Source organism: Macadamia integrifolia, unplaced genomic scaffold (genome assembly GCF_013358625.1).
Source record: "Macadamia integrifolia cultivar HAES 741 unplaced genomic scaffold, SCU_Mint_v3 scaffold896, whole genome shotgun sequence".
Classification (NCBI taxonomy): Eukaryota; Viridiplantae; Streptophyta; class Magnoliopsida; order Proteales; family Proteaceae; genus Macadamia; species Macadamia integrifolia.
This window is the reverse complement of record NW_024870573.1, coordinates 899-145,077: the sequence shown is the minus strand read 5'-3', so window position 1 is coordinate 145,077 and position 144,179 is coordinate 899. Positions and strand designations below refer to the sequence as shown.

The 144,179-nt window shown below is 40.6% G+C and overlaps 1 protein-coding gene and 1 pseudogene across 6 annotated transcripts; both read right to left on the bottom strand.

Annotated features, from left to right (window-relative positions):
• Positions 1-42,048: 42,048 nt before the first annotated feature.
• On the bottom strand, positions 42,049-42,167 carry LOC122070356 (annotated as a pseudogene).
• A 14,218-nt stretch (positions 42,168-56,385) lies between these two features.
• LOC122070355 (protein FAR1-RELATED SEQUENCE 5) lies at positions 56,386-135,191 on the bottom strand. 6 transcript variants are annotated; one of them, XM_042634498.1, is made up of 4 exons: positions 135,014-135,190; positions 133,795-134,249; positions 58,762-58,933; positions 56,686-56,820 (listed from the first exon to the last, which is right to left on the bottom strand). In XM_042634498.1, coding segments are annotated over exons 1-4 (633 nt in total). In that variant the 5' UTR covers positions 135,015-135,190; the 3' UTR covers positions 56,686-56,815. The 6 variants fall into 6 exon arrangements, with proteins under 6 accessions (XP_042490430.1, XP_042490432.1, XP_042490429.1 ...); XM_042634495.1 differs by lacking the exon at positions 56,686-56,820 and adding an exon at positions 57,002-58,607 and having other exon boundaries at positions 135,014-135,191; XM_042634497.1 differs by lacking the exons at positions 56,686-56,820; positions 135,014-135,190 and adding exons at positions 57,002-58,607; positions 134,824-135,003.
• Between the last annotated feature and the right edge of the window lie 8,988 nt (positions 135,192-144,179).

Genomic DNA, 144,179 nt, shown 5'->3' with positions numbered 1-144,179 from the left:
GAGGAAAATTTAGGCCCAACTAGAGCGGCCCATTCACTGTTAAAGAAATTCTATCAGGCAAAGCTGTGAAACTCGTAGACCACAACAATGAAGAAATATCCGGACTGGTTAACATGGATCAACTCAAGAAATATTATGTCTGAAAGGGTGAATAGCCTGAACTATATCAGACCTGATTCCTTTCAAGGGATACGTAGGCAACTTGACATGTGTAAGTGCGGTCTCAACCATCTAAGGCTATAAATCGGTTCCTTGATTAATAATCAAAGTACCTTAAAAAGATCATCACAGTTTGTGTCCCCCAAGAATTGCCATTTGGCATGAAAGGCTATTAGGTATCTGTCATCCACCCATAGGTCCATCACTTCTTACCCAGGATTCTATCCCCCAAGAATCGCCATTTGGCATGCTAGGTCATTAGGTATCTATCATTCACCTATAGTCCGTCCATTCTTATCCAGGATTCTATCCCCTAAAAGAAAATTGCCACTCGGCACTAGTTTATCAAGACCAGTTTATTCTCCACCATTGATTAGTTAAAAGAAAAAAAGAAGAGCTTGATGCAACAGTGGTAAAGGCTTGTTTGAATCATTAGCCAATGAGTAATGCTGATAAATCATCATATCTCATTGTTTGTATTGGTTTCAGGAAAATTCATGGGCTCGTTGGATAAGACATTGAGGAAATGTACCTTGGACATAAATATGAGGGCACCAAAATTGCTGGAATCTATGAATGTGTCATTTCTTGGCCAAGTTGGATGTGTGAAGCTGCATCACCAATTACTGCGATAGGTGCCTCAACACTGGGATGCTAACCTGCATGTATTTCAGTTTGGATTAGCAGAGATTTGCCCAACTCTTGAAGAATTTCGGATTTGTATGCTATCTCCACCCAAAGGTAGTTTGTTCCAACCCTCTTTAAAAAAGGATTGCTTAGAGAAAATTCAGGATTTCTTCGGATGGAAAGAAGAAGAAGTAAAGCAGTTTGTAAGGTATGGGAAGATCGACATTCTGAAGGTGGCTCAAATCTTCATCCAATATCGACCAATGGGAGAAATCCATGAGTAGCGATCCCTGGATGCTTATTTACTTTGCATGATAGCTCGTTATGTTCTCGACACTCCCAGGCATGGTGCATAGTCTATTCTAATTGAGGTAGTAAAACAGTTGAAGAAGGGAGGTGACATCGTCCCTACGATTCTTGTAGAAACGTTCAAGGGATTTGATGACATGAGCTATGGCCATAAATTCAGACTAGACTATTATCAGGGGAGACCTGCTATTTTTCAGATTTGGCTCCTCGAGAAACTGAAGCTCACCATACCATTAAGGGGAAACCCACTCAGAGTTTTTTGTTATGGCGATAAGAGAGAAGTTCTGGAATTCAACCCTATCACCGATTGGAAGAAGTACTTGCAAGAAAGGACTATATAGGATATTGCATGGAGGTGCCCAGGGAAGCCATAAAAAGATTTTCTGATGAAGACCCTGGCCACAACTATGTCAGACTGATGGGATTGATGCACACGTCCTTTTATTTGCCTATGTACATCAGCCGACAATACGAGCTCGAGGAGATGGACCCAGAAGAGTTAGTGAACTGTCACCCACCTCAAGAACCAGATCGAATTGATTCGGTTACCCTATGGAATATGGTAGCAAGGGTGACCCTGAACTCGGGATGGCCAGATGAATCTGATTCAGTGCCTAGTGAAGTCTACGTTCCCAAACCTGGCCATATACGAACAATAAAGGTACGTAGCCGTATTATATGACAAGTACATATTTTAAATCATATACCGGGAGTGAAATACCTGTTGGGAGTCAAGTCCCGTTGAAATTCCAATTATTCGACAAAGTATCGGCCGACTAGTGGGTGATCATAGGTGGGTCAAACCCACCTATGTGACCTACCAATCTGGTCATTAGATATTTTGACCCAGGTATAAATAGAAATTAATGCCTTTATTTTCCCTCATTTAAAGTTTTACATGGTGGGTGAGAAAAGTAAAGAAGAGAGAGAAAATAAAGAAAGAGAAGGTAAGAAGAAGGAAGAAAAAGGGAAGGAGATTCTCGTTGTGTGATGCCGAGGTTAGATCTTTTGATTTTAGCATTGGAATAGTGATCCTCATCTCGAGATCTATGAGTTGAGGTGAGTAAAGGCTATATTTCTTAAACCCTCAAGAAACCCTGCGTGAAACCCTGTGATTCGGGTAGAAATCTTTTAGATTTTGTTAATCCCACTTGAGAATATGAATCTAAGGTTTGATGAAAGACCTATATGTTGTTTTGAAGGTTTTAGAAGAAGAAATCGTAAGATTTGAAAAGCATTTGGTGATTTCTTGAGCTAGAGAAGAGATTTGGGTTTTTGAAGGCATTCTTGAACAAAGAGGTAAAATCCATGCTTAAGATTTTTAATCGACCCTAGATCTAGGTTAGAATCACAATATGGGACCTTAGCTGTGTGGAAAATGTGGTTGAATCGACCCCTTGTAGTTTTCCCAAGGTGGGATGAAGAATGGAGGTGAACAGCAAAATCCTGGTTCTGATTGGTGGGTGCCCTAGAAGTGGATGGACCCACCAATCTAGAGCCCGCCTATCCTGGTTGGGTTTCTGGCTTGACCATTGAGCAAGGACCAGTGGGCACCTGGACCGCCACTCCCGACCCATAGGTCCAGGCCGAGCCCTTGGGTCGAGCAGTAAGCAAGGACCGACGGGTATTTGGCCCACCGGTTGACCTACCACTCTGACCCATCAGATTTTGATTGGGCCCAAATTTATTGGGCAACCTTCTATAGTGATTTTAAACACGTTGGGATCATTGTACCTCATTGGTTATGAGCCTAAAGTAGAGATATGCTAAACTCAACACTTTTATGATAGGTTTTACTAGAAACTCACATCACCGCATGCTGGATCTTCCTTGTACCAAGGGTGAACATTGTATATATATAGGTAAGTGGTAAGAGGATGTTACTTTATTTTTGGAGTACTTTTGCGTCATTCCATTATTGTTGTAGACTAGCCATGTCATCGCTATATTATTGTGTGTAGACTAGTCATTCACGAATGCCATTTGCATGCATTGTCTTGTGCATTATGAAATTCATTTATGATTCGTTATGTTGTGACTTTAGTTGATAAATGCTTATCCTTGCTTTGATTTATGAGATGTATGATTTTAAATTATTGAATGTGATGCGTTGCTAGACTAAATGCCATAGTCGGTTTGAAAATGAATGCATTGGTGGCCCGTGGAATGGGACGCGATGGCACTATGCAGTCATATTATCTCATATAGAAGTATACGGTTAAGAATGACATATCCTTGTGCTATGACCCTTCCCAGCATAGGTTTAGGTGTTGGGTATATCACTGGGGGGAAGCTCAAGGTTGTGTACCAATGGTGGTGGTTAGAAGTACACCCAGTCGATCACTAGGACGGTCAGCAACATTAGTGATATAATCAGAGGGCCAATCATATTGCTTTTACTTTATTACAGGGCAAGGCCCATTTTACTTTAATGTAGGGCAAGACCCATTTTACTTTAATACAGGGCAAAGACCATTTTATTTTAATGACACTGAGGAACAGCAATTTACTTTCCAGTACCCACGGCTGGCCTTTTCCACAACCCTATGGGTGTGTCACGAGATGGAGTTTGCGACTCGTACCTGGGGCATACGTGTACTGTGGTTGTGAGTAGCATATAACCTATTACTCAAATATATTGCTTAGGTGATCTAGACTAATATGGGCTTGCATGCATATAGGTTCATTTGTATTGCGAATGATTGTTTGGTCTTTCTTTTCACTTACTAGGCTAGTGAGCTCATCCCACAAGCACACTCTTTTTTTAGATGATCTTGCAGGTTATCCAACTGAAGAGCCAAAGTCGGGACCCACTGTGGAGTTTTCAACTAAAAACTAGTGGGTCCCTGAAGATCATGGGCATGGGGCCAAGTGACCGTGCGAGAGTTGTGTTCGGGATAGCAACATTGATACCTTCCTGGGATTCTTTTTTATTATTTTGTGATGTTACGTCTTTTGTGCTCTCAATGTTTAAATTGTATTTCTTATGTATATATCACGCCTATGGGCCCACATATAAATGTATTATGTAATATAATTTGGGTATCAAGAGTATTGAGGTATTTATAGGTATATACATGTAAGACTTTTGTTGAAGTACATAATTTACTTTCTTTAGTTGTGTGTATGTTGTGTAGTGGCTACTACGTCAGATGATCCTGACAGGTTTTGGGTTAACAGGTGTTAGTCTGGTCACTGGTCCGGTTCTATGTGAACGGGGTGTGACAATTTGTTCACAGGATTATTTTCAATAGTCACCTGTGGAACAATACTATCATGATATACAACATCAGTCGCGAAATCTAATATTTCTCAAACACACATTACATGATTTTTCACTCCCACTAATGTTATTATCCTCTAAAAATCTAGTAATTTATATTTACACAATTCTAGTACTATGAGTGGTTTCAAAGATACAGTCATTTGACAACTAATAATTATCCATAAAGTAATAATTTATGATTTTAAGGTCAAATTTCATTTTATGAAATTTAAATAATAAAGCATTTGCCTATCATGCTACGTACCAATTTCATAAGGGTACGATTGCATCTTCTGTAATGCTAAGTGTACCAAGAATTATGAATTGGGGAGTTATACCCTTCACCTTCAAGAATCGGATAAATACAATTATTATCAACTCAGTCATTCAAGAATGTATATCTTCGAATATTCTCATTCTATCTTTGACTGTTATATAATGATCATCATAAGGCCCTAAAGTTTTCATTTAAATTGAATCTATTACACTTTTATGTATAGAGTCAACAATACAATCCACACAATTAAGAAGAATGTGTATCTTTGGATACTCCCATTCAACCCAATTGCATGATCATTAATGCTCTAAATCCCTATATGATTTCAATTTAAATTGAATGTATTTCACAACAATGTCTAGGACTAAAGTATATAATCCATACAACTAAGAAGAATGTGTACCTTTGGATACTCCCATTTAACCCAATTGCACGATCATTAATGTCCTAAACTTTTTTAAATAAAATATATGTATCACTTTTTAAGTTTAGAACAAAGATATAATCCATACAACTAAGAAGAATGTGTACCTTTGGATACTCCCATTCAACCCAATTGCATGATCATTAATGACCTATACTAATTTTGTCACACCTCGTTCTCAAAGAACTGGACCGGTGATCGAGTCAACTCCTGTTAACCCAAAACCTGCCAGGATCATCTGACGCAGGAGCCACAACACACCATACACACATCTAAAGAAAGTAAAATATGTATTTCAGCGAAAGTGTTGTATGTATATACTTATAAATACCCCAATACTCTTGACACCCAAATTGTGTTACATAGTACATTTACATGTGGGCCCATAGGAATGATATATACATAAGAAATACAATTTAAATATCCAGAGCTTAGAAGGGATAACATAATAAAGAACAAAAAAGAATCTCGGGTCGGGTATCACTGTTGCTATTCTGCAACATAGCTCTTGCACGGGCACTCACCACCATGCCCAAGATCTTCCCCACAAGTCCTCAGCTGAAAATTCTACAATGGGTCCTGGCTTTAGGTCCTCAGCCAGGAAACCTTCAAGATCATCTAAAAATGGTGTGCACGTGGGATGAGCTCACTAGCCTAGTAAGTGAAAAGAAGGACCAAGCAAGCATTCACAGTATAAATGAACTTATATGCATGCAAAGTCCATTTTTATTATCCTAAATTTTCTAGGCAACATTGCTAAGTCATAGGTTATGTGTTACTCACAATCATAGTGCACGTATGCCTCGGGTACAAGTCATGAACCCCATCCCACGATACGCCCATAAGGTTGTCGGAGAAGGCTAGCCGTGGGTACCCAAAAAAGTAAATTGCTTCTCCTCAGCGACATTAAAGTAAATTGGGCCTTGCCCTACATTAAAGTAAATGCAGTATGATTTGGCCCTCTGAATATATCACCAAAGTTATCGACTGTCTTAGTGATCAGCCGAGAATACTTCTAACAACCACCGTTGGTACACAACCTCAGGCTTTTCCCCAGTGATATACACAACACCTAAACCCTGTTGGGAAGGGCCGTAGCATAGAGAAATGTCATTCCTAACTGCATACTTCTATATGAGATAGTACGACTGCATAGTGCCACCGCATCCCATTCCACGAGCCACCAATGCATTTTTTTCCAAGCCGACTACGGCATCTAATATAGCAATGCATCATATTCAATAATTGAAATCATCCATCTCATAATCCATGACGAGCACTAAGCATTTGAGATGTAAAGCACAACAACACATATTATAATTGAATTGTTAAAATGCACCAGAAAAGTATGCAAATGGCATTCAAGAATGGCTAATCTACACATAAATAGAATGATGACATGACTAGTCTACATATAGGATAAATGATGCAAAATACTCCATAAATTAAAGTCAATGTCCTCTCCCCACTTACCAGTCATGTATAATAGTTCACGCCCGGTATAAGTAAGATCCGGCATGCGGTGATGCGATTTTCTAGTAAAACCTATCAAAAAAAGATCAAGCTTAGTCTCTACCTTAGAATCATAATCAATGAAGTACGATGATCTCAACACATTTAAAATCACTATAGGAGGTCATAGAAAAATTTGGGCCCTATCAAAACCCGATAGGCCTCACTGGTAGGTCACACCCACTAGTTGGGTCAAGGGCTCTATCTAAACCGGTGGGACCCTATCAACTGGCCCGCCGATCGGGCCAAAAGCCCAATCATGACTAGGGTCCCCTGACTATTGGGTCTAACACCTACCAGTGCCGCCCACTGATCTACAACGGGTTTTCACTGTTCACTTCCACTCTTCATCCCACCTTGGAGAAATCATAAGGGGTTAATTCGACCGCATTTTCCACACATCTAAGGTCCCATATTGTGATTCTAACCTAGATATAGGGTCGATTCAAGGTTTTAAGCACATGTCTTACCTCTTTGCTCAAGAACACATTCAAAACTCCAAATCTCTTCTTCAACTCAAGAAATCATCAAATGCTTTTCAAATCTTGCAAATTCTTCATTTAAAACCTTCAAAATCAACATGTAGGTAACTTTAGATTCATCTTCTCAATTGGGATTAACAAAATCTAAAGCATTCTACCCAAATCAAAGGGTTTCACAAGGGTTTAAAAAATATAGCCTTTACTCACCTCAAATTGTAGATCTCAAGACGAGAATCACTTTTTCGGGGCCGAAATGGAAAGATCTAACCTCGGCGACGCATAGGGAGCATTTCTTCTTCTTCTTCTTCCCATTTTCTTCCTTTCTATTCTCTCTCTTCTTTACTCTTCTCACCCACCTTGTAAAACATTAAATGAGGGAAAAGAAGGGTAATAATTACTATTTATACCTAGGTCAAAATATCTAATAACTAGACTGGTTGGTCACACTGGTGGGTTCGATCCACCTATGACCACGCACCTGTTGGCCAAAAGTTAGCCAAATAATTAGGATGTCGACAGGACTTGGCTCCGAACACGTATTTCACTCCTGATATATGATTTAAATATACGTCCTCATCATAAAATATGGCTACATACCTTTATTATCCGTACATGGCCTTGTGATACATGCAAGTGCACGACTTGGGCACATAGACTTTACTAGGCACTAGTTCAGACTCGTCTAGCCAATTCGAGTTTAGAGTCACCCTTACTATCATGTTCTATAGGGTACCTATCTCAAGTCATTCGGGTTCAGATCCTGCACAACCAAACCGAATTGAACCCGAATGACCAAACCAAACCAACTGGGTAAGTAAACCAGGTAAGTAAACCGGGTTTAGAAAGTAGGGTATCACATTTAACTCTCCCTTTTGAAAATTTCATCTTCAAAATTGTAGTACCTGGTTTCCCAAAAAGATGAGCATATTTGGCCTGGATGTCATTTTCTTTCTCCCAAGACGCTTCCTCAAGTGAATGATTAGCCCATCGAACCTTCACAAATGCGATGGAGCGATTGCGAAGGGTTTTCACCTTCCGATCAAAAATTTTAGCAGGCTACTCTTCATAGGTCATATCAGCTTCTAAGTACTCCGGTTCCACGGGTAGCACATGTGATGGGTTATGGATGTACCGCTTCAACATAGAAACGTAGAATACATTGTGAACATTGCTGAGGGAAGGCGGAAGAGCCAACATATATGCTACGAAGCCAACTCATGCCAAGATTTCAAATGGGCCAATATATCTCAGACTTAGCTTTCCCTTTCTATGGAACCTATGCAACCCTTTGGTAGGAGAGATTTTAAGAAACATCTTCTCCCACTCTTGGAATTCAATATCTTTTCTGCGGTTGTCTGTATAGCTCTTTTGGCGTGATTGGGCTGCCTTAATCCTCTCCCAAATGATGTCGACTTGTCACACATCATCTGTATCATTTTTGGTCCAAGCATCCAGTGCTCACCTACTTCATCCCAATATAGGGGCATTCTGCACTTCCTACGATACAGTGCCTCATATGGAGCCATCATAATTGTGGCTTGATAGCTATTGTTATAAGAAAACTCCATAAGAGGTATGTATTCCTCCCAACTGCCAATCATTTCTATTGCACAAGCCCTGAGCATGTCTTCCAGTATTTGTATGATTTGTTATGATTGCCCATTAGTCTGTGGGTGGAAAGTAGTACTCAGATTGACTTGTGTCCCCAAGGCTTGCTGGAGGCTTTTCCAAAATCTAGATGTGAACCTTAGGTCTCTATCTAACACGTTTACTGGCACTCCATGCAAACGGAATATGTTATCCATATAAAGTTGTGACTAGATTTTCTATGGAATAATTGATACTGATTGAAATGAAATGAGTAGTCTTGGTAAGCTTTTCAACTACCACCCAAATTACATCCATCCCTTTGGATGTACAGGGTAACCCTGTGACAAAGTCCATGGTAATCCGGTACCATTTCCACTCTAGTACGGGGAGTGGCTGAAGAGTGCCATATGGTCGATGACGTTCTGCCTTAACCTTTTGACATGCAAGGAAAGTTGACACATACAGGGCTTTAGTAATTTTCATTGATGGCCACCAATAAATTTGCTTGAGATCCTTGTACATTTTTGCACTCCTAGGGTGAAGTGAGTATTCAAAACTGTGTGCCTCCCTCACTATCTTGTCTTGTATTTCCCTGTCATCAAGCACACACAACCTACGTCGAAATAGTAATGCCCCATCATTGGCTATTATGTAGTCTGGGTCATTCATTATCTGCTCCTGAATTTTTATTCTGATCCTTTGTAGCTCAAGATCCAAAGATTACTTGATTATCACCTCCTGGCTGATGGACGGATGTACCTGTAGGGCTATCAGGGACATGGTTAACTGTTTAACATCATTTGACTGATGTTCGATCTCCAAGGTTGCTCCCTCATATAAAAAGATTCCATCCATCAGTACTGCCTCTTGTATAAGCTATGGACTGACAGCTAAGTGCGAAAGTGATATAATCTGAGTCTTCTGATTTAGAACATCTACCACCACATTAGCTTTTTTTGGGTGATACTCAATGTCATAATCATAATCCTTCATAAGTTCAATCCATCTTCTTTGCCTCATTTTTAAATCTCTTTGGGTGAAGAAGTACTTAAGACTCTTGTGATCATTGTATATCTCGCACTTCTCCCCATACAGATAATGGCATGAGATCTTTAAAGCAAAGATGACTGCCGCCAGTTCTAAATCATGAGTGTGGTAGTTCTTCTTATAATCTTTAAGTTACCTGGATGTATATTTACCACCTTGTCATGTTGCATGAGAACACAGCCTAACCAGATCTTTGAAGCGTTGGTATAGATTGTCATCCCACCTGTACCATTTGGAATGGTCAATATAAGAGCTGACACTAACCGCTTCTTCAATTCTTGGAAGCTATTTTCACATTTTTTTGACCAATCGAACTTCACACCCTTCCTGGTCAACTTAGTCATTGGCGTAGAAATCCCAGAAAAATTCTTGATGAAGTGTCAGTAGTAGCTTGCTACGCCCAAGAAGCTTCTAATTTCTGTTACAATCTTGGATGTCTCCCACTCTACCTCAGCCTTCAATTTATTTGGGTCCACTTCAATTTCATTCTCAGACACCACGTGTCCTAGGAATCCAACTTGCTTAAGCCAAAACTCATATTTGCTAAAGTTGGCATATAATTACTGTTCTCTCAGTCTTTGTAGTACAATTCTCAAGTGTCTTGCATGCACTTCTTCAGACTTCGACTAAATCAATATGTCATTAATGAAATGATGACCCACTTATCAAGGACATCATGAAATATCTAGTTCATTAAATCCATGAAAGCATCCGGTGCATTGGTTAACCCAAAAGACAACACTAGAAATTCATAATGACCATACCGGGTTTTAAAAGTTGTCTTTGGTATGTCGCTGCCCTTTATCTTGAGTTGGTAATAACCTGATCTAAGATCAATCTTTGAAAACACCTTAGCATCTTGCAATTGATCAAATAGATCATTGATGCACTGTAACGGATACCAGTTCTTGATGGTTAACTTGTTCAGTTCCTGGTAGTCGATGCACATACGTAAACTACCATCCTTCTTCTTAACATATAAGACGGGTGCACTCCAAGGAGGGACACTTGGGCATATAAACCCCTTTTTCAATAAATCTTACAACTATGTCTATAGCTCTTTTAACTCGGTTGGTGCCATTTTATACGGAGCTTTAGACACAGCGGCAACTCTAGGAATTAAGTCAATGACAAACTCTAACTCTCTGTCCGGCAGTAGCTGGGTTAGATCATCTAGAAAGACATTAGGGAATTCCCTAACTACCTTCAAATCCTCTAATGGTGTGATCTTCGCTTCCACATTTTGTACTGATGCGAGGTAGCCCTGACATCCATCTTTTAATAATTTCACCACCTGAAGGGTGGAGATAAGGGCCTTTCTAGGTCATTTTTCCCTATCAGCTTGGTATGTTAGCTCTTCTCCTTCATCATCCATCACCTTAATTTGTTTCTCGACACACATCACATTTGCTCGATGAGCTGACAGCCAATCCATTCCTAGAATGATGCCAAAATTCCGCATATTGAATTTGATAAGCTGAGCATCCAGCTTCCTTCCACTAATTTCAATTGGACATGGCCCATACACCTCATTCAATTGTGCTACCTTACCTGTGGGTGTGCTAACAATCAACTTGCATTCTAAAGCCTTGGGTGGCATATCAAGCTTCCTAGCAAATCACTTAGATATAAATGAATGTGAGGCTCCTGAGTCAAACAAGACATAGGCTTGTATACCTAATATAGGCTAAACACCAACATAGCATTGCATATAAGTATAACAGGCTACCCAAAATTATCATAAAAATTTCTTAATTAGAATTATACCTACTACTGCTTCTATGTTGGCCTCAACCTCCTTAGCTGATAAGGTGTACATTCTTCCCTGAGGCTGGTTCCCCTGAGTCAATGCAGGTCTATAGGGAGGGGGCTGATTTGGTGGTGCAGCTGATTTGTACCGGCAATCCTTGGAAAAATACCCATACAAGTGATAGTTATAACATTGGTTATGGGATGCCTGAACTGAAGTAGGGGCTCTCTACACTGATCCTAGAATAGTCGGAGGATGAGGTGGTCTCGGGGCCATAGGCACCATACTAGTGTTCGGGCGGAAAGATGTAGTGCCCGGCCCACTAGTTGGTTAGGAAAGATAACCCGATAGCCTGTAGGGTTACCTGTAAGAGGGACCATAACTATATGACCCACAGAAGTTCTTGCTCAGGCCACCCAAATTGGAAAATGGGTTTGCCCTCTTCCACCATGAGTCAGCTTCATTTTTAAAGTACAATCCCTCAAAGATGAGCTTCTGTGCCTCTGTGCAATCTACAATCTCAAGTATCTTCTCCAACTCTTGAGTCCATCCGATTCGGCTCCAATAGATCACTACCCACCTTGGTGAAGATAGGTGGGATGTATTTCTTAAAGGATTCAACCACCTTTGCTGTACTGGTGGCTAGCGGGTAATAGGACAGATAAGCAGGATAGTATGGGTAGGGTGGAGGCATCATAAATGGAGGAGTACCGAATGGCGGAACCGGTGGGGAACCTCCTAGTTGATCTTATGGTGTTACCCCAGGTGCGGTTCCTCCTGGTTGTGCTCCAACACCTGACCCCATGGGTGGGTCCTATGGGATAAATACTCGAGGATGCTCTCTCGTCTGATTTGGGTTTAGATATTGTTGCACAACAGTCATAAAAGTTTGTTGCTGTTGGAGCAACTACTGTTGAAATGCCTCTTGCGACTATTGAATGAGTGTCGCAACATCACCTGGAGTGATGACAGGTGGGGGACCTAAAATCTTGTTCATAGGTGGGTCACCTTGAACTTCTTTTAGTCCAAGGTTCACTTGTGGTGGTGGGTGTGAGGATTACCCCACAGATCGAGGTCCATGGGGATTTGGTGGTTGACCAACGGGACAGGGACCACGAGGGGTACCTCAAGCATTATTGCAGGATCTGGTGCATACCATGGTGTTTTGTACCTGAATTATATAAAACAAGGATTGATTAAGTGCCACAACATTCACATATACGCACATATTCAATTGCACTTTATGTCACAGACCACATTGTCACATCACACCATATGGCCTTATATACCCATATTTAACCACTAAGACATAGACCATCCATACAACAAGGTCTAAATATATGGAAAAACACTCATAATTACACCAATTTGGGGTCTACTAGGCACGAGATATGCAAAAACCCAAACACAGGGTGATCTGGGCCTTGAAACCCAAACCAATTGGGTGAACCGGCGGGTAAGGCTAGGCTGGGGAAAACTGGTCGGTGGCCTGCCAATTGTGAATGAGACGACTTAAAAAGGGTTTTAAAATCCCAATTTTCCACTTTCTCATTTCTTCTCTCCAAGACTCAGAGCAAGGGCTATTTGAGGGACCATTCAAACGATTCCATTTGAGGGACCATTCCAACGATTCCACTCGTGAGTTCACCCAACCATTTCATGTTCAAATCTCTCCTCATCTTCTCCAATCCTCAAATAAGTTTTTTTTCTTCCTCTTTTCTCCTCAAACTTGGTTTTAGGTTTGTTTTTATATTTATATGCTCCAAAATCAATTTTTTTGTTGATTCTTCTTACCATAGGAGTAATGTGGGTGAATATAGCTTTCCATTTGTGATCTTCACCTGTGTTTGGTCATATTTTACCAACCTATGGAGAGTAAAATCTCATTTTGCCTAGATTCCCCTGTTTTGGGGTTTTCTTCTCATTTTACTTCCTTTCCTAAAATTTGGTGATTCAATGATGTTCTCCATTCTCATTGCACACACACATTGGTAGGGAAATCATTCCCATTCATTAATGCATAAGCTTCACCTCTTTGATATGAAGTTACTCTTCTTTGGATTGGGGGCTTTTCATTTTTTTGGGGGGGGGGGGTTTCTCATTTGCTTCTCTTTTCATTGTGAATGAATGACACAACTATCTCCATCCTCTATCAATTAGTAGTGAAATAGCTTTAACATAATTCCTTTTGCAGGCATACATTGATTTTCCACCATGATTGAATCAATTTCACCCATGTAAAAACCCCCATTTCCCTCAAGTTACTGTTTTGGGGTTTCCATCCCTTTTTCTCCAATTTACAGAAATTATTTGTTATGATTTTTTTCATTGCTACTTATTTAACTGCATTTAGGTGTTGAGAAGGTCTTCATGCTCATCTACTTCCATCTCCATCTATTTGATAGGAAACCTTGCCTCGTTTATCATTACCACATGTTCATTCATTTCCCTAAAATTCACTACTTCACACCAATGCATTTTAATAATGGCAATTGCACCTTGGGATTTTTCATTGATTTTCATTTACCTTAGTGCTCCATCCACCCCCCCTTTTTATACTACTCCTTATTACCTTCATTTCATACCTTTGTTTATTTACACTTACCTATCTCCTTGAAATTTTTAGGATGTCTTCACGAAGAGGCAAGGAGGCAGCTTCCTGATCTAAGAGAAGAAAGGCAACTACCGCCAAGGGTAAAAACTCAGCCCCAAGTTCTTCTTCTTCGCGAGCCCGACCTAGGATGGATGCTTCTACTAATCCCAAAGATTTTGATGTGAGATTGTTCCATAGTTTAGAGGCGACTGTTGCTTGGCTAATCTTTTATAGAAAGTCAGTCATGATGGAGAAAACAGTGGTGGTGGAGGATTTTGATGGTTTTCAAATGTTGGATAAGTTTATGGCATTGGGTTGGCAGTCTATGCTTGACCCCGACCAACCCTGCTATGAGGATCTGGTCCGGTATTTTTACTACAACCTGGAGGTATTGTTTGAGAATGGAGAGTACTCCCTTACTAGCAGGGTAAACGGAGTAGACATTCTATTGATTGTGGATTTGTTGGCAAGGATCCTAGGCATATCCACGGAGGCTACCCACTTCTACAGTGCCCCAAGGATAAAGGTTGTGGACCCAGATTTGAGTCTGAAGATGTAGGAAGATATTTATAAGGCCATCAGTGGCAGCAGAGTGTGTCCCTTGTCTGAGATAGCCTACACTCTAGATGCCCATGTATTTGCACTCCTAATTTAGTTCATCCTGCTCCCCAGAGTAGGTCATAGAAACCAAGTTAACTTCATGGCGGCCTACCTGGCTTAATGTATCCACATGGCCTTGAAGGAGGGTGCCTCACCTTTATGCCTCCCACATATCATGTTGAAGACCATGGAATGCCATACGACACATCTCAATGACGTAGGATTCCCATATGGCAAGTTTCTCACCAAAGTCTTTGAGTACATCCAGGAGGACCTATGGGGTGAGGAAGGAAAGTCTCCCACGGATAAGTTCACCAGGGAGAACTTACAAAGGATGGGCCTGCAAAGTCATATGAGTGAACCTCAGGGGGTAGGAGCTCAGGGAGCAGAGGGTGAGGAGCATGTGGGTATGGAAGGTGGGAATGATAGTGAGGAGCATGAGGACTACATCCCTCATCATGATGAGGAGGACAAGGATGATGAGGAGATCCTTGAGGAGGATCCTCTTGATAGGAGGGATGTGGATCCTCATTTCAGAGCTCCACCATCTTCAAGTGGGGCATTTGATTTCCAGAGTATGATGGACAACATGAGAGCCTTAAAATATGGACAAGATAAGATTCTAAGACGTTTGGATGAGAGTGCCACAAGAGAGAGGGCACTTTAGGACAGGCAGGCAGAGATCCTAAAGAGGGTGGCAGAGATTGCAGCACAGGAGTTTGTACTGCAGCACAGGTTTAGGAAGCTGGAGGCTGACTTCCAAGCCTTAATTGAGGACTTAGATAAAGTCTCCAAAGGGATTGCAACGGATTTTCGCTATGTGAAAAAGGAGGTTAAGTTGACTAATGATAGATTTGACTATTATGATAGACGCCTCCACATCGACTCGAGGCCTAAAGGTGGGGAGACATTCACTGTCGACAATGATAATTGATGGAGCAGTGGATCCTTCCTATTTATGTGATGACCCTTCTTGTCTTGTCTTGGAACAATTTTCTCTTTTCTTTCCTTTCTAACCTTATCTTCTATTCCCTTATCTCTCTATTTATGAAACTATGGTGGTTTGTATATTTTGATACATTTTCTATGGTTTGGACTTGGTCGTGTGTCTATGTTGATGTTTGGAAACTTTTGGATAGTTTTATTTGTTTTGGTGAACTTGTTGTAATTTGGCGATGACCATGTCGATCACCACATTTTGTTTATTATGTTTATGTTTGTGGTCTATCAGGTTGTAAACTTTGAAATTTTTTGGTATTCTAATTATAGTGCCGTCATGCTACCGAAATTTTTGTTAGAATTAACAATCAATAGTTTATGGATTAGGCCAATTGGCCCTTTGTTATTTTGATTAGGTTCTACACTCGTGCATGCAATGGAATGCAAGAATTTAAAAATTTTCTTCTTATTACAGGATTTAATTCTTTAAAGCTTTTATATTTACCCAACCCCGGGTCCTATTATAAATTCTATAGGGATCTATCTTATATGCTGTGAGCGGATAGAGCATCGTGCTCTGATACCACCATTGTCACATCCCGTTCTCAAAGAATCGGACCGATGACCGAGTTAACTCCTGTTAACCCAAAACCTACCAGGATCATCTGACGCAGTAACCACAACACAGTATACACACATCTAAAGAAATTAAAATCTGTATTTCAGTGGAAGTCTTGTATGTATATACTTATAAATACCCCAATACTCTTGACACCCAAATTGTGTTACATAGTACATTTACATGTGGGCCCATAGGAATGATATATACATACAAAATACAATTTAAATATCCAGAGTACAACATGGGTAACATAACAAAGAACAAAAAAGAATCTCGGGTCGGGTATCACTGTTGCTGTCTTGCAACATAGCTCTCATATGGGCACTCAGCACCATGCCCAAGATCTTCAGGGACCCACAAGTCCTCAGCTGAAAATTCTACAGTGGGTTCCGGCTCTAGCTCCTCAGCCAAAAAACCTGTAAGATCATTTAAAATGGTGTGCACGTGAGATGAGCTCAGTAGCCCAGTAAATGAAAAGAAGGACCAAGCAAGCATTCTCAATACAAATGAACCTATATGCATGCAAAGTCTATTTTTTATTAAAATAAATCACCTAGGCAACAATGCTAAGTAGTAGATTATGTGCTACTCATAACCACAGTGTGCGTGTACCCCTGGTATGAGTCACGAACCCCACCCGCGATATGCCCATAGAATTGTCGGAGAAGGCCAGCCGTGGGTACCCAAAAAGGTAAATTGCTGCTCCTCAACAACATTAAAGTAGATGACATTAAAGTAAATTGGGCCTTGCCCTACATTAAAGTAAATGCAATACGGTTGGCCCTCTAATTATATCACCAAAGTTTCCGACTGTCCTAGTGATCAGCCGAGCATATTTCTAACCGCCACCGTTGGTACACAACCTCGGGCTTCCCCCCAGTGATATACCCAACACCTAAACCCCTGCTGGGAAGGTTTGTAGCATAGGGAAATGTCATTCCTAACCGCATAATTCTATATGAGATAGTACGACTGCATAGTGCCACCGCGTCCCATTCCACGGGCCACTTGCCACACCCCACTTCTAGTAGACCCAACTTACCATTAGGAATACCGGTGGTGTGAGTAAGATACATACCTGTCTTACAAACCTACCAGGATCTCGGATAGCAGTACCTTAACATTTCACAATCTCACATCATAAACCAACTAAAAGTAGTGGAATCAGAGTATAACAACGGAATCATCAATAAAATGGGGAAATGTCTAATGATAAAATATTATCCATAATTGACTTATTCTGTTACAAACATCCATGACTTGTAAATAATAAGTTCAAAAGTATACCATCTACAAACTCGTATCAAAATCACCAAAAATACGCCGAACACCTCATGCTGCCACGTATGCACAGAAATCACAAGTGCAGTCCTAGCCATGCTCCTCTGCTTTCGGCATCCACCAGTCGTGCACTCCGTACTTGGGTCTGGGGGAAAGAGAGTCACCAGCCATAGGCACAACCGTACCTGCAACATCATCTAAAAAGTGTGAATATGTGGGGTGATCTTTCCAACTCACTCAGTGAGGAGTGGGGTTCAAGCACGCCCAAGCAAAATAATCACAGTAATAATTTATGATGCTTGATAACAGAAATTAAACACATAGTCCATGATGCTCATGATGCAATTCATTTATTTTATTATCCACCTAACAATACAACTAAGTCTAGTAAATGCTACTATGGCACATTAGGCTGTATCCCTCGTCTCGAAACCGCCATCGACTACGCAGGGATACAAACCATAGCCATGAATAGAAGTCTGTCGGTCCCCATATGCATCCATGGGTCATCTAGCAAACCCCTGATAACCCTCTCCTTGTTGTCATGGCACCGGTACCAATCATTGGCCATGCCTGACAAGTTCTCGCCTCCAGTAACAATCACATTGTATCGTGGGTGTAGCATTCTGGAAAGATACATCGAACATACCACAATGGGTTATCCAATACCTTAACCCCTTTTGATAAGGGTTCGTAGGATAGGGAGTGATACCTAACTACATATATGCTACATGCCTTCATAATGATATAGTTAGTATGAATCACAAGATACCAGCAACACATTGGCCACAAAGTGTAATCCATCTCCAAGTACAGTCACGGGTACACGATATCGGTAACACATTGGCCACAAAGTGTAACCCACGATCGTTTACCAAATCTAGCATGCATATAACAGTTGAGTATGGACTACGCAACATCGATACCAATCATCAGCCACGAAGTGTATCCATTTCCAATGTAGTCCCGGATTACATAATACTGGTAAAACATCGGCCAAAGGTGTAATCCGTGACTACTACTAACTTTAATGCACATAATCAATGCATGAATGCGACAAGCATACGACAATCATGGCACCGGTACCACCTCGGCCATACTGGATTCCATCTCATACATACAACAAACACACGGGGATCACGATACTAGTATGACCTCGGCCACACCAAATCCTACCACACATCTCCACAACAGTTCATATTAATTCAATAAAAAATGTAACATGTGATAACATACCATCATTATTTGAGCAATTAATAATCATATAAAATCCTACACATGTGAGCAGTTTTATAATAACTAAACAATCCAAAAAATAAAGCAACCATCCCTCACCTTTATATTCGTGTGTGTTAGGGTTCAAGTACGGCCACCGGTCAATCAACTCAATTCTAACGCCGAGGCATATGCACGTCACTGTCCTAGACACAAAGGCAATTATACATCAATACATGTTGGGAACATCAGGAGGGGCCCATATGGGTCACCCCTAAAGGGTACAGACAAGATCCATTAGTGACAGTAATGTCACCGGAAACACCCACTGAAAATAGACACTTCCCACTGGAAATATCAGTGTTGTTTCTACTGGTGGTGGCAGAGAGCTCCTAGGGCTCAGGGCCTCACCAAAAACAGCCCACCAAAATCAGGCCCAATGTTTCTAGTGGCTTGCTTTCGATGGTAGTACAGCACTACAGAGTGAATTGAGACTTTTCGGCTTGGGCCCGATTGTCAGAATTTGTTCCATGCAGTTTGTAGGGGATTTTCCTAGCATCATTCTAAGCTAATAAATTGATCGAATGATCGAAACCCTAGTTGGTCATTTGGCCAATCTTGTTGTCGGAGCTCACCGAACTCGATTTGAGCTCGACAATGGCACTAGGGACATGAAATATGCCTTCCTCGAGCTCAACATGGTTGGTAGCCCAAGAAAAATCCTATACCTAGCTTAACCTAGGTCAAAATAAAGAGAGAGAGTAGTAGAAGTGATTGCACTTACCTTCGACAGCAATTCTGGCAACTAGGCGGTAGCCTGCACTAAGGTAAGTCCTTTCCCCCTCTTCTTCCTCTCCTCTTTCTCTCCTCTCCTACATTGAGCACAAGTAGAAATGAGGAAATGAATCCTCATTTCTAACTTATAAGTTATGTTGGGCCTTAGGGTCCATTTGGTTGAACTTTATTTGGTTCAATCGGGTCAATCCGATTTCCAGACCACGAGAACCCATATACTTAGGCCCGTAAATTGGTCATATCATAAGGAAGGTGTGGAGGATGATTTGGGATCATCTAGGGCTGTCTACGATGCGAGTAGCGGGACTCACGATCATCAGAACCCTTACAGTAGCCTGTTTGGTCAGTAGAAACAGTCACCAGATTTAGGCTCAGGCTGTTTCCGATGGCTTAATTTTGGTGGTCAAGACAGTCTACTGTCTTGACTGCTTAGTGTCTACTAGATGGCCTCACATGGGTAATTGCCCTCAGCCATGCTCATAGTCTTCCTACAATATTGGTACATGTCAGGATTCATGTGTGGGGAGTTGGGTCACTTACCATCTGGGATCGGAAAGTACGAATCCCCTCCAATTGGACTGACACGCAATGCACGAACACGTGGGGTCATCTCATTCCCTTCAGTAATGGGAGACTATGAGCCAAAACCTAGAAATACTTTCGATCTCCAGTCCGAGACCTATCACAATAGTTCAAATTAGACCGGGTCAAGGCACGGGTGTAACATTCCCCCCACCTTACAAGAATTTCATCCTCGAAAATGAACATACCTAGCAAATCGAACAATCCAAGACACTGCTTCAACATCTCTTCTTCCCACTCCCAGGATGCTTCCTATTTGGGGTGGTTCATCCATTTCACTTTAACGAAGGAAACGGTGCATTTGTGGAGAACATGTTCCTTCCGGTCAACAATCTTCTCTAGATACTCCACGTAGGGAAAATCCTCATCCAACTCACAGGGTATGTAAGTCAAGACGTGAGTGGGGTGGGGAATGTACTTCCTCAACATGGATAAATGGAAGACATTATGTGTACCCTCCAACTCTAGTGTTAAAGCTATCCAGTAAGCTACTAGTCCGATCCTTTCTAGTATGTCATACGGTCCCATAAACCTCGAACTAAGCTTTCCCTTCTTGCTAAATCGGATCACCCCTTTAACTAGGGAGATCCGTAAGAACACCTTGTCTCCAACTCCAAACTCTAGATGTTTCCTTCTGACATATGCATAGCTCTTCTGTCTGGACTAAGCTGCTTTAATCCTTTCTCTAATCACATTCACCTTCTCACTAGTAGCCTGTATCAAGTAATATACCACTCACCAACCTCATCCCAAGAGAGTGGTGTCTGGCACTTTCTACCATACTGTGCCTCAAATGGGGACATTTCGATGGTGGCCTAATAACTGTTGTTGTAAGAGAATTCAATAAGGAAAATGTGTTCATCCCAACTGTAACTCATATCTAAGGCACATGCTCGAAGTAGGTCCTCCAATGTCTAGATAGTCCTCTTTGACTGACCATCGGTCTATGGGTGAAAAGCTATGTTGAAATTCAACTGTTACCCATACCTTCTGTACACATGTCCAAAGCATAGAAGTGAATCTGAGATCTCGATCAGAGATAATGCTAACTGGTATACCATGCAACCTGATGATGTTGTCAACATACAACTTGGCCAACTTGTCTATAGAAAATATGACCTTGATTGGGATAAAGTGAGCTGCCTTGGTCAAACGGTCCACAACTACCCAAATGGCATCCATACCCCTCTGAGTACAGGGTAAGCCTATGACAAAGTCCATGGTATTATTCTCCCATTTCCACTTCGGAATAGGTAGTGACTACAATAAACCATGGGGCCTTTGTCTTTTAGCCTTGAATTTCTGGCACATAAGGCATTTAGACATTTGTATGGCCACATCATTCTTCATTCCTTTCCACCAATAGGAACTCTAGAGGTCCTTATACATTTTAGTGCTACCAGGGTGAATGGAGTATGGAGAGCTGTGTGCCTCTCTCAAAACTGTGTCTCTCAAATCACCATCACTAGGCACACATAACCTCCCTTTGAACTTGAGGATCCCGCTTTCAGTTGTAGAGAAATCTGGGTCCTTCTGAATTCCTTCTTTGCATTCTGCTATCAACTTTTGTAACTCTGCATCAGTACCCTGAGCTGCCATGATCCTATCCACCAGACTAGGTTGTACCACCAATGCCGATAGTGACAAAGTGACACCTTCCACTAGTAGCTCCAAATCCAGTTTCCTGGCCTCCTCTATGAGATGCTCATTGGTGGTTAGTGATGCAAGAGTCAGTGACTGGGAGTTCCTACTAAGTGCATTAGCTACCACATTGGCCTTTCCTGGCTGATAGTGGATAGTACAGTTATAGTCTTTCATCAACTCCAACCAACGCCTCTGTCTCATATTGAGCTCCTTTTGGGTGAAGAAGTACTTGAGACTCTTACGGTCACTGAAGATCTCACTCTTCTCACCATACAGATAATGTCTCCAGATTTTTAGTGCAAATATCACTGTTGCCAGCTCCAAATCATGGGTTGGGTAATTCTTCTCATAATCCTTCAACTAGCAGGATGCATAAGCAATGACTTCCCATGTTGCATCAATACACAACCCAATCCTAGTTTGGAGGCATCAGTATACACAACCATACCACGTATACCGGTCGGAATAGTCAAAACTAGAGCTGATAACAACCTTTGTCTTAGCTCCTTGAAGCTCTTTCCACAAGTGTTAGACCACTCAAATTTCACACCCTTCTGTGTGAGTCAAGTTATTGGGGTAGCAATGCTAGAGAAATTCTCAATAAACCCCCTGCAGTATCCGACCAATCCCAAAAAACTAAGTATGTCTGCTACACTCTTGGGATTCTCCCATTCTAGGACTGCCTTCACCTTGCCTGGTTCAACCTCTATGCCCTTGTCTGAAACCATGTGGCCTAGGAATGCCACCTGTGACAATTAAAACTCACACTTGTTGAATTTGGCATAGAGTTGCTTCTCCCTCAGCCGTTGCAGTACTAACCTCAGGTGAACAACATGTTCCTCTGCACTCTTGGAGTAAACCAAGATGTTATCAATGAATATAATCACAAGATTGTCTAAGACATCCTAGAATACCCTATTCATCAAGTCCATAAATGCATCCGGAACATTAGTCAACCCAAATGACATCACCAAGAACTCATAATGCCCATACCTTGATCCGAAGGCCATCTTGCTAACATCACTATCCTTGATCCTAAGCTGGCGATAGCCTGATCTAAGGTCAATCTTAGAAAATACCCCTACGACTGATCAAAAAAATCATCTATCCTTGGAAAAGGATACATGTTCTTGATGGTTAGCTTGTTAAGCTCCGGATAATCAATGCACAACCTCATACTTCCGTCCTTCTTCTTGACGAACAATATCGGTGCTCCCCATGGAGATATGCTAGGTCTAATGAATCCTTTCTTTAGAGATCTTGAAGTTACACCTGTAATTCTTTCAACTCTATGGGGGCCATGCGGTAAGGGGCTATTAACATTGGTGCCAAACCAGGGAGTAAGTCTATAGCAAACTCTGTCTCTCGGGCCTAGGGCAAACCTATCAAGTCATCTGAAAATACATTAAGAAATTCCCTCACAACATCTAGCTTGATCAACAACCTAATCTCTATCTCAGTATCCATCACTGATGCTAAGTAGACTTGACACCCTTTGTCTAGCAGTTTCTTCATCTGAAGTGCTAACATGATGACCTTCTTAGGTTTCTTAGGCTTATCCCCTTAGAAAACCAATCCATCCCTAGAATCACATTGAAGTTGGTCATATCCAACTCGATCAAATGAGCTTTCAACTCATGTCCACCTATGGTCACTGGACAAGGCTCATATACATAGTTCAAACCTACTACACTTCTTGTGGGGGTACTCACTACCAAACACTGAGTCGATCCGTTGGGTGGAATTCCCATTTTCTTTGCAAATGTCGGTGACACAAATGAATGCAAGGATCTTGAGTCAAATAACACATGTGCTGGCAATAATGATATCAATAATGTACCTGTCGCTACACCGGGTGCAGCCTTAGCATCTTTGGCTATCATGGAAAACACCCCTTCCCTATGGTCTCTGGCCTTGAGGGGGTTGTGTTGGTCTAGGTGCTACATAGGTCTGCTAGGGCCTAGGTGGCATAGTGTATGGTGCATCACCTGGCCTCCGATGGGGGCATGTCCTCGCTAGATGACCCAGCTGATCACAATGAAAACACCTTAGGCTCGATCCTAAAGACTAAGACTCAGCACTAGATTAGGAAGACTGGGAAGTCTGACTAGCTTTGGGATTTCTGAATTATACCAGAGTTGGGTTGATATAAGGCACTCAGAAGGGTTTGCCACCTCCCCTGGAATCAGTAGACCCCATAGGCCTCTTTCCCGTTCCCTGCTGGGCTAATAAATTATCTCTATGCCGGTCTTCAATAGATTTGGCCACTTGGACCACCTCAGCGTAAGTCTACAGTTTCAACCAAACTATGGTTGATCCAATTCCTGGCCTCAACCCTTTCTCAATTTTTTTTTGCTTTAGCCCTATCACTTCTAAGATGCTCAAGAGAAAAATGGAATAGCTCCTCAAAACATTGCTGATACTCGAGCACAGACCGACAACCTTGCACCAACTGGGAGAACTCACTCTCTTTCCTATCCCAGAAGCTTTCCGAAAAATAGTTCTCAAAGAAGGCCCCTTTGAAATCTGCCCAAGTAGGGTTTGGGTTACTCGCCCTTAGAATGGGCTCAGTAGCACTCCAACAATCATCAACCTCATTTTGCAACTGATAACCCACACATAAAATCTTCTGCTCATCGGTGCAACCCATTAGCCTGAACACCTTTTCCATACCACCAATCCATCTGGATGGATACAACGGATCTTGGCCCACCTTCGAGAAACATGGGGGCCTAAGCCTTTGAAATTTCTCCATCATCTTAGTTAGGTCAGTCCAGGCCCCTACTTATGCCTAGGCTTGCTCCGGTGCCGGGTTTTGTACATGCCCATGTACATTTTGCTACCCATGCCCATGCACTTGTGCCCCACCTGATGTCTGAAGGGTAGCTGATCTGGCAGGTGCCGGAATGGGTGTCGATGGAGTAAGAGGTGCGGGCAGTGCACTATGAGCTCCCATTACTACTTAGATCCAATCATCAATCTCGACCATGAACTAGTTCTGTCTTTCCTCAACTCCCCTAATCATATTATCCATGATGGAGGCTACATCATCAGTAGTGAGCATTGGCAGAGCTGGAGGGTGCATTATGGGGTCTACCCCGATTCCATGTAGGGGAAGCAAGAGGTGATGGGCGTGACTAGGATCGGGACCGAGTGTTCTGACTTGATATGACTCCTATGGAGGAATCTGATTAGTCTACATACATATACAAGGTTGCATGTAATTGGAATGCATGCATATATAGTGGGTCCCACATGTATACATAAGGTAAAATTAGGGTTAGAGGATGTATAAGTAGGGTCCACACTTATTAGGATCCGATCGCATGCATATCCCAAAGAAGCACATATTTGAGAAATCAAATAATAATAAAGATTTGGAAAATAAAAAAAAATTTATTTCCAAAATAGTTCACCAGAAACAGGGGCCATTTTCACCAGAAATATGAACCATTCCACCGAAAATATTAGTACTGTTTCTAGCGGGACTGGCAAAAGCTGATTTGGGACTTTTCAACTCACTGGAAACAAGCCTCGAAAGTTGGTCCAGTGTTTCCGATGGACCTAAAATCGTTATAAAAGGGCTCAGGATTGGGTTTAATTCACAAAACCCTAATCTAACTCATGGAGAAGGTAAGGAAATGGCCAAGCAGAGTTTTTCAACTCATTCCCCACTTCCTTCTTGCTATTTCACGATCGATCAACGTCATCTACGCATCTAAGGTACGTTTTCTTCCTTCTCTGACCTAGTTTTGAGATTTTCTTCTCTGTGAGCATTGTTTCAATCTCCTAAACTAGGTTTTACTCTTTGAATCCTTAGGAATCATATTGCAAGCATGTTTGGATGCCATGTACTTACTCGTTGTACTATTGCACAAGAGGAACAAGTTGTTCCCACTAAAGCATAGTATAACTCACTCCTATTCCGCTCTATGACTAAGCAAGATCATTGGGAAAGCTTCAAGTACCATAATGTGGACCTAGGAAAATACGTGAGGATAAGAGACTTCCGACAGTTCCCCCTCCATCAATGCTTTGAGGCAATTTGGTGGTGCTACATCTTGAAACCCAACAAGAAATACTACCCATGATTGGTGAGGTTGTTCTACTCCAACCTCCAGTGCATGAATAGAGGAATTGAAGAGATACGGATCACCTCCAACGTGAAGGGGGTCGAGATTTTTTTTGATATGAGGCAACTGGCCAACCTTCTGATGAGTGACAACATAGGGGATTTATTCTACTACCCTCCTCGGACTCTAGCCTATGATTTCCAGAGTCCAGATGTTCTTCAAGAGGTAAACAACATGTTGACCAAGAATGCTCGAGGATGGGAGTGCACAACCAACTACCTTGCCACTCCAAAGGTGGTTTGCCAAGCAGTTCAACTGAATGTTCTCCCCACCTGTGGGCACTACGATGAGGTATCCGTATTGCATGTTTATGTGACTTACTGCATTTACATGGGGGTGCAAATAGGTCTTTCCTTCACTTCGGGGTGAATTTGGAGGGTGAGGGGTGCTTGGGTGATGAGGTCCTAGATTTCAACTAAGACTCCCTGAGGAAGATGACTCTAGATATGGATGAGGTATCACCTGCTGAGGAGGAGGATGAACAGCCTATGGATGTTGAGGATCAGCTGGGTGGTGATGCCGGTGATGTTGGTGGAGTTGGTGGAGGCATTGGTAGAGGTGCCGATGGTGTAGGGAGAGGAGCTACTCGGGTTGGTGGTGTCCCACCACCTAACCTATAGGCTATGGGTTCCAGAGTAGCTTCTACTTCCTAGGGCACAAGGCCTTATGGTCTCAACGATGTTATGGCCCGCTTGGACACTATTACAACTCTACTGAGGAGCATGGACATCCGCCTCGAGAGCATGGATAGAAACTATTGTCTTATGGAAAATAGGGTGGCCTCCCTAGAGGCACAGATGCAGGCGATGGTTTTTCACCTCGCCATACCGATGCCACCTCCAAGAACACATGGTCAGAACCAGGCTCTAGGCCAAGAACAATACCAGCAGTAGCAGCATCAGTAGGAGTAGTGCCATGTTGCCATTGTAGTTTTAGGATTTCCTTTCAGTTTATGCTTTCTCTTGAGATTTCATGTTCTAGACTTAGTTGAATTTTCTTTTCTGTCATTTTCTTTAGTTGCTTGAGTTTCCCAAACTTAGGCTAGTTAGGATTTCTAGCTTTCAGTATTTTATTTTTACGAAAAAGTGTAAGCTTATGTAATCAAATTCCTTATTTAATAAAATGGCTTTAACACTTATGCTTGTCTCCTAATTGTGCAATTCCATAAATTGTTATCTCTGAGATTTTAATTTTAAATCTTAATTTCTCCAAGTCATGGTTCGGTTGAGATTATGAGTTAAGGTAGAGCTTCACGCTCTGATACCAAGCTATCACACCCCACTTCCAGTAGACCCAACTTACCATTAGGAATACCGGAGGTGTGAGTAAGACACGTACTTGTCTTACAAACCTACCAGGATCTCTAATAGCAGTACCTTAACATTTCACAATCTCACATCACAAACCAACTAAAAGCAGAAAAATCAAAGCATAATAGCGGAATCATCAATAAAATAGGGAAATGTCTAATGATAAAATATTATCCATAATGAGTTATTCTATTACAAACATCCATGACTTATAAATAATAAGTTCAAAAGTGTACCATCTACAAAATCGTATCAAAATCACCAAAAATATGCCAAACACCTCATGGTGCCGTGTATGCATAGAAATGACAATCACAGTCCTGGCCATGCTCCTCTGCTTCGGGCATCCACCAGTCGCTCACTCCATACTCGGGTCCAGAGGAAAGAGAGTCATTAGCCATAGGGCACGACTGTACCTGCATCATCATCTAAAAAGTGTGTATACGTGGGGTGAGCTTTCCAACTCGCTCAGTGAGGGGTGCGGTTCAAGCACACCCAAACAAAATAATCACAGTAATAATTTATGATGTATGATAACAGAAATTAAACATATAGTCCATGATGCTCAGGACGTAATTCATTTATTTTGTTATCCACCTAACAATACAACTAAGTCTGGTAAATGCTACTACGGCACATTAGGCTGTATCCCTCATCTTGGAACAATCATCGACTATGCAGGGATGCAAACCCTAGCTGTGAATAGAAGCTTGCCAGTCCCCGTATGCATCCTTGGATCACCTAGCAAATCCCTGATAACCCCTCTGTTAGGGATATGCCCACACTCCTATAGTAGGTTTTGATGATAACAAACATATGAAGGTATGTCACAATTTTCCCTTAAGTATTGTTTTGTAGAGACTTCATATCAAAGATCGAATTTGGTGAATGAAACGAAGAAATGAAGATTGAAGTCATCAAATGAAGAGTATCAAAAAGTTGGCATCAATGCTTGAAGAAGATATCATAAGAATTTAAGCTTCAAGATGTCAAGACATGAAGCTTAAAGACATGGAATTGCAAACAAGAAGAAAAGAAGATAAAGTGCCAAAGAGTGGAAGGTTCAAGTGAAGAAGAAGACCACTAGGATAGATTGGTCATTTTTAATGTAATTTGTAACTTCCACATATATATATATATATATGCACTCACCACATGCATGTGCATTGCATCATACTAGAATGACCATAGAGCATACATTGACCAAGTATGGAGAGTCTCTCAGTGGTGAAGAACATATTAGGAAAAATGTGTTCTAGTGAAATTCTGTGAAAACCAGATTAACCTAACTCAAGGGCATTTTGGATAATCTTAAAGTCGGTATCAGGAGATGAAACCTCATAGAAGTTGTAGGAAATTGAGTCACAATTCCAACATAACTGATCTCAGGTAAATCCGAGATCAGACCAAAATGTTATGGTCAAAACATTGATGATTGGTCAGTATGACAGCATTCTGTCAAAACAGTCTGTCATATTGGCGGTCGACCGGCTGAAAGCCCCGGTTGACCGAAACTGTCCGAGACCATAGGCGGTTGATCGGCTGAAAGTCCCGGTCGACCGGTGATTGCCTGGAAGTGCCCCAACAGCTATATTTTACCTCAACGGCTCTTGGAGGTCGATCGGCTACTGATGGCAGTCGACCGGTGGACCCAGAATATGACCGTTTAAATGAGATTTATTGCCTAAAATGCTTCACTAAGCTCATCTATAAATACCTCTAATGATACTCATTAATTAACAATCAATCCCAACTTTAGAAAAGCATTATTTGAGCATTAGAAATGAGAATTGGTCTACATCATCTCTTGAGTTTAAGTTCGTTATTTTACATTCAAGAGGAACTCAAGACCATCTACAAGTCTTCATCTACATCTTGGCATTTACATTACAAGCATCAAGAAGACTTTAAAAGGTGTATTCATTCTATCATCATTGCATATTTCATTTGAACCACACCGGAGGTAATTCCCTTTTACTCCACTCTCCATTTTCTATTTTACATTAAGTCTAGACTGTACTTAGGCTTGTGTAAGGACCCTCTCATCTTTAAGAGATTGTAAGGATCCTCTTATCCTTAAAAGAGTGTAAGGTGCCTCTCTACCTTAAAGCAGATTGTAAGGTGCCTCTCTACTTGCAAAGGAGATTGTAAAGGCGCCTCTCTGCCTATAAAGGGGATTTGTAAGGATACTCTTATCCGTGAAAAAGATTGTAAAGGTTTTTCTTCCCTACCTACTGTACTAAAAGGGAGATCTAGTGGAATACCTTACAATAGGATTCTTGTAGGGAGTAGATTAGACTCGGATTGAGTCGAACCACTACAAATCTCGTGTTGTGTGATTATGCCTATTTTACTCATTCCGCATCATTTGTAATTTGCCATCACACTTGGGATCTATACATCGAAAAGAGTTAAAATTTCCACTAGTATAACCTATTCACCCCCCCTTTAGGTTATTTTAGTTGGTATCAGAGCGGGAGCTCAATATATAAGACTAATTTATTTTAAAGTGAGTCAAAGACCATGATCACATTTAATCAACCACCTAAAGGAATGGATGCATCAAGGCCTCCATACTTCAATGGAGAAAACTTCTCCTTCTGGAAATGTAGATTTAAGAATTTTATTTGTGGATATAATTTTCTTATTTGGAGAACTATAGAAAGATGACCATATGTCATCACCAAAATTATAAATGAAAAGACTGTGCCAAAGGATGAATCAGAATTGACAGCCGATGATCTAGTACTTCTTCAATACAATTTCTGGGTTCTCATCTACGTCCAAAGTGCTTTAAATGGGGAAGAATTCAATAAGTATGTGTGAAAATGCCAAAGAAATTTGGGACACACTTGTAGTAACACAAGAAGGTACTACAGAGGTAAGAGAAACAAAAGTAGATATGCTTATACAAGAATATGAATTATTTCAAATGCATGAATATGAAAATATTTTTGACATGTTTACTAGATTTACTAATATTGTAAATTCCTTGAAAGGACTTGGTAAGACTTACACCAACTTTGAGATGGCGAGGAAAATTCTTAGGTCACTACCTACCAGGTGGAAACCAAAGACAACTGCTATCAATGAAGCCCGAGACTTGAACGAGATAAGTCTATATGAATTAATGGGCTCACTTCTTACCCATGAAAAGGATCTCTATGAAGAATTCAAGAAAGCATATCCCAAATTCATTGATTTCAGAGCATCCAAAGAATTGGATGAAGAAAGTGAAGAAGAGAATGATAAGGAAGTCTCATCGGATGAAGATGAAAGTGACTCCGATGAAGTCACAGACCTTGCCTTAATAGCTTATGGAGACAAAGAACAAGAGGTAAGTTTTCAATCTCATTTTTTAGATACTTCAAATAATGAATCTAATCATGATGATCTTCAACAAGCTTTTGAAGCTTTATATGAATAAAGCTTGAAACTTAAGACTGAAAAGTCTAATTTGGAAAAGAAGGTTATTTCCCTCAACAAGAGGATAGAATTCTTGACATCTAAAATGTATGAACTTGAGGAGGATAACTCAAAGTTAACTACCATATTTCATACATTTACTAAAGGTCAAAAGACTTTGGATACATTATTAGAATTCCAATGCAAAAGTCCTCAAGATAAAGAAGGACTTGGTTATGATGGTGGAACCTCACCTCAAAGGAAAGAAAAAGAAAATGTAGTTTCTCCAAAGAGAAGAAATCTCCATTATGACCAAAGGCAAGTTCCAAAAAGAAATAACATCCATTATGCATATTATTACACTCCCTCCAAGTGGCATGATAGACCTCAAAGGAATTTCAAATCTCAAAGGGATTTTAGACCACATACTCCCTATTGGCCACAAACACATCAGAGGTATTATCCACTTTATAGACCATATAAGACTCAAAGAGATTTTAAATCTTACACACCACCTGCACATTATGAAATATATGATTCACAAAGGGCGTACACACCATTTAGACCTCACACACCCAAAAGGGTTTGAAAACCCAAGGGATATTTCGATCGTAACATGGATGGACCCTTAAGATTATGGGGACCAATATATGCTTGATTCTATTGGCTTAAAGAGCCAAAGTAAAAGATGGATAATGCATTGATGGTTATTTTGGTATCATTAGAGAATGGATGAAATATCCTACTCCAAAAGGTTCTCTGAAAGATATATTTGTTGGAATATTTGAAACAGTAGAATGTTTGTCAAAATTGGCAATGATTGGCATCATCAACCATCTTAGAATTTTTAATGATCTATCTTGCTTGAATATATGTTAGTTTCATTGACATTTATTGCATATTTTTAGGGGGAGCATGTTTTAGTCTTGACTACATCCATATTTTTTTTTAAGCATACCCTTAGAGGGGGCTATTTTGCCCACACTCCTTGTTAAGGTTAAAATAGGAAAAAGACAATATAGAGATTTTTAATACCCCACTTTTTACTATTGACAAAGGGGGAGAAATTGTGAAATGATTCTCTAATTTATTGATAATTGATTATTTATTTTATTTGAGAATCATCTGTTTGCCATCATAAAAAAGGGGGAGATTGTTAGGAATATACCCACACTCCTATATTTGATTTTGATGATAACAAACATATGAAGGTATATCACAATTTTCCTTTAAGTATTTTTTTGTAGAGACTTCATATCAAAGATCGAATTTGGTGAATGAAACGAAGAAATAAAGATTGAAGTCATCAAATGAAGAGTATCAACAAGTTGGCATCAATGCTTGAAGAAAATATCATAAGAATTTAAGCTTCAAGATGTCAAGAAATTAAGCTTAAAGACATGGAATTGCAAACAAGAAGAAAATAAGATAAAGTGCTAAAGACTGGAAGGTTCAAGTGAAGATGAAGACCACTAGGATAGATTGGTCATTTTTAATGTAACTTGTAACTTCCACATATATATATATATATATATATATGCACTCACCACATGCATGTGCATTGCATCATACTAGAATGACCATAGAGCATACCTTGACCAAGTATGGAGAGTCTCTAAGTGGTGAGGAACATAATAGGAAAAATGTGTTCTAGTGAAATTCTGTGAAAACCAGATTAACCTAACTCAAGGGCATTTTGGGTAATCTTAAAGCAGGTATCAGGAGATGAAACCTTCATAGAAGTTGTATAAAATTGAGTCGCAATTCCAACACAACTAATCTCAGCTCAATCTGAGGTCGGACCAAAAATTTATGGTCAAAACACTGATAATTGGTTAGTATGACAGCATTCTGTCAAAACAGTCTGTCATGTTGGCGGTCGACCGACTGAAAGCCCCGGTCGACCGAAACTATCTGAGACCATAGACGGTTGATCGATAAAAAGTTCAGGTCAACCGGTGACTGCCTGGAAGTGCCCCAACAGCTATATTTTACCTCAACAGCTCTTGACGGTCGACCGGCTACTGGTGGCAGTCGACTGGTGGACCCAGAATATGACCGTTTAAATGAGATTTATTGCCTAAAATGCTATCCTAAGCTCACCTATAAATACCTCTAATGCTACTTATTAACTAACAATCAATCCCAACTTTAGAAAAGCATTATTTGAGCATTAGAAATGAGAATTGGTTTACATCATCTCTTGAGTTCAAGTTCTTTATTTTACATTCAAGAGGAACTCAAGACCATCTACAAGTCTTCATCTACATCTTGGCATTTACATTACAAGCATCAAGAAGACTTAAAAAGGTGCATTCATTCTATCATCATTGCATATTTCATTTGCACCACACCGGAGGTAATTCCCTTTTATTCCACTTCTCCATTTTCTATTTTACATAAAGTCTAGATTGTACTTAGGCTTGTTTAAGGACCCTCTCATCTTTAAGGGATTGTAAGGATCCTCTTATCCTTAAAAGAGTGTAAGGTGCCTCTCTACCTTAAAGGAGATTGTAAGGTACCTCTCTACCTGCAAAGGAGATTGTAAAGGCGCCTCTCTGCCTATAAAGGGGATTTGTAAGGATACTCTTATCCGTGAAAAAGATTGTAAAGGTTTTTCTTCCCTACCTACTGTACTAAAAGGGCGATCTAGTTGAATACCTTACAAGAGAATTCTTGTAGGGAGTGGATTAGACTCGGATTGAGTCGAACCACTATAAATCTCGTGTTGTGTGATTGTGCCTATTTTACTCATTCCGCATCATTTGTAATTTTCCATCACACTTGGGATCTATACATCGAAAAGAGTTAAAATTTCCACTAGTATAACCTATTCACCCCCTATAGGTTATTTCACCCTCCTGGCTGTCATGGCACCGGTACCAATCATCGGCCACGTCTGACAAGTTCCCACCTCTGGTAACAATCACATCGTACCACGAGTGTGGCATTTTAGAAATGTACATCGAACATACCACAATGGGTTATCCAACACCTTAACCCCTGTTGGCAAGGGTTCGTAGCATAGGGAGTGATACCTAATCATATATGCTGCATGCCTTCATAATGATTATGTTAGTATGAATTATATGATACCGATAACACATCGGTCACAGAGTAATCCATCTCCAAGTATAGTATACCAGTAACACATCGACCACAAAGTGTAACCCGTGATCTTTTACCTAATCTAGCATGCATATAACAGTTGAGTATGGACTACACAACACCGGTACTAATCATCGACCTCGAAGCGCATCCATTTCCAAATGTAGTCCCAGAGTACGCAATACCAGTAACACATCGGCCATAACTGTAATCCGTGACTACAACTAACTCTAATGCATATAATCAATGCATGAATGCAACAAACATATGACAATCATGAAACCAGTACCACCTCAGCCATGCCGGATTCTGTCTCATACATACAACAAACACTCGGCGATCATGGTACCGGTACCACCTCGGCCATACCGGATCCCACCACACATCTCCACAATAGTTCATACTAATTCAATAAAAATGTAACATGTGATAGCATACCATCATCATTTGAGAAATTAATAACCATGTAAAATCCTACACATATGAGCAGTTCTATAATAATAAAACAATCCCAAAAATAAAGCAACCTTCTCTCACCTGGTTTATGTTCGAGTGTGTTTGGGTTCAAGTATGGCCATCGATCAATCAACTTAATTTCAACATTGGGGCACGTGTGCATCGCTATCCGAGACAAAATGTAATCATACATCAATACATGTCGGGAAGATCAGGAGGGACCCACATAGGTCACCCCCAAAGTGTATAGACAAGATCCATCAGTGACAGTATTGTCACTGGAAACAGACAGTTCCCACCGGAAATATCAGTGTTGTTTCTGATGGTGGTGACAGGAGCTCCTAGGGCTTAGGGGCTCACCGGAAATAGCCCACTAAAAGCAGGCCCAGTGTTTTCGGTGGCTTGCTTCCGGTGGTAGTACTACACTGCCCAGTGAATTGGGACTTTCTGGCTCGGGCCCGATCACTGGGATTTATTCCATGGAGTTTGTAATGGATGCTCCTAGAATCATTCTAAGCTAATAAATCCCAATTCCACCAAGCCATTTGGAAGATACATCAATCGAACAATTGAAACCCTAGTTGGTCATTTGGCCAATCTTGTTGCCGGAGCTCACCGGACTTGGTTTGAGCTTGGTAATGGCACTGAGGACATGAAATACACCTTCCCTAAGCTCAACATGGTTTGTGGACCAAGAAAAATCTATACCTAGATTAACCTAGGTTAAAATAAAGAGAGAGAGTAGTAGAAGTGATTGCACTTACCTCTGGTAGCAATTCTGGCAACTAGGCGGCAGCCGGCACCAAGGTAAGTCCTTTCCCCCTCTTCTTCCTCTTATTCTTCTTCTTCCTCTCCTCTTTTTCTCCTCTCCTGCATTGAGCACAAGTGAGAAATGAGGAAATGAATCCTCATTTCTAACTTATAAGTTAAGTTGGGCCTTAGGGTCCGTTTGGTTGAGCCCTATTTGGTCCGATCAGGTTAATCTGATTTCCAGAGCATAAGGACCCATCTACTTAGGCTTGTAAATTGCTCATATCATGATGAAGGTGTGGAGGATGATTTGGGATCATCTGGGGCTGTCTACGATGCGAGTGGCGAGATCCACGGGCATCGAAACCGTGACAGCAGCCTGTTTGGTCACCAGAAACAGTCATCAGATTCAGGCACAAGCTATTTTTGGTGGCTTATTTTCAGACTGTCTTGATTGCTTATTTTCTACCAGCTGGCCTCGCATGGGTAGTTTCCTTTAGCCGTGCTTATAGTCTTCTGACAATGTTGGTGCGTGCTGGGATTCATGTGTGGGGAGTTAAGTCACTTACCGTTTGGGATCAGAAGGTACAAATTCCCTCCAGTTGAACTGGCACACAATGCATGAGCACGTGGGGTCATCTGTTCCCCTTCAGTAATGGGTGACCATGAGCCAAAACCCAGCTATACTTCCAATCTCTGGTCTGAGACCTATCACAACAGTTCAAATTAGACCGGGTCAGGGCACAGGTGTAACACCACCAATGCATTCATCTCCAAGCCGACTACGGCACCTAATCTAGAAATGCATCATATTCAATAATTGAAATCATCCATCTCATAATCCATGATGAGCACTAAGCATTTGAGATGTAAAGCACAACAACACATATTATAATTGAATTGTTAAAATGCACCAGCAAAGTATGCAAATGGCATTCAAGAATGGCTAATCTACACACAAATAGAATGATGACATGACTAGTCTACATATAGGATAAATGATGCAAAACACTCCATAAATTAAAGTCAATGTCCTCTCCCCACTTACCAGTCATGTACAATAGTTCACGCCTAATAAAAGCAAGATCCGGCGTGCAATGATGCGAGTTTCTAATAAAACCTATCATAAAAAGGTTGAGTTTGTATATCTCTACTTTAGGATCTTAACCAACGAAGTACAATGATCTCAACATGATTAAAATCACTATAGGAGGTTACCCGACAAATTTGGGCCCTATTGGAGCCTGATAGGCCTCACTGGAGGCGCCCGTCGGTCACGCTCGCCGATTAGGCTAGGGGCTCTGTCCAAACCGGTGGGCCCCTACTGGTGGGCCAGGAGCTCACCCATCTGGCCAGAAGCCTAGTCGTGACCCGGGGTCCCTATGAGGGTAACGATCGAAGATGATGAGATGTCTCTGTTCCCTTGGGGGGAAAGGACTTGCATCCCGACCTCTCTCCTCTCTCTTTCTCTTTCATATGAGGGGAGGGGTTCATGTCATGTGTTCTTTGCTTACAGGCCCCACACCACCATATTGCTGCTTGGAAATATGCGGAGGCCTATTTCACAAGAGTGTAAAATTCATCATTTGAGACGGGGGTTTGGTGATGGTCTAATACAGGGATCGGGATCATACAAATGGGGTTTGGAGTTGCCACCTAAGGTTATAGGCCTAGGACCCAGAGGTGGGCTCAATTCCTGAGAAAAGGGCCCAAAATTTGGTCTGGTCTAGAGATTTAAGGTAAGTGTCAGGTTACAGAATTGGGAAGGTGTTAAGCACCCAATCTACCCTATTCAACTTATCTTCCTACTAGATGCTGGAGAACAAACATTTTCTACAATTATTACTATTCCACATGCATGGCTAAGTTACCACACATATATACATTAATTGAATTCAAACTATTATATATACTAAAACAAGGTCTATATAAAGTCTATATTATGACAAGTTGGTTGAGAAATTATACCTGAACTTAACTCTTGTTTCGAGTCAAGAGGGGTGGGCCCCTGATTAGTACCGACTCGAACTATCTTTCGGATTCTCCTAGCTCACGGGAAGATGGTCTTGACCTCTAACTTCCTTTCTTGAGAGATACTGATTGTGATGGTATTCGGACAGGGTTCTAGCTAGAAATGGCTACTTTTGGGTTTGGATTCAGACAGAGCTTCGGCTAGGGAAGGTTATTTCTGGGCTTAGGCTGAGGTGGCACTCCGATAGAGCTTTCGCTGGGGATAGTGGCACTTTGGCAGAGCTTCCATTGGGAATGGCTATTTTTTAAAAGATTCTAGGGGCACTCGGACTGGGCTTCCGCTAGGATTTTCTATTTTTGGAAAGAAACAGATTGACCAAAAAAATGGATTGAACAGCTCCAAAGCCCCGAAGAACACTTTGAAGATCTGAACAGAGTTTTGGATCTTGACAAAGATCTCTCCGTAGACCCAAAGAACCTCAAAGGGGGGGTTTCTACTTTGGGTAAAACTCAAGAACACCCAAAGAAGGGGGTTGAAGAACATACTACTTTTAGAAAAAAACTGGATCGGACTAAAAACTTGGATTGAAGATCTTCAAAGTCCCGAAGAACACTTCAAAGATCCGAACAAGATTTTGGATCTTAACGAAGATCGCTCTGAAGACCCGAAGAAAATCAAGAGGGGAAGGGGAAGAGAGTTTCACTACAAGGGAGTGAGGTGGGGTTTTGGTATGTGAAATCCAAAGGAGGGGGTATTTATAGGTTTTTTCAACCAATGGGAATGAGGGAATATCTTTATCCAACAGACGAAAGAAGGGTTCTTGCCTAAAGTGGGGGAATAGGGCTTTTATACACTGGGTAAAAGAGGTCCTCGGACCAAAATGGGTGGGGGAAGGTTTTTGTCCAATGGGTAAAAAGTGGGTTCTTGGAGAGAAAATCCTTAGTAAAAAAGGGGTTTTTGGTCTTAAGTGGGTGAAGAGGGAATTTCTTCACCCATCAGGTCAAGGGAACACCAATCCCTGCCATTGATGGTGACACACAAGGTTGGGTTGAAATGCATGGGGCATGTGGGCAATGTGCACAGGGTGTGCGGGCAATGTGCACAGGGTTTACAGGCAATGTGCACAGTGTGTGCGGGTAATGGTGTGTAGCTGGGCATAGGCTAGGCACAAGGGTGTGCGGGGAGATTGGCATGGGTGTATGGTCAATGTGCACAGTGTTTACCGGTAATGGTGTGTAGCTGGGCACAGGCTAGGCATAAGGGTGTATGGGGAGATTGGCATGGGTGTGCAGGTAATGGTGTGTAGCTGGGCATAGGCTAGGCATAAGGGTGTGCGGGGAGGTTGGCATGGATGTGCGGGCAATGTGCACAATGTGTGCGGGTAATGGTGTGTAGTTGGGCATAGGCTAGGCATAAGGGTGTGCAGGGAGGTTGGCATGGGTGTGCAGCCTATAGCGCATGGAGCAGGCTGAACTGTGTAGGGTAGCATACGCATAGTGCAGGTAAGGTGCATGAGGCAAGCAGGCAGGTGCGTAGGGCCATATAGCAGGGGCATGCACAGTGTGCGGTGGGGGCACACAGACCATGCGGTGGGGGCACGTAGGAAGGCAACTGGGGTGCGTAGGCCATGCAGCAAGGGCACACTTAGAGTGCGGTGGGGGGCGTAAGCCATGCGGTGGGGGGGCACAGGCCATGTGGCGGGGGCGCATAGGTCATGTAGCGGGGGTGCCCAGGCTGGCAGGATGGGTCTGACTAGCTGACTAGCTGGCAGGCTGGCAGGTTGGCTGTGCTGGCTAGCTGGCTCGCCTGGTTGGTGTGCAGACATGCACGAGGAAAAATTTGATTTTCTAGGGGAGGTTGCGGGCAATCCGATGGTTTGATTTTGATGTACCATATATCATCGAAATCATATTTTTGAGTACTATCCATTTGTACGATCATCTTGACCAGATTTTTTTGTATATGAAAGGTCAAAATTGGACCCTCCTCCTTCCCGCGTGGGGTTTTCAAGGTTTTCAGGCAGGTGGGGAATGTTTTCGGGTTTTCTCAGTCAATCATCTTCTCTGTTGATCAGAAGTCAAAAGGTCGCATCTAAGATCCACATTTCATCATAGTCGGAGGAAAGTGACAAAATTGGGTGTCTACATAATGCCACTCTTTGGCTAAGGCCTGTGCCAACGACCGAAGAGCAAAGAAAAGAATGACCACATTTTGTCACCGGAAGCATGTACTGCCGTCATCTTGCTCATTAATGACAGAGTTGAAAAATGCAATAGATAATATCTCTCAACTACTTTAGAGTTTTAGAACTTACCTGGGTTGCTGATTGTAGGAAAGGAATTCGCTGCTCTTCCAATCCTACAAAAGATGTTAGTATTTTGATCTTTGACTTTTCCTTAGTTGGGCTTCACATGTGCCAGTTCAGGGAATTTGGTCTCCAATTTGGGTTTTTTTAACCAATCTGGACTATCTGGGACCGAATGTTACAAAGGAGGAATTCACTGCTCTTCTAATCTTGTAATAGGCAAAAACATTTGATTCTTGGATTTTCCTTAACTAGGCTTCGCATGTGCCAATTCAGGGAATTTGGTCTACGAGATCGGGTCACTCAGAGCCGATACAAAGAGATTGGGCCACCTGGGGCCGGGTAAATGCAATTGGGCCATCTGGGGCCGAGTCAATGAAATTGGGCCACCTAGGGCCCGATCAATGAAATTGGGCCACTTGGGGCCTGGTTAATGAAATTGGGCCACCTGAGCCCGGGTTAACGAGGTTGGGCTGCCTAGGGCTGGGTAAATGCAATTGGGCCACACATGCATCTAGCCAAAGACCTTGGGGGAAAGGGAAAGCATCAAAGTAAAAAATGATATTTAAATCCTACTTTAATAATGAAGGGATAGTAAGACGAGGGAATGAGAGGGGGTGAGAAGACTACTAAAGGAGCCTACTTACTTGAACTGAAAACTTGATTGATTTGAGATACTACCAGTACTAAAAGTCAGATCTAGAATAAACCGAATCTGAAATTTCTAGTACTAGAGAAAACAAATCTGAAGAGAAAAATTGAACTTGAAAGACATGCTCCATAACTTGTTCTTGTCACCTAGACTAAGCCTAGAACTGGAACTTGAAAATTACAACTTCAATTGCTTAAATAATAAAAATAAGAGACTGAATAAAAAACAAAAGTGCTTGCATTAATTGAATAAAAAGAACTTAAAAGCAATAACATAGAATTAGAGCTAGAGAAAGAGAGAAAGAGCAACTAAAAAAAACCCAAGAAGAGAAGTAGAGAGGAAGAAAGGGACAACCCTTTAGGGTTTTGTGGACTCCCTTTTATAGGGAATAGGAGAGAGAGAAAGACATCCAAGGGTGGATCCCCTTGGACGATTTTGCGGTGAGGTGGAGGAGAGAGAAGATAGAGAATCGTAGGAAGTAGAATGTTTTTTTATTTCTTACCTTTTTTTCCTATTTTTTCTCTTCTATTTTTTTCTTTCCTTTTTCTCTCTCTTCTTACTCAAGAAATGCCCCCTGGCCGATTTTTCTTGCTTGGATTTGAACAATATTCTATTTTAATGGGAAATTCTATCCATGCCCTTGTCTTTTTTTTTTTCTTTCCTATTTTTTCTCTTTATTTTCTCTCTCTTCTTTAAACTTGCGCACAACCTCTTGGCCGACCTCCTTTAATTGATGAGTAGGAGAGATAAAATCTTTCAAAAAAAAAACCTCCAAAAAATAGTGGCCAAGGTTTGAACTTAAGACCTCCTAATAAGCAAGGGATTTTGCACACATCAACTCACTAACTATGCTAGGTAGTTGTTGTTACCAAAAAGGAATCTTCAATCACTTAAGGGTGTGGTCCATTGATCCTTGTTGGCATTTGAAATATTTCTTGTACCCTTGGGACAACTGTAGACGGGCTGGTTCTGTATCTCGGTTCAGTTCTGATCCATTATTCTTTTTCTGGCCCGAAAAGAATAATCACTTGTATGACTGACCAAATGGATGTGTACTTCCAATTGAACACATCCATGTTGCTCAGAATTTCGTCCTCTTCACTACTATGAAAAGAAATAGGACTTCTTTACATGTAAAATTGGAGATATAGCGCTCGATAGTCTTTAAGGCCTTTAAAATTCAAAATCTGCAAAAAGAGAGTAAAACCTAAGGTAGCTCCATTCTACTTGTGTAAAATGCATGCTTTACTACCTAAGATTTCATATATAAATGTGCTCATTAGAATTCTCCTACATTTAGACTTTGCTAGTCCTCGAGCAAAACAAAAAGAGAGTAAAACCCAAGGTAGCTCCATTCTAAATGTGTAAAATGCATGCTTTACGACCTAAGATTTCACACATAAATATGCTCATCATTCGGCGTGGCCGATGGTGATTTTGGTGTCATGACTACCAGGAGAGGTTTATTAGGGGTTTGTTGGGTGATTGATGGTCGCATTCCAGAACCGAAAGGCTCCTAATCGCAACTAAGGTTTGTATAATTGGGTGACCGATGTGCAAGTTTCAAGACCAATGATACAGCCTAATGGATCATAGTAGCATGAACTGACTTAGTTGTATGTTAGGTAGTTTAATAATCAAATGAATTGCATCATGGCCTATGTGTTTAATTTTGTACTCATGACATCATGAATTATTGTGTATTGTTTGTGTATGAACCCCACCCCTTACTATGCTAGTTGGAGCTCACCCCACGTATTTGTTGCTTATTAGATGAAGATGCAGGTATTGTAGTGCCGTTGGGTTGTGACTCTGCTTCCTCCAGACCCGAGTATGGAGTAAGTGACTGGTGGATGCTAGAGGCTAAGGAGCACAACCCAAATTGTGCTTGCAACACCTGTGCCTACTCGGCACCTTGGGAGGCTTGGTTGTCTTTTTTATATTTTGATACCAAATTTTTTGTTGGTATTCTTTTGGGCTTATTATAAGTAATTCATGGATAATTGTAAATGGCATAACATGTAACACCCTAATCTGATATCTATACCCCTACTTGTGGACAGGTAAGAAGAAAGAGCAAAGGAAGCCAATGCTAGCATGGTTGGCAGCTAGGGAGTGCCAAGAGGGCAGAAGTGATCCCATCTGCTCCTGTTCAGCCTGCTAGTATCACTGGGGAACTCATTCGGAGGTGTGGACAAAGAGGTAAATTTAATTATGAGACTAAGTATAGGAGAATAGAGAAAAGGGGTGCAACACAAGAGCTTCCTAGGGGGTCATCCATCCCGGTACTACTTTGGCCCAAACATGCTTAACTGCGGTGTTCTGATGGGATCCGATGCATTAGTGCTGGTATGATTGCACCCAAACCGGTAGGCCAAAACCAGCCAGATGGTTGGATTTGTAGAATACAATATTTTTGGGTTTTTGCACTGTGGGGCCCACACCTCTGTTGTGCAATTCCCCATTATACCCCTAAGGAAAGAGACCTAATTGAGGTACAAAATACATATTTTATGCCAATAAATAAAAACGGAAATTAAATTTACAAATTTAATTACATATTAGTTTAATTAGGTAATATATGCAATTTTCTAGGTTTTTATGCTGTGGGGCCCACACCCCTGCTATGCAAATTTACATTTTGCCTCTATGTAAAGAATCCTAAACAAGGCATGAAATATATATTTTAATGTCAAAAAATAAATGGGGGAAAAATAAGTTATAAATTTAAGTACATATATATAATATTAGGGGGGTTCCAGCTTGGGCTGGGCTATAAATAGTCTTATAAGGGTTTAGGGTGGGGATTTACTCACTCTAGTCGACTCCTACTATTAAGTACAAAAAATGAAAGAAGGAAGAGAAGAGAAGAAGAAGAAGAAAAGAGAAAGAAAGAAAGAAAGGAATAAGAAGAGATTGAAAGGGAGCTTATTTACCTCAGGCAGCTTTTGGATCAACATTGTTCACAGGTGAGTCCTATTGTGCCACTCTTGGTGAGAATTTTGAAAGTTAGGTCGAATTGGGTTACTAGGGTTTGAGGTTCCACCCAATTGGGGATAGCCAGGAAAACCCTGTGCAGGGTATTGCTTCCAGTAGGAAAAACCCCAACCCAGGAGAAGTTCCAGAGATTCAGTTTGTTAAAATTTTGTCCTTGTGAACCCTAGTGTCACACCCTGCCTCAAATATGGCTAAGGTATGCAGCACTGGATTTTCAACCCAGTCAGTCTAACCCACCAGGATAACAGATGCAGTAGCTTAATTTCACAAATGCCGCCAAGATCACAACTATAATCAGAGTATGCTAATAAAATCATATAAATATCACTGATGATGTACTAGAGTGATAATTATAGATATACAAGATTCATTTGTAAACAACCCACAGGTGTAATATTTACATCTTACATATCTTTCCAATACATACATCAAAAGAAATAACTCAAATATCAAAAGTGATGTCCATCAGCATATTGGTGTCTTGTAGACACAAACCTCACAACCGTCGCTGAAGTTCCACCTTGCCTCAGCACCGATTCCACCATCTAAAAATAGCAATCAATGAGGGGTGAGCTTCACAAGCCCAGTGAGGGGTGTGTATGCAAGCACACACAACAGATGATGTAATGCAAAGAAAATATAGATATAATGCAAATGAATCCATTTATTATATTATTTTCCTATTTCCATTAGTAGGTCCATCATCTGGTATGGGTGCTATGCAACGTAGGTGGTATCCCCTCCCTAGTATGTCAAGCTACAGGGATTCAAGCTCACAAGTGAAAGTCTGCAGGTTCTGGAATCTTACACATCGGTCACCTGTGTTGTATCCACCTCTAAGAACAGTACGTCGTACTGCGGGTATGGTACTCTCAATAACCTACCACCCTTTTGGGATTAGCCAGTACCTAACCCCTACTGGCAAGGGGTGTAGCATCAGGGTCTGTGAGTCTTGACCATATACATTCTACATGCATCAATAACATCTATAGCAACCAATCATACATCAGTGGCCATCATTGTAATATCAACCTCTGAGCCCATGGTATCGGATCCCCCCTTGGCCACATCGTGCCTCAGACTGTCGATGTTACAATCATTACCACTCATCTCTATAACTACTCATCCACAAAACCACGGTCACAGCAATCTTGGTAAAACATGCCATATGTGTAATTTATGTGTATAACTTAATAGAAAATAAATCTAAAACAGAGTTAGCACAACATTACACATAAGTATACAGAAATAAAAATATATGGAAAGAATCCACAAAATAAGTCAAACACCCACTCACCTCAAAACCCGAATCACAAAGTGTGATAGGATCTCCCGCAATCAATCGCGTGTCCTCGCCTAATAAGTTTAGGTTCCTAGTCAAAGGTGTATTATCATGTTAAACATTTATAACACCTACCTACACTTAATATAACTCAATACTAGTTCACTACTAAATCCAAAACAGCTCCCAAAATCCCATGTACCAACCTAATTTAAGGTCTCTGAAAAGTCCCCAAGTTTCCCCTACCCATAGGGATAATTTTAGGTAAGAAGGTAAGGGACATAATCCACAAGGGTAGGGTATGACTTAATCCTAATAGGGACTGATCAGTAACACCTAGAATACCTCTGTACATGTTCCATATTGAACTTGTACAAGCCCTAACTAATCCCTATACAGACCCTACTTTCCAACCCTCGATGATGCCCCAAATTGACCCACCTTGTAGGGCCAAATAAAGTAGCATAACCCACTTAAGGTGTAGTATAACCCACTAAGGGGTAGGATATCAGCAGAAAAATTAAGGTTGATCATACCTAAAATCACCCAACTGGAAAGTTGGCTGGGAAGCAATCGATTGGTCGGTCGGACCTGCCGGTTCCTTCCTTTTTGTAGAATTCGATTCTGCCAGGGGCTGTACTATACATCAAAAACTCAAATCTGGGTTTAGTTTCTCAGTCCAGGGTTCTGGTCATGCATACCAGGTCTAAAGATGGGGTTTAGACTTCAATATGACCCATCTTTGGGATCTAATTAGCTAAACCTAGAGTTGATACAGTCAATTCTGCAAAATATTTCAGAATTTACCCATATTTTATAAATTCTACAGAATTGGGCTATTTCCCTAGAATTAATCACTTAATTGGGTCTGTAATAGTAATATTTAAACAACTAATATTATCTGCTACTATCAAATTAACTTAGCAGCTGAAATCTGGAAAGAGAATCAGATTCAACTCATCCCAAAATTCCAATTCTAGAACAATTAACATTCTGCCCATGCTTATTACAGAATTTCTGATCTTGTACAGCCTCTATTGGATTCCAATTTGCATTATTTAGTCATAAAACCTAAAAGACCTCTGTCCTAGGGTTTACATAGATGAGTTTTATGCAAATTGTGTCCCAGAACCTTTCCCAAAATTGGGGATTTTACTCACTAGGTTCTGGATTCAACTCATAGGGACTCAATTGCAGTCCCTACACCACTGAAACCCTAAACCTTAAAATGCTACCCTATAGTACAGACACTAAAGAGCAAGTCCTTACCTTAATTCTGTAGACACAGTAGTAGTACAGCAGCCCATGCACAAATGAAGTGAACAGTAGCAGCTTCCTTCTTTTATAATTCAGTCCAACGGGTCGTTAGGGCCCATTTGGATGAATTACTTAAAACACCCCAAAAGTACTTCTAAATTTTTATAAACTTAGAACTATAACTAATTAAAATTAATTTCTCATTAATGGACCCACCAAATACTGACCTATTAGGTTAGGTTTGGTCAACATTAGGACCCCTACATAGTGGGTAACTGTGAGGCTCAGAGGTGTAGGGATGTGGGTCCCACATAGTTAAAACACTTTTCCTTCATTCTTCCAGTTTAACCAGCAAGCCGGTTGGAACCTGTCGGTTGTAGCATTTTTGGCCCAATTCGAGTCTACCAGTAGTCCAGACCATTGAGACCTTTGGTCCACTAGGTGTGGGACCAATCCACATTTTTTTTTACCATTTTCTTTCTATACTTGGCCTGTGGAAACTGCCAAATATTTCCCTTCAAAGTAGTACATACTGACCCATAATAAGACAGCCATCTACCTCAGTGTCAACCAGGTTCTAACACTGGGACACTCAAGTGCTTCAAAATTCATGGGCTTTACACCTGGAACCTAGGGTTTCATCAGTTCATAGAAGAATCTAAGGAGTTAGAGATGGATTGAGACTATTATGTAAAGGGCCATTAAAATTTTAATGTAAGAATGCATTTTCAGAATTTAATTTCTATGAATTTCTTCCCTAATTTCTATTGAGAACCCTTTATATAGTTGAAATATTCTTTCTGTAGGCATGGGCAGCTAAAGTCTAGAAAATTAGGGATAAGGGTACTCAATTCTTCAAGATTACCTTATTTTCTATTAAAAACATTGGAATTCCGCAGAATTGGAGTTAGCCACCCAAGTCTCAGTAATTGGAACCAGAAGATGGGTCATAGAAGACCCAAACTATGGAATTAAAACTTGTATACTCAATTAGACTGAAGAAAAAGAGTTCAAACTCAGTTTAAGTCTAGCAGTACCTAATAGGGTTAATGGTAGAATCGAATTCTACAGAAAACAAGGGAACCGTTAGGTCCCAACCAGCCAGCCAATTTCTGCCCTGGTAACCTACTGGTTTGGGTTCCAGTGGCAAGAATTGTTGTGTAACAGGTCAGCAGACCTCTAACCTTGTTTTGGACATTTATACATAAGATTTTAATAATAAATATATATATATAGTAAAACCCATGAAAAAAGGGTACAATGTTCAGAATTTAATATATTCTTGAGGACCGTGGAGATGGTCGGAACACCTTTACCTAAGTGAGGAGTCTATTAGTGGTCTCCTGCATATAACCTCACACTAAAGGAGGAATTGGAAACTAGAATATACAAGAAAGAACAGTCAAATGCCTTCCTAAATTGGGAATAAGAATACTATACCTAGACAAGCTGGGGTAGAATGTAGGATTTTATTATGTAATTCATGATTTAAATATTTTTTGAAATAGGAATATAAGTTGCAATGAGAAGAAATATACTTGAATCAAGAACCCGGATTTTCTTGAATTTGAACACCAAGGTGAGTGGGTGTCCTGACTTGTTTTATGGAATTTTCAAATATTTTATTTTGCTTGTATATCATGCAAATTGTTGTGTGCATATTATGAATATTATTTCTGTGATATTGCCCTGGCGAATTTGACAGATGAAAGAAGGTAAGATAGGTAAGACGGGACACTTGTGAGTGCTCGGCAGTTATTGGTCGTGTTGTGAACGGTTGATGTTTGGATATGCATCATGTAGAAATTATGGGCTAGGATATCACCACCTGAGTGCTACAACCCCTTGTTAGTAGGGGGATAGGTACTGACTAACCCCTACCTATGGCTGCCTGATCAGCAGTACACTTCCATGGTACGACGTATTGTACCCAAAGATGGATAGTAGTGAGGTATGATATACCGTACACTTGATGGCCCAGGGTTACTAACTGAAGGTTTAGCCAAGGGACCGATGTTCTTTCCAGGACTGATTGACTCTTGCCTGCAACGAGCTTGTATTCCTGAGGCCCAACGTACAAGGTAGGGAATACCATCTACGTTGTGTAGCACTATACCACTGATTCAGACTTCATAATGGGCTAGGAAGTAGTATACTATTAATTGAACCCATGAGCATCATATAAAGTGTGGAGCATGCATTGCATCATTTGTATTATGTTTGCTTGTTTGCTTGTTTGCTTGTTTGCCTCACCCCCTCACTGAGCATGGCGTGCTCACCCCTCTTTATTTATTTTTCCTAGATGACAAGGTTGGTATTCCATTGACTGCCAGCTTTGATCATGAGACAGTGGCCATGGATTACTTGGCCAATCTTCCCGAGGATGAAACCGACCATGGACCCGACTATGGATGTGACGACTGTGCATACCGAGGCCAGTTCTTCTAAGGAATAGGATAAACTATTCCTATGTCTTTTTATGTATATATTTTCACTGATATGTACTCTGATGTATATAGTCTACTACTGAGATATTGTAAATTGTATAAATATTCTCTTTTTGTAAGGTATGTAACTCTCACCTGGATAATTATAATATATATCTTATCACTTGGTTGGCACTGGAGCTTATGTAAAATATCTTATTGTTGAATTGTGCATGTATATATGAACTTTGATCTTTAGTACTGTAATTGTGGTGTTATGATCTGCCCTAATCTAGATCCTAAGGAAACAGGCTGACTAGAAATAGTGAGGTGTACAGTGCCGCATGCCCTAGCCTATTAAAGGCACAGTGTGATATGGTTAATGATATATACCATCACTAGATGTTCATTTAATTTATATTCTACTATGTTATACTCTAATTTCATTGTAATTATTCTTTTGGTTTGGTGTTGTGAGATTGTGAATGTTTAGGTACTAGTATCAGAGATCCTGGTAGAGGTGTAAGATGGGTAAGCGTATTACTCACACCGTTAGTGTTCCTAGTACGGAGAGTGGGGTGTGACAAGTGGCACAACAATTACAGGCTATGCATAGGTGGTTCAAACAGAAAAATCTGTAGAAGACAAATAGAGAGAAAATTATCAAGCTCAAGCAGTAAGGAAAATAAACACACCATCTGGTGGCATAAATTTCACCAAGGTAATCAGAGGAGCCTACACTACTCCATTTGCACCCCAGTTTAGCATACCAGAAGTTGGCCAAGTAATACAATAGCCTAGGCCAGTAGTAGTGGTACCTCAGCAAATGGGTTCACCTCAGTGTTTTTGATGTAATCAATTTGGGCATAAGGCTAGATCATGTCCCCAGAAGAAGTGATGTTTTGTGTGTAACCAATTTGGGCATATGGCCAAATATTGCTCCCAGATGATGTTAAATGACTCATATATGAATCCCTCAACATTAAATACTAGTCAGCCGGTTTAGATACAACAAAGTATCAGAACGCAAGGAAGGGTTTTCGCAAATGACAGCGGAATGAGCCAAGACTACATCTGAGGTAGTCATAGGTATGTTGTTGATATGGATGAAATTCTCATATGCATTACTGAATACCTGGTGCATCCCATTTATTTAACACTCTCATATGTGTTATTAAAATTTGATGCATCACTTTTTTGTATCATTATTGCCTACTGCTAAACTGCACAATTTACAGATTTTGGCACACAAGTTGATCATCAGTATCCTACTAGTGGGGATAAAAGTTACCATATTCAATCGACATTCTTGGTTGAGACTTGATAACTCAATTAAGCAAGTTAGATATGAAGGAGATCGATGGTTGAGTTGGACACAGAGTGGCTACCCGACTACAGAGCTCATGTGCGATGTGCAGTCTTACTACCCAACAAAGTAATGTGAATAAGGCTAAAAAGGTGGTGATATTGGCACCTCATATGAAGAAAATGTTAGGCAAGGGTTACAAAGCATACCTGGACTTCGCAATGACCTAAACATGAAAGCTACACCATGTGTGTAAAATTTTGGAAATAAGGATAGAGTGGTGTCAGTAGTAGGATATATTAATTACAATTGACACTGCATGAATAATTTCATACAATGATTCCAGACACGACCCCTTGCTTCACCGATTGTCCTTGAGTCGTGAAATAAGATGAAGTAGTAAGAATGTTCTCCTTATAAAGAAATGAGAATGGTATTGGGAAGTTGATACCTCAATGTCATTCCTCCCAATGGATTCAAGGTTGATTAGTAGCAATGTCGGATTGGAATGACAAGGTCAGTATCGAAAATGTGGAATAGTGAGAATGATAACAGATCCAAGTGAGTAGACCTAAGATCAAATTGTGGGTGATTTAAGGATAAAAAAATATTAAAAAAAAATAATTGTGAGGTAAGAATGTGAGGAAAACATTATGGGCCATTAAGAATCTGGATTATGTGATCAATTAATATGTGTCTGAGTATGTGAAGAAAGCATATGAAAGTTAAAACATGAGGTCTGAGATTGTGAAGATTTAAATTTTAAATCAGAGTAAACTATGGATAATAGGACATTGGTGGAATATTGGGAATACTTAGCATGCTTGAATGTAGTGAGAGGTCAAGCGGTGTGAATGGGGGTATGGAAGTTTGATTGCATAAAGAAGGGACTAAAAAAAAATAATTCACTAAGTATGTGTATATGTACGGTGAAGTGAGGTCAGAAGCCCGAAAATTGTGAATCCAAATAAATGATGGGATATTACCTTTGTATTTGATGGAAGCTTTAAAATAAAAAGAGAAAAGGGGGATATATTATAATATGATTAATAGTTTGACTTGGGAGAAATGATATGGAAATGGAATCCACAAGTATAGTTCTCATAGAGTTGACAGTGAAACAGTGGATAAGCTAATACTGAACTAATATGAAATTCTAGGACTCTATAAATCTTTACAGAGATCAAATCCGAGTACCTAATAAAGATACACGGGTGAGATAGAAATAATATTTGTATGAGTGAATATATAACAGGGTTGATATTGGAAAATAGGGAGTAGAGTGGCATGTTGATTTCTTAGTTCTCGAGAAATTAAGGACATGAATAGATAAGGGACCAATATGGCCAATGGGTGTGTCAATGTATGTTGCTGAGATCAGCCAGTACTACTAAGACATATGGCCATGTTAGCAACACTGAGTGGAAATTCGATGTTGCAATTCAGTGGATAAGAGTGGTATGAAAGTGAACATAATTGATCCTCGACAATGAATAGCCTTACAAATTTCGAGGATGAAATTTTTTTAAGGAAGGGGGAAATTGTAACACCCTAATTTTATTTAACTCCTACTGTGTGCTTAGGTAAAGAAGGAGATGAGAAGAAGGTAGCCTGGCATGGTTGGCAGCAGTGGAGTGTCAGGAGGGAAAAAATGATCCCACTTGTCAATGCCCAGCCTGCCAGGATCATTTGAGAAGTTATCAAGAAACATGGGCATACAAGTAAAATTTCAACCCACATTGGACCAGGGACCTTGAACAGCAACACAGCCCAAATTGGGGCCAAAAATACTACAACTGGCAAGTCCAACCAGCCAGCCGGTGGGACTGTCAGAATGTAGAAAATTAGGCTTTTCCTTTATAGGGCCCACTCCATTGCAACACTGTTCCTCATACTTACACCATGTGTAGAGGTCCATTTGGGGAGTAAAACCCATATTTTACATCAGTGGGTAGTAATACATAAGTAAGGTTATAAATGAATAACCTAGCTAGTTATAATATGTGGTTTATAAGGGCCTAGCCAAACAGACTGTTAGGTCTGTTTTGGCTACCATATAAAAAGGGTTTTAGGCTGAGATTTCTCACCCTAATCGTTTGCTACTAACACTAAGGAGAGGAAGAAGGAGAAGAGGAGAAGAATAAGGAAAGAGAAGGGAAAAAGAGATGAGGAGGAGATTGGAAGGGAGCTACTGTACCTAAGGCTACTCCTGGACAGTGTTCTACCCATGTGAGTTCTACTACCAAGTATAATAGGGGAAATTGGGTAATTTCTATGGAATTGGTAATTAGGGTTAGAGATTTCATTCCAATAAGGATTGCAATCAAATCCCTGTGCTCTAATCAACTTCCCAGTAGAAGAATACCCAAAATTTAATAGGGTTCTGAGACCCAATTGGCGTGAAAACCATCTCTGTAAACCCTAGAACATAGAGCTTTCAACAATTGGGTCAATTCATGCAAATTGATGAGGGAATTAGGTTGATTGTAGCTTGACTTCAGCAGTAGAACAAAACCATAATTTAAATTGGATTAAAATTGCATGTTTTTATCAAAAATTCTTTCCAAAAATCAAGTATGGAGCTCAATTGGAGATAACATGGGACTTTAGTGACTATAACCTGATCATTACAGTCCTCATTTGGTGTTTAAGAGGGGGAATTGGTTCAATTCTACTAAAACACTTAAACTCCCATCTAAATCCTAGAATTTTTGAAATTGGAATGTGTAGATACCTAGGTTAGCTAATTGAATCCCAGAGTTGGGTCAGTATGCTGCCCACATATGCATACAAGACTCCCCATACAAGGGCATATCAATTAGGCTAGAAAGGGAATCGAATTTTGGGCTTACAATGTACAGCAGCAACATTGGCAAAATCAGATTTTGCAGAAAAAAGGGGACATTGGGAGGTTCAAAAGGCTGGCTGGTGGCTGCCCAGCTAACCCACCAGTGGGTTCTTGCGGCCAGCCGGTGCAACCCGCCGGTGGAGTATTTTCAGGTCTGATCAGCCCCTGTTTCTGCTGATTTATGCCTTACCCCTTGTGGGTTATCTTCCTTACCTTTTTACCTAAATTTAACCCATGGGTAAGGGTAGCTTGGGGGGCTTTTCCAAGGCTTTAGTTGGGGTTAGTATGTGGGTTGTTGGGAGTTATTTTGGGTTCAGCAATGAACATATATAAATCCATATTAAGTGTTATAAATTTTTAACAATATGATACACTATTGGTTAGGAACCTAAACAATCGGGCGAGGACACGAAGTTGATCTCAAGGAATCTATCGTACTTTTTGATTGGGTTTTGAGGTGAGTGGGTGTTTAATTTATTTTACGAAGTGTTTCTATATTTTCATTTCTATGCGCCCATGTGTAATGTGGTTGAATCCTTGTTTTGGATATATTTTATATAAATTATATATATATTGCAGATGTGGCATGGTTTTACCGAAATTGTTGTGATCGAGGTTTTGTTCATGTCTAGTGCTATAGTTGAGTGGTAATGATTGTAACATTAACGGTCTGAGGCACGATGTGGCTATTGGAGGATTTCGGTACCGTGAACTCAAAGGTCAGTATTACAATTATGGCCACACATGGATGATTAGATGTTATGGATTATTAGGATGCATATAGATTGCATATGGTTAGGATTCACTGACGTTGGTGCTACATCCCTTTCCATTAGGGGTTAGGTACTGGCTAATCCCAAGGGGTGATATGTTATTGAGAATACTATATCCGCAGTACGGCGTACTGTATTCATTGGTAGATGCATCATGGGTGATCGAGGGATTTTTCGGGACCATGACTGTTGGGGTTACCTTTGGAGGTTTACAGGGTAACCGATGTGTAGGATTCTGAGACCTACAGACTTCCGCTGGCGATGAGCTTGTATCCCTAGAGCCCGACGTACTGAGGAGGGGATACCACCTATGTTCCGTAGCACAAATACCAAATGATGGACTTAGTAATGGAAATAGGAAAGTAGTGTAGCAAATGGATTTATACACATCATATGTAACTGTATGAAATATGCATTGCATCATTATATTGTGTGTGCTTGCATGCACACCCCTCACTGGGCTTGTGAAGCTCACCCCTTTGTGGATTTTTGTTTTAGATGGTGGAGCCGATGCTGGGGCAGGATTGGGTTTCAATGACGGTTGTGAGGCTTGTGTCTACGAGACACTGGGATGTTGATGGACTTTACTTCTATTGTTTCAATTATTTATTTTGATGTATATATATTGATGAAATGTGTAAATATTATACCTGTGGGTTGTTAACAAAAGGATCTTGTATATTTGTAATTTATCATGTAGTGGATCACCAGTAGTAATTATATAACTTTATTAGCGTACTTTGATTTTAGTTGTGATCTTGGTAGCATTTGTGAAATTAAGGTACTGCATCTGTGATCCTGGAGGGTTAGGCTAACTGGATGTGGGTGTTCAATGCCACATACTTTGGCCTATCGGAGGTGGGTTGTGACACACACATTGATAGCGTGCTCATCAATGGCATCAGCACTACAACGCCGTTAGGCACGTCAGATCCTGCATCAACCGCTGATGCTAATCTAATAGATCATATCACTCAACCATTATTCGGATCCAATGGTCAGTTCTTTGGGGAACTTTTTGAAAAGTTAATCCAATGGATGGGATTGAAGCGTTGTACCCTGTGCTACCAACACACCCCATGCCACCCTGGAAAGATTCTATTTCCTGATTTCTGGTTGGTCCAACTTGAAAGGGTCTTAACTTTCTAACCACAGGGCTAAATTGGTCCATTCAAGTTGCAAAATTTTCAGAATTTCGCCCTCTACCTGATGAAAGGAAAAAATGAGTCTATTGTAAATAAGATTCCCATGGTTTTGGTGAAGAAATCTCCCCCTCTCTAGTTGATCTTTGAACAAGCTTTATTGCTTGATGTCAAGAGTTTTTACTACAGTAAAGTGAGGTAGAGAAGGTTGTTGGACTATATTCATGATATATTGATTACAAACCAAGGAAAGAAGAGGACAGAAGAGGAAAGAAGAGAAAAGAGAGTTTGAGTGGTTCCTTGTGCATTAATGCTCAAGAAGATGATGGAGAGGTCTTTGTGAGTATCAAGCCAGACAGTGAACACTTGAAGAACCAAATTCCTCTTGAGAGGTGAAGTTGGAAATTCCAGTGATCAGTGAAGGTTCCTAGAGTATCATAGACAACTGATTGCAAGATTTTCTAACCCTAGATTTACTTTACACAGATTGTCTGCAATGATGTATGCATGCTAGCTATAGTGAATATTGATATACACATGCTAGGTTGAGGTTGAGGTTGAGGTTGACTATAAGGCATATTGTATAAGCCCAATTTTATTGTGTATCATGTACTGGGTGCTAAGTAACAGAAGTGAGTGCTCATTCGCAGTGGGTGCTGCAAATTGTACTGGCACTATGTGCAACTTCTTAATTATAGATTGGGAAAACTAGGTGTGGGTGCTCCCAACTGTAGGTGAAATTAAAGTATTGTATTGCGTATATACGAAGCCTTTATAGACACTACTTCGAAGACGTAGGTATATTGCCGAACCTCATAAAAATACATGTGTTGTGGTGGCTTGTATTTATATTGTATTCTGTATGAAGTGCGTGGAATGTGGAATGAGTGCACACTTAGAAATGTCTATGAGAGGCTAAGTATGCATACTGTATGCGAGCAACTACAACTATTACAGGGTTTGCCAAGTCCACTTTTATCAATTTGAGAATTGGAATTGGACTAATTAATTCACGACCTCTTAGTGACTGTTGGGTTACAACAAGTCTTTCCTTCACTCATCGATGTGGGACTATCTTAATTGCCCCTGAGACTAGTTTTTTACAACAAAACCCCCAATGAAGGAAGAACGTGGTGCTAGTTTTACTTGCCCAAACAAGGGTTCCCACGGACGATGCCAATGATGAGGTCAGGGGATATATTTGTCTCATGATATTTTCCATGTTAGGCTTCTTGCTGGAGCTAGCTTAATGTCATCCTCATAGTTTTAAAAGGCCTCATGAGGGAGTGAGGACTCCAATTCTTAAAAGAACCACGGTCCTTCCTTCACTCATCGATGTGGGACTATCTTACTCGCCCCTGAGGCTAGTTTTTACCCACAACAAGTGGCATGTATGAATGTTTCAAAAGGGTGTGTGGGGTGGGGCTCCGCATAGGCAAGGTGAATGGGTGGGGTGGGGCTGGTCACCTGGTCAAGGGTAGAGGAGAGTGGGGCTGGGTGTAAGTGGGGGAGGGGAGAGTGAAAGCGATAAAGTGAGGAGATGTTGCAAGAGGTGTGGTGCTGGTGGTGGGGCAGTGACAGAGGTGGTTGCAATGGCAATGGTAGTCTTGTGTAAAGTTACAACTGACAGTATAAAAACAGCTGTCTCAATTATAATTTCACAAACGTTGGTTATCAAATGTGCATTTTCCCATTCCATTTCAGATGTTTTCTCTTCGTTTTTTAGGGCATGTCCTACCTGGTCTAGGAACCTCTTCTCCTCTCCTCTTGAAGGTTCTTTAGGGGTTGCCTTCTGTGTACTATTCTTCTTTCATTCTTTAATACATCACATATACCTATTAAAAAAAAAAAGTACCTTTGACTTCTTACACAATCTCAAGCGATTTCTAAGCTCATGAACGAAGAATTTACAAAGAAAAATAAAATATTACAACAAAAAAGGTAAGTTAAATGAAATACTCTAATCAAAAAATTTAAAATGAAATACTTGGAGAAACAAATTCACCAATATGCACACACTAGAAGCATGCCCTTATTCCTTCCATGAACTACGATAACGAAGTCAAACGGTTATCCACAGGTCTCAGCTTTCACTCTCATTTCACTTTGCAGCTTAGTATCACATTCAGCCGTCGCAAAATCAAAGGGTTCTCCATGGAAACCAAAATGCAAAGTTAAGGTGGCCTTTAGAAAAAAATTATGTCTAATGGAAAGTTGGAAACCCAAAAAAAAAAAAAAAAACTAGGAAGGAGAAAAATGGATAACAAAATCATTCCAAATGCTCACTCATTAGATAGCACATTTAAGACCTAGATTTTTTTATTTCTTAAGCTCTCCTCCCCTCCCCCCCTCTCTCTCTCTCTTCCTTTCGATATACAAACCAATCTGACAATTACATAGTCTCCCTACTAGAGGCTTTTCTTTGGGACAAAGCCGTATATTGTTATAGTTTCTGTAATTTATCCAAATGATTCCCACTTCCCCAAAACGTTTCCATGGAGAATAAGAACATATGTACTTGACATTACTCTATCCATCTATAGAAGATGCTTCATTCCAATCTCAATCTCCTTTTATCTTTCCTCACGAGGCTTTGTTTAGTCACAACTCACAACCAAGTCCAGAGCAACTTTTACCTATCTTGACAGTGCAGTACAGATGAGATGATCGAAGATCTAGCTTCATGTGTTGTTCATATACAATATGGAAAAGAAACAATGGCCATACCTAAAACCTGACAAATTGTGCAAAAGAAGACATGGTACAAAACAAGATAGAAGGCCGTCAGCTGTGTGAAAGCCCTTGCCTCTTAGATTCAATATCTCTAACACTCTGAACTATATCTTTGATGCTTCTTGAGAAGTGTTCTGTGTGTTCCTCAATGTCTTTTAAAATCATATCAAGTTGTTCTTGATAAGTAGTATATCGCTTTCTCTCACGTTGCAGCTCAGTGTATAATTCTCTAATCTTCTTATCTTTCTCATCCTGCAAGGTAGAAAATATACAAAAGGTTAATTGTGGTTTAGGAAACACAAATTCTTGCTTAATGAGAAATTCTTGTCTCCAGGAGCAAAGTATTTTTCATAAACACAATATGAATACAAAGGGCTTTAGATTAAGCATCACATAGGTCCTGCCTAAGTAAAAAAATTATCAGATCATTCGATTGTAAGGAATTAATCAATCTGTCTAGTTGACAGACCATCTTTATTTATAATGAGTGAAAAGGAAGTACAAGTACAATTATATCCCTATGGACTGATTTACCAGTATACCCATATTACACTCATCATCACAACACTCCCCCCTCAAATTGGTGCATGGATGTCATACATGCGCAACTACACTATAGGATCAAACAACTTGAGACTTAGACCCTTTGTAAAAACATCAACAAGTCGATCACCCGATTTAACAAATGGAATACAAATCAGTCATTGTTCTAACTTCTCCTTGATGAAATGCCACTCGATCTCAAAATGCTTGGTGCGATTGTGTTGAACTGGGTTGTGAGCAATACTAATAGCAGAATTGCTATCATAGTACAACATCATAGGCAAGGGAACTGGGAGACCCAAGTCCTTCAAAAGCCCTTGGAGCCACATTAACTCATATATACCATGGGACATAGTGCAATTTAGCTTCAGCACTTGAGCGGGCAACAACAGCTTGCTTCTTGCTCCTCCAAGTGACCAAATTTCCGCTAGCAAAGGTATTATATCCAGTAGTGGAACAACGATCATCAAGAGAATTAGTCCAATCAGCATCAATATAGGACCATGTGAAGAAAGCAGATCCCCTTTCCACGGGCTGATTTCAGGTACTACAAGATCCAATATACAGTTTCCAAATGTGTGGAATATGGATCATGCATGTATTGGTTCACCAAACTAACTGCAAAGGCAATATCCGGATAAGTATCGGACAAATAAATAAGCTTCCCAACCAGGCGTTGATATTGACCCTTGTCCACTGGTTCACCAGATTTTGCTGACAGATGAACATTAACATCAAGAGGAGTATCTACAGGCCTACAATCGAGCACTTCTGTCTCAAAAGATCCACAGTATACTTTCTCTGGGAAAGAACGATACCCTTGGTAGAATGGGCGAACTCAATCCCATGGAAGTAATGCAACTTTCCTAAGTCCTTGATCTCAAATTTGCAAGAAATTTCCTCTGTCACTCCTTTAACCACAATGTCGTCAACATACACAATAAGAACAACAATCTTGGACCCAGATTGCTTAGTGAACAAGGTGTGGTCCGCATTACTCTAATTATATCCAAAAGAAATTATTGCTTTGTGAAATTGTCCAAATCAGCCACGGGGGGAATGTTTCACCCCATATAACTCTCATTTGAGCCTGCAAACCTTCCCCGTAGTAGTAGTACGAGCAAACCCAGGTTGTACATCCACATACAATTCTTCTGTCAGCTTCCCATGAAGAAAGGAATTTTTGAAATCCAGTTGTTGTAGTTCCCAGCCCAGGTTCACAGCACACGAAAGTATCACCCGGATAGTGTTCATCTTTGTAAAAGGAAAAAACGTCTCCTGATAGTCAAGACCATAAGCTCGTGTGAAGCTTCTAGCAACCAGCTTGACGTTGTACCTGTCAATACTCCCATCCGCGTTCTGTTTCACTATAAACACCCACTTGCAACTGAAAATCTTCTTCTGTGGAGGAAGAGGTACGATGTCCCAAGTATTCTCTCCAGGGCATGCATCTCCTCAATCATGACAACCTTCCAGTGCAGTTCTTTGACTGCTTCCTACCAATTTTGGGAAGGGAAACAAAATACAAAGAGGAGACAAAAGCACGGTATGAAGGGAAAGAGAACTATACGACAGAAATAGGTAAAGCAAGTGAGGGATTAGAAGCAGAAATAACAGTAATAATAGGGGAATCTGAAGATAAAGTATTACCAGGACTAGGATCTGGATCTGGATCAGGATGTAAAGTAGGAGCAGTAGGCTGCTCTGCCACAGTAGGTGTGTGCTCACGATTCCGGGGAACATACACTTTTTCAAGCCTGATCCAGAGAAGGCTGGGCCTCACCTGATGTCTCCCCCTGAGCAGAATGCTTCTCCCTCTGAACTGAAGAGATAGAAGGACGAGCATTCAAAGAAGGAATAAAGGAAGAGGGCACATCTTCACCAAACAACAATGTTTCTTGGAAGTGCCTGATCATAATAAGTACAAGTTTCATGAAATACAACATCCATGGAGACAAAAAAACTGATGGGAAGGAGGGTGATAATACTTATAACCCTTTTAGGTAGCAAGGTCACCCACAAACACATTTCAAACCACGAGGATCTAACTTGCCATGGGGCTGGTGGCTGCGAACAAAGCAAACACAGCCAAACACCCTCGGCGGAACAACAAAGGTGGAAGAACTAGTGAGGACTACGGTAGGATACCGAAAGTCCAGCTTCCGGGTAGGCATGTGATTTATAAGGTGGACAGTAGTAAGCATAGCCACACTCTAGAAGAAAGTGGGCACATTCATCTAAAAAAGAAGGGCATAAGCAACCTCTAAAAGGTGCAAGTTCTTGCATTCAGCCACACCATTTTGAGGAGGAGTGTCAGCGTTGCTTGTCTGATGAATGACGCTTTAGGCAGCAACAAAAGTTTGAAACAAACTCTCAAGATACTCTTTACCATTGTCACTACGGAGTATTTTGATTTGAGTATTAAACTAAGTGGAAACCATGATATAAAAGAGTTGAAAGCAATGAAAAACCTTGCTTTTATGACTCATCAAATCAACCCAAGTAGCATGTGAGTGACAATCGATAAAAGTAACAAACCAAAGAAAATGCAAAACAAAAATAATTAGGGCAGGCCCCAAACATCATAGTTAATAATCTGAAAAGGAGTAAAACTTCCCTTACTTAAGCTTGAATAAACAGGAGGAGTACGCTTGGCTAAAATACAACCATCACAGAAAAAATATTTCGAATTACAATGCTTAAATAAACTAGGAAAATTTCTATTAAGAGTGCCAACTGGAGGATGGCTTAAATTCCTATGCCAAAAAGAAAGCTCAGGGAAAGATGTAGAGGGACCAATCTGATGTGCCTAACCAACCGAGGAAATATCATCATCGAGCAAATAAAGACCACCATGCAGCCTACCACGACTAATCATTCTCTCTGTCACCAGATCCTGGAACACACAATGGGAAGGGAAAAAAGTCACTTTAAAATTCAAGGCAGTGGTAGCATGGCTAATAGAGAGAAGGTTCATTGAAAAATCAGGAACATGAAGAACATTCGAAAGACAATGTAGGAGAACAAAGGATGGACCCTTCTCCATAGACAGAGGAAAGAGACCCATAAGTAATACGAACCTTGTCCTGTTCGGAACAAGGAAAATAATGAAAAAATAAATTGGAGGTGTCAGTCATGTGATCAGTGGCCCCATAGTCAAGAATCCAAGGACGATAAACCATTGATGCACATTGACCAAAAAATGAGATAACTGAAGAAGGGAGGTTGAGGTCAATGTGGATAGTAATAGATGTAGAGGCAGGCACAGTGGATGTAGATGAATGAGGCATAAACATAATGCGGCGGGACATAGAGACCTCCTCCGGTGTGAGAGATGACCCAGTTGCAGCAGGCGCAAGGCTAGTAGAGTCATAGTCAGTCGCTTCAGTGTGATAGGCAGCCTGGGAAGACTTACCATGGCCCTTGCACTTACCTTATGTGGGAAGACCATGAAGCTTCCAACAAAACTCCTTGGTATGCTGCTCCTCTCCTTCCCACAATAGTCACAGTGAATAGGTTCCTTACTCGAGGTGGAACAATCCATAGTTGTCATAGCATTATGGCGACTCAAGGCAATAGAGGGGTGGCTAATCGATTTGGCAATAAATCGCCCGCTATGCCATTGCCATGGCGATCAAATCACCATATGTTATTTTTTATTTCCCCTATTTCCTAAAGTTATTTGGTATGTTATAATATATACCTTATAACATAAAAAAACAAGCAACATCAAGTCATAAAAATCACCAGTCACACTCACATCAAGTCATAAAAAATCAACATGACTTATTGACATTTAGAGAAATGTTCTTCTTCTATAATAAGTTTTATTGGTCAAATGATTTTATTTTGGATAAGACTTTTTGTATTAGGTATAAAACAAAACTAGCTTTCCAACAAGCCTAATATTACTTAAATCTGAGTTGTTATGACAAAGTTATGTTCTGGTCAAACTTATTTTAAAGTGTGAATGTTGTTAAATCTCATGAATGAAAATAATTTTATTGACATCAAAACAAAAGATTATTTTACCGGACTTTCGGTTTTTGTCAATGTTCTACTATGATGAGATTTATAAAATTTTCAGAATTGAGAAAATCCTTAGCATTCGAAAGTTGAAAATCGCTTTACAACCAAAAATCCAATTTTTGTTCTTGGACTGGGGGGTTGACATTTTATCATTTTAGAATTTGATTTTTAAACTATTTTTATTGGATTCAAACAAGGGTATTTGCTAGGCCCCAGGCAAATTGCCTAGACGCCTTGGCGACACCTTGACAACTATGGAACAATCTAAAGGATGGGTAGTACCCATAGTTGTCACGGCGTCATAACGATCCAAGGTGGTGGTCGGGTGGCCAATCAATTTGTCGGTGAATTGCCCGCTATGGCGATCAAATCGCCTGTGTTATTTTTTATTACCCCTATTTTCTAAAGTTATTTTGTATGTTATAATATATACCCTATGACATAAAAAATCAATCAACATTAAGCAACATAAAGTTATAAAAATTCAACATAGTCACACTCACATCAAGTAATAAAAAATCAACATGACTTATTGACATTTATACTTGTTCTATAATAAGTTTTATTGGTCAAATGATTTTATTTTTACATGAGACTTTTTGTATTAGGTATAACACAAAACTAGCTTTCCAACAAGTCTAAGATTACTTAAATTTGAGTTGTTATGACAAAGTTATGTTCGGGTCAAACTTATTTTAAAGTACGCGAATATTGTTAAATCACCTGAATGGAACTAATTTTATGGACATCAAAACAAAAGATTATTTTACCGGACTTTTGGGTTTTAGCAATCTTCTACCATGATAAAATTTATAAAATTTTCAGAATTGAAAAAAAACTTAGCATTCAAAAGTTGAAATCGCCCTACAACTAATAAACTAATTTTTGTTCTTGGACCAGGGGGTTGACTTTTTATCCTTTTGGAATTTGATTTTTAAACTATTTTTATTAGGATTCAAATGGGGGTATTTGCTTATTTATGAATAAAATATAAAAATATTTACTTCAATGGTATTTGGCATAAATAAGTGCCAAAATATAACGCGGCATACAGTGCAATGGCCTAGGCAAACTGCCTAGATGACAAGGCGACGCCTTGACAACTATGGTAGTACCAGTGAATAAGGCTGATCGATCCGGGGTACCAGATGGTGGTGGTAACATAGAACCCCAACGGGTGTTTTCTAACTGAACCAAGGAATAAGATATCTCCAAAGTGGGAAAGGGATCACGGCTTAGCACTTGAGCCCAAATCTGATCGTACTCAACATTCAGCCTTGCCAAGAAATCATAGACACGAAACTGATCATTGTTGTCTCCTATAACTGGTAGCATCATTAGGGCATTTTGGTTGATAGACATCATAGAAATCAAGTTCCTGCCATAATGTACACAACACAGTATAATATTAGGACAAACTGAGATCCTTCTACTTGGTGTCATAGAGATGTTAATGCAAATCAAACACTTGGGCAACATTCCCAACCTGAGAATGTGTCCTTTGCAGTCTTCCATATCTTGGCAGTAGTATCCAAGAGAAGGTAACCACTAGCAAGTTGTGGTTGCATAGATCTCAAAAGGAAAGACATTACCATTGAGTCCTTAGATCTCCACTTATCCTGGGATGGACCTTCAGTAGTGGGCTGAACTGTCTTTCTTGTCATATAACCAGCATAGCCACGGGCATTGATGGCAAGGTAACAAGAGCAAGACCACATCAAGTAGTTTCTCCCGTCAAGGAAAGTAGTATTGATAGGAGTGATTGAAAAGACAGATGTGCTCCATGACTCACCACTTTTGTTCCAGTCAATTTTTTGATGCAATAGTGACGTCTGACATGGTGTAAAGGCAAAAAGTTGTGCAAGGATGAAGTAGGATGGCTGAGACTAGCCACACAGGCCTATAACACAAACCTCTGGGAGCAACAATTCCAAGGAGTAGGGAAAAAACCCAAAAAGGCAAAAAAAAGGGAAAAACCCTAATTAATTGATTTTTCTCTGCGAGGTGACCTAGGATGAAAAAATGGCTAAATAAGCCACATCACAAGTGAATAACTCTAGAGGAAAGCTTCATCAACCGAAATCAATACCAAAAACAAGGGAAACAAAGTCCTAGCATAAAAAATCTATTAGGGTACAAAAAAACCTAAAAAACGATGTAGGACAGAAAAAAAAAAAGAAAAGGGTTGGATCTCTCAGATCATTAGAGAAGGAAATCTGAGAGTCTAGACAAAGTAGAGGAAAGGCTAGAGAAGCTCTCGATAGATTCACGAAAGCATTACCGAGAGAGGGAAGTGAGAGAAAGAGAGGCGAAAAGAGGGAGGTGCTGATGCCAAGTCGAGAGAGAGGGATGTGAGGGCCCTAGGGTTTGGAACTAGGCTCTGATACCATGTTCGATTGTGAGGAATTAATCGATCTGTCTAGTTGATAGACCCTCTTTATTTATAATGAGTGAAAAGAAAGTATAATTACTATCCCTATGGACTGCTTACCCTTATACCCTTACACCCATTAGTACAACAGTTGCAAACTCCAAAAGGATCATTTTGGGCCTTGTGTAATAATAATCTTGTTTGCCAGATAGGGCTATCTGATTATATTTATAGTGTAGCATTTGTGAGGCCAATGAAAAATCTGCAAGAACGACTAATACACACCACATCCCCTGGCTGAATAAAAGGAATAAATGAAAAAGTCCCCTGTCGTTTGCACTATGGGGCAGGACACAAAAGAAACATAATAACTCTCTTACCCTCACATATCTTGACAGAAATACCAGGTAAATAAAAAAAACAAGACCCTGTGACCAAAGTTGACTGGTCAAAGAGAGAATTGCTCATAATGTAGGATAGATAAACTTATGCATAAAGCGATCACAGTGATTAGGAAACAATACGTGTGATGTAAATGGATTTAATGCAATAAAAATAAAGAAAAACAACAAACTGAAGAAATTTGTTCAGATTCTTTATGATCCAGTAACCTGATAAATAAATAGTTTGGGAACAGTCTCTCAGCCCCTTGGGTATTTGTGAACACATAAAACTATCCAGAAATGAAAGGTATGATATAAACAATAAGTTAACAAAAGAATTGAACAATATTCATGGGGGCAAAAAAGAAAAAGATTCTGCAGCAAGAGAATAAATCAGATTAAAGATAGCACAAAGAAATAGAAAAGATTATTGAGAACAAAGAAGAAAAAATAAAGCATAGGCTGCCAGTGTGAAAACCTGGGTTCAAGTCTTAGGGTGGACACTTTGTGCAAAAGATCCGATGGTTAGGACCAACCCATAATCCACCCTCCTAAGACCCTGGGATGGGAATTTTCCTAGGTTAAGGCCATTTAGGAAGAAAATTAGAATATGGAGGGAAGTCAAGAAAAACAGAAGCATAGGAAGCAGCACAAGATTCCACGGTTAAGAGAGAGAAAGAGAGTGCAGCTAAACAATCGCTTTGCATCCAAATCTGGTCTCCCATGTTCTGAGCACAACATATTTATATGGCAATGCTAATGGACAAGGACTTTTGGGATTTGTATTTGGCTAAACAATCATTTAGCATCCAAATCTGGTCTCCCATGTTCTGGGCACAGCATATTTATATAGCAATGCTAATGGACAGTGAATTTCGGGATTTGTATTTGGTCTGAGTTTTAGGTTGAGGGAAACAGATGCAGGAATGAAACCAAAATTAACCCTACAGGTAATGGACCCAAACAAGAACAACAGAGAAAATCCCAAAGCATAGTTAAAAAAATATTAAATTAGTGGAGGAAAGAAGAGAAACAGCAGTAACAATGATCAAGAAATATCAGAAAAACAAAAGAGAAAGTGTCTCCAAACTAGCGGTGTAAGAAAGAACATCAAGCCAACCAGGCCACTACAGCAATAAGGAGATATGGTCCGGATTCTTACTCAAAGCCAACACAAACACTCTTAAGTCTCCGTTTCGTTAAATCAACACAGGAAATAAAGTTGTTTACATGATGCAGGACCAATCAAATCTGACGGATCTGATTGGCCTGCAGGTAGTGGGCCCACTAATAGAATGGAAGAAATCCGATATGATGCCTACATATGGGCCAGATATGATCTCAGATCTAACAGTCAAATTTTGATCAATGGTTGATATGGCTAGATCTGAATCTAAATTTAATGGTCAAAGACAACAACTCAACTTTATCCCATTCCCAACTAAATGGGGTCGGCTAAAATTTAGGTCAAAGACAATAGCAAGAATATTCCAGACCTGATAGTTATATTTCATGGAACATCATAACAGAATTCTATGACAATATCTCAGATTTAGCAATAAGAAAAACTAACTAGACAATGTGAAATCAATAGAGAAGAAAGGAGAGAAACTATTTTTCTGTACATAGAAAGAAAGCCAGCAATGCAAGAGAGAGAAAATAGGGGAGTGAATAAGGTGCGATTGCAAGGAAGAGAGTGAATATTGTGGGAGAGAAAAGAAAGAAACCTCACTCCTGAAAAAATAGGATCTGAAACTGAAATATATATAGAAGAGAGAAGAATGAGAAAGGTTGTCAACTATAAAGAAAAAAAAAAAAAAAAGAGAAATAGGAGGAGAAAAGGAGGGAAATAGGAAGAAACTTCTTATTTAGAGATGTGAGAGAGAGAGAGAGAGAGCCAGCTCATGAAAAAAGAAAAGTGAGAGGGAGAAAGCGGGAGAGAGAGATTTAGCTACACAAAACAATTACCAAACCAAACAAATAACGAATCCATTCTGTTATTCATCATCAATCATGTGGCATTGGTTAATTCAGATTTGGTTCTGTGGATCAGGCCACACTTCTGTGGATTCAAGAGTGTGTTTACTCGGTGGATTCTGGGTAAGGCTTAGGTGGGATTCCTAGCCTTCTGTAACTTCCCTCACTATAAATTCTCCACCTTCCATTGAAGTTTCAGGTCAAATACTACATGTGGCTATATTCTACAAGATTTTAGACTCAGATTTGATATTCTTAAGGTCTCTCACTGATTGCTTCAGAAATCAAGATTCAGCCATCAGATTTTGCAGCCTCTTCTGTTTGCTGGGATAAATCATTGACTACAATTTCAGGCCTATCAGAGTAGTAATGCTGAAATCAGTATCTTTTCTCAGTTTCTGGTTCTAGTTCCTATACCTGTGATGCAATTAGGAGAATAAGACTTGTGTCAGTACACTGGCCCAGCTTTATTTATAAGAGATATGCATACAAAGACAAGATTACCCCTATACCCATAATACACTCATACTGCAACACCCTTTGCTTTATACCTCCCTCCCTGCTTGACCATAGGAAAGTCAGCTTATATCCGATGGGATTACTCGAGTCCGAAATCGCCAAATGGAAAAACTGTGACTGGTCACTTCTTAGGAAGTAGACCACCATTCCCAATTGTGAAAACCTTTTTTCAAGACAATGGAGGATTGGAGGTCAGATGTCCACATACCTGCTAGATAATGGAATCTTCTTGTTCAACTTCTCAGATGAAGCAGATAAGCTCACAACCCTCGAAGGTGGATCTTGGCAAGTGGGGAAGAAACCTATCTTCCTTCGGCAGTGGGATCACTACTCTTCTCTCAGTAAAGTTGATCTAAAATCAATACCAATTTGGATAGCTCTGCCAAACCAGCCGCTGCATTATTGGTGTGCCAAGGGTCTTAGCATAGTTGGATCTGTCATTGGGAAACCTTTATTCTTAGATCAAAGAACAAAAACTATGGACAAGTTAGCCTTTGCAAGGATCTGTGTTGAGATCTCAGCTGAAGATACCCCTCCCTCCTCTATCACAATCATAGATGGTGAGGATTTCTCTTTCGAACAGTCGGTAGATTAAGAATGGGTCCCCCACCCCCAACTGTGTGCACTGCAAAACCTTTGGTCACCATTCCACCCCCAACTGTGTGCACTGCAAAACCTTTGGTCATCATTCCAAGCTATGTGCTCCCAAAGATTCTCCGGTCAGAAACACAGCAATTGAAGCTGATGATATGGCTCTCGAAAACAAGTTGATTTCCATGATCCCTCGTGGTAGGAAAAAGCATCGTTGTAGAACCCACCAGAATCACAGCCATATGGCCTCTTCCCGCCGAAGGAGATTCCCTGACAGCTAGACCTTCTTCTATTGGTACTTTAGATACCGGTCTTCAGACTGTCGGACAAAACCGGTACTCCCTCATGTCTCTATGAAGCTCAAAAGATGAAGAGGGGGAAGTTCAATCCTCCAGTTCTGATTCCCTGACATCGCCTCGATCAGAGTCCCACTCCCTTTGCGCTGATGTAGTGGTCGGTGATCTGCCTAGGGCAGACTCTTCCAGGCATGCCGATTCCCTCTCAAGAAATCCCCTCAAATTTTCCGCTGTTGCTGCAGTCTCCCTTGGTCCCATCACCTCTCTATCCTCGAAAACCCTTTCATCTACCTTACACCCCATCCTCCTCTCTTGGGGGACCACCCACCTCTCTAGAACTCCTTCCGCTAATATCAATTCCTTAATCCTTGGGCCTTGTCATTTTTAGTTCTATAATGTTAAAACACTCCAAAAGAAAGTCAGACCACCACTTACCTCGTCTATTAACCGGATGGGTTAAAGTTCCCAAGTTGGATACCCGATTCAAACCCCATTAGGCATCACCGAATTGTGATTGTCTTTGTCTTAGGTACAAGGGTAAATGGGCATTAACACGTGTAGAGAACATCTAGGGGGACCCACAGGGTTTCCCCAAAAAGTATTAGAGCTGTCAAATTTGACAGTTCAGAAATGTCAGTGGAAGTAGGTCACCGGATGGACACTGTGTCTAGCCGCTGGCCTGGATAGGGACCAATTTAGGTCTCAGAAGCCAGCGGATTTAGGTCACCGGATTGACACTGTCCCACCAGTGGAACTCCTGCCAGTGACATACCCAGAAGTTCAGCAACTTCGTGGGGTTTTGTCTGCTCAAGCCCGATCGTTGGGATTTGTTCCATGGAGATTGTGGGGGGTCTTGCCACGTTTCAATTAAGCTAATTTATTTACATTTCCACCAATCCATTTGGGAGATACAACATAGGAACGATCGAAACCCTAACCTCCCTATTTGGTCAAAATGTCACCAGAGCTTGGGTAGCTCACTTTGAGCTCAGAAAACATGCGGGGGAGTGTAATGCACACCTTCCCAACTATCAAAAGTCACCGGGTTCGAAGTGTGTCCCTCCAACCTGGCAAATCCCAAGTTTACCAACAACCCAAAAACCAAAATGGAAGGAAATGGGGCTTGGGGAAGGTACACACTTACCTTCGGTAGGAACTGGAATCACACGTGTAACCGGGAGCTTCTCCCCTCTTTTCCTTCTTCTTCCCCTTCTCCTTCTCTTTCTCCTCTTTTCTCTCCCTCTCCCATGTTGAGTTTAGGTGAGAAATGAGCACATTTATCCCTTATATAGAGAGTGGCCTTAGGGCCTATTTTCCCACGCACATGTTCGGGACCAAAATGAGTAAAGCCGTTGGTCGGGTTACACGTGCCTAGCACATTGAACTCACAAGGTGTGCAAGTCATGAGGAAGGCTGTCATGTAGCGTGGAAGGTTGGTTGGAGTTGGCCATGATGCGCGTAGCGGGACCCATAGGCATTTAATTCATTTCAGTACAACAAGCACCATTAGAAGGAGGTCACTGGATTGAGGTGGTCCTGCCGGTGTGGTTGTTGCCGAGTGGTCTTCCAAGTGCTGTGTTTGAAAGCCTTTTGTCAAACTGTTGCAAATCACTAGGGTTTTTCCTAGGGACGTGTGTAAGATCTTCCCGGTCAATTCTACTACATGAGGAGATTCAAGTAAGGAGTCACGCACCGCTTAGGTTTGGAAGGTTTGAATCCTTCTAGTTCTTCAGGCAAGACCTGCACTGGCATGTAGGGTCATCCCTTCCTTCGCGATAGTAAATTGCCCCAATCTAGAAGTCATTGGTGTTAACGACATCAGGAGTGAGACCCATCACAAAAGTTCAAATTTGACCTGATTCGGGTACGGGTGTAACAAAATTGGCCTCTTGTGCTACCATTAACCATCTCTAGATGGAGTGCAATCTCTGTAGATGGACTTCCAACTATCGGTCCTTTGAGAAAATTTGGAAAGCCATATAATTTGATGTAAGCTCTAAACTTGGATGCATCCATCACTGTAGGATTAATGACTCCCAAAGGAACAGACTCATTGTTGTCTCTTGGGGTCTTCCACTTTCTATAATTCTCCCCTTCATGCGCCCCCCTTAATGTCCCCCCTTAGGTCCCATTTGGCTGTATTATGGTTAGGGCTGCCCCCTTCTTGACTTTTTCTGTCGTCTTCTTGGGTAAGGCTTTTGGGTTGTGTCCCCTCCCCCCTCTTCCTCCCTGGTACATTCTGTCCTTTGCTTGGTAATGAATTTTTTATTCATCTTAAAAAATGTAGATTTACAAATCCCATCCCCTTTCTATGTCTTAGGTATATCTACTCATACAACCTAAGCCAAATACATACAAGGATTTGTTTAGAGTTATTACCTTCAATTGTAATCCTTCTGAGTGGCTTCACATGATTCTCAGTCAACAACTGGAATCTTCAACTGTCCCCTAGAGTAGGTAGAGTAGGAGAAACTTGAATCTTCAAGTACATTGGTAGATGGTCCCCACTTTCTCTTCTTCCTCTCCTTTTCACACACAACATTTTCTTGCTTTCAATACACTCAACCACCATTGTAGTTCCTTTAATGCATCCTTCAATAGCTCCCTTAAATTAGGTTGAGTTGTTTTTATCATTAAATGCACCAGTCTTCAACAAGGAGGTTTTTGTCAAAACCGAGCACAACAGCACACTCTCTGTAATACCCCAGAAAATTAGAAACCTAAGAGTATGTTTTCAGCCCAGGGGTATTTTCATAATTTATACTATATGGGTAATTTCATAAAATTTTTGATTCTTTCTTTAATACATGTGTAGGATGTAACTCTATAGGAGACTGAATACGGGATGGCTTATAGGTGAATAAGGTACTTAGAAAATTAAAGAGAGCTTTAGTTATTTATTTATATTTGATTCGTGGACAATAATAAGTAATTAAAGTGTTAGTCTAGTTGTTGTGACTTGAGTGGGTGAGAGATTGGAGGTTCAAATCTTATAAGGGGAGGTGAAGCCAATTAATATCTATTTGGGCTTATTTTAGTAGAAATAAGCTTTGGGATGGGTTATATTTGTGTTGGACCTTTAGTTCAAGTGTTTTTCCTTTGTAATGGGCCACTTTTGCGGGCCTATAATATGGATACAACGTAGGAATACGGGATTAGTCAAGCATGACTTTTTATTTCCTTACTTTACTTATTATTAAGTGTTTTAGTTGGACTAGGTAAGGAATCTATAAGTCCAACCTTGTTTTGAGTTTATTTTCTTGGTTATTGCAGTTTCCTAGTCAATTTAGGTGTCCTATTGGTTAAGGATTGGGTCAGGCCTTTCCTTTTTAGTCTCTAAGTCTATTTTTGATCTTTTATATAAGTCTATAAGGGGATCAAGAATTGTACAGAATTTGATTATTGAGAGAGAGAGAGAGAGAGAGTTAGAGAAAAGAAAGAAAGAAAGAAAGAAAGAGAGGGCGAGGAAGGAGATTGCAAGAGAAGAGAAGAAAAAGAGGAGAAAGAAAGGGGGATCGTGGAAGGTAAAAATTGTGTATTCTTGTTCCTACTTTATTGCCTTATTCTGCTCTTCAGGTACTGATTCTTCCTCCCATTGGTTAACATCCTTGTGTTTAATTTTATTCTTAGTTTCTTGAATAGGTTACTACCCTATTATAGTACCTATAAGATTCTTGGTTCTTAGTGTTGATTCTTGAATTGTCCCGAATTCCAACCAGTTTCTTGGTTTCTAAGGATGATTCTTGAACTGGGTTGTTATCCCTAATTCCAACTAGTTTTTGTTTTCTACCCAATAATGTTAGGGTTCTTCTTTTGGGACCCAAATCAAATCTGTGGGTTCTTCTTTTGGGATGCAATATGGGAACCAGATCAAGTCTGATTTTATTCATTAATGATCAGTTGGACTTGTCACCCAATATTGTAGGATTTTTTGTGGGACCCTAATCGTATTAGGGTTAGGGTTTTCCTTGGGACCCAAATCAAAATAATCGTTCATCTAAAAATCTTTATATGGGATTCTTTACTTGGACCAACATATCAATATGTGTGGGATTCTTTACATATGATTTATAAAATTTTCATAATTGAGAAAAACCCAGCATTTAAAGTTGAAAATTGCCCTTGCAACCAAAATCCAGTTTTTGTTCTTGGACTAGGGGTTGACTTTTTATCCTTTCGGAATTTGATTTTCAAACTATTTTTATTGGATTCAAATTGGGGGTATTTGCTTATTTATGAATAATATCTTAAATATACATGGTATTTGGCATAAATAAGTGCCAAAACACAAGGCAATATGCACTGCAATAAGACGACTGTCACTTAGGCCCCAGGCAAACCGCCTGGATGCCAAGTCGTCGCCTTGGCTTGATGACGCCTTGAAAACTATGATACAAACCACCACACACCCTATTGAAGCCAATCATTACCCCTGTCACCAGATCCTAAAAATACAATGACATAGAAAAAATGTGACTTTGCAATTAAGATTGGAAATAAGACTACTAATAGACAATAAGTTAGTAGGAAAAGATGGAACATGCAAGACAATTGAAAGGGATAAAGTATGATTACAACTAATGGAGCCTTTTCCCAAGATAGTGGAATGAGTCTCATTAGCCAATCTGACCTTACCATTACTAGAGTATGTAGTGTATTGGGAGAAAAGAGACAAAGAACCTGTCATATGATCTAATGCCCCGGAGTCAATAATTCACACGGGTAAACTAAACAGATGTACTATGACCACAAAAGTAGGTACCTGACCAGGAAGGAGTGGAATGAGCAGAACTCGCAGTGACAGATGCATCAGAGGTCTCCATATGGGTCAAAAGGCGTTAGAAGGCAATAAGCTCATCAGATGACAGAGAGGCTACTGAGATGCTAGGTGCAGAGTCGGAGTATGGGACCTTAGTATAGTTGGCCTAACCCGAATTACCATGACCCTTTCCATAACCTTTTCCAAATGTATCAACAGGGCGGCCAGTGGTGCTCCTTGGTATAACGCTCTTTACCGTAGCAATCGCACTTCACTGGAACTCTAGTAGAGGAGCCACCAATGTGGGGTTGCGCTAAAGGACTGAGTACTAAAAGCAAGTGCAAATCTCTTGGTGGGAGAAGCAATAAGCTACGGGAGCATAGTGGTAAGACAGTTGTCCTCAAGTTGGATCATAGCACAAGGTTGATCCAAGATAGGAAAGAAGAACGACTCAGAACTTGAGCCCGTAGCTGGTCATATTCCATATTCACCCCTGCCAGGAAGTTATAGACTTGGATCTTGTCCTCTCGTTTCTGAAATCCGGTGATATCAATAGGAGTGGAGGGAACATACTCCTCATAGAAGTCCAACTTATAGCACAACATTCGCAACTCATAGTAGTACTATGACAAAGTTAGCCCTCTTTTCTTCAGGTCACGAACCTTCTGGCGCAGGTCAAAAACCTGAGCATCATTCCCCGCTTGGGAATAAATCTCCTGTATAGACTTCTATATAATGTAGCAGTAGGTCACACTCATAGTTTTTAAGGCGACGCCTTACTTGCGCCTTGGCACTGATGCGGTCTAGAGATGGTAAGGCAGTGCTCCGCCTTACGTGAAGTGGAGCCTTACGGGTTTTTTTTTTTTTTTTTAAACACATTTTAAAATCACTTGATGAAGATTCCAAATATAGATTTTTTATTGGTAGGTGTATGATTTTATTAACACTTGAGATGTATGGGATCAACTTTACTCCACCAAAAATAACCAAAACAAACAAAACAAAAACACGATTCACAAACAGGGTTTGGATTTTGTCAAGGGTTTTAAGAAAGGGCTTTGAGAAGGAATCAAGGAACAAGGAAGAACCACTTATCTAGGCGACCATTTTGCTCCGGCAACGGTGAGCTTCATTCTTCATTGACAGGAGTAGAAATATAGTGGATGATCTTAGGGCTTAGGCACTAATTTTGGCATCATAGAGGAAAGTATAATAAATACTTGTATTTTTTATGTCTTCTTTTCTTTATTTTTATAATTTTGCTTTATAATTATGTATTTATATTATATGTTAATATGTTATGATGATTGATGATTGATGAAGATGAACTTAGTTTATTCATTTTATTGATTTGTTTTCTTGATGAATATCTTACATTGGTATGAATATGAACCTTTAATATTTATTTAACATATGAGTAATAGGATTCAACTAGGATTTGAGCCAAATATATTGGTTTTATAAAAAAAATTACATAGGAACGCTTTAGTCAATAAGGCGACGCTTTATGTCCGCCTTATCGCTAAGGCGCTCCGAAAGACCCTCAAACGCCTCCGTCGCCTAACCGCCTTAAAAACTATGGTCACACTAGGTAAACAAACTTCCAAGATGTCAAAGCTCAAACCAATTTAAACCTAACCCCTCAAATCAGTCTTAACAGAAACCAGAAATAGGGATAAAGAACAAGGGAAATAAGAACCAAAAATAACCCAAATAATTACTTGCAATCAGCAGGAAATAAACCAGCAACAGAACCCATAGCAAAATCAATTCCCAGGCAGATCAGGGTCTCGGCTAAAGTAAGGAGAAAACTGGCGATTGAAGATTGGCTGAGAACCAAGGGCTGAGACCCTGGTCAAAGGCCTCCCTTGAGATGATCTTCAAATCCTCCAAAGGGTTTTGGAAATGACTAGACAGATTAGGAGAAAAAAACCCTAACCTATTGGACTTTAGGATCTAAACTGGTCTTCTACAGGCTTTGACCCTGGTGTTAGGTCTTCAAATTGGTCGACTTAATCCACTCACACTTTCCTCACAGCAAGCAATAATAGAAAACAGAATACAAAAAGAAAAGAAGGGATTCCAAGAAGATAGATGTGGGTGGGTGGGATGGCTATCGCAGCCTGGGTATCTCACCCACAGTTATCCCAGGTGTTAGTCTTCTTCTCTCAGGAGGAGCAAGTAAAACTGCAGCAAACTTTATTACTTCAATCTGATTTGTGTCTACAGCAGATCCTCTTTATATAGAGGTCTGTAGTTACAAGAATAGCAGTTGGACTCAAATTAGGAAACTAATAAAATAGCAACTAAGACAAATTAGAAACTAACTCTAGCTTCTAATTTAGGAAACAAAAATAACAACGACTAGGACTTCCTATGCTAGGCCAATGGGCCAGCATAGGGGGTGGGGTCGAACTCAGCCCAAAGGATGGCTCGATGTCTGCTTCTTCCTCCTGCGATAATGTAGCCCATTATGGGGATCTACATCAACTCTCCCCTTCTTAAAATCATTCGTCTCAGAAGAATAAATGAAGGACATATAGTGCTCATAGAGATCCATATCAAGACGTTGAAAATCATTGACATGGATCCAAGTGCTATCCTTCTGAGGTCATCCTTTCCACTTGACTAGGAATGAATAGTAACTCTTACCACTACGAATAGTAGTAAATTTGTTGTCAAGGCCGCCGTTACCCAGTGCATAAAGGCTTCCCGCACTTAAGCAGGGTTCTGGGAGGGTATATAGGTAGATAGCCTTACCCCCCTTTACAGAGAGATTGGTTCCCAGGACTGGAACCCGCACCATTGCGCAGGCGGAAAGAGCCCTTTGCCATTGTTCAAGAACTACTTCAATAACATCATCCCTAGGGGTCACAAATTGGGGAAGTCTCAATGTGTGCTCCATATCCCCGTCATCAGAATGATGGCCCACATAGAGTGTAAGATCAGTAACATTGAAGACATTATTAATATTCATGGTAAGAGGCAACTCCAACATGTAGGCATTGGGACCAATGCGCTTCAAGATCTTGTATGGACCTATATTCCGAGAATGGAGCTTGTGCATAGTACCGGGAGGAAAACGCTCAGGTGGAATTCAAACCATAACCATATCACTAGGCTGAAACTCCACATAACAGCGATGTCGATTAGCATTTGCCTGATATCCGTCATTACTAACTGCTATGCGATGGTGAACATCAGCATGCACCTCCGTGATATGCCAAGGAACTCATCCAATTCAATACTAACACGGGCATGAGGTGGCAACGGTACCCTGTCAACAGGTCGTTGTGGTTGAAGAACAAGAACAATCTCAAATGGTGTACGACTGATGGTACAGTTGACGGAATTGTTGTATGCAAATTTAGCTATGTCAAGAATAGAAGTGTAACACCCTAAACTGGAGCAGTTGACCTCAGTGTCAGAACCTAGCTGGCAGAGGAGATAGGCTGCCTTGCTATGGATCCATTTGTATAGCAGTAAGAGAAGGAAGTTTGGCAGATCTGCTAGTCAGGAAGAGGTATAAAATTACCAACATAGAAGTGGAACCAGTTCCACATTAAGTGGACTCATAAGCCCAGAAGATGAGACAGTTGATGGACTGAAAAGGCTGCAACCAGCAGGCCACTCAATTGCCAACCGGCCAGCCAATTTAGCTAGTAGAATACAGAAAAATGTGTTTTTCTTGTGTGGGGCCCACATCCCTACACCCCCTAGCCTCACACTAACCCAATATGTAAAGGTCCTAATGCTGACCAAATCCAACCTAATAGGTCAGTATTTGGTGGGGCCCATTAAGGGGAATTAAATTTTAAATAGTCAGATGTTTTTAAAAGTAGTTTTATGTAATGCCCCAAATTTTGGAACCTTAGATTATATATCCTTTTATGTTATTTTCTAAGCTTTGTTAAATATTTAAAGTTAGGCTTTATTTTAATGACTTAATGAGTTAGCCCAGTGGTTAGTACCTCGATTAATTAGAGGTCCTAGGTTCCAATCTTGTTAGTAGAGTAAATAAGAGAATTTTACTTAATTGGATTCTTTTCTTTTATTTTTATTTTTTTTAAAAGGATCCTTTCTTTTTTTTTTTTTAAACATTCTTTGTGGACCTCACCCATTTAAACAAACCGTGAAGTTAGAAGAGTGAGAGAGAGGGGGGAATAGAAGAAAACTATGGGAAAGAGAGGGGAAATAGAAGAGAACCGTGAGAAAGAAAGAAAGAAAGAAAGGGAGAGGAAGGGGGATTTTGGTGCCTACACTTCTGTTTTTCTGCTTTCTTCAGGTAATGACGTCCTCTTATTCTGCTGGTTTTTCTTTTGGGACCCAATAGGGGTCTTATTTATCCTTAGTTTAAGTTTTGGTTCTGCTGTTTTTCTCTTTTTGGGACCCTAATTGTTCTTAGGGTTTAGGGTTTTGTTGTACGGTTAGGGTTTTGCTTGGGACTCAATATGGGACCAAACCGTGATCCAATATGGGACCCAAGCTTGATATTCTTTATAAAAGTTTAGGATTCAATTCATATGGACCATATGTACTATTTTTTTTTTTTTTGGGACCCAAATTAAATTAATCGGTTATTGTTTAGACCCAATACAGGACTCATGTGATCAAATCCAATATTATTTTCTTAGGAACCAAATATTGGGACCTTGTGCTGGTTAGATATGACAAAGATTTTTGGGATTCTATGGGCTGCCTAAGGGGTAATTGATTCTAATTTGGGGCCTATCGAAGGTCCCTAACATTAATTCGCGGTTGGATCTATAGAAGTGTCTATTCTTGTCCAAATCTTGATCTTTGATTTTTCTTCAAATCTAGCTATACAGAGACCCGTGTTTTGTTACCATAGAGAGAGAATCGATCCAGTTAGGGAGAAAATCTGATTCTCGATTTGGATTTTAAGCAATTAGGGAAATACAAGTTCAGGTCTCCCAATTTTCCTCAATTTCATGAGTTCATAAGTAACATGCAAATCGAGAATCAGATTTTCGCCCTGACTGGATCGATTCTCTCTCTATGGTAGGGGAACCAATGGTAACAAAACACGGGTCTCTGTACAGCTAGATTTGAAGAAAAATCAAAGATCAAGATTTGGACAAGAATAGACACTTCTATAGATCCAACCACGAATTAATGTTAGGGACCTTCGATAGGCCCCAAATTAGAATCAATTACCCCTCTTAGGCAGCCCAGAGAATCCCAAAAATCTTTGTCATATCTAACCAGCACAAGGTCCCAATATTTGGCTCCCAAGAAAATAATATTGGATTTGATCACATGAGTCCCGTATTGGGTCTAAACAATAACCGATTAATTTAATTTGGGTCCAAAAAAAAAAAAATAGTACCTATGGTCCATATGAATTGAATCCTAAACTTTTATAAAGAATATCAAGCTTGGGTCACGGTTTGGGTCCCATATTGGATCACGGTTTGCTCCCATATTGAGTCCCAAGAAAAACCCTAATGGGTCCCAAAAACCCTAACCGTACAACAAAACCCTAAACCCTAAACCCTAAGAAGAATTAGGGTCCCAAAAAAAGAAAAACTACAGAACCAAAACTTAAACTAAGGAAAAATAAGACCCCTATTGGGTCCCAAAAGAAAAACCAGCAGAATAAGAGGACGTCATTACCTGAAGAAAGCAGAAAAACAGAAGTGTAGGCACCAAAATCCCCCTTCCTGTCCCTTTCTTTTTTTCTTTCTTTCTCACGGTTCTCTTCTATTTCCCGTCTCTCTCTCTCTCTCTCTCTCTCTCAAGTCTCTCTCTCTTCCCCATGGTTTTCTTCTATTTCCCCCCTCTCTCTCTTCTAACTTCATGGTTTGTCTAAATAGGTGGGTTCCACAAAGAATTTAAAAAAAAAAATAATCTTAAAAATAAAAGGAAAGAATCTCTTTTAAAAAATAAATAAATAAATAAAATAAAAGAATCCAATTAAATAAAACTCTCTTATTTACTCTACTAACAAGATTTGAACCTAGGACCTCTAAATAATCAAGGTACTAACCACTGGGCTAACTCATTAAGTCATTAAAATAAATCCTAACTTTAAATATTTAACAAAGCTTAGAAAATAACATAAAAGGATATATAACCTAAGGTTTCAAAATTTGGGCAGAAAGTGAGGTATTTGAATTAGTTTTGAACTGGGAGATTAATGGGAGATGTAATTAATTATAGGTAGTGTTTGACTTGAGCATTCAGAGCTCGAAGGGTGGAAGTAGGAGACTTGCAGGAGGAGGTAAGAGGATTATAGTGGGGTTATACCACAGATGTGTGGTTTGATTGAATGATAAAATGTTTTGTATGCTTGTATTTTATACTTATTTTGAATTGTGTTTATGTGTGATATGAGTTCATGGGAGTGCTTGATAATTGATGAAGGCGTTTATTAGTGTGACGTCTATTGATGTGATTCTTATGTGAAGATCTTACCTATGTGATTTTGTAAAGAAAGTGATTTTATGAATAGCGATTTTGTGAAAGTGTGTGAGGGAAAATAGACTACTCCGTACCAGACAAGAGAGGGGTGTCCCGTTGAGCCACGTGACTTATACCCACTGTGCACAGTGGTGTATATTTAGTCACAGAGTGGTGACAACAGTGTGGTTGTGTGATCGTGTGATTGTGGGGGTCGTGTTTCCCTCTCGTATTATGGGTGGTGGTAGCTTATTTCCCTCAGTGCCGGCTAAAGTGTGATAAAAATGAATATATTTTTTATTATTGTATTTTAATTAAAAGTGTGGTTTTGAAAATTATTTGTTTTAACTGTAGTTTGTCTGATGGTTTGCCCTGTGATTTGCTGTACTATTTTCTCTTACTGAGCTATTGAGTTTAACCCATTATTTGAACATCACAGATGATTGAGAGGAAGGTATACGTGGAGCAAGAGTTCGAGGGCGACCTGAAGCTATTATCTGTTTATTTTATTTTGTTAGATGATTGTAGTAGGATGTGGATTTATGTAAACTCTGACAGAGTGTTTTTATTTAAATTTGAGAATGCATCTTAGATTGCTACCAGTAGGTAAGGTTTGGGATATTTTATCTAAGAGTAGTTTTATCTTGTCGACATTTGAATATTTTGAGTTCTCATATGCCTGTTTGTTTTGGTGAATATTTTGGATCGTTTGATCATTGCCCACGCGGGCTGTACCCTTACCTGTATCTGGGTTTGGGTCATGACATTTTAAGAATTAATTTTTGGAATTATGCAATTCAGCCAAATAGGTCCAAGAGTAATGTGTTTCAGCCACTATAAATATATTCCATCCTCCCATTTATTTCATTTCAGCCTTTCACAAGCAAAAAACGTTGGGGAGAGGAGAGGAGAAGAAACAAAGGAAAAAGAAGAAGAAGAGGAGAAAAAGGAAGGCAGGCTGAAATTTTTGGGTTGCATAGGCTGCTGCTACTGCATGCTGCTGAACCCTTCTACTGCCACTACCCAATTCTGCTACATGCTTGCTTTTGGACCTGCTGCTGTCCTTGTAGCTGAATAGCTCAAGTCTTTGTGCAAAACTATGCAAACAAGCCGAAATAGGAGTTGGGCATGTGGCTGCTGTACCTACTGTTGCACCTGCAAAATTAAGGTAAGTGTTCTTTGATGGCTGTACAATAGGTATTTTACAGGTTAGAAGTAAGTTCAGCCATGTATCCAAGCATGCAGCCACCCAGAATTGGGAATCTTGGACTGCAAGCATTGGATTTGGCTGAATTTAGTTGTAGAGACCTGGGATGGGTGTTGCATGCATGCTGAACTTTCTGGAAGGGTAGTAGCATGTTAGGGTTATGGCTGCATGTGTAACTATGAGATAAAATTGAGTTCCTAAGCTGGGATTTAATTCCCTGTAACTTAATCATTGGTTTCAGAGTGGGTTTAGAGACCCAATTTGACTCTGACCCATCTTTGGGAGCCCTGGATCTTAGGGCTTTTGCCATACAAGGATACTTCTGTGTAATTGGGACTGGGAATGAAATATATACACAAGTCATTTCGGATTTAAGGTATACATGTACTATTGCTGTATTCTCTTGACTGAATTGGGAAGAAATTGCCCAATTCCTTCCCTGTAAATTGTGAATTGCCCCTCCTGAGCTCAATCGGAACTGATGCATGGTACTACCATGTTTCTTGTAATTTTTCAGCTTCATATGAGTGATGGATTAGATGGGATAACCCCAATGGGATGAATTGGATATGTAGGTTGTCAATTTGGGGTTAAATTAGTGCAATTACCTTTAAATTAGTTGGCTGTGTGAGCTTAATTAGGGCTGGTATATGAACAATAATTATTTAATCATGTCTATTCAGCCTTAGTTAAGAGGGAATGGTGAAGGGAGGAGCTCAGCTCTTAGTCTAGCAATTCCCATTTACTAAAATTATAGAATTTTATGGAATTGGATGGGCCAAAGTTAGCTCAAGGAATTGGAATGATTGATGAGGTATTATTGACTCTAGAGGCATAAGAAAACACCCCCCATGTTGTTGGGAATAATGGCCTTCGGCCTTGGGCACAACCTAACCAAAAAGTGACCAACAAAAGCAATTCTAGCAGAATAAAATTCTACAGAAATGACCCGCCGGTTGGGACAAGCGACCAGCCAGTTGGAGCCCGTCGGTTGAGCATTTTTAAGGCTGAATAGCTTCTGTTTCTGCTGAACTATGCCCTGCCCCTTGTTGCTTACTTACCTAAAGTTGACCCTATGGGTAGGGATAGTTGGGGACTTTTCCCAAGGCTTTAGTTGGCTTAGTATAGAAACTGTTGAGGGTTATTTAGGTTCAGCATAGAACCTTAATAAGTGATGTTAGGTGTCATATATATATATATATATATATATGTTTAACATGATTGTACACAATTTCAATGGGAACCTAAATTACCCAGTGAGGATGCGAAATTGATTGCGGGGAATTCCATCGGACTTATGATTTGGGTTTTGAGGTGAGTGGGTGATTATTTTATTTTACGGAGTGTTTCTATACTTTTACGTTTATGCCTGCTCATGTGAAATGTGATGATTACTATGTTTTGGATTTATTTTATATAAAAATATATATATTGCACATGTGGCATGATTTCACCAATTTTGATGTGATCGAGGTTTTGTGGATGTGTAATATGATAGCTATGTGGTAATGGATGTAACACTGATGGTCTGAGGCACGCCGTAGCATAGCCGAGGTTCTTGAGTAGCTGGATCTCTTATATAAGATAGTTCTCTGTCTTTTTGTGGATATGTGTGAGCTTTTGCTTTGCTTTAAGGGCCCCACGTATGGCACTCTCTGGATGTTCAGAATACTGAACTATCTTCTTATGCAGTAATGGATATGTGTTTTTTAATTCCTGGATATGTGTGTTTTTAATTCCCTCTACTTGTTGGTTTTATATTTTAATATTTCCATGCACATGCTTAGGGGAAGACATGTTATGCTTTACTCCCATTTTTTTTTTTTCCTGTTGACAAAAGGGGGAGAATGATGTTGATTAAAGAAAGAAAAACTTGATTTTTTTGTTAAAATGTTTTTCTTCTTTAATCCACTTGTTTGTCATCACTAAAAAGGGGGAGATTGTTGGGGATACCCTCACTCCAGATTGGTTTTGATGATAACAAACAAGTGATACTCTAATGGCTATCTATCTAGTGTTATGTGAAGGACTAATGCCAAGATGCCTGACCTCGAGACAAGAACATGAAGTTAATGCACATCAAGTCAGGATGAAGGCTAAGAAACTGAAGAATTGAATTCGTGGATACGAGAAGAGTATGAAGACTTAAAAGACTTGAAGACATTTTAGAATAGGATGTAATACCACACACATTGCACGCACTACACTCAAAATGCATGTAGATGTCAGATTGACTCTAGAAGGAACTCATGACTAAGAACCTCAAGTGTATTGACCATGCCAAAATGTCTAGACCTGATTTCAAGAGCATCTTAGTCATTCATAATAGCATATTTTAGAGATGGAATAACTGGAGATATGTGGACAATCAAGTTGTGGAACCACCACAACTTGAATCAAGTCATTTGGATATCCCATGTGAAAGATATGAGTGATTGTGTAACTTCTAGTCAGTTAAAACACAAAACAGAGGCCATCCGGTAATTACCGGATTGAATTGGTAACTACCGATTGGGCTCTGTGAACAGAACACATATCAGACATGGCCAACAGAGGGCAACAGGTAATTACCAGACTGAACCGGTAACTACCGGATGCCTTCCGGAAATCTTTCCGGCTAACCGGATTGCGTCCGGATAAACTTGTATAAGCCCAACGGCTAGTTTTTTAGCCCCAACGGCTATATTTGGGCAACGGTCACCTGATCCGGTTCCGGTAATTACCAATTGAGGAAATTTTGACCGTTAAAGCTTATTTTCTTCCCAAAATAAGTGATTCTCTTGCCAAAATTGAGACTAACCCTCACCCATATAAATACCCCACTAATGGCTTTATTATTAACAATTAAGTGAGCAGTAACAATGATTATCAAAGCCATTCAGTGAGATACAAGTTTTATTCAATTGAGTTCCAACTTTGTGGTCAAACCCAAACTCCAAGGAACTCAAGTACTGTGTGGAAGTCTCCATTAACCTTAATATTCAAAGGGAGACTACCAAAGTGCATTATTATATAGTTCATATTCGTTACATGCACCGCACAAGGTAACTCAAAACTTTATTCCACTTTGACTTTTTCTTTTACACTTGTCTAGACTATACTTAGGCTGGTGTAAGATTATCTTGTCCTAATAAGATTGCAAATGTGCCTCTCTACCTTAAAGGAGATTGTAAAGGGGCCTCTCTACCTTTAAGGAGATTGTAAATGTCTCTCTACCAGTAAAGGAGATTGTAAATGTGTCTCTCTACCTGTAAAGGAGATTTTATAAAAGGTTTTCTTCCCTATTTACTGTACTGAAAGGGAGAACTAGTGGAATACCTTACAAGAGGATCTTGTAGGGAGTGGACTAGACTCAGGTTGAGTCAAACCACTATAAATCTTAGTGTAGTGTGATTGTAATTAATTTATTCCGTAATTTTTATTATACAATCACACTAAGGAATCCAATTATTCGAAAAGATTTAAATTTCACTAGTATAACCTATTCACCCCCCTCTAGGTTGTTTCAATTAGTATCAGAGCAAGAGCTCAATATATAAGACTAAATTATCTTAAGTGAGTCAAAGACTATGGCCACTTCCCAAGGACCACTTGAAGGCATGAATGCCTCAAGTCTCGCTTAAGTCAATGGAGAAAATTTCTCCTTTCGGAAATGTAGGTTTAAAAATTTTGTTTGTGGACATAACATTCTTATGTGGAGAGTCATAGAGAATAGACCATATGTCATCACCAAAGAAGTTGAAGGAAAGAAAATACCTAAAGACGAGACAGAATGGACTGCCGATGATAATAGTCTTCGTCCAATACAAATTCAGAGCAATTACCTTTCTGTAATGTGCCTTAAACAAGAAAGAATTCAACCAGGTGAAAGCATGCAACACAGCCAAAGAAATTTGAGATATGCTCCTGATTGCACATGAAGGTACAGATGAGGTAAAGGAGAGAAAAGGTAGATCAACTTGTATCAAATTATGAATCCTTTAACATAAAAGATAATGAACTATTTCTGAAATGTTTACAAGCTTTACTGACATTGTAAACAGTCTTAAAAACTTAGGTAAGACTTACACTAATGCCGAAAAAGTCAGGAAAATCTTGAGAGCCTTACCCACAACTTGGAGACCAAAGAAGACTGCTATAGAAGAAGCTAAAGAAGCCTAAGAAATATTTCCTTAGACTACCTATTAGGATCTCTACAGACCCATGAGGTGGAACTAACGGTCGATAAACAAGTTCCAAAAAGCAAGAGAAGGACCATAGCACTAAAGTCGTCTCAAACAGTTGAAGAGGTAAGCGATGACGACAATGATGAGGACTTCAACATTGAAAAGGAAATATCCCTCATCATAAGGAAGTTCAATAAATTCCTTAAGAAGAGCCACAATCTTCTCCTAGCTTATGATTCTACTCAATAAGAGAACTTGCTGGTTCACAACCCAGCATTCCTGTTTCCTTGAACAAATCTAGAACAAAATTTCTTTGGCACACTTTGATTCCCTTCTTAAACCTTGACACTTCAATACCCAAGAAATATTTCAAGTGTCCTAGATCCTTGATCTCAAACTGTTTGGCCAGATAAGCTTTCAATCTAGATATCTCCTCATTGTCATCTCCAGTTACCACAATTTCATCAACATACACAATCAATACTGTGATGCCATTACCTCTTCGGGTAAATAATATGTGGTCTGTTTGACTCTAGGAATATCCATTTTTCAGAATGGCCTGTCTAAACCTCTCAAACCAAGCCTTTGGTGATTGCTTCAGACCATAAAGTGCCTTCTTTAGGAGACACACCTTACTATTAGCTGTTAGAAACCTGAAGCCAAGAGAGGGTTGCATATACACTTCCTCCTCTAAATCTCCATGGAGAAAAGCATTCTTCACATCCAACTGATATAATGGCCAATCTCTATTTGCCACCACAGATAAAAGAACTCTTATAGAGATGTTTGGCCACAGGAGCAAAGGTCTCCTGATCGTCAATTCTAAAAACCTGATTGTACCCTTTGGCCACCAATCTCGCCTTGTACCTCTCAATAGCACCATCTGATTGGTACTTTATCGTATAGACCCATCTGCACCCAACTGGGATTCTCCCCCTGGGAAGGTCAACTAGTTTCCAAGTACAGTTCTTCTCAAGAGCCATCATTTTCTCTGACATGGCTTGTTTCCACTTAGGATCTGACATAGCCTCGGTAACAATTTTGGGAATGGAAGCAGAAGAAAGAGCAGCTATAAAAGCAACACCTATAGAGGAGAGAGCATCATAGGAAACAAACTGGGCTATAGGATTAGTACAAGCTCTCTTACCCCTACGAACAGTAATAGGAAAATCCAACTCCAAATGAGGAGAAGAGATGTTACCTAACTGAGGAATGGGAAGCTCAGAATGCGGATCCAAAGAGGACTCTTGGCAGGTCTATTTTGTCCTTGTGTACACAATAATAGGTGCCTTTTCTGTACAAGGTTCATCCACAATAGCAACATCATCCACCTCTTTATGTTTACCAATATCAAAGGAAAAAGGAGTAAAAGGCAATGGGGTAAAAAATGGAATGGCATCAGTAGCCTTTTCACTTTCATTTCCATTCTCCCCCTGAAAAGGATGCTGATGAGATGCAAAGTAAGGGACAGACTCTAAAAAGATGACATCTTTGGAAAGAAATCACCTGCAAGAGGATGGGTGATAACGCTTGTAGCCTTTGGTGGTGGAAGAATACCCAAGGAAGAGGCATTTTAAAGCCTTGGGATCAAGTTTGGTGTGGGAGGATTTGTTAGCAGGCACATAACAAGCACAACCAAACACCTTTGGAGGAAAAGTGAAAGCAGTAGACTGAGGAGATAGGAGTGCAATTGGGTTTTGAGACCCAAGAATTTTGGTAGGCATTGTTAGAATATTTTTATGTGGGCTTATATTAATTGGGTTTTTTGTGCTTTAATAAAACCAGGCTAATTATATGGTCTAATTAAGTGAGACATATGGACTTTAATTAGTTTAATATGGGCTGGCTAGTGTGGGCTTTAGTTAACCATTGGACTTATGATGAGTGGGTCCATTGGGAAACTTTATAAACAGAAAGCTAAGTCCCTCCTCTAACCCTAATCTTATTCACAACTTGCATTCTGGAGAGAGAGGGAGAGTGAAAGAGACAGGGTTTCTTTTGGCTTCCTCCTTTGTACGTTCAGGTTCCTCATCTAGCCAGTGATCATAAGGGAATAGAGGAGAAGTACCTTGCTACGTGGATCAAAAGGTTTTCCGTTGCGCTTTGCTTTACTATGGATCCCAAACAAGGTACGCTTTTATTGATTATAGTTTCTATCCCATTGTTCTTGGTGTTCTTAATCTATCTATGGTGATCTATTGGGTCTAAGGATTATATCTTATTGAGATTTTAATCCTACATGTGGTATCAGAGCCACCATAGACTAGGTTTAGAACCATAATTATGTTTGCAAGGGATAGATTAAAGTTTCTAAATTGAATCCATGGATTATGGGTGATTAGGTTTAAAACCCTAATTGATTAGTGATGATTATTTTGAAACCCTAATTGATTAGGGATGAATATTTTGAAACTCTAATTGATTAAGGATGATTATTTTGAAACTCTAATTGATTAGGGATGACTATTTTGAAACCCTAATTAATTAAGGATGATTAGGTTTGAAACCCTAATCAATAAGGATTATTAGGTTTAAAACCCTAATTATTGAGGATGAATAGTACCCATGGTACTGCTCATGGGATTAAAAATAAATAAAGAAATATCTTAATAGATAATTAAAGTATTAAACAATTTTATTAGCATCTAATGCAATTTTAGGGGCAATTTTTAGCCCCTAGCCCCTTGTCTTCAAGTCTAAAATTACATATTATTTGGTTTGATGTGAGTGATATTAAGTATATCCCGGTATGAGAGAGTTTCATAAATTTGATTAAGTTATAGCCACCAAAGTGGTCTTCTTGATTAAATTTATGGAATGTCGATCTTATACAGTAGTGGGATGCCTCTAGTTCTAATGCATGATCATACACCCAAAGGAGGTGATTGTGTTAGTAATTAGAGGGTCACATATACAGCATATAGTTGAAAATTGACTAACCCAAGTAATCTATACACCCAAAGGTGATAGCCTATCAAAGGTTGGAATATGTTTTTATGGCCACTGATATGTGGAGAGTTTTGCAACTACATGTTATGAATTCAGCCCAAAGGTGTTTACATAATGATGTTTGTGAACTCTTAATTGGTGTACTTATATATTTTAAGTTACATGGTACTCACATTATGCTAATGATATACATTGTTTATTTTTAAGTCACATTTTCTGTCAACAATAATATGGTTACTATTGAGGTTCTTACTGGGTTCAATAGAAATGGATAGAGGATGTATTGTTGACCATGGAAATGGCAGATGTTCACATATCCCTTATTATGAATAAACCAGCGGATCTCACTAATCAGAGCACTGGTGATGAAAAAATTGATGCATGCTACATGGGTAAAGAGCAATCGCATCTATTTACTGTCCATAAAGAGGTCGATCAAAGATCACCTAAAAAAGTGGTTTGCCTACTGATTGCACTGCTAAGGAGATGATGGATGCAGTGGCACTCAGGTACCGAGTTTCATCGAATGCTGAAATATGAACTCTTCTGCAGGAACTTTTCAATTTGAGGTATGATGGTTCTAGAGGTTTTAGGGACTATATAATTCGGATGGTGGATTACCAAGCCAAACTCAAAGCCTTAAATATTTCTCTTCCTGATCCTTGCATTGTCCATCAAGCCTTAAATATCCTTCCTTCTGAATTTAGGATCATCAAAACCAATTATAACTCCCAAGATGAAACCTGGACCATTAATGACTTGATCTCTAAAGTTGTTACTGAGGAAGAAAAATTAAGGAAAAAACCCACATAACCTTGTTTGCTTCTAGCTCCAGTTTTCATAAAGGTCCTAAATCTCATACTAATAAAATTGCTCATGAAACCAATAAAGAGTTTGGTCAATTTAGCAATTTGGGTCATAAAAAATCCTCTTTTAAGAAGGAGGATGGTCACTGTTTCTTTTGTAAGAAAAAGGGCCATATGAAGAACGAATGCCCCAAGTACAACACTTGGTTATCTAAACGTGAGCATGCAGGCAATGATTCTTTGGCACTTATTTGTGAATCCAACTTATCAGAAGCCCCATCCAATTCTTGATGGCTAGATAGCGGTGCAACTAACCATGTTGCATTTACCATAAAGGGATTCATAAACCGGAGAAAGCCAAATAAGGATGAATCAAAGCTCACTGTGGAGAACAATGAACAAGCTGACGCAGAATTCGTGGGAGATGTCATTTTAATTCTAGACTCTGGTTTTAAATTGATGTTAATAAACACTTTTTATACCATCTTTTAGGTGGAATTTAATTTCTGTTTCAGTTTTAGACTTGTGTGGTTACCATTTTGAAATAAATAATGCTATGGTTAATTCGTTCTTCAATTCAGAAAAGGTTGGTTACTGTACTATGTCTTGTGGTCTATATAGATTGTGTTTAGCTCCTCATGATATTTATGTCTCTTATAATGTTGAAATAATTGTTCCCAAAAGGCCTTTACCTAAGGAACAGTCATACATGTTGTGGCATAAAAGGTTTGGTCACATCACTAGGGAAAGAGTTGAAAGGTTGATAAAGTCTGACATCCTGCCCACTTTTGAAGATGACCTGGAGACATGTGTAGACTATTGTAAAGGGAAAATGACCAAGATAAAGAAGTCGGCAGTCCGTAGTTCTGACCTATTGGAGGTTATTCACACTGACATCAGTGGATCCTATACAGCTACATTATGTAGAAATTTTTATTTCATCACATTTATTGATGATTATTCCTGATATGGTTATCTATTATTGATTAAGGAAAAGTCTGAGTCTCTTGATAAATTTAAGATTTTTAGGACTGAAGTCGAAAAACAGTTGGAAAAAGTCATCAAGGTTGTTAGATCTGACTGGGGTGATGAGTATTATGGTAGACATGGCAATGCTGGACAGCTTAAAGGCCCATTTGCCAAATAATTAAAGGATTCTAGGATAGTAGGTCAATTTACTATGCCTAGGAGTCCTGAGCAGAATGGAGTGGCCGAAAGGCATAATCGCACCCTTAAGGATATGATGAGAAGTATGGTTAGTAGGGCAAGTTTACCTCAGTTTTTATGGGGTGAGAGGCTTTGAAGGCAACCTTTTACATCCTTAATCGAGTCCCTACTAAAGTTGTTCCATTAACCCCTTTTGAGTTATGGACTGAACGAAAACCTAGTTTGAACCATCTTAGAGTTTGGGGATGTCCTGCAGAAGTAAGGTTGTATAATCCAACTTTGAGCAAGTTGAACTCCAAAACTACTCGTTGCAACTTTGTTGCTTACCCTGATCATTCGAAAGGGTATCGATTTTATAACCTTTGCGGATGTACTAGAATTATGGAATCACAGACAGCAAAGTTTCTGAAATTGATGTGGCTGAGAAGGGTAGTTGTTCTTAGACTATAGAGAATAGTAGTGAGGTTGGGACGACAGTATCATTTGCTCTACCTATCTAGATGGATGTAGAGCCTACTACACCGATTGCTACACCTATTGAGATATAGGAGCTTGTTGTTGATATAGCTCCTACTGAGGTCTCTCAAGTTCAGGATGAGGTTGTGGAGGCTCCACTCAGGGGATCCACCAGGTTGAGGAGGTCAGCCATACCACCAGACTATATGGTCTATTTGGGAGAACATAACTACAATATCAGTTGTGTGATTGATCCAGTTTCTCATTCAGATGTTATTTCTAGTCCTCAGTCAGATTTGTGGTTGGATGCAATGAAAGATGAAATGCAATTGATCAAACATAATGGTGTTTGGGAGCTTGTTGAGTTACTTAAAGGTTTTTCGGTGAATGATTCTGATCATCTTGTATGTAGACTTAATAAGTCTATTTATGGGCTCAGGCAAGCTTCTAAGCAATGGTACTTTAAGTTTGACAGTGTTGCGACTTCATTCGGTTTTGTTGAAAACCAGGTAGATCAGTGTATATATCACAAGGTCAATGGGAACAGATTTATTTTCCTTATACTTTATGTGGATATCTTGCTTGCAAGCAGTGATCTAGGACTGTTGCATGAATCAAAGCAACTCATCTAGGGAGTTTGACATGAAGGACCTTGGTTTTGTCCTTGGCATTAAGATCCATAGGGATCGTTCTCGCGGACTGTTAGGTCTTTCTCAGAGGGCATATATTGATCGTGTTCTGGAGAGGTTCAGTATGCTGGATTGCAAATCTGGGAATGTTCTAATTCTCAAGGGTGATAAACTGAGCTTATTACAATACCCTAAAAGTAATATTGAGACAGATTTAATGAAGAAAGTACCCTACGCTAGTGCACTTGAAGTATCAAGTATGCACAAGTTTGTACCAGACCAGATATTGCTTTTGCAACAGAAGTTCTAGGCAAACATCAATCAGACCCTGGTCACGATCACTGGGTTGCTGCCAAGAAGGTTATGAGGTACTTAAAGGGGACAAAGAATTATACTTTGATTTACATACATGTTCACGACCTACAACTAGTAAGGTATACAGACTCTGACTTTGCTGGTTGTCAGGATGGCAGGAATTCCACATCAGGATATATTTTCTTAATGGTCGGTGGGGCAATATCATGGAAAAGTGCGAAACAGAAATTGATAACTTCTTCGACTATGCAAGCAGAATTTGTAGCATGTTGTGGAGCCATTACTCAGGCAATTTGGCTCAGGAACCTCATAAGGGAGTTGACAGTATTTGATTTTGTGGCTAGACCCATCCAGTTGTACTGTGATAACAGCTCTTCTGTGTTGTTCATTAACAACAATAAAGGTATCACAGGGTCCAAGCATATAGAGGTCAAATATTTGACCATAAAGGAAAAGGTTAAGAAGTGACATCACAATGGAGCATATTGGTACAGATGATATGGTAGTTGATCCCCTGACTAAAGGCCTTCGCCCTTGTGTTTTTAAGAGACATGTCATAGCATGGGCTTAGGAGCATCATGGGATGCGGTTGTTTAGTGGGAGATATGTTATTTTGCTCTATTGTGTAATAAAATTTTCATCTGTGTTCTTTTTACCTTTTGGTAATTTCTGGGATTATATATTAACTGTCTTTTGCATGCAATTATATTTAATAAAATGCAGTTTTTTTATAACTGTTGTATTTAACACGTGAGTGCTTTATATGTTGACATGTTATATATATATATATATATAAATGTTTGAAGTCTTAAGGTATGTGTTAACCTTGAGCAAAGGCTGGGGCATTCAGTTATTAGCCTTAAGGTATGTCTTATAACACAGTATAATTCGAGTTATTGAAGATAAAACATACAGGTTCATTGGAACCATAAAGAATTTTCTCAAATGTGGTTGTATCACTTAAGGGAGAGAAAATTACACTGACAAAGGGATAACACATATGGAACTATTATATGGGTGTTATCCAGTTGCCACACTACCATATTGAATCCATGTTAGTAGAGTTGAGAGCTCTCGTGATCATGGAAGGTCCTGTGTCGTTTACAAGATGCAGTTACTGCCATGATTTGGTGTTTGAGACTCTACGGGACAAGATTGACTATTAGAGATATCTCTAGATCATTTTAAAGACACGTGAATTAAGGTGATGATTAGCCTGAGATTGCTTTTTAAGGACAAAATAAGTTTTCAAAAAATTGATAGCAATTAATATAGCCCAAGTGGGAGAATGTTAGAATATTTCTATGTGGGTTTATAATAATTAGGTTTTTTGTGCTTTAATAAAACCAGGCTAATTATATGGTCTAATTAAGTGAGACATACAGACTTTAATTAGTTTAATATAGGATGGCTAGTGTGGGCTTTAGTTAACCATTGGACTTGTGATGAGTGGGTCCATTGGGAAACTTTATAAATAGAGAGCTAGGTCCCTCCTCTAACCCTAATCTTATTCACAATGTGCATTTTGGAGAGAGAGGGAGAAAGTGAAAGAGATAGGGTTTATTTTGGATTCTTCCCTTGTACATTCAGGTTCCTCATCTAGCCAGTGATCATAGGGGAATAGAGAAGTACCTTGCTACGTGGATCAGAAGGTGTTCCACTGCACATTGCTTTACTATAGATCCCAAACAAAGTACGCTTTTATTAATTATAGTTTCTATCCGATTGTTCTTGGTGTTCTTAATCTATCTATGGTGATCTATTGGGTCTAAGGATTATATCTAGTTGAGATTTTAATCCTACAGGCATGTGATTAATAAGGAAAGTTATAGTAAGAATAGCTTCAGACCAAAAAGTTTTAGGCACATGCATACCAAATAGAAGACTTCGATCGACTTCTAACAAATGACGATTTTTCCTCTCAGCTACCCCATTCTGTTGGGGTGTATCAAGTCTATCAACACAGACAAGCTAATGAATAATATCATTATCAGTAAAAAAAGTCTTATAGACCACCATACATTTAGTCCACCCTTTATCAGACAGGATAATTTTTATCCTGATTTCAAACTGAGTATGGACCATTTTATAGAAGTTTTTGAAGACATCATAAACATCACTCTTATGCTTCATAAGAAAGGTCCAAGTACGAGAAAAATCATCAACAAAAGAGACAAAATAACGATGGCCAAAGAGGGAGGTAGTGGGATAAGGTCCCCAAACATCAGTATGCACAATGTGAAAAGGAACAACCGATCTATTACCATGATAAGGATAAGATGAACGACAATGTTTAGCAAAAGTACATGGTTCACAATGAAATACATGAGAAGAAGAAAAAGATGTAAACAAGTGAGGTAACCGTTTCCTCATAACAACAAAAGAGGGATGTCCTAAACGCTAATGCCAAAGCATCACAGTCTATAGAACTAGCATCACTATGGCCACATGCATAGGACTGTGGTGCAGTGAAAAAAGGCGACTGCAGCTCAAGACGATATGGGCCCCCCTCCCACGTCCACTGCCAATAATCCTCTTCATCACCAAATCCTGAAAGAGATAATGAGAGAAAAAATGTGACACAATAATTCAAGGTTTTAGTTAAAGTGCTCACAAACAATAGATTCAGGGTAAGGTTAGGAACATGAAGGACAGAAGCAAGTGAAATGGAAGAGGTAACAAGGATACTGCGTTTACCAGAGAGAAGATAAGGTACCATCAATTACCCAAATCTTATCCTTACCAGAACAAATGGAATAGGAGTCATAGTAATGGGACGTACCAGTCATGTGGTCAGTGGCACCAGAGTCATGACCCACGAAGGAGTTGTGGAAGGTGCAGTGGTGGTGACATGCATAGTGGAAGCCGACGTATTCCATGAGGTAGATGGGCTATCAAGCTAAGACATAAACCAACAAAGCACTGCAATATCATCCTTAGAGAAGGAGTTGGTATCTGCCTGTGAGGAGTCTCTAGTATCAAACTCTGTCACAGTAGCATAGGTTGTAGCCCCTCCTTTGCGGCCACCACGTGTATTGGAACGGCCATGAACAACCCAGCACCTCTCGAGTATGTCCAGGTTTCCCACAATGATCACATTGTCGTCTATCTTTGTCATCTCCATGGGAAGGCCCTTGACCTCGGCCGCTTCCACGCCAATCTCTGTGGGTAGTGGAAGAAAGAGCAGAGCCCTCAAGTGAAGGTGTAGAATTCATGGCACCTCTCCTGGTCTTCTCACTCAGGAGGTAGCTACACACCTCCTCAAGTGTAGGTAAGGGTGATCGGCCCAAAATTTGTATCCGGATTTGTTCATATTCTGAATTCAACCCACCTAGAAGAATCAGAACACGCTCTTTTTCAAAAGATCTATAGACCTTGGCTTCATCATCAGGATTGGTCAAATGGAGATCTCTGTAATGAATACTCCTCCCAGAGTTCTATAACAGTATTATAGTAGTCAGAAATGGACTTACTCCCTTGCTTCATGGAGAGAGCCTACTGAAGAAGCTGGTAGACCTTCACAGTCACCTACCCTGTCATAAGTCCTAGAGACACTATCCCAAATATCCCTGGCAGTTTCCTTATAAATCTCCTACCTATCTCAGGTTTCTTGGAGAAAAGTAGCCAAGTCATGACAGTGGAGTTTACAGTTTCCCATTTCTAGTACCCTGGGTCTACGACAACAGGAGCCTTGATAGCCCCAGTAACATACCCTAGCTAGTTTTATATTTTAATATTTCCATGCAAATGCTTAGGGGGAGACATGTTATGCTTTACTCCCATTTTTTTTTTTTTTTTCTGTTGATAAAAGGGGGAGAATGATGTTGATTAAAGAAAGAAAATTTATTTTTTTGTTAAAATGTTTTTCTTCTTTAATCCACTTGTTTGTCATCACCAAAAAGCGAGAGATTGTTGAGGATACCCTCACTCCAGATTAGTTTTGATGATAACAAACAAGTGATACTCTAATGGCTATCTATCTAGTGTTATGTGAAGGACTAATGCCAAGATGCCTGACCTCGAGACAAAAACATGAAGTCAATGCACATCAAGTCAAGATGAAGGCTATGAAAGAAGAAGCTGAAGAACTGAACTCGTGAATACGAGAAGAGTATGAAGACTTGAAGACTTAAAGACATTTTAGAATAGGATGTAATACCACACACATTGCACGCACTACACTCGTAATGCATACATATGTAAGATTGACTCTAGGAGGAACCCATGACTAAGAACCTCAAGTGTATTGACCAAGCTAGAATGTCTAGACCTGATTTCAAGGGCACCTTAGTCATTCATAATAGCATATTTTAGAGACGGACTAAACTGGAGATATGTAGACAATCAAGTTGTGAAACCACTACAACTTGAATCAAGTCATTTGGATATCCCATGTGAAAGATATGAGTGATTGTGTAACTGCTAGTCAGTTAAAACACAAAACAGAGGCCATCCGGTAATTACCGGATTGAACAGGTACTACCGGTTAGGCTCTGTGAACAGAACACATATCAGACATGGCCAACAGAGGGCTGAACCAGTAATTACCGGATGCCTTCTGGAAATCTTTCCGGCTAACTGGATTGCTTCTGGATAAACTTGTATAAGCCCAACGGCTAGTTTTTTAGCCCCAACAGCTATATTTGGGCAACAATCACTTGATCCGGTTCCGGTAATTACCAGTTGAGGAAATTTTGACCGTTAAAGCTTATTTTCTTCCCAAAATAAGTGATTCTCTTGCCAAAATTGAGACGAACCCTCACCTATATAAATACCCCACTAATGACTTTATTAATTAACAATTAAGTGAGCATTAACAATCATTATCAAAGCCATTCAGTGAGATACAAGTTTTATTCAATTGAGTTCCAACTTTGTGGTCAAACCCAAACTCCAAGGAACTCAAGTACTATGTGGAAGTCTCCATCAACCTTAATATCCAAAGGGAGACTACTAAGGTGCATCATTATATAGTTCATATTCATTACACGCACCGCACAAGGTAACTCAAAACTTTATTCCACTTTACTTTTTCTTTTACACTTGTCTAGACTGTACTTAGGCTGGTGTAGGATTCTCTTGTCCTCATAAGATTGTAAAGATGCCTCTCTACCTTAAAGGAGATTGTAAAGGTGTCTCTCTACCTGTAAAGGAGACTATGTAAAAGCTTTTCTTCCCTACCTACTATACTGAAAGTGAGAACTAGTGGACTACCATACAAGAGGATCTTGTAAGGAGTGGACTAGACTCAAATTGAGTCGAACCATTATATATCTTGGTGTAGTGTGATTGTACTTAATTTATTCCGCAATTTTTATTTTACAATCACACTTGGGAATCCAATTATTCAAAAAGATTTAAATTTCACTAGTATAACCTATTTACCCCCCCCCTCTATGTTATTTCATACTGGTGATTATTAGGATTTATTTAACAAACTTTAAGATAATTGCATAACTTTTAGTACACACCATAGGAGACTAGCCTAGGTGCAAAAGCCAATCACTCATAATAAATCAAAGAGCATAACTCTTACATGTAGTTAAACAAATAAAATGTAACAATATAAGAACAATTGGAATTACATAAGTAGAACTACATTGCAAGTTAAGATCTGGGAATTAGATTGATGTCGGTGGGTGTCATCTGCCAATGGATTGAGTGGATGAATCTCTCTTCCACTATGAATTTTCTATTACTGCCGTGTATGAGTTTTAAAGCATGTTGTGTGGTCATATGGTATGCAATAATCATTTATGAGAGTAATTGGTCTGTTCATTTCACAGGAAATTTCTCAAATGCCGAAGCATACCTATCCCCAAGATGACCCGCAATTGCATAAGCATAGTTGCAATCGTAGGGCAAATCTTAACCCTCCACATGAATCTGAATATGAGGGTGAAGATGAGGTAACAGTTGCATCACCTGTGCCACCTCCTACACCATCTGTGATGACAACTCAAGATGTGGTTGCCATGATTAGTGGGGTGATGTAAGGCATCCAACAAAGCCTTCAACAGCAACAAAGAGAAGTCCAACAACAACAGAGGGCCATGATGAATGAGATGTCCACAACTATCTGTGCCAGGGAGACACCTATGGTACAACCCCCTATTGTGCAGCATACACCATCTGCTCCTCCTACACCAACTTTAGCCTAAGGAGTTCCAACTACTACACAACCAGCCAGTGGTCAGTCATCTCAGTCAATACTAGTGACACCACTTGGGCAGCATACACCAGACACAGTCGGTTGCACTAGTGTGGGTAGATAACTCCAAGTTAATGGAGAAATTTCAAAAGTACCGGCCACCTTATTTCAGTGGAGTGACCCATGACCCGTTGGCACCATCTTAATGGATAGAGGGTGTTGAGAAAGCTTTCATAGTGTTGGGGTGCACAGATGAACAAAAGATTTTATGTGCCAGTTATCAACTGCAGGATGAGGCACATGCTTGGTGGAAAGCCACAAGGCATATATTGTTGGCTACTCATCCCAACTCAACTTGGGATCGGTTTGTGGAGACCTTCTATGGGAATTATTTCCCTAAAAGTGTAAGGAGGCAGAATTTATGGCTTTAACACAAGGGCCAAAATCTGTCCTTGAATATCAACAACAGTTTGAGGCTCTATATTACTTTGCACCAGATCATATGAAGACTGATAGAGCTAAGGCCAAGAAATTTGAGAAGGGTTTGAGGGCTAGTATTGGAGCAGTGATGATTGCACATCACCTTCAGACCTATGCAGGGGTGGTTCAAACAGCCAAGTCCATAGAAGAGAAACAGAGAGATAATTATCAAGCTCAGGCAGCAAGGAAAGCAGACACCATCTGCTGGTAGAGGTTGCACTAGAGCAGTTAAAGTACACCACACTACTCCAGCTGCATTGCAATTTAGTAGATCATAAGTTGGCCAAGAATTACAACAGCCTAGGCCAGCAGCACCAGTACCTCAACAAGTGGGTCTACAGAAGAAGCAGTGTTTTGCATGTAAACAACTTGGACATAAGGATAGATCATGTTTATAGACAAAACAGTGTTTTACATGTGATCAATTTAGGTATATAGCTAGATTGTGTCCACAGAAGAAGATGGCAGACTCATATGTGGAACCCTCAACATCAATAACTATTCCAACTAGTTCTGATGCAACAAGGTATCAGAATGCAAGGAGGGGCATTTGCAAATGACAGTGGAAGAGGCCAAGGCTACATCTGAGATATTCATGGGTACATTGTTGACATTGATGAAATCCTCACATGCATTGTCATACCTGGTATATCTTATTTAATTAATAATCTTATGTGCATTGGAACCTAATACCTTCCAGTTGTTGTATTTTCATTCCCTGCTGTCAAGATGCATAAAAGGTAAAAGAGTCTGGTACACGAAGTTGATAGTTGGTATCTTACTAGTGGAGATATGAGTTACCATGTTTCATCCACACACTTGAGTGGGACTTGATAACTCGATTGAGAAAGTTAGATATGAAGGAGTTTTGATGATTGTATTGGATATGGAGTGGCTATCCGCCTACAAAGCTCATAGGTGATGTGTAGACTTACTACCCAAGAAAGTAAGGTGAAGAAGACAAAAAGGGTGGTCATGTCGGCACCTTAGATGAAGAAGATATTAGGCAAGTGTTGCAAAGCATACCTGGACTTCACAATTACCTAAACATGAAAGCTACACCATGTGTAAAATTTTAGAAATATTCAGTATCAGGATATATTAATTCCAATTGACACTGCATAAATAATATTATAAAATGATTCCAGACGCGACCCTTGCTTCACTGACTGTCATTGAGTCGTGAAAAAGGGCAAAGATGAGATCTACAGTTGCCATTGATCACGAGTGGTATTCACGAAGACCTCAGCCGTAAGTACCAAAAGGCAGATGAAGTAGTAAGAGTGTTCTCTTTATAAAGAAGTGAGAATGGTATCAAGAAACTAATACCTAAAATGATGTGCCACACAACGGATCCGAGGTTGATCAGTAGCAATACTGAATCGGAACGACCAGGTCAATATTGAAAATGTGGAATAGTGAGAATGATAATTAATTCATGTGAGTAAACCTGAGATCAAGTTGTATGGATGATTTAAGAGTAAAGAAAACAATTTATGAGATAAGAATGTGAGGAAACATTATGGACCATTGAGGATCTGGATTATATGATCATTTAATATGTGTCTGAGTATGTGGAGAAAGCATATGAAAGTTAAAGCATGATATCTAGAATTGTGAAGATTTAAATTTTAAATTTGAGTAAACTGTGGATAATGGAATATTGGGAAGACTTAGCATGATTGAATGTAGTGAGAGGTCAAGCAGTGTGAATAGAGGTATGGAAGTTTGATTGCATAAAGTCAGAAGCCCTAAACTTGTGAAGCCATGTAAATGATGGGATATCATCTTGGGTATTTGGTTGAAGCTTTAAAATAAAAATAAAAAGAAAAAGGGGAAATATATTATAATATGATTAATAGTTTGACTTGGGAGAAATGAAATGGAAAATGGAATCTATAGGTATGGTTCTCATAAAGTGAAGAGAGTGAAATTGTGGACCAACTAATATAGAATCAGTGTGGAATTATAGGACTCTGTAAATCTTTACAGAGATCAGATCTGAGTACCCTGTGAAGATATATGGGCGAGACAGGAAAAATATTTGTATGTGAGAAGATATAACAGGGTTGATATTGGAAAGTGAGAAGTAGAGAGGTATGTTGATTTTGCAGTTCTCGAGGGACTAAGGACATGAATAGATAAGGGACCAGTTTGGCCAATGGATGTGTTAATGTGTGTTGCTGAGATCAGCCAGTATTACCAAGACATGTGGCCATGTTAGTAACACTGAGTGGAAGTTCGATATTGCAACTCAGTGGATAAGAGTGGTATTAAGTGAACGGGATTGATCCTCGATGATGAACAACCTTACAAATTTCGAGGACGAAATTTTTGTAAGGAGGGGGGAAATTGTGACACCCTAAACTGAAAGCAGCTGACCTCAGTGTCAGGACTTAGCTAGCAGAGGAGATAGGCTGCCTTGCTATGGATCCACTTGTACAACAGTAAGAGAGGGAAGTTTGGCAGATCCACTAGTCAAGAAGAGGTATAAAATGGCCAACATAGAAGTGGAACTAGTTACATTGAGAGGACTCATAAGCCAAGAAGATGGGACAGTTGATGGCCTGAAAAGGCGCTGCAACCGGTAGGCCACTCAGCTGCCAACCGGCCAGCCAGTTTGGCTGGCAGAATACTAAAAAATGTGTTTTTCCTGTGTGGGGCCCACATCCCTACACCGTAGAGCCTCACAATTACCCAATATGTAGAGGTCCTACTGCTGACCAAATCCAACCTAATAGGTTAGTATTTGGTGGGCCCCATTGAGGGGAATTAAATTTTAAATAGTTAGATGTTTTTAAAAGTAGTTTAAAGAATTAATTTTTGGAATTATGCAATTCAGCCAAACAGGCCCTAGTGTAATGTGTTTTAGCCTCTATAAATATATTCCATCCTCCCATTTACTTCATTTCAGCCTTTCACAAGCTGAAAACGTTGGGGAGAGGAGAGGAGAAAAGAAAGGAAAAAGAAGAAGAAGAGAAGAAGGAAGGAAGGCTGAAATTTTTGGGTTGCATAGGCTGCTGCTACTGCATGCTGCTGATCCCTTCTACTGCTGCCTACCCAATTCTGCTACATGCTTGCTTTTGGACCTGCTGCTGTCCTTGTAGCTGAACAGCTCGTCTTTGTGCAAAACTATGCAAACAAGCTGAAATAGGAGTTGTGCATGTGGCTGCTGTACTTACTGTTGCACCTGCAAAATTAAGGTAAGGAAGTGTTCTTTGATGGCTGTTTACAGGGTAGAAGTAGGTTCAGCCATGTATCTAAGCATGCAGCCACCCAGAATTGGGAATCTTGGAGTGCATGAATCGGATTTGGCTGAATTTAGTTGTAGAGACCTAGGATGGGTGTTGCATGCATGCTGAATTTTCTTGAAGGGTAGTAGCATGTTAGGGTTATGGCTGCATGTGTAACTGTGAGATGATATTGAGTTCCCAAGCTGGGATTTAATTCCCTAGAACTGGATCCTTGGTTTCAGAGTGGGTTTAGAGACCCAATTTGACTCTGACCCATCTCTAGGAGCCCTGGATCTTAGGGCTTTTGCCATACAAGGATACTTCTATGTAATTGGGGCTGGGAATGAAATATACATGCAAGTAATTTCAGATTTAAGGTATAAGTGTATTACTGCTGTATTCTCTTGACTGAATTGGGAAGAAATTGCCCAATTCCTTCCCTATAAATTATGAATTGCCACTCCTGAGCTCAATTGGAACTGATGCATGGTACTACCATGTTTCTTATAATTTTTCAGCTTCATATGACTGATGAACTAGATGGGATAACCCCAATTGGATGAATTGGATATGTAGGTTGTCAATTTGGGGTTTGTTACAATCCTAGAGATCTGTAACCAAACCAAAGAAAAGAGAAAAGAAGAGAAGAAGAGAAGAAAGAAGAGAGAGAGAGAGGTGTGATCGATGGTACGCCCAAAAGAGAGGAGAGACCTGCGATCAGTCTAGAATAGATTGATCATAGGTTTTAGTCCTTTACTTATATTAAAATAATGCTGAAAGTAAAAGACAAAAGTACCCCCATTGCCTAATTAAAGGCAAAGCCATATCACAGAAATATGGGAGCCGATAGGACCCAAAATACCCCTATCGGCCCTATCAGTTTTAAAGTTTAGCGCAACACTCCCCCTCAAGCTGGAGCATACACATCACCCATGCTCAGCTTGGTACAACCATTACGAAAACTAGGAGCAAACAGTGACTTAGTGAACATATCAACCAACTGATCTAATAAAGGAATAAAAGAAGTCTCAATCAGCTTCTTCAGAACAGCATTACGAACAAAGTGGCAATCCACCTCTATGTGTTTGGTCCTCTCATGGAAGACTGGATTACTAGCAATGTACACTACAACTTGGTTGTCACAATACATCCGCATAGGCTTGGTCACTGGAAATCCCAACTCCAAGAGTAAAGACCATAGCCACATTAACTCAGCAGCGATATGAGCCATAGCTCTGTATTCTACTTCTGCACTAGATCGAGCAATGGTAGTCTGCTTCTTGCTACGCCATGTAACCAGATTACCTCTAACAAATGTACAATAACCAATAGTAGATCTCCGATCATTAGCAGAGCCGGCCCAATCAACATCAGAATAGCCAACTAGTTCCATATGCCAATTAAGACGATAGATCAAACCTTTTCCAGGAGCACCCTTTAGATAACGAAGAACACGGATAGCAGCATCCCAATGTGCTTTTCTGAGGAGACTGCAAGAACTGACTGAGGACTCCAACAGCATAGGAGATGTCAGGATGTGTTACAGTAAGATAAATCAGCTTGCCAATCAAACTCCTATACCAATGCATATCCTGAAGAGGTTCGCCATCATTAACACCAAACTTTTGGTGAGGATCCATAGGGATATCAACAGGTTTGGATGCAAGCATGTCAGTATCAGATAAAAGGTCCAACACGTATTTCCTTTGAGACAGACTGATCCCTTTCTTACATCGGATCACCTCAATCCCAAGAAAATAGTGAAGTTGGCCCAAGTCCTTGGTCTGAAAGTGTTACCATAGATAAGCCTTTACTTCAGAAATTCTTGCCTCATCATTACCAATAAGAATTATATCATCAATATAAACTACCAAGACAACCAGTTTTCACCTTTGCAACGAACAAAGATAGAATGATCAGAATAACACTAAGAAAAACCACAAGTGACTATGGTAGCAGTGAACTTGTCAAACCATGCCCTAGGGGACTGTTTAAGTCCATAGATAGCCTTATGTAAGCGACACACATGACCTTTATTCTCCCCTTGAGCAAGATAAGCAGAAGGTTACTCCATATACACCTCTTCCTGTAGGTCACCATACAAGAAGGCATTCTTGATGTCCAACTGAAACAAGGTCTAATCAAAGTTGACAGCAAGAGAATTAAGTAGAAGAACAGAGTTCAACCTAGCAGCTGGGGAGAATGTCTCAAAATAATCAACTCTGCATGTCTGAGTATACCCCTTGGCTACCAGACGGGCTTTCAACCGCTCAACAGAGCCATCAAAGTGATACTTAAAAGTGTACACCCAACGACACTTCACCAAATCCTTACCAGGAGGTAAATCTACCAGACTCCTAGTACCACGACTCAAGAGAGCATCCATTTCTACATCCATGGCAGTTTTCCATCCAAAAATAGTTAGGGCATCATTATGGGTGCGGGGAATAGGGTTAGTAGAAAGTGACAAGGCAAAACCATGGATGGTAGAGGGAAGATGAGACAAGGAAACAAAGCTATCAATAGGATACATAACCATAGATTTTTTAGTGCAAGAACGTGTACCTTTCCTTTGAGCAATTGGTAAGTCATTAAGCGGAGAAGGAGGAGGAGCTTCACCAGAGAAAGGTGGCAGTGGAGGAAATGAATCATTTGGAGTATTGGTTTCTCCACTTAGCTGTCCAACCTTCTTCTTGCACTGATAAACCTGTAGAGGAGGTGAGTCACTGGCACTGGGCACATCAGGGAAGGGAATGAGAGATGGAATGGATGGAGGAGATGGAGAAGTTCACTCCATACCAGACTGGGACACCTGAGGAGAAAAGAATGATGTGCCTTCCAAGAAGGTCACATCGGCACTAACAAAGTTCCTGTAAGTAATGGGGTCATAGAACTTATACCCTTTCTGAGTATGTGAACAACCCAAAAAAATGCACTTGGTAAACCTAGGAGACAGTTTATTTATGTGCACATGCAAATTATCGACAAAACACACAGCCAAAGACTCAAGGAGGAATAGGAAAACTCGGCAAAGTAAGGAACATAATAGAAAAAGGGGACCTATCTGAAAGCACTGAAGATGGCATGCGATTAATAAGTGACATGTAGTTAAAACCCCATCAAACCAAAAATGCTTAGGAATATGCATATGAATCATAATAGCACGGGCTACCTCGAGTAGATGCCAGTTCTTGCGCTCTGCTACCCCATTTTTTTTATGGGGTATAGGTGCAGCTAGTTTGGTGTATCATCCCACGGTTGGAAAAAAAATCAGAAATATCATTTTGAGCATATTTTATTCATTATTAGAACGAAAAATCTTAATTAAAATGCCAAACAAAGTTTTTATTTCATTATAGAATTACTGAAACACAGATAAAAATTCAGATTTGTCCTTTAATATGTAAAGCCAGGTAAGGCAAGAATGATCATCCACAAAATTCACAAAATAACGAAAACCAAATCTATTACTAACTCTGCAAGGAACCCTTACAGCAGAATGGACTAAGGAAAATAAAGACGGCCTACGAGACAGAGCGAGATGGGAAGGACACACGGTGATGTTTTCTCAACTCACAGGCCTCATATTCTAACCTAATCACAGACTTAAAACTAAGAAATAAAAGTTGCAACCTAGCTAAAGATAAATGTCCTAAACGACAGTACCATTGGAAAGGAGTCACATCCCCAACAGCAGTAGCAGCAGCAGAAGAAGTAGGAGAACCACAGTTGAGATAATATAAACCATCTTTTTCACGCCCTCCACCAATCATCTTCCTCGTGTGAAGATCCTGAAAAACACATTAAGAGGGAAAGAAGGTTACTGAGCAATTTAATGAACTAGTTAACTGGCTCATAGAAAGAAGACTTAATGGGAATTATGGAATATGTAGCACAGAAGATAAATTCAGTGAGGATGTGGGTGATATAGCACCATGGCCGAGAACCGGAGTGGGAGCACCGTTGGCAAGAATAACAGATGTAGAACTGGTACTAGAAGAAAAGGTTTTAAAAAGTGATGACTTACTAGTCAGATGGGCAGAAGCACCTGAATCAATGATCCAAGGGTTAAAGGTAGTGGTAAGAGGGTTGAGGTACCTGCATGAGCTAAGGTGGCAACGGATGCAAACCCACCATTGGATGTATTAGAGAATGTCTCGAGAGTGTGCAAGCGCTGGAACAATTGATTGATGTCATCGCACAGGCTGGTAGAAGAATCTCCTGATGAATGGCTCAGTTTAGTAACGATAGAAGACCCAATGTCAATACCATCGTCTGACACAGCATGATTGGCTAACTGGGTGGCCCACTCTGGCTTGCCATGCTTTATCTCGACAGTATGGTTAAGCTTCCCACAGTAAGTACACTAACGAGATGCAAGATTAGACGGCTGTCCACTAGAACCTCGACCAGCCAACCCACGTCCTCCCCCACGATTGTGACCATGTCCACGGTTGGCAAGGCAGAATTGTCTTTGTAAGACTGATCAGGTTTTGTTGATGAAGTAATACACTGCAGTCGCGAATAAGTGTCATTCAGAGTAGGAATAGTATCTGTGATACCCTACTTTTAAAACCTGGTTCACTTACACGATTGACCCGGTTTAACCATGCAGAACCCGAACCAGAGAGGGTTAAGGCGGGTTCCCTATGGACCATGATGGCAAGGGTGACTTTGAACACAAGTTGGCCAGACAAGTCCGAGTCAGTGCCAAAGGAGACAGGTGTACCCAAGCCATATACATGCACGTACCATAAGGCCATATACGGGTAATGCTAGTATGTAGCCGCATCCTAAAGTGTATACATATTATATATCTTGTGCCAAGAGTGAGATACATGCTGAGAGTCGAATTCCATCGAAATCTCAACTGTTTGGCTAAGTTTTGACCAACAGGTGGGCGGTCACAAGTGGGCAAACCCGCCCACCAGTGTGACCCACCAATGTGGTTACCAAATATTGTCTAGTATAAATAGTACTTATTGTTTTCCTTTTTCTCATTTAATGCCTCAAAGAGCGGGTGAGAAAAGTAAAGAAGAGAGAAAATAAAGGAAGAAAAGAGAACGAAGAGGAAGAAAGGAAAAGAAAAAAAGGAAGAAATGATTTTAAGTGACACCGAGGTTTGATCTTCTCATTCCAGCACCGGAAAAGTGATCCCCAACACGAGACCTACGATTTGTGGTGAGTGAAGTTATACTTCTTAAACTTTCACAAAACCCCAAGTGAAACCCTTGATTTGGGTAGAGTTCCATGAGATCTTGTTAATCCCACTTGAGATGATGAATCTAAGGTTTAATAGATGGTCTATGTGTTGATTTTGAAAGTTAAAGAAGTGTTTGCAAGATTTGAGAAGCATTGGTGATTTCTTCAGTTAAGAGGTGATTTTGGGGTTTTAGAAGAGTTCTTGAGCAAATAATGTAAGATTGCTTTTCAATCCTTAAATCTAACTTAGATCTAAGTTAGAATCATCTTATAAGACCTTAGATGTGTGGACAATGTAATTCGAACAGCCCCATTTGGTTTTCCAAAGGTTGAGGAGTGTTTTAAGAGAGAACCAATTTTCGCACCAACAGGTGGGCGAAGACCGGAGGGGGAACCCGCCCACCTGTAGGGGCCCTCCTGTTGGGGGTAGAACCTTAATTCCAACAGGTGGGCAAGGACCGGTGGGCTATCTGGCCTGCCTATTAAACCGATGGGCGAAGACCGGTGGGCTATCTGGCCTGCCTGTTGAACCGGTGGGCAAAGACTGGTGGGCTGTCTGGCCCACCTATTGGCCCACCAGTCAGATTTTTTAGCCCGAATGGGCCCAAAAAGGGCGGACAACCTTCTTTTATGATTTTAAACATGATTTAAACATCAAACCTCGTTAGTTTTGACCCCAAGGTGGTGAAATGCTAACCTCATTCGCTTATGATAGGTTCCACTAGAATTTACATTTCTCACGCCGGATCTCACCCGTACCGAACATGAACTTTTGTACCCAACAGGTAAGTGGGGAGAGGACATTTGACTTTATTTTAAGGCATGTTTTTGCATCAATAAATTGTATCTAGACTAGCCATGTCATCATACAAATTATGTGTAGATTAGTCATCCATGTATGCACGCAATGCTTGTGCATTTTAAACAAATGATTTATAATATGTGTTATGCTTTACATTCTCAATGCTAAATGATTGATGTGCTTATGTGATGAATGGTTGGATTACTATGCATGATGCATTATTAGACTAGATGCTGTAGTCGGTTTGGAAACGAGTGCATTGGTGGCCCGTGGTATGGGATGTGGTGGCACTATGCAATTGTACTTTGTCATATTGGAGCATGCGGTTTAGGATTATCATTCCCTATGCTACGACCCTTCCTAATAGGGGGTTGAGGTGTTGGGTTATCACTTGGGGGGAAGCAGTGGTCGCAGTTGTCAGGTCACTGTGGCGGTTAGACATACGACTGATTGGTCATTAAGACAGTCGACAACCTCAGTGGTATATTCAAGAGGGTCAATCGTACTGCTTTTAAATTGCCGGGGTCGGCACCTTTATATTTCTGTCATTTACTTTTATGTTGAGAGCCGGTGGTCGACATGCTTGACTTTTCTGAGTACTCACAGTGGGCCTTCTCCGACAACCCTATGGGCGTATCGTGGGATGGAGTTCACAACTCGTACCCGGGGCATACACACACTGTGGTTGTGAGTAGCACATAACCTAAAACTTAGCAATGTTGTTTAAGGAGATAAGATTTAAAATGAATTGCATTGCATATAGTGCATATGGATGTGAATGTTTGTGTGGTCTTTCTTTTCACTTACTAAGCTAGTGAGCTCATCCCACGTGCACACCTCTTTTAGATGATTTTACAGGTCACCCGCCTGAAGATCAGGAGTCAGGCCCCACAGTCAAGTTTCCTGTTGAGGATTGGTGGGTCCCTGAGAAGCATGAGCTCGGTGCTAATTGCATATGCGAGGGTTGTGCTACGGGACCGCAGTAATGACACCGTACAGGATTTCGCTTTTTGATTTTTGATGACCTCCCTTTTTGTGTACTTGATATGTAAATTATTATTATTTTTGTGTAAATATCATGCCTACGGGCCCACATGTACTTAGCTATTTACTACAATTTGGGTATCAAGTATATTGGGGATATTTACAGGTAATTTAAGTCTTCCGCTGAACTTTTGAACACTTATCTTAGATGTGGGTATGCTGTGGTGAGGTACTGTATCAGATGATTGATGAGCACAATAATGTGTGAAATCTTAGGGATATAAATGTACATTTTGCCCCACTTTGGATAGTACTACTTTTATTTTTCTTTTTTCTTTTTTTTAGTTTCCAAGTCTACAAGAGAAAGTGCTTAAAGTGAATCAAGAACTGGTCCAAGCTTGAACTAACTTGTCCAAAGGTGGGACCCACTCATTGGTACCACATCCTCTCTCCTACAAAATCCTGAAGATTATTCTCTCTCCTTGCCACCTCACAAGGTCTTGAAGATGCTATGCAAAGATTCCTTTCTGATTTAATCAAGATTGCAAGATATTGGTTAATATTGCAAGGAAGGAATAGAATTTTTTAATTTTAGAAACGGATTCTCTCTTTCCTCACAATATCTCAGAGAATGAGGATTTTTACCAAGATTTAATTTTATTTTATTTTCTTTCTTTTCTCAAAGAATACTTGTAGAAGGAAGGAGGCAAGACAAAAGCCCTATAAAAGCCCCTTCCTCCCCCCTCCTATTTTTTATTCCCCTTAGTTTATGCTTAGTTTTCTTCTCTCTCTCCCTCTCTCTCTTTAGTTTTAGTTCTTCTCTATTTTGCCTTTAATCACTTTTGTAATAGTTTTTTTATGTCAATTAATGCAAGCACTCTTTTATTCTTATTCAGTCTTTTATGTTTATGATTTATGCAATTGAGTTGTAATTTTTAAAGTTATAGTTCTAGGCTTAGATCTAGGTGACAAGATCACAAGCCGTGGAGCATCTTTTTTTTCAAGTTCAGTTTTTTTTGTTTCAAGATTTGTTTTCTCTAGTACTAGAAATTTCAGATTTGGTTTATTCCAGATCTGGTTTTAGTACTGGTAGTATCTCAAATCACCCAAGCTTTCAAATTCAAGGGTTGAAGTTCAAGTAAGTAGGCTCCTTCAATAGTCTTCTCTCCCCCCTCTCATTCCCTCTTCTGACTACCCTTTCTTTCTTAATTTAGGATTTTAATTTTAGTCGTTACATTATTGTTATCCCTTTCTCCCAAGGTTTATGGATAGTGTATGTGTTGGCTTTGCCCCTCCTAGCCATAGAACCATCAATTTATTGCTTTTATTTTAATTGTCTCCCTTTCCCTAAAGCCAAGTAGAGTAACCCTTATAAGAGTGATTCTCTGGTCAAGTAGGGAAGCTCATATTATGATGCATCCCTCGGGCTAAGTAGAGAAACCTACTTGTGAGTCTCTCTCTAGCTTTCTCCCCTTTCTTTTACTTTATTTTTATTTCAGCATTTTTTTTCTTTATTTTTTTTTAATTGCGTGGGTTGTTTATTTTCACTTATTTATTTATTTAATTTTAATTGCGTGGCTTGCATCTTTAAATTCTTAGATGACGAATGGTTAGGACGTTATTTTAGATACATATGTTTAGGACGGTAGTTAGAATTAGATCACAATCATTAATAGGTTCACTTTCGCATTATTAAAAGAAAAAACAAATAAAGTGGCTGCTCTCTCTGAGTTCAACCCGTAGCTACACTGATCCGCACGCTTGCGGTTACATTTTAAATCTCAAACAATGATCCTGGCAGGTTTTGGGTTAACCGGAGTTAACTCGGTCACTGGTCAGGTTCTGTGTGAACGGGGCATGACAACGGTGGTATCAGAGCGTGATGCTCTATCCACTCACAGCATACCATTTAGATCCTATAGAATCTATAATAGGAAATGGGGTTGGGTAAATGTAAAACACTTTAAAGAATTAAAAGCTGAAAAAAAAAATGTTTGCATTTAATTATTGCATTTTATGGCATGCATGAGAGAAAGGTTGCTTGGAATAAATAAAAGATTAGTTATTTGATTTCATAATCCATCGAGTACGGATTTAACAAAATTTCGGTAGCATAACAACGTTAAAATAAGATTTCCCAAAATTTTCAAATACAAGCACCTGATAGACAACATACATATACGAATAAGCATAATCAACAAAGGCTAACTAATGTTGTTACAACCAAATTACAATAAGTTTATCAAGCATACAAAACTAACTAAAAGCCACCAACAACATCATAACACCATACTAGTAAGCCCAAATTTCAGAGAAAAGTACAAAAAAAAAAAAAAATAGTCCGCCATAAACACATAAACAACATAAAGACAAGTAAAAAGCTGATTAGGATAGGCAAGCTAAGTCCTCAGAGACCCTCGTCATCATCTAGCTCTACTACTCCATCCCTACTAGGCCTCGATTTAACATTGAGCCAGCAGTCGTAGTAATCAAACCTCGTATTCACTAGTTGCACATCCCTCCGGAGTCGGGTAAAGTCCGCTGAAATAGCATTAGCCGTTGTGTCCAAATCCTCGCTCAATCTTAGGAAGGAATTCTCTAATGTAGCCTGCCTTTCTAAGATATTTTCCTCTAGTAGCACTCTCATCTAGTCTTCTCAAAAGCTGATCTTGCCCATCTTTTAAGGCCCTCATGCTGGTCATTATGCTCTCAAAGTCAAATGTACCACTCTCAGGTGGTGGGGCTCTATGCTGTGGGTCTACAGCCCTAGCAAAGTCAGGATCGGCATCTCAAATCAAGAGGCTACTCCTCGAGGATATCCTCATCCAGAAAGTCCTCCTCCTCGAATTGAGGAACATAATCCTCATCCTCCTCACTATTCTCCTCCTCCATGTGGACATCCTCCCTGTTCCTGCCTCCTTGAGCTCCTGCCCTCTGAGGCACATCCATAAGAGCTTGGAGACCCATCCTGCGTAGGTTTTCCCTGCTAAATTTGTCCACTGGAGTCTTTCCCTCCTCACCACTCAAATCCACCCCAAAAAACTCGAAAACCCTGGTGAGGGTCCTACCATATGGGAAACCTCCGTCCTCAGGATGTGTGGTATGATGCTCCATAGTCTTAAGTATAATGTAGGGCAAGCATAAATGCTCGGCACCTCCCTCCAAGGCCATGTAGATGCAGAAGGCTATGTAGGCTGCCATAAAGCTCACTTGGTTCCTATGACCTCCTCTAGGGAGTAAATTAAACCAAACCAAGCGAGCAAATACACAAGCCTCCAGGTTGTATGTCTCCTCGGAATCCGGACACACCTTGTTGCCACTAATGGTCTCATAAATGTGGTCCTACATCTCCGAACTTAAGGATGGGCCCACGGGCTTACTCCTTGGGGGGCTATAGAATTGATGCCCAACTAATGACATATCTAAAATACTAGCAAGAGTATCCACAGTCAAACGAATGTTCACCCCTTTCACTATGCTGGTGATTGAGTACTCCCTATACTGGTAAGAGATCTCCAAATTACAATAAAATCTTCAAACAAGGTGTTCATAGCATGGGCGGTCAATATCAAGGATGGACTGCCAACCCAGTGCAGTAAATCTCTCTTGTAGTTGAATCTTATTGAAATCACAAGCTACCACAGTTTTCTCCATCATTATAGACCTTTTTAGGAAGGTCTGCCAATTCGTTGCTACCCTCATACTCCGGAAGAGTCTCTCATCATAGTCTAGAAGATCTATGGGGGCATGTCCTTGTTGCCTTATGCGAATAGCTGAGGAACTAGTCCCTACACTTTTCCTTTTTTAAGTTGTGGCCCTACGTCTATTAGAAGAGGATGCGGGTTCCTTGCCCTTGCGAGAAGACATCCTAGTAAGAAAAGAGAAGAAATAGTGATAAGTAAGAATGTTGCATGACAAAGGAAGTAAATAGGAGGGTGAGCAAGCACATGTAAATGCACCCAAATACATAATGTGGATCATTATAAAAAAAGGGGTGGTTAAGCCATGGAGAAATGAATAGAAGGAAATCCCCAAACATGACATCCACTAGCATGTTGCAAAATAGAAGAGTAACAAAGAAGTATAAAGCATGGCAAGTGAGAAGTGATGGAAAGCCTCATAAGAATTTCCTCAAGTGGGGTAATTGGTGTCAAATGGTAGAAAGCCCCAATGTTAATGTACAAGTTCAATACAAGAGAGTGAAAATCCCATAAAAGTGTGGAAATTGAAGCTTACATGCCAATGATAGTAATACCTATCATTATACAACCAAGAATATGTAAACATTTCTATTATGACATTGAAGTGCAAGGAATGAGAGAGAAATTTCCAATTTTGGAGAAAAAAAAATTCATGATCATAGGGAAAATAGAGGCATACAACCAACAAGTGTAAATCAAATATCATTGCACCAACAATTAATGGTAAGTGATTCAAAGTTGTTCACAAGTATGGAACGAAGTGAAGAGAATCATAGAAACCAAAAAAATAAGAAATAAATAAATAAAAATAAAAATTTCAAGAAACCTAACACAAAAGAGATGGATTTTCATAAAAATGAGATAGAATTGCAAGCATATACAAGTTTCCATGATCTTTCCAACAATGTAAGTGCAAATCAAGGATAAGAAATCCCAATTGAGTTGTTAGTTGGGGAGAAAAGAGAAGAAATAGAAGAAAACCCCAAATTGGAGGAATTAGGGCAAGGTTTGGGATTTTCTCCCATAGATTGGTTAGTAAAGCCCAAAACTATGAATGAGTCACAAAGGAAGCATCATATTCTCATGGAATGACTATTCTATGGAAACAAACATGAAAGAAGTCAAGTTTTGGGAAGTGTGGATGGATTCAACACCCAAAATATATGTTCCAAGAAGAGAAATAGAGAAGAGACTTACTTGAGAGTGAAAGGTGCTTGAATATTTCAAAATCCGCGGAATCGTTGAATGAAATCGTGAGTGGATGCACCAAGTAACCCTCCAAAATCGCCTTGAGTTGAGCCTAAAAGTAGAAGATTGGAGAAATGTAGAACGAAGAGGCTTAAAAGCCCCTTTAAAGCTGCCTCGGGCTGGACCGACGGGCCCCGACCTGAGTCGCCCACCAGTAGGAAAAAAAAATAATAATAATAGTAGAAATAATAATAATAATAATAATAATACATTATTTAAAAAAAAAATCGAGCAGGACCGCCGTCCTACTTGTCGAAGCGCTAGCACAATACTCTCGGGGCTAAGCTGTGGCTAGATGCAAGACATCATACACTATAATACCCCGTGTTTTGGCATATGATTATGTGGCCAGGTTGAAAGTTTAAGGTCAATCTAGGAGTGTGTGAACCATAGAGTGAAATTGATTTCATGGGATGTCATAGAATGGGAAATGATTATGTGCTTATATAAATTCTAAGGTACTTAACCAATGTTTTGTGTACGGTATGATCCAGGTGCAAGGACACGATGGTATGCACTAGATCCGGTAGCAATGCTCGAGGAACCTCACGTGGTCCTCGTCCTATCGGTCGACCACCAAATCCTCGAAGGTCCCGCTCTGTGGGGCAAACCCCACTTCCACAACCTTAAGAAACCCTTGACCAGGGTGTGGCACAAAGGGACCCACCTGTGACCACACTTCCGGATCCTCCACCTGTCATCACTCCGAGTGATGTTGCGACCACAGTTCAGCAGTCACAACAAGCCTTCCAACAACAAATGCTCCAGCAGCAGCAGGCATTAATGACTGCTATACAGCAACAGTGAGACCTTCCTCAACCCGGTCAAAATCCTCAGATAATTACTCCACAAGACCCACCTACAGGGTCTGGCATGGGACCACAAACTGGAGGAGCACCAGTTTGTACGACACCCATAGTTTTTAAGGCGGTAAGGCGATGGAGGCGTTTGAGGGTCTTTCAGAGCGCCTTAGCGACAAGGCGGGCATAAAGCGTCGCCTTATCGACTAAAGCGTTCCTGTGTAATTTTTTTATAAAACCAATCTATTTGGCTCAAATCCTAGTTGAATCCTATTACTTATATGTTAAAAAAATGTTAAAGGTTCATATTCATACCAATATAAGATATTCATCAAGAAAAAAAATCAATAAAGTGAATAAATGCTGACCAGACACATCGGTGAGGGTACGCTGTGCCATGTTCCTAACCTTTGTTGGAGTACTAATCTAGAGAAGCAACCAATGAAGCTACTTTCAGACTGGCCTGGGACTCAGGCAGCAAAAAGAAAGAGAACGAAGGACGGTGATGGGGCCTATCGTGCTCACTATGACTTTTTAGCTTAGGTAGATAGGTGAAAAACCAGAATCAAGAGACCCTTACCCTTTCTCCTATTGGGAAGGTTTGGAACCCAACAACTCTACTTCACGTTATTCAGTTTTTTTTGACTTAGTATACAATAAAGTGAATAAACTAAGTTCATCTTCATCAATCATCAATCATCAATCATCAATCATCAATCATTAATCATCATAACATATTAACATATAATATAAATACATAATTATGAAACAAAATTATAAATATAAAGAAAAAAAGACATAAAAAATACAAGTATTTATTATACTTACCTCTATGATACCAAAATGAGTGCCTAAGTCCTAAGGTCATCCATTATATTTCTACTCCCGTCAAAGAAGAATGAAGCTCACTGCTGCCGGAGCAAAATGGTGGCCTGGATCAATGGTTCTTCCTTGTTCCTTGATTCTTTCTCAAAGCCCTTTCTTAAAACCCTTGACAAAATCCAAACCCTGTTTGTGAATCGTGTTTTTGTTTTGTTTGTTTTGGTTATTTTTTATGGAGTAAAGTTGATCCCATACATCTCAAGTGTTAACAAAACCATACACCTACCAATAAAAAATCTATATTTGGAATCTTCATCAAGTAATTTTAAAATGTGTTTAAAAAAAAAAAAAAAACTCATAAGGCACCACTTCACATAAGGCGAAGCACTGCCTTACCATCTCTAGACCGCATCAACGCCAAGGTGCTGCCAAGGCGTCACCTTACCAGCGCCTTAAAAACTATGACGACACCACATGAGCAAGCCGGAGGTACACCTCCAATTCCGCCACTCAGCACTCCTCCATATATGGTGCCCCCTCCGTACCCTTACTATCCGGCATATGCACCCAATTACTCGTCAACGAATAGTACAAGGGTAGTGGAATCTTTCAAGAGGAACTTGCCACTTGTATTCTCTAAGGTGGGGAGTGATCCTCTAGAGCCAGACCAATGGATCCAAGAGCTGGAAAAGATATTTGAGGTAGTTGAGTGCACTGAGGCGCAGAAGCTTATTTGTGCAGGGCTACAACTCAAGAATGAAGCCAACTCTTGGTGGCAAGCTTCTAAGCCTATATTGTTTGCCACACATCCGGAACCCACATGGGAGCAGTTCAAGGAGTTGTTTTTGGCAAACCATTGCCCTCGTAGCTTCAGAGACCGTAAAGAGACGGAATTCATGGCCTTGACTCAAGGGAATAAGACTATCCTTGAGTATCAGCAGAAGTTTGAAAGCTTGTTCCATTTTGCCCCTAAGCATATGAGGTCAACTAAGGAAAAGGCTGCAAGGTTTCTGAAGGGATTAAAGGCATCTATTAGGTCAGTGCTCGAGGTCTTAGATTTGACAGATTATGGTCAGATTATGCAAAAGGCTAAAACCATGGAAGATAAGCAGAAGGGAGAACAATCCCTCACACCTGGATTGTGGAAGAGGACTAATCCATTTCCGGACATGGGCAACTCATCCAAGGTATACCGTGGGTCGTATAGTTCTGGGCCTGTATACAGATAACCCTATAGGCCATCTGGCTACCTTTCTCGACCAGCTGGTGGTCCGGGCTCTACATCTTTTCACCCGAACACTAGTATGGTGCCTACAGTCACAAACCACCCTGTCCCCCATCTACATCAGGTCAAGTACAAAGGGTCCCTGCCCCAGTTTCGGTGTCACAGAGCCGTTACTTTAATTGCCACTCTTATGGGCATTTTACCAAAGACTGTCGAGTCAGACCAGCCTTACCATCCAGTCAGCCCTCTGTGTACAAACCTCCCTTAACTCAAGGGAATCAACCGCAAGGAAGAATGTATGCCCTATCAGCTGAGGAAGCTGAGGCCAGCACAGAAGTGGAAGCAGGTACATTTTAATTTAAAATTGTCCTTATGCTAAATTTTGATGACCTGCTATACTTATATGCATTGTTGCACTAGGTGTTCTACCTATATTGGGTATACCAGCCTATATCTTGTTTGATTCAGGAGCTACACATTCGTTCATATCTAAGAGATTTGCTGAGAAACTTGGTATGTCGCCCAGGACACTAGATCATGAGATGATTGTTAGTATGCCTACAGGTAAAGTTACACAGTTGAAGGAGGTGTATGGGTCATGCCCAGTTGAAATCAGTGGAAAGAAATTGGATGCACAACTCATCAAATTCAATATGTAGAATTTTGACGTTATACTGGGCAAGGATTGGTTGTCGGCCCATCGAGCAAATGTGATGTGTGCCGAAAAACTAATTAGGGACAAATGATGAAGGGAAAGAACTGGTATACCAAGCAGATAAAATAAAATGGGCTAGAAAGGTCCTCATCTCCGCTCTTCAAGTGGTAAAGTTGTTGGAAAGTGGATGTCAGGGTTACTTAGCATCGGTACTTGATGTTGATGCAAAGGTTACACCTCTAGAAGAGGTAGAGGTGGTTAAAGAATTCCCCGAAGTCTTTCCAGATGATCTAATGCAGCTACCGCCTGATAGAGAGTTGGAATTTGCCATAGACTTGATTCCTGGAGCAGCTCCAGTGTCTAAAGCTCCATACAGGATGGCACCAGCCGAATTGAGGGAGTTACAGACGCAGTTGCAAGAATTATTGGAGAAGGGGTTTATTCGCCCAAGTGTTTCACCTTGGGGTGCCCCAGTATTGTTTGTCAAGAAGAAGAATTACAGCTTGCGTATGTGCATCGATTATCGGGAATTGAATAAGCTAACCATTAAGAACCGGTATCCATTGCCACGCATTGATGATTTGTTTAACCAACTACAAGGTGCAAAGGTATTTTCAAAGATAAACCTTAGATCAGGCTATTATCAGCTCAAGATAAAAAGCGGCGACATACCCAAGACAGCTTTCAGGACTCGGTATGGTCACTATGAGTTCCTAGAGTTATCTTTTGGGTTAACCAATGCACCGGCAGCATTCATGGATTTAACGAATCGAGTATTTCACGATGTCCTTGATAAATGGGTAATTATTTTTATTGATGACATCTTGATCTACTCTAAGACGGAAGAGGAGCACACTCAACACCTGAGGATGGTATTACAGAGGGCTGAGAAAACAACTATTGTTTGCCAAATACAGTAAGTGTGAATTTTGGCTTAAGCAAATTCCTGGGACACGTAGTGTCTAAAGATGGAATCGAGGTGGATCCTAATAAGGTGAAAGCAGTAGTAGAGTGGGAAAACCTCAAGAACGTTACAGAAATTAGAAGTTTCTTGGGTTTAGCTGGGTACTACCGGCGCTTCATTGAGAATTTTGCTCGGATCTCAGCACCAATGACTAAGTTAACCAAAAAGGGGGTAAAATTTGAATGGACAGAGGAATGTAAGAAGAGTTTTCAGGAATTGAAGAAACGGTTGGTGTCAGCCCTATGTTGACCATCCCTGAAGGCACAAGTGGAATGACAATCTACACTGATGCTTCTAAGGTCGGGTTAGGTTGTGTTCTCATACAACGCAGTAAGGTGATAGCATATGCATCCCGACAACTAAAGGAATATGAGAAGAACTACCCCACTCATGACTTGGAACTAGCCGCAGTCATTTTTGCCCTAAAGATTTGGCGACATTATTTGTATGGGGAGAAGTGCGAGACATACAGTGATCACAAAAGCCTTAAGTACTTTTTCACCCAAAGAAATTTGAATATGAGGCAGAGGAGATGGCTCGAGCTCATGAAGGATTACGACTATGACATTCAGTATTATCCTGGCAAGGCTAATGTAGTGGCAGATGCATTGAGTCGGAAGGCACAGACTGTGTCACTCTCACACTTAGCAGTCAACCCACAACTCGTACAAGAGGCGATGCTAATGGATGAAACCCTCTTATATGAAGGAGCAACCTTAGAGCTTGAACATCAACTAGAAAACATTAAATGGTTAACTGTATCCCTAGCAGCTCTACAGGTGCATCCGTCTATTAGGCAAGAGGCGATAATGAAACAACCTTTGGATCCTGAGTTGCAACGGATCAGAGTTAAGATTCAAGAGCAAACAATGAATAACCCTGATTTCGTTTTAGCCAGCGACGGGGCATTATTGTTTCGAGGTAGGTTGTGTGTGCCCGATGATTTGGAGATACAAGATAAGATAGTGCAAGAAGCACATAGCTCTGAGTACTCACTCCACCCAGGAAGTACAAAGATGTATAAGGACCTCAAACAAAACTACTGGTGGCCAAACATGAAAATCACAATAGCCCTATATGTGGCGACTTGCCTAACATGCCAAAAAGTAAAAGTTGAGAGGCATCGACCTTATGGTACTCTTCAGCCACTCCCAATACCAGACTAGAAGTGGGATAGGATTACGATGGACTTTGTCACCGGGCTACCATGCACACCTAAGGGGATGGATGCAATTTGGGTGATAGTTGATCGGCTTACTAAGACTGCTCATTTCATTCCCATCAAGACCAAATTCTCTATAACCAAGTTAGCACAACTTTAGATGGATAACATAGTGCGCTTGCATGGAGTGCCAGTGAGCATTGTGTCAGATAGGGACCCAAGGTTCACTTTCAGATTTTGGAAAAGTTTCCAGTATGCTTTGGGAGCACAAGTGAACTTGAGTACTGCTTTCCACCCACAGACTGATGATCAGTCAAAGCAAACCATACAGATATTAGAAGACATGCTCAGGGCAAGTGCAATGGAAATGAGTGGTAGTTGGGAAGAATATATACCCCTTATGGAGTTTGCCTATAACAACAGTTATCAAGCTACAATTGGGATTGCTCCATATGAGGCATTATACGGTAGGAAGTGTAGAACTCCTCTGTATTGGTAGGCGAACGCCGAATGTTAGGACCCAAAATGATACAGATGACATGTGACAAGGTCGATGTTATTCGAGAAAGGATTAAGGCAGCTCAGTCACGTCAAAAGAGCTATATAGACACCCGCAGGAAAGACATTAAGTTTCAAGCAGGAGAAAAGGTGTTTCTCAAGATTTCTCCTACTAAAGGGTTGCATAGGTTCCATAGAAAGGGAAAGTTAAGCCCGAGATAAATTGGCCCATTTGAGATTTTGACTCGGGTTGGCTCATGCTTGCTCTTCCACGTTCGCTTATTCCATATATCTATGCTGAAGCGAAACGTTCACGATCCATCGCATGTGTTACCCATGGAACCAGAATATCTAGAAACTGATATGACCTATAAAGAATAGCCAGCCGAAATCTTGGACCGAAAAGTGAAAACCCTTCGCAACCGTTCCATTTCCTTCGTAAAGGTGCAATGGGCTAACCATTATTTTGAACAAGCATCCTGGTAGAAGATGAAATCCAAGCCAAGTACCCTCATCTTTTCGAATAACCAGGTACGCTAATTTCGAGGACGAAATTTTCAAAAAGGGGGGGTAAATGTGATACCCTACTTTTAAAACCTGGTTTACTTACACAGTTGACCCGGTTTAACCATGCAGAACCCGAACCAGAGAGGGTTAAGGCGGGTTCCCTATGGACCATGATGGCAAGGGTGACTTTGACACGGGTTGGCCAGACAAGTCCGAGTCGGTGCCAAAGGAGACAGGTGTACCCAAGCCGTGTACATGCACGTATCATAAGGCCATGTACGAGTAATCCTGGTATGTAGCCATATCCTAAAGTGTATACGTATTATATATCTTGTGCCAAGAGTGAGATACATGCTGAGAGTTGAATTCCATCGAAATTTCAACTGTTTCGCTAAGTTTTGACCAACAGGTGGGCGGTCACAGGAGGGCGAACCCGCCCACTAGTGTGACCCACCCATGTGGTTACTAAATATTGTCTAAGTATAAATAGTACTTATTGTTTTTCCTTTTTCTCATTTAATGCCTTAAAGAGTGGGTGAGAAAAGTATAGAAGAGAGAAATGAAAGGAAGAAAAGAGAATGAAAAAGAAGAAAAGAAAAGAAAAAGAGGAAGAAATGATTTTAAGTGACGCCGAGGTTTGATCTTCTCATTCTGGCACCGGAAAATGATCCCCAACACGAGACCTACGATTTGTGGTGAGTGAAGTTATGCTTCTTAAACTTTCACAAAACCCCAAGTGAAACCCTTGATTTGGGTAGAGTTCCATGAGATCTTGTTAATCCCACTTGAGATGATGAATCTAAGGTTTAATAGATGGTCTATGTGTTGATTTTGAAAGTTAAAGAAGTGTTTGCAAGATTTGAGAAGCATTGGTGATTTCTTCAGTTAAGAGGTGATTTTGGGGTTTTAGAAGAGTTCTTGAGCAAATAATGTAAGATGATTTTACAGGTCACCCGCCTGAAGATCAGGAGTCAGGCCCCACAGTCGAGTTTCCTGTTGAGGATTAATGGGTCCCTGCGGAGTATGAGCACGGTACTGATTGCATGTGCAAGGGCTTGTGCTACGGGACCGCAGTAATGACACCGTACAGGATTTTGCTTTTTGATTTTTGATGACCTCCCCTTTTGTGTACTTGATATGTAAATTGTTATTCTTTTATGTAAATATCATGCCTGTGGGCCCACATGTGCTTAGTTATATACTACAATTTGGGTATCAAGTATATTGGGGATATTTACAGGTAATTTAAGTCTTCCGCTGAACTTTTGAACACTTATCTTAGATGTGGGTATGCTGTGGTGAGGTACTGTATCAGATGATCCTGGCAGGTTTTGGGTTAACCGGAGTTAACTCGGTCACCGGTCAGGTTCTATGTGAACGGGGCGTGACAGTATCTCCGAGTAGATGGCCCTTCACTGTTTTCAAATCATTATTCAAACCAGCTAGGAATTTGGAAACAAAAAAATCATTACGCTGAGCTTTCAATTTTTCAATGTCAGTGGTCAAGGGTTGGAAAACATTGAGTTCTTCAACCATTTCCCTGAAAGCACTAAAATACTCTAGAAGAGTTCTGTCAGATTGGCAAAACTGGAATAGTTTCTCATAAATATCATAGATACGAGTCATGTTCTAGTCCTGAGAGTAAGTTTTCTTCAAATTGTTCCATACTCCCTTTGCAGTAGAGTGAAACATGACATTGGCAGCAACATCTGGTGCCATACTATTCCATAACCAGATTAAAATCAAGGCATTCTCCTTCATCCATTCATTATAACCCTTATAAGATGCTGGAGAAAGATCAAAAGTAGTATACTGAAGTTTATACTTGGCCATAAGGTAAACCTTCACAAACCGAGCCCAAAGTAGGTAATTCGAACTTCCCTTGAGCTTGATAGAGGTAATTTGGACATTAACATTGTCCGAGGCAGATGCAGTAGTCACAGAGGTAGTAGACCTGGTCTCAGCCATGAGAACCAAAAATAAAGTGGGCAAATAGCGTCGTAGAAGTAACAAAAAAAAAAAACCAGCAACCAAACCTGAACCACAAAGACCAACGCTAGCGATCTGGCAGAAATCGAGTAGGGCAGAGAAGAAAGTAAGCTGCACTCCAAAATCTTCAAATCGTCAGTGTAGAAACAATGTGGCACGATCCATGCACAAAGTCAATCACTCCATGTGATTTAAAACATAGTAGATGCAGCAGTAGGCGGTTGCGCACCAAAAAGGTTTAGCGCTAAATTGAGATCAACAGAAAGGGATCTGAAAAACGACTTTGATTTGATTACAGAGGCTCTGATACCATGTTACAATCCCAGAGATCTGTAACCAAACCAAAGAAAAGAGAAAAGAAGAGAAGAAAGAAGAGAGAGAGAGAGGTGCGATCGATGGTACTCCCAAAAGAGAGGAGAGACCTGCGATCAGTCCAGAATAGATTGATCGAAGGTTGTTGTCCTTTACTTATATTAAAAAAATGCTGAAAGTAAAAGACAAAAGTACCCCCATTACCCAATTACAAGCAAAGCCATATCACAGAAATATGGGAGCCGATGGGACTCAAAATATCCCTATCGGTTTGAGAGTTTAGCGCTAGGCGCTAAACTCAACAGGGTTAAATTAATGGAATTCCCCTTCTTAAAATATGAATCCCTAAATTAGTTGGCTGTGTGAGCTTAATTAGGGCTAGTATGTGAACAATAATTATTTAATCATGTCTATTCAGCCTTAGTTAAGAGGGGATGGTGAAGGGAGGAGCTCAGCTCTTAGTCTAGCAATTCCCAATTACTAAAGTTATAGAATTTTATGGAATTGGATGGGCTGAAGTTAGCTCAATGAATTAAAATGATCGATGAGGTGTTTATTGACTCTAGAGGCATAAGAAAACACCCCCTATGTTGTTGGGAATAATGCCCTTGGGCACAACCTAAACAAAAAGTGACCAGCAAAAGCAATTTTGGAAGAATAAAATTTTGCAGAAATGACCCGCCGGTTGGGACAAGCGGCCAGCTGGTTGGAGCCCGCCGGTTGAGCATTTTTAAGGCTGAATAGCCTCTGTTTCTGCTGAACTATGCCCTGCCTCTTGTGGGTTATGTTTCTTGCTTACTTACCTAAAGTTGACCCTATGGGCAAGGATAGTTGGGGACTTTTCCCAAGGCTTTAGTTGGCTTAGTATAGGGACTGTTGAGGGTTATTTAGGTTCAGCATAGAACCTATAGTAAGTGATGTTAGGTGTCATATATCTATGCTTAACATGATTATACACAATTTACATAGAAACCTAAATTACCCGGCGAGGATACAAAGTTGATTGCGAGGAATTCTATTGGACTTGTGATTTAGGTTTTTTGAGGTAAGTGGGTGATTGTTTTATTTTACGAAGTGTTTCTATACTTTTACATTTATGCCTGCTCATGTGGAATGTGATAAATACTGTGTGTTGGATTTATTTTATATAAAAATATATATACTGCATATGTGGCATGATTTCACTGACTTTGAAGTGATCGAGGTTTTGTGGATATGTAATATGATAACTATGTGGTAATGGATGTAACATTGACGGTCTAAAGCACAGTGTAGCCGAGGTTCTTTCCGGTGCCGTGGGCTCAAAGGTTAGTGTTACAGCTATGGCCACAGGGTGATTGGATGTTATGGATGCTATAGATGCATATAGATGTATATGGTTAGGATCACATCCCAATGCTATAACTCCTTGCCAATAGAGGGTGAGGTATTGACTAATCCCACTCGGTGGAAGGTTGTGGAGGAGTACTACGCCCGAATACAATGTACTATATCCTGAGAGGGCACAGCAAGGTACAACGTACTGTATGCATGACTGTCGACAACATGGGAGACCAGTAACGGTGTGGGATTCCGGGACCATGGCTGTTAGGGGTTGCTATTTAGGGGTTAGCTGAGGGACCGAGGTTCTTTTTGGGACTGGCTAACTCCTGCTTGCAACTAGCTTGTATCTCTAAGGCCCGACGTACTGGGAAAGGGATACCACCTATATTGCTTATAGCACTTATACCCATATAATGAGACCTAGCAATTATAATGGATATTATTAATAAAATGGATCATTTGACTGTGCATCTGTGGATATTATTGTGTGTGTTGGCATCATGATGTTGCGTGTGCTTGCATGCTCACCCCTCACTAGGCTTGTGAAGCTCACCCCTCATTGATTACTCTTTTTAGATGGTGGGACCAGTGCTGCGGCAGGATTGGATTTTAGCGGCGGTTGTGAGGTTGTGTCTGCGTGGCACCAGGATGCTGATGGACTTCACTTCTATTATTCAGATATTCCATTTGATGTGTATATTTATGAGATATGTAGTAAGTAAAATTGTAACCTATGGTTGGTTTTAGATATGGAATTTGAATAATGTAATTTATCACTTTAGTACATCACCTGCAGTAATTGTATGATTTTAATAGCGAACTCTAATTTTAGTTGTGACCTTGGTGGCATTTGTGAAATTAAGGTACTGCATCTGTGATCTTGGAGGGTTAGGCTGACTGGATGTGGGTGTCCAGTGCCTCATACCTTTGACCAATTTGAGGCAGGGTGTGACAAGAAATGTCTTCTCATAGTCAAGAACTAGACAACGGAGCAAATTGCCAAGGCTTCTATTCACTACTTCCGTCTGACCATCTGTTTGCGGATGGAATGCCCTAGAAAATTTGAACTTGGTGTTATTTTTCAGCCAAAGGGTCTTCCAGAAATAACTATCAGAGACAATTGACTATGGCAAACCATGTATGCGCACTATATCTTTAAAGAAGAGTTTGGCTATGTGATTTGCATCAAGTGTCTTCCTGCACGGGATAAAATGTGTCATCTTGAAAAAACGATCTACAACAACAAATATAGTCATACCTCTCCCATGTAGGTGGTAAGCCGAGGACAAAGTCCATGCTTATGTCTAGCCAAGGTGTATGTGGAATGGACAGCGGTGTATACAAACCCGCATTCTTCTTTTCTCCTTTAGCAAGTTGACAAGTACGGCATCGTTGGATGACATGTTGAACATCCCTTTCCAAGTGAAGCCAATAGTACAAATCCACCATCATAGAATATGTCTTGTCTTTGCCAAAGCGTCCACTCATTCCTCCTCCATGTAGCTCTCGAACCAAGTGGTGCATTAAAGAGGTATTTGGAATATAAAGACGTGTGCCCTTAAATAGGTATCCATCATGAATGGAACACTTGTCATCTCGACCTCCTTTTTGTAATTCTCTAAACACTTTCGCAAAATCAGCATCATTAGCATACTCATCTTTGATGTGTTCCACCCTTGTGCTTTGTATGATATAGGTATTCATCATTAGCATCTTCCGACTAAGCGCATCAGCCACTTGATTCTCTTTTCCAGCCTTGTACTTCAGAGCAAATACATATTTTTGCAAAAAAGAGATCCATTTAGCATGCCAATTGTTAATGGACTTTTCACTTTTGAAAATGTAAGTACTTGAGTGCTTCGTGATCCGAATAGAGTATGAACTCCTTGCCAATCAGATAGTGTCTCCAATGCTTTTGAGTATTTGAATAACGGGATATAGTTCCAAATCATACATAGAATACCTTCTTTTTGCATCATTCAACTTTTCACTATAGAAGGCAATCAGATGGCTAGCTTGCATGAGCACTCCTATCCTAATATGGGATGCATTGGTAGCCACTTCAAACATGAGATCAAAATTAGGTAGCCTAAGTATCGGGGCTTCTGTCATCTTTTGTTTGATCAAGTTGAATGCTTTAGTGGCAGCCGCGGTCCATTGGAATGACGCCAAGGATTAAAGTATCGGTATCGGTCACCGTATCGGTCGACCAAAATTAAGATACGTATCGGAGGGTATCGTATCGTATCGGAGATACGCTAAGATACGCTAAAGATACGCACATAAATAGATATGAAACACCTTTTTAAACACTTTTGCATAAAAAATTTGTTAAAAAAAACTATTGATAACATGTATTATGCATAAACACTAAATTGAGGGTATCGCACTAAGAATTCAAAGTTTGTAGTTGTCCCATAAATGTAAAATCCTTGTTCCCAACCTTGATTTCCACTTTAGTTAAAGAGAAATATGACTGGCAGCAACTTTGGAACAAAAACCCCTCAAAAATTCGTGTTTTCTGAAAAAAATACTCATCTTGGCCACTATATGACCGTAGCGTACTGTATCGGTACATACCGATACTCACCGATACGTATTGATCGATACATATCAATACTCATCGATACGTACTGATACTCATCGATACGTACCGATCGATACATACAAATACTCACCGATACGTACTGATACATACCGAAACATATATTTCACATTGATTTTATATTTTTCATAGAGTATCCGTACGTATCGATAGTGTATTGGTGCATATCGATATGTATCATAGGATATATATCGATACGAAAGGATTTTAAAAATTTCATGTATCGTATCGGTGTGTATCGTATCGGTCGGCTAAATTTAAGATACGTATCGGAGAGTATCGTATCGGTATCGGAGATACTTTAAACCATGAATGGCGCTTTCCCTCCTTTCGTGCACTCCGTCATAGTGCCATAAGAGTGCTGAAATTCCGTATGAACCATCCATAAAATGAGGAAAGGCCGTGAAAACTTCGAACCTCCATAAAAGTCTTAGGAATTGGCCAATCTACCATGCTCTTAACCTTCTCGAGATCAGCTTCTATACCTTGAGAGGACACAATAAAGCCAAGGAATACAACCTTGGATAACATAAAGGTATCCTTCTTCAAATTGATGTAGAGTAATGTAGACTAAGATAGGGGTCTAACCAAGCCTCAACTACAGGAACTTTTAATCAAAGAACAACCTCAACAAAGTAGGACAGCAACACAAGAGATCAGACTAAAGGGAAAATCAGATCTGGGATGAACTGAGATGGAGTTCAATACCTTGGAGTGATGGAAAATAGTAAAAGAAAAGATAATAAAGTAGAAGATGACCTCTCGGGCTTCCCACCGCAGAGAGTCAATTGGATCAAACGCCAATTCCTTCAGCCTTGATCAAACACAAGACAAATCTCCATGTAGAAGACAATAGCAGCAGCCATTAATTTGTTTATCAAAATCATTCTTCCTTTAGGAGCCTCCTCCTCTTTATTTATAATGTTGATTGGGGAGGAAATTACAAAATAGAAGGTTCCTCAAAAAAGGAAACCAAATATTCTCTTAATACAATAGTTACTAAAAACTGAAATTAGAAACTAAATGGAATTAGAAACTAGTTGAAAAAGGAAACTAACTACTAATGACTTGATGACTCAATTAATAACTTGCTAAGGAAACAAATATAACTCAAATCAAACCCAACTAAAAAGGAAACTAATGAAAAAGGAAACTAACTAGTAATCCCGTATTCAATCTTAGAGGCTAGAGCCCCTCTTTAGACCCATAAAAGTGGTCTATTACACTCAAAACACATGGGATCAAAGACCCAGCATGTATGGAACCCAACCCTAGGCTTATTCCTAATAAAATAAGCTTATTTTGGTCATTAATCCGCATCATAGAGCTTCTCTTCTTGTAACACCCTCATCACACGCCTCAAGTGTTCAAGATGCTCATCTTGTGCCTTGTTGTAAATCAATATGTCATTAAAGTATCCCATAAGGAACTTGTCAATAAAAGGGCATAATACATGAGTCTATCACTCGCATAAAAGTACTAGGTGCATTGGTAAGGCCAAAAGGCATAACCTTCTATTCGTATAGTCCTTCCTTTGTCTTGAATGCCATTTTCCATTCATCCGCAGGGCGGATCCTAATTTGATGATACCCACTTCGTAGATCATTTTTTGAAAAGATAGTGGCTCTTGGTAACATATCCAACGTATCATCCAAACGGGGAATGGGAAATCTTTACTTTACCATGATCTTGTTGATGGCACGGCTGTCAATACACATACACCAAGATCCATCCTTCTTAGGTGTCAATAGGGCTGGTACAACACATGGGCTCATGCTTTCTAGTAGAAATCTCTTTTGCAAAAGGTCATCCACTTGTCTCTTGAGCTTGGCATGCTCGGTGGGGCTGAGACAATAAATGGGCAAATTTGGTAGTACTGATCCAAGCACTAAATCAATAGCATCTTGTATGTCCCTCATAGGTGGTAGCTCATCCAGCAGCTCATCAGGCACCAAATCTGAAAAATCAGCTAGCAAGTCTGATGGGTTGAGAATGTGTCACCTCTTTTACCGGTTCAGCTTCCTTTGTAACTAGGGTTAGAATCAGTCCGGTTTCTTCACTTGTAACTAAGAACTCTCTGTGGGGCAGCACACACAATTTCTTGTCCACCATGTGCTTCTCATTTGTGTTTGCTTTGTATGGTCGCTTCTTTGGTTTAGTAGCTTCTTTGGAAGGGGTCTTTTCAATATTCTTCAAAACATTTTGTCTTTGTACCTGAGCAGCCCTCAATTTAGCTTTCACTTGAGGTATGTTGAGTGGGCTAAATGTAAGGGGCTTGCCTTTATAATCGAAGAAACATTGGTTCTTAGTACCACCAACCAAGAAACACATCAGTTAGCACCATTGGGATGACATCACACCACGCATCCTCTTCATGTCCGGAGACCTTCAATGGCACAGAACATCGCTGATTTACAGCCATGGTGTTACTGTCTAGAAGTGACACCTTGTAGGGTTGTGGATGGGGTTCAGTCTTGAGCTTTCCCTCAATCACAAAAGCTTGAGACACTACATTCACACAACTCCCACTGTCCACAATCACCTGAGCTTTGTGAGGTCCACTAAACATTAAAGTGTAGAAGATATTGTGTCTCCTCCAATCTTCTCCCTTTGCTTCAGCCACCAGAATTTTTGCGACCACATTAATAGTAGCTTATGGATCATCATCTTCTTATGCATATTCAGCCTCATGATCATCTTCCATTCCTTCAACAGCGACATTCAGCCCAATCATCATCTTGGGGTTCATGGACTTGCATTTCCAAGTTGGATTCAATTGCAGTGATGATGGAATTGGCTCTTCCACGTTTAGGACAGAATTTGGCATAGAGTCTGGTACCACCACAATGGAAGCACTTCAAATTTGCTGTCTCACCCCCAACCATAGGACTCTTCCCCTTATCCTGTGTGACTTGTGGAGCTCCGGTAGGGAATCCACTAGGTTTATTTGGTGCAAACAGCCTCTTACTTTTAGTGGGCTGATTATACCTTCTAGGGGCTGATTTGATCAAATCTTCCAACTCTAAGGGTTTTTCAATACATGCATTCAAGGATGAAAGTTCCACCACCCCAATTTTATCACGGATATTATGTCGTAGTCCCAACTTGAATCGGGATATAAGCAGTTCCTCATCCTCATGATAAGCACCTGTACGTGAGAGTAAATCATTAAATTATCAATGTATTCCTCTACAGTCATCATACCTTGTCGAAGAGTGTTGAACATGTCATAGAGACGGCATCGATATGTTGGGGGAAGGTATCTCTCACTGAGTATTAATTTAAGTTCCTCCCAATTGCGAGGCTCTCTCCGTCTTCGGATAAGTCTACTTTCTTCAGCTTTCCATCAATCTTTAGCACCATTTGTAAGCTTACTGATAGCAAGTTGGACCTTCCTTTCTTCAGACATACGGTACCATCGGAAATAGTCATCTAGTGCATTCAGCCAGTCATAAAAGTAAAGGGGGTCATGCTTTCCATTATACTCCTTTAAGTCCAATTTCACCTTATGTGTGTCACCATGGGGAAATTGGGGTCCATCATGTTCATCAAATTCTTCACCTCCACCATACATATGGGCTGGTATGTTCCTTCAAGCAGGGAATGGAAACTCGCTTGGTGCATTAGGATTATTATTTACCTTAGGCTGAGCATTAGATTGGGCAGCAGTAGTCTCCTTCAACTCTTCAAACTTTTGGTCCATAGTGTCCATCCTTGTGTTCAGCTGTTGGAAGGATTTCATCACATCCTCCAGTGAATATTGGTTGGAGCTCTCTTCAGCCATAGCTCTGATACCACTTAATGTAGAAGTAGGTTACACTAGGTAAACAAACTTCCAAGATGTCAAAGCTCAAACCAATTTAAATCTAACCCCTCAAATCAGTCTCAATAGAAACCAGAAATAGGGATAAAGAACAAGGGAAACAAGAACCAGAAATAACCCAAATATTTACTTGCAACCAGCAGGAAATAAACCAGCAACAAAACCCAATAGCAGAATCGATTCCCAGGCAGATCAGGGTCTCGGCCAGAGCAGGGAGAAAACCTGCAGTTGAAGATTGTCTAAGAACCAAGGGCGGAAACCCTGGTGGAAGGCCTCGCTTGAGATGATCTTCAAACCCTCCAAAGGGTTTTGGAAATGACTGGACAGATTAGGAGAAAAAAACCCTAACCGATTGGACTCAAAACCCTACTAAGTACTAACCTGCGAATCGGCCTTGAGGATCTGAACTGGTCTTCTACAGGCTATGATCCTAGTGTTAGGTCTTCAAATTGGTCTGATTTAATCCACTCACACTTCCCTCACAGCAAGTAATAACAGAGAACAGAAAAGAGAAATGCAGGTGGGAAGGCTATTACAGCCTGGGTATCTCACCCACAGCTATCCTAGATGTTAGTTTTCCTTTCTCAGGAGAGGAAGCAAGTAAAACTACAGCAAACTTTATTACTTCAATCTGATTTGTGTCCACAGCAGATCCTCTTTATATAGAGGTTTGAAGTTCCAAGAATAGCGGACTAAAATTAGGAAACTAATAAAATAGCAATTAAGACAAATTAGAAACTAACTTATAATTTAGGAAACAAAAATAACATCTACTAGGACTTCCTATGTTGGGCTAATGGGCCAGCATAAGGGGGTGAGTCGAACTCAGCCCAAAGGAAGGTTCGATGTCTGCTTCTTCCTCCTGCGATAATGTAGCCCATGATGGGGATCTACATCACCATATCTTTGTAGTGGAGTCAAAAAGGAAATAGCCACGAGAAAGTTGTGGCTATATAGAGTTAACAAGGAAAGTCATAACAAGAGAATTCGCACACTCCCATTTATCAATCTTAGTGCCTGTGGTAGGCCGTATTGTGGTTCCAATAAGTTACCTATAATAACCACGGGATTTGATGGAGATATAGCATGAGCCCGACCACATAAGGTCGTTAGTGCCATCAAGCTTGATAGCATAGGAAGGAAAAGTGGGAAGGGTGCCAGAGTTGTCACCACTAGTGGAAGCGGAGGAGTATGAAGACATGGGTACCACTTAAGGGGGGCTGCACCAAGCCAATACACTAGCCGGAGGTAGAAGAAACACAAAAAAGCAAGGAAAAACCCTGAAACCCCAAAAATAGATAATGGGAGTAAACCCTGACAAATCGATTTTGGGTGAACCTCTGGAACAGAGTTTTGAGACGGTAAAGTGTCTAGTAAATATCACTACAAGGATCAGTTGCACCAACCGCAATCATCATCAAGTCGATCGATGCATCAAACAGGGAAAAAATACCCCGACATAACAACTCGACCAGGGTAGAAAACCTTAAAAATCAATAAAGGAAGGTGAATTGGATCTCTCAGATCATTGGAGAAGGGGATCTAAGAGCCCAGAAAAGAATATTGAAGGGACTAGGGGTTTCTCTTGGTGGTTTAAGGGACTACTATTGGGCTCAAATATAAGCCGCACTAATTATACTAACTGCAAGCACATAGTATCAACTGTAGCTACGGGTCGAACTCAGGGAGGCTAAGTGCTTAATTAACACACTTCCAAATTAGGCAAAGTGCAAATATCAAGAGAGTTGACTATACTAATTTAACTAAAAATAAAAGACATAGCAATAAAAATTAAATAAAAGAAATAAATAACTTTCCTGAATGGAGAAACACTGAGGCTTGAGAAGAAAAAAATTCAGCTTGTAAAATAATCTTCAAATCTTCCTTACTTCCAATAACTTGTATGGAGATTAAAATAATGAAAATTGCTAAATCTTCTATTAACTTAAAGTAAAAACACAACTTAAAAAATTACAACTTGTAAACATAAATTATTCAAAGCTAAACTAATGAAGTGAAGAAGAAGAGAGGGGAGAGGGAGCTTGGTATTCTCAGAGAGAGGGGAACTCCTCTATTTATAGAGTTCAGCTACCTAAAGAATGAGAAGAAAGAAAAATAGAAAGCAAATAAAAATCAAAACCTATAATAGAAACTACCCAAAATTGATAATCAAATTCCCTTTACAATATTTCCCTTAATCCCAAAATAGAAGATATGATAGGATTCTTCTAGAATATTGTCCAATATAGAAGATCATAAATATGAAACTACTAAAAATTCATCCCAACATGTGGTTAAAAACCAAAATAGAAGGTTGACTCAGCCTAAATCTTCCTTGTAGAAATCGTCCACCTCATAGGAAATCCTTGGAATTTATTCTGCAAATTTTGCCAAGAGGGAATCTTCTAGAATGGCTAGAGTTTGGTTCCTTGGGCCGAATTTGACACTTGACACTTGTACTACACTTGGTCCATTTTTGGCGTGAATCCTGAAAAGAAGAGAAAATACCTAAAGTAGCCTTGTTCTAAGAATTAAATGATGTAAATAATTGGATTAATTTGCATATAAAAAATGCTCAACAACTACCACCAAGACAGAGAGAGAAGTTTGGAAGAAGAGATGAAGGGAGAGGGAGGATGGAGGGAGGCGCTGGGAGCAAAAATCGATAGAGAGAGGCAAGAGAAAAAGGGATGGGAGCCCTTAGGGTTTGGATCTAGGCTTTGATATCATGTTGAATGGAGTACTAAACTGTCTAACATGACACTACCTTCTTTATTCCTAATAATGGTAAACTGTTTGGTAGTAGAGAGAATATTCTAGAATATTACAAGGACCACTAGGCCCCTAAAGAACCTAAGGGCCTGTTTGGATTCTGACATCATTCCTAAAACCCATTATTACAAAAATACTTGATATTAATATGGTTAGCTCTTGAATAATGCAACGGATTCTTAGAGATGTTGATTTCACTCATGTTATCAACCATCATTGCTACTAGTTCATCATTGTGAATGCTAAAGTTCGAAATCTGCTTCTTCATCCAAATTTCTTTTGTACAACTAGTTGGTGTTGTTATGTACACAGCCTTTGCTACAGACAAAGACACTGGCTCTTGCTTCTTGTTGTGCCAAGCAACCAAGCTCTTCCCCGAAAAGAATGTAACCCCACAAGTGATTTTTCTGTCATCAATGTTGTCTTCCTAATTAGCATCTAAGAATGCCATAATCCTATAAGAGTGAATATATATGTCTTTTTATACCACAAACCATGTTCCATTGTACCCTTCAAATACCTCAATATTCTCTTCACTGCCAGAAGATGAGTTTCCTTAGGATTACCTTGAAATCTTGCCACTAAGAATACTAACTGAAGAATGTCATGCCATGATGCTGTCAAGTACAATAAACTCCCAATCATTGATCTGAACGATGTTTGATTCACTATTGCTGACTCATCACTAGAACTTAGCTTGCAACAAACTGCCATAGATGTTCCCACAGGTTTGTCATCCTCCATTCCAAACTTCTTCAACATCTTCCTAATGTGTTTCACCTGAGATATGAAGATTCCATTTTCTTGTTGATTTACTTGCAACCCCAGAAAATAGAATAGTTTCACCAAGTATGGAAAATTCAAACTTTGTCCTCATTTTCTCTGCAAATTTCTGACACAACTTATCACAATGTCACCCAAAGACAGCTACTACAAGCTGACTACTGTCCTAAGTCATCATATATAGGTTGCTAGCAACCATTCCCTTCCTCAACCCCAACTGATGCAAGTAAGCATCCAGTCTTAAGTACTAAGCCCTTGGGGCTTGTTTCAAATCATACAAGGCCTTCTTTAACTTGCACACCACATCTAGGTCATCATTAAGCTGGAAACCATCTGGTTGCTCTATGCACAACACATCTCAATGTTTATTTTTTTGGATTTCGATATCAATTGACTTGTTAAGGAAATTCTTTTGATATGATGCCAGCTTTTTTTGTTCAACAATATAATTTTCAAAATTATTGGTTATAGTGTCAAACATGATAATGGTATTTTCATAATTATTGGGGTTACGTGTGAGGGTAATGGAATTTACGTAATTATTAGTTGTAGTGGTAAGAAGTGATTTTGTAAAAGGTCTACCAAACATTGTTGCTGTTATTTTTCTGTTCTTGGAACACTTTCAGAACAGTTTAACAACCATTGTCTTCGTTCCATCAAAACGCACTCACAGAACGGAAAGAAAAAGAACACTTTTATGTAAAGAACCTTCTCCTGGAAAAGAAATGCAACTAAACTAGGCATAAAACAATGACTGAACCACTCCCCATTGTACTCTTAAACTGAAAATAGAATTTAAAATTAACTTGGACTCTTACCTATTGATATCTGAATACCTGTAAAGTTTTAATTTCAAAATTAAAATATTCACCCCAATGCTATTATTAAACACTCAAACTACCGCTACTAGACTTGATTCCAGGGTTGAACCCAGTCCTTTTCAGCCTGAGTTTCCAGATTGGGTCAAGTCAGTCCAAACATGAGAGTCCTATTGCATCAACTCTCATGTTCGTAAAAGAACTCAACCCTATCAAGTAAGGTTGAGAACCTAAGATGCCCTGTAATGATTTTGATGCTGAAGTGGCAGGCAAGATGGTTGGAGTGCAACTCCATGAGTGAGGGAAATAAACTGGCTAATAGCTGGAGGAGAGAACTGCTGTAGTCAAAGCATATCCGTCAACATGTGAGGAAACATCAAATATGAACCCTCCTTGCTTCACCTTGATGGTGTTCCGTACAGCATCGTAGAAAATACCAGCCTTATGCTGCCATGGTCACTCTAAGAGAACATCACAATGCGCTAAGAAAATAACTATACAAGGCACCTAGTAATGAAGCATCCCAAATAGCAAGACAAAGCTAGAATGAGCCATCTACTTTGAAAACCCTTGCATGCACATCGACTATAAAGGATAAATTTGGGCTAGGAGATCTAATAGTGAGTTTAGGGTTTAGCATAACTGATGACCCATGCAACATATAAGAACTCTTTGATTAAAATCCTAAAGTCAACATTAATATGGAAACTCAAGACTGCAGTTCTAAGAGATTTCAAGGCCAGAAATATTTAAAGAAATTAAAGGGAAGTAGGAAACTGACCGGTGTTTGAGAAAGAAGCAAGCTTCGACGACTACTTCCAGAAGAAATAACCATTGGATGATTATGATCCTTAACAAACCTTGAAACGACCCATTTTCCTGTCTTCTCCCTCTTCACCATAACCATTGCCTTGCACCCTTCCCGTGTGATTGCTCGAGGCTTTCTATTCTCACTCTGCCTGGGTCTGACTCTGCGAAAGCCCTCCTTATTACATACAAGTCGACGGCAAATAACCTTTCCATCCCGCAGTGAACGGCGAAATGCATCAAAACGCATGACAAAGCCCATATGAGTAGCATATGCATCATAGAACATCTTGGCAGCTTCTTCAGATTCAAACTCCATTCCTACATATGGTTCTTCTACATTCCCCTTTCTTTCACATCCAACTAATTCAGTTGCGGCAGCACTTTCTATCATCATTGCATCCTCGACTAGAGGAGGTTTGTTCTCCACTGTCAAACAATGTTATGTGCTTCTTGTAAGATTTTATAAAATAATACTTTACGGAGTTAAATTTCTCTTAGCCATTTTATCAGTCACATGGCAGACACCAATTCTAATGCCACTATTCATCCACAAAGTGATCAACAACCACCACCAACCCCAACCCCCCCCCCCCTCCACCCCACCCCCATAAAAAAAAATATTAAAATTTTGATCCACTGTCCACCGTTAGTTCTTACCCATAAAGACCAATACCCATATACCCAAAGGTAACAGTCGTCAAACAAGATTGCTTTTTTCTAGTAGCCGAATTCAATAAGAAACAATTTCCCGACTTCAACATTTTTGAGAAGATAAACCATCCTGGTTTAACACAGTGAGGACTGAGGACCCTAGATATGCCCAATTGCCAACGTCCAATAGTCTTTTACATCTCTGACGAGAGGAACTCTGAGAAATGCTTCAACCAAGACAGATTTCCAGTTTTTACAAAAGAAACAAAAAATTGCAAACTGAAGTCATTCAGAATCTCAGAGACAACTTAAAAGAAGTTCTTAGTTCAACCACACGAAATCAACTTACCAAATGCCAGAGATTAATAAGCAGAAACAGCTGTGATCTTCGCTAGCGAAAAAGTATAAACATTTAAATTCTAAAGTTCATAACTTTATTTCGAATTGATCAATGAACCAATTGCAGAAATTAAGACATAATGTATTCGATTTTCATGACAGGAGTTGTAAAGAAAGTGTAGTAACAGTGTAGTACTCACTTGGTACTGTATTCGATATTTTCACAAAAGGGAAGGGCGATGATGCTCAGCTGCTCCTCTGAGAGCTGTCAGGCTTCTTGATGATCTAGCTTTCTGAAGGCTATCAAACAGATAGCGCGTACGTAGAGGTGATCATTTGCAATGCAGACCAGCCCAGCCCAGCCCATCATGTAGATTAAGGACCCATGAAAAATTATGGATTGGAATCTTATCCCTTGGAATTAAATATAATTCATTACTAGACCTTAAGCAAGGTTTTATTTTTTCATTTTTTGGATTAATGAGATATGGGGAAGAGAACCCTAACTGCCCGTGTCGCTACTGTGTCAGGACACAGGTCGATGGGAGGCCAAGCAGAGGCATCTTCAGCACGCATGCATGGGGTAATTGGGTCTTCTCATGCCCAACCACAGCTAGGCATAGAGGACACATGTGATTAGCTTTCTTTTTCCCGTAACATAAACATGAAAGACAAATCAAAAGGAGAAAAAAATATACAACACCAAAGTCAAGAAGGCTAGCCAACGGAAAAGACCCTAACAAGCAAATGCATGCCCAAAACGAGAAGGACCAAAAAAGGGGGGGGGGTGGGATGGGGAGGACTAAACAAACCAAATGAGGGATACAACCAAAATAGGGGTATAGAAACAATCAACAAAAATAAATTGATGATACAACAAAACGAGGGGGAGAAATAAGAAGAAGGTCCCACGAAGAAGTGAGTTGTCTATTTCTGCTTATATCAAGACACATAGAACGATTGAGGATAATTTTCTTTCAAACCTAAAATAAGATAACATTCCAAATATGCACTGCATAATTGTATACTATCATTGTCCATTGTTCTCTATCTATATTACATGATTTTTCTATGTTCTATTTGAATTATGTTTCTCTTAGTTTCAATTACAGAAAAATACTTGTCTAGGAAATTTGTGCCCAGGTGGTTGGTTTATTTTTATCATTTGATTGCTTCATTTCAATCTGCCTTTTTTTACACTTCTATTATCTTATAGTTTAATTCTATTGTCTCTTGATTCTATGGTCTCTTAATCTTGGTTTTTTGAGATTTCCATAGTCTCTTTTTTATGGTGATTTCTAGTTTTGTTTTCCCCGTCTCTGTTTATGCATTGGCCCTCTGATTTGATTTTGTTCTTCTTTGCCTGGGGTTCTCTGTTATTTTCTCTTATTTCTGTTTTCTTATACTTCTCATTATCCTCGACCTTTTCTGACATTTACAATATTGTTTTATTCTTGATTTACTCATCATGAACATTTTGCACTAGATGTAAGAGTGCGATATAGCTCACTCAATAAAAACTATCTATCAACAAATGTAATGTGGTAAATTATGACCAGAAGTAGAATCTCTAGGTAGCTTCGAGTCACACCAAAGGTTCTTTGGACTCTCACTACAAGGACGAACAAGTCAGCAAAGGGGTACCAGAGCTGGCCGATGCGATAACCCTCCAATGATAAAGTCAGGGTCAGAATTAAGCAACATGTATGCATTATCTCGTAGTTTTTTTCCTCCTCTCTGTTCAGCACCTCCTGTATTTATAAGGCCTGATTTCCTTAGCTCTTCCTATGTCCCACTCCTCCATGTTCTCCTGAACCTGCGTATGAGAGGGGGAATATTTCGAATACTCCACAATTTCAGGGAATTGTAAGGAGTTAAGAGTCTCGACAAGGAATGTACGTAATACTTGGGGAGAGTGCTCTCACTGGCAGTTCCACTTCCTCCGGAGCACCATCTCTAACCATGCCCTGGTTGGATGATTCTCCCAACCGCAATGACATGGCACATAGTCAGCCGTGATGTCGTGGCACTGATTCAGCTAAGGACTCTCTGTTGATCAAGGAGGGAATCTGTCCAGGTGGCAGAGGTAGAGGCTTTGTCTGAGAAGGGATGATGTGAGGGTTTGCTCATGAGAGACTGAGGCAAGGGCTCGGCAAGACTTGGACGAGGCGTGGGCTCGTCCGCGAAGGGCAGAGGCGAGAGCTCGGCAGGACTAGGACGAGGTGAGGGCTCATCCTCGAAGGGCTGTCTTATTATGTACTGGACTGGTGGCACAATATAGCACGTCAGTATGTCAAGAAAGAAAGACCAGCTATTGTTGTTTTATATGAAAATAAGGTGATAGATCATGCCAACTTTAAACTTCCCAGTTTTTTCAATGTTTATGATGTTTCTCATTTGATAAATAGTGAAGGTTCTAGAGGTATGAAAGGAGGAATTTGGGTTCTAATCTCTAAGACCACACAGTTCTGTAAAGATGATTTCATCCCTATAGAAATTGGCAATAGCCCATCTTCTCCAAACAATTGAATTTTGGTAGGGCTTTATGCTTCCCCACAACCTTAGGAAAGACTATTGGATTTAACTTCATTCCTTCCTTGCTTCAATCTCGTTGTCATGTGTTTTTATTGGCCACTTCAATGAGATCCTATCAAACTCAAACAAGTTGGGAGGAAAGCCTTTTAAAACCTCACCATCCTCATCTGTTCTTGAAAACACTCTGTCTTCTTTCCATATGAAAGAAGTCAAACCTTAGGGAAACTAATTTACATGGTCCAATAAGAAAAACCACCACATTTAATCAAAGAATGCCTTGACACATCATTTGCCACTTTCTCTTGGCTTTCTTGTTTTCCTTTTGCTTTTTTATCCAGACTTCCATCCACTGGCTTTGATCACAACCCAATTCTCCTTGACACAACCCACCCACAACCCAAATGTAGAAAACTGTTCCACTTCCAAGATGCTTGGGTTTCCCATCCTAACTTGATACTTTTCTACCATGAGAAATGGAGATTATAGACCAGGACAATCTTACGGCCAAAATTTCCAGCTTAAGTAAACTTTTCTCCCAGTCGAACTCCTCTATTTTTGTCCATATTGATAACCTTAAAAAATCTGACCTCACCAAGATTCTCTCTTTGGAGGAGAAATCTCCACCCTCTTTTGATGAGATATCCAAGGTTTCCTCCAACCTGGAGTGGATCCTTGAAGCTGAAGAAAAATTTTGGTATAAGAAACCCAAACATTTCTATATTAACTAAGGGGACAGAAATACCAAATTCTACCATACGGTTGTGAATGTTAACTCTCGCAAATGATGTACTGACTTTATTCTCTCCCCATTTGGGAACAAGCTAACTGATCCTAGAGATATAGCCAAGGAATTTGCCTCTTTCTATCCACCCTTTTCACCACTACCAACCCTCTCAACCCTCTTTCATTGAATGTTTGTTCCCATCCTTGCCCAATCTCAATTTTGCCTCGCTATGCCAAATCCCTTCTTTTGGTGAAATTTGTAACATTGTGTTTTCTTTCGATGCTTTTAAAGTACCTGGATCTGATGGATTCCAAGATGTGTTTAAAAATTTGTGGGACATGTTGAGTGATGACTTATGTAACTTTATCACGGTTTTCTTCTAGGATATGTCCCTTCACTTTGGTGTCAGCCACACTCTTATGTGCCTGATATCTAAAAAAGAGAATGCTTCTCATGTGGAGTAATTCAGACCTATCAACCTTTGCAATTCCACCTACAAAGTTATTGTTAAAATTTTGGCTAATAGATTGAAGAGAGTCCTACGTAACATTATTTTTCCTTTTCAATCGGCGGCAAACAATTTGCTGATGACATCATTATTGCTTAGGAAATCTTCCATTTCTCAAACAGAAAAAGGAAAGAATGGATTTTTGACCATTTAACTTGACATGGCAAAATCCTATGAAAAATTGGAATGGGATTAAAAAAGAAAGAAAAGAAAGAAAAGAAAGGGAGACATGGTAATCTATGCGGTGGAGAGGGGATGTCGTATCTGGTCGGGGTCGTCTCTTTCCTCTTCTGGGAATTAGGGTTTTTGATGGATGGGAACAGTTTCTCGTGTTTTTCGTTTTAGGGTTGTATGATTATATGTTCGTGTGCGAGCGTCGGGACTTGGGAATCGATCAAAACAGAGGAGATGAGAGGAGAGGAGAAGGAGGAGATAGCATCGGTCGTGTTGCAGAGCCAAAAGCATATGCGGTTTGATTAGATACCCTACTAAAGTTCTTCGTATGGCTACTACAACTACTGCTCCGCTGTCCTCAAAATTTTCTAACCTCGCAATTGCAAGTTTGAGCTGAAAATTTTCTACCTCCCTTCTAAATCCCCTTCTTCTTCCTCGTGTATCAGTCGCTCTTTCTCCTACCTCGGTCCTGAGAGGCTGTTCCCTCCTTCCTCCCATCCTCATATAAAGGAATACCGGTCTACTCCGATGATCTCTCGCCGTCCAAATCTCACCTTAACCACCCCGCTTTTCCCTCATCTGAACCTATCGGAAATCTCCGACACCGGAAACATGCCTACACTTGTTTTCCTACACATTACCGTGTGAAACCACTAACTAAACTATGACAATCCGCTCTCCTCTTACATGTTGGAAATCTCTCCCTGCCAAACATCCCATCTCTGCAGGTGTTAATTAATCACTTGTAGAGATTTCCATATCCACACACATATCAGAGAATCCATCCCATCTACTCCTTAAAGCTTTTGTCAACCCAACCATGAATGGCCATACCAACCTCCTGAAACCCAAATACTCTTCAAACAAAAACTCAAACCACCCTTTACGCAGACAGAGACCATTACCACGACACACCTCAAATCCCCGAAAACCACCTGATTCCAATCCATTGCACGTTTCTAAGCCTCGTAAGAGCTCTCACTATAACCAGCCTAATACACCCAAAATACCCAACCTTAACGTCCAGGCCACCATGAAGCCTGTTTGGGAAGTGATATAGCCAAAATAACCTCTCGGTGGGGGCCATGACACGTGTCGCCTCTGAGACACGTGTCTACCGCCAGACGAAGGTTCCAAGAGACCACTCACACTCGAGCACGCGCAATCACCGAGGCACGCCCGCAGAATCATGCGGGATCACGTCGTCTGCATGAGGGGAATATTCCCCCCAGAAGGTTGGACGTATTCGAGTAGGACTCTAAGAAGGCCGAAGGGGGAAAAACCCTAAGGCCAAAGAGCTATATAAGAAGGCACGGAAGAAAGGGAAAGGTAAGCTCTAACACCCTCACCATTACTCCCTTATTGAACTGTGCGGCCGACCCTGACTTGAGCGTCGGAGGACTAACCCCGGACAAAGTTTCGGGCCTCCGTCGTCTGTGTTTGTGTAGGTTGGACTAGCGGGGTTTTTGGCAGCAACAGATTGGCGCCGTCTGTGGGAACGACGGTAATGGTGGGAAGAACCTACAACCGAAGAAGGACGAGAGCGACGTCCAACGTAGACATGGGGGAAGAACCTTCAGGGGAGCTTCCTCCCTCGGCGGAGACTGGACGAGAAAGGGGTCATGATGACCGGGAAGTGTCCGTCAGATACCAGCGGTCGGCTGGATATTCAGTACGGGAAGGCAACGACCATCAGCCTCCCGCGGCCCAGGAGTACGTGACAAGGCAGCAGTTCGAAGACCTCCAGAACAAATATAACCGGATGGCAGAGACTATGAGGGAGGTCTCCAAAGCTGTCTCCCATAAGACCGGCGGAGCACCCCCAGGGACTCATGTCCAGTTCGAGAGGGCTCGAGAAGAAGACCGAAGTAGTACGGGATCGACGAGGGCCGGCCGCGATCCTCGAAACCGAGCAAGGGAGAGTCCCGTGCCCCGAAGTAGGACGTGACGCGCCGCCAGAGACCCGCATGGGGATCAGCACCAAGGAGACAAGCAGAGATCCGAGGACTCGGGATTAAAGAGGATGATCTTGGACCTGAAGGACGAGATCAGAAAGGTGGCAGAAAACCAGACAGGGAACCGCGAGCCCGACCTCACCAATGATACGACCTTAGCTGACGAGGTCATGAGGGACCCGCTCCCGGTCGGTTTCCGCCTGCCCAAGTACGACACCTATGACGGGTTGGGGGACCCCGTCGATCACTTGGAAGGCTTTAAGGTCGCCATGCAATTCCATCGCGTCTCGGAAAATATTATGTGTCGGGCCCTCCCATTGACGTTCAGGGGGGCGGCGAGGCTGTGGTATAACCGACTACCGACGAAGTCGATCCACAGCTTCAGCGACCTGAGCTACTTCTTCGTGAAGGGGTTCTCTAGTAGCCAGCCCCTCCAGAAGACTACGTTGAACCTAACCAACGTCAAACAGCAAGAAGGGGAATCGCTGCGGAATTACATGAAGCGATTCCAACAAGAAAAGATCACAATCAGGGGCCTAGACCCGAAGGAGGAGTTCACGGCCCTGCTAGGTGGCGTCAAGGACAAGGAATTGAAGAGGTCCCTGGCGAAGCATACGCCTAGAGATCTGACCGAGCTGAGGGCGCGATGCGATAAGTACATCCAGATGGAAGAAACCCTCCAGGCAGATGAAGAAGTCGAAAGGAAGGCGGCGAGGAAGAGGCCCTTAAGGGTTGATGATAAACCCATCGAAGAAGGAAAAAGACGAAAGTCCGAGCGCAGTCGGGCCCCCAGTCCACCGAGGAAGTTTGAGAGGTATGCACCCCTGAACCGAAGGCGAACAGAGGTGTTAATGCAGATAAAAGATTCTCCAGATGCCAGGGCCATGAAGTGGCCAGGAAAGATGGGGCGACATCCTGAAAGACGCAATGTGGATAGATACTGCCACTTCCACAGAGACCACGGCCATGACACCGAAGACTGTTGGCATCTCAAGGGGGAGATAGAAGGAATGATCAGAAGGGGATACTTAGGCAGATTTGTAGACCGGGAGAAAGAGCTGGCTCCAGAAGGCACTGGCCGGAGAGATAACCGTCGGAGAGATGGTGCAGGTCGGTATGAAAGAGGGGGGCTCGCCCGCAGAGGAAATCAAGAACAGCGGAGAAACCAGACACCAGAGGGAGATGGACGCCGGCCTCGAGAGGAGAACAAGAGCCCAACAAGAGTTATAGCAACCATCTGTGGAGGCCCGGCTGCAGGAGAGAGTTCGGTCTCTGCCAGGAAGGCGAAGGCCTACGCGAGGAGCGTACATGTGGCAGAATGGTCGAACAAGAAGGCAAAGACGGGGACAGTCATCTCCTTCTCAGACGATGATCTGGAAGGGGTACAGACCTCGCATGACGATGCCTTGGTCATCGCCATGACTATAGGAGATTGCAAAGTGAAGAGGATCTTAGTGGATAACGGCAGCTCAGCTGATATCCTGTTCCTCGAAGCTTTCCGGAAGATGGGCCTCGACGAAGGAAAGTTAAAAAAGGTCGAACACCCGCTGGAGGGATTCTCTGGCACCCCGGTGAAGGTGGAAGGGTCGATAGAGCTGCCGGTTCGAGCTGGCACCGGAGATCGCCAGGCGACGGTGATGATCAACTTCCTCGTGGTGAGCATTACATCAGCGTATAATGCCATACTAGGAAGAGTCGGGTTGAATCTGTTAAAGGCTATCGTCTCCACCCCCCATCTTAAAATGAAGTTCCCTACCAAGAATGGCGTGGGGGAGTGTCGGGGCGATCAGGAGACGTCCCGAAGATGTTACGCCACTACTCTCTGGGGAAAAGAAAAGGCGGGTGAGACGCTCCCGATAGAGGATTTACGTGATGATGCCAGTTATCAACGGGGAGAGCCGGCCGAAGACTTGGTGCAAATTGAAGTTGAAGAAGGAGATCATACCCGGCAATTCCAGATTGGGGCTACCATGCCAAGGTCGCAGCAAGAAAGACTCATCTCATTCTTACGGAGCAACGCTGACGTATTCACCTGGTCGGCATCGGATATGCCCGGGATCGACCGAGAAGTAATAGAACATCACCTGAATGTTAGCCCCATGAAGAAGCCGGTGCAGCAGAGGAAAAGGACGTTCGCCCCAGAAAGACAGAAGAAGATAGACGAGGAAGTAGAAAAGTTACTGAAGGCCCGGTTCATCCGAGAGATCCAGTACCCGGAGTGGATATCTAACGTGGTGATGGTCCCGAAGGCAAATGGGAAGTGGAGGATCTGCATCGACTTTACCGACCTGAATAAGGCCTGCCCCAAGGATGCATACCCCCTGCCGAAGATAGACCTGCTCATCGACGCGACGGCGGGATACGAGGCGCTGAGTTTCATGGATGCATACTCGGGGTACAACCAAATCAAAATGGCCGAGGCTGATGTCCCGAAAACGTCCTTCATAACTGAGGGAGGGTTGTACTGCTATGAGGTCATGCCTTTCGGACTAAAGAACGCGGGGGCCACCTATCAGAGGTTGGTGAACAAAGTTTTTAAAGGGCTGATCGGCAAGACCATGGAAGTGTACGTGGATGACATGCTCGTGAAAAGCCTGAAGGCAGAAAGGCACATCCAAGACTTGGAAGAGGCGTTCCAAGTGCTACGACGGTACGGCATGAAGCTGAACCCAGCAAAATGTGCCTTCGGAGTAGCCTCGGGGAAGTTCCTCGGCTTCATCGTTTCAGAGAGAGGAATCGAAGCCAACCCAGTCAAAATACAAGCCATTCGGGACATGAGGTCACCCCAGAACGTAAAGCAAGTCCAGGAGCTGACGGGTCGGGTAGCTGCCCTCGGAAGATTCATGTCTCGGTCTGCTGATAGATGCCTTCCTTTCTTCAAGGTGCTGAAAGGGGCTAAAAGGTTCGAGTGGACGGAGGAGTGCGAAAGATCTTTCGAGCAATTAAAGGAGTACTTGGCCGCACCCCCACTGCTGACAAAGCCGAACACCGGAGATGTCCTACAGCTGTACCTTGCTGTATCGGCAGTTGCTGTAAGCGCCGTACTGACGAAAGAGGAAGGGAAGCAACAAAGGCCAATATACTACGTCAGCCGAACCCTTTTAGATGCCGAGACAAGATACCGAAAGGCGGAGAAAGTGGCATACGCCCTCGTGACGGTGGCAAGAAAGCTGAGGCCATATTTTCAGTCACACACAGTATGCGTACTCACCGACCAGCCTCTGAAGAAAATACTGCAGCGACCAGATATGTCCGGCCGTCTGGTAAATTGGGCCATAGAGCTGGGAGAGTTCGACATCCAGTACAAGCCGAGAACCGCAATTAAAGCACAGGCCCTCGCAGACTTCATAGCGGAGACGACGATCCCCGATGACCCGCAGGAATCTGCCGAGGAACGAGCAGAGGAGGCCTGGACGCTGTATGTGGATGGGGCTTCCAATAGCGGTGGAAGTGGCGCTGGAATTGTGTTG

What these genes read in the sequence shown, in the direction of transcription:
- LOC122070355 (XM_042634495.1), bottom strand. An exon ending in TGCTTCTTTCTCAAACACCG is followed by an intron (nt 58,934 to 133,794) that starts GTCAGTTTCCTA and finishes CTATCTCTTCAG; the next exon opens with TTCAGAGGGAGAAGCATTCT. An exon ending in AGATCCAGATCCTAGTCCTG is followed by an intron (nt 58,608 to 58,761) that starts GTAATACTTTAT and finishes CAAAATTGGTAG; the next exon opens with GAAGCAGTCAAAGAACTGCA.